Source organism: Arachis hypogaea, chromosome 4, assembly GCF_003086295.3.
Source record: "Arachis hypogaea cultivar Tifrunner chromosome 4, arahy.Tifrunner.gnm2.J5K5, whole genome shotgun sequence".
NCBI lineage: Eukaryota > Viridiplantae > Streptophyta > Magnoliopsida > Fabales > Fabaceae > Arachis > Arachis hypogaea.
In genome coordinates, this window is record NC_092039.1 from 121,832,588 (window position 1) to 121,976,766 (window position 144,179).

Here is a 144,179-nt window from a genome sequence, read left to right on the forward strand (position 1 = left end):
GGGCACTGTTCATACCCTGGCCCAACGCTAAAGCCCAGGTCCAAACGACAGGCCCAACCCACAGTGTTAAGTCTCATAGAACACCGACCTTCTCCTAAGAAGTCGGTGCTACCCACGACTTGCTCTAAGAAAGTTGGAAGCGAAGATTAGCTGGCAGATAATAACTGCCCCTAAAATCTCTCAACCCACTTCCCGGAGCCATATTGCAACCTCCCTAAGATAAAGGGACGGTTATCCACCTTAAAAGTTGGAACTACTCCAACGGTGGTTATTGGTTCACCACTATAAATACACTGACACCCCTCAGGTATCTCTAAGTCCCAATACTCTCTAGACCTGCTCATACCCTTGCTGACTTAGGTATCGGAGTGTCTTTGCAGGTACCACCTCCCATTCACTCATGCTCACAAGTCGGACGGAGGCCCTAAAGGCGTGAACCCACTCGAAGGCTTCCCTCATCAGACGATTAGGCCAACCTAACGAGTCCAATCCATCAATCTCTGGTTACCCAACGTAACAAGATTAGATATAAAACATAATGATATGATACATTTGTGTGTTTAATTTATAAAATGGTTGATTTTAAAATGAATATCGATAGATGAATATAAATAAAGGAAAGTGAATTGAGGGTGAATAGTGCTACTGGGATTTGAGTAGAGAAGAAGGAAAAAAAAGTGGATTAATTAGCAATATAAATGAGATTAATTAACAATTATTTTAGAATTTGATGGTAGTTGAGAAAAAATGTGAAAAGCAGATATATAAAATAATTAAAAAATTAATTATAATATTTTTAATTAATTTTTTACGTTTTTAAAAATTGAATTATGTAATATATAGATTGAGATATCGGCAGAATGAATATTGGTTGAATAACATTTTTTATTCTAAAATTAATTATTAAAAAGAACAGTTTATAAATTTGTGACACTTTAACAAATGAAATCTATATATATTATGAATATGTATATGTGCATATATATAATTCTATTAATGATTAAAATTATCCATTTGTATTTATGCAACTTAAAATTTTAGAAAAATTTATTTACAACATATTATTGGATAAAATTGATAAAAAAAAGTTAATAACTTCGGATGATTTAATGTGGGTATTTGAATTAGGTTTTTTCTATTTACATCGCATTTAAAAGAAAAACTAGTTGGGATATTTATATATATATAATCTAATCGAGATATAATGAAAATTGAATCATGAGAATTGAGATTTTGAATAATAAATAGGGTTGGAAGAAAAATTAATGGTGATTTCGAATTAATTTCTTTATATTTATCTATTTAAAAAAAATAATACAGGTGTTTATCTTATTTAATTTATAATACCTCTATTTTAGTCATAGGTGTTTATCTTATTTAATTTATAATATTTCTATTTTAGTGGTTTTTTTAATAAATATAAAATATTTTATTTATTAAAATATACCATGTGTAACATTTTTATAAAAATTTATTCGTTCTTATATCTCGTTTATAGTGTAAATAAAATAAGAATACATATATTTCGTTTATACTGTAAACGAGATAAAGTCGTTACATACTATATGTATAAAAGTGATACAGTCATTTTATTTTGTGTCTTATCTTATTTTACAATGTAAATAAAATATGTGTATAAATAAAATAAGATATAATATGTGTTTTCGTAAAAATTTTACAAATTATATATCGTGGTAAATAAAATATCTTTTATTTATTTTAAAAATCTCTATTTTAGCCATTGTAATTATACCATTGTATTGTAATATGTTAATTTTTACTTATCATATATGAATATGTAACATAAATTTGTAATTTTAGTAATTATTGAAAAATGTTTAGACAAAAATATAATATAGAATAATAAAATATGATAATAATTAGGAGGCCTAATTCGTCTTTCTAATATTTAAATAAGTAAAAATTTAAATATATATTAAAAATATAAAATTTTTAAAAAGATAAAAAATATAAAACTTTATTTATTATAAATTAAGAAAATAATTAAAAAAGATGAGTTAAAATTATTAATATTTTTATGTAAATTAAATAATTTAATAAATAATAAACTTAAAAATATTAATAAAAACATAAAATAAATAGACATTTTTTATATCTTACACAGATACATGTACTAGTTGTCAGTGACGAACCCAAAAAAATTTAATAATGGGACAAAAATATCTATACTAAAATAAATATTATTGAGGATTATTAATTATACTAAAAATATAATGAAGATATAAAAATTAAAGTGTTAATAAATATTTTCATTCTTAAAATACTATTCATTTCATTATATATAATTTATAAAAAAATATTTTTTTATTTTTAAAACCTGAACTTAAAACATCTTAATTAAATTATAAATAACTTGTCATTCTAACTAATTTTACTTTTATTTACTTTTATACACATTTAATAATAAAAAGAGTGAATTAATTGACACGTTAGCGTTTATTGATACAGTAATATTTTTAATTTGAAACTAGAATTATATATAAATACAAAAAAAAACTAAACTTGTATATAAAAAGTATGTTTATATAAAATAATAGAAATTTAATTTATAATTATTTTTATCTCTTTCTTTTTAAAGTAATTAAATTTTTTATATATTTTTTAATTTAATTTTAATACATTGTCAGATTAAAAATTTTATGCATCTATTTAATTATGTATTGTAATTAAAAAATAACTTTTTACATTCATCACATAAATAATTATCTAAAAAAAATATAATTAAATGACTATGTAAAAAAATATACATATTTTAACATATCAAAATTAACTCCTATGCTTTTAAACAATTGTTCTACTACTCATGATCATTTTCAAATATTAATTAGCATCCATTGAATTAGAAAGTTTATTTGTTATAATATTTATGACATAAAATATTTTTGAATCAAAAATAGTTATTACAAATAAAATTATTTAAGAGATAAAATTAAAAATTATTATATAATTTAAAATAAAAAATATTAATTAATAGATAGATACTATTTTTTCTTATTTCAACTAATTTTTAAAGACAAAAAAAGATATTAATAATTTTACTTATATTTAAAAAATTGAAATTTAGTTTGGTAATTAACTAATCAGTTAATTTTAAAAATTATATTAATACTGTTTATTAATTTTTTACTGAGTTAATTTATTTACTTATTTTAATTTTTATATTAAATTAAATTTAATTAAATAAATATTATTACATATTAAATTTAATAAAAAAATATTTTTAACATAGTTCTCAAGACAAAATTTTATAAATTTAGTGGGGGCAACTGCCCCTTTCTAATACACCTCGGTCCGTCCCTGCTAGTTGTATTATCAATACTATTTTAGTGCAAGTAGGCTAATGTGACGAATTCTAACATCTGTTTTCTAGGGGTGTTTATGCATGGGATCTGATTTCTATTATTTTTATTTGAATTTAATTTGAAAATTGTGTATATGGTCCGATCTGTAAAATTATTGGATTAGATCAAATTTAATCTGCATGCTAATAGAATCGGATTGCGAATTTTGTTTAGATATTCGTATATCCACGTATCCGCAAAAATAAAAAAATAAATAAATAAATATTTTTTATATTTTATTTTAACTAATAATTATCATATATATTTTATTATTTTAATTTATTATTTAAGAAAAGTATCTTTAATTTATTTTAAGAGTAAATATATTTAAAAGAATAGAAAAAATGAATTTTATTAATCTTTTTTAACAAAGATAAGCTTTTAAAAATATTTTTGTATTTTGCAGATATATCCGATTCGCAAATGTGCGAATCGAATCGAATCCAAACTTAAAAATTACGGATATTGGATCCGATCCAATCTGATTATTTTAGTGCGGATCGAATCAAAAATTTGACCATATCCAATCCGATTCAATTCGCGTTCACCCCTACTGTTTTCGTATGTCTGTCTTTAATGTGATTTAAAGAAACTAATAAAAATTAACTTTGAGATTTGACGATTTGTCAATAATTACAAGAATTTTCATTTTGGGTAAAATATATTATGAGATTTGTTAATAAGTTTTCATTAATGTCAATTAATTATGTTATATATTCAAATCTAATAATATCATTAATACCCTTTTAATATGTTATGTAATTAATGTTAATTATGTATTAAAAAATACTAAAAGGTGATCAGAATTTATTATTTTTATTATTAGTTAATTAGTTAATCATTAATGTTTAAAAAGTATATTGTTGAATTATTAAATTAAAGAAATTACATTAAAAAAATTGAGTTAATGTATATTGTTAAATTATTAAATTAAAAAAACTACACTAAAAAAATTGAATTGATGATTAACTGATTGTCAAAATTAAAAAATTTTGATATCCTTAATCTCTCTCTCTCTCTCTATATATATATATATATTTTTTTTTTCGGTGACTTTATATATATAGTTTATTAGTCAAAGATACACACATTAACAAATCAGTATTCCTACCATGGCCGATCAACCTAAGAAGCTTCACATTGCTGTGTTTCCATGGCTTGCTTTTGGTCACATCCTTCCATTCTATGAGCTTGCAAAACTCATAGCTCAAAAGGGTCACAAAATTTCATTCATTTCCACACCTAGAAACATCAAACGCCTCCCTAAACTACCTTCAAATTTACAACCTTTTGTGGAATTCATAGAACTTCCATTGCCCCAAGTAGAAAATCTCCCTCAAAATGCAGAATCAACTATGGACATTCCACAACACATAGAACCATATCTCAAGAAAGCTTTTGACGGTCTTGAAGAACCGTTGACTAAGTTTCTTGAGAGATCTACACCAGATTGGCTCATATATGACTTTGCACCTTTTTGGTTACCTCCAATTTCTTCTAAGCTTGGCATCTTATGCATCAGTTTCTGTATTTTCAGTGCATCAGGTGCATCTTTCTGTTTAAATATCATTCAAAATGAGACTAGTGACACCACTAATGAACCCTACAGGGTTACATTCCAACGTCTCCTAGCTAAAGAGAAAGATTTCAGCGTTTCAGATGCATTTCGAATCCAAGAAACCAACCGTGGCTCGGCCTTTACTGCTATAAGAAGTTGCATGGAGATTGAAGGTGAGTCTATAAATTCCATCAGAAATTTGTTAAAGAAACCAGTTTTTCCAGTTGGATTGTTGCCACCCTCAGTAGATGATAATGAAAATAGTACTGAGGATGAAAATTGGAACACAATTCGTAAGTGGTTAGATGAACATGAGAAAGGGTCAGTAATATATGTAGCATTTGGAAGTGAGGTAACAATAACTGATGAAGAATTCACTGAGATAACTATGGGACTAGAATTAACTGGTTTTTCCTTTTTCTGGATTTTGAAGAGGAAAAATGGTCCTAATACCGGTAGTTCAATCGAATCGAAATATAAACGGGGAATCATATGGAACACATGGGCACCACAGTTAAAAATTTTAGCACATAAGTCTGTTGGAGGATTCTTGAGTCATTCTGGTTGGAGCTCTGTGATTGAGTCTCTTCAATTTGGATGTCCACTTATTTTGTTGCCATTCCAAAATGAACAAGGTCTAGTTGCTAGAGTTATGGAAGAAAAAATGGTGGGAGTAAGAGTGCCTAGAAATGAACATGATCGGAAATTCACTAGAGATTCATTGGCTAAGGCATTGAGATCAGTGATGATGGAAGATGCAGGGAACATTTATAGAAGTCATGCTGAGAAAATGCGCAAGATAATTGGGGACAAAGAGTTGCATCAGAGGTACATAGATGAGTTTGTTCATTATATGGAAATTCATGGACCAGCTTGATCATATTTATGTCTTAAGCTTTTGGTTCCTACAATAATTACGTCAAGAGAAGGTTCCTCTGCTTGTTAAGCTTTAGTATCTGAAATTAGTGGAATAAAGTGAGGTAGAGATTCACATGCAAATCTCTTAATATGAAGTTAACAATTAAAAATCATTAGTTAATTCGATATGTTTGACTAAATTACTTTTTAACAGCTTTTCATATTAACTTTACATAAAAACAATTGCACGTGAGTTTCTACTCTAAAGTTTATATTGTGAAATTATAACATCATCCATTTATAATTTGGTTTTGATTTTGCTCTTTCATGTACTATTGAGAGATCTACATGTAAGTTCATTTAAATTTGTTGGTAATTGTAATATGCTCATTTTATATATATATATATATATATATATATATACAATTTGGGGGACAAGTTAATGCAGGATTTGGAAAAAAGAGCGCACCAAAAGATGTAAGATAATTAAATCAGTGGCTATTTTCACAGCTTGAATCTCTGACTTTGAGATCACATAACAACTTAAACGTTGCTTCAAAGTTCCCTTTTATTTTTATATGAAATAATATAGTACAATAATATATTATAAAATGAGAAAAAAATTGAAGTACCAGAGGTTGTTTAAATTCTATATACTTCAGGAAAATACAGTATATATTTTTATATTTGAATATAATAATAGGTCCTAGCTTCTACTATTTATAACAGTTTTCTACAAATCATCCAATCCGAGGTTTAATTATTGAACATGGTTTAGCAGAAGACAACAAAAATTAACTTTCAGCAAATAATGTTTCAGATAAATTAACTTTATAGTACCAATTGAAAGTTGCCACGTCAGCTTAACATGAGAAGAGCCACACAACACAGCATTGCTCTTCAAGCTAATAACATTGCATAAACCTTTAACACAAAATGCTTAATCATAAAGGTTACCACATGAAGACATGTTTAAAGGATAACATTATCCTTTGAAATATTGTGTTTTATATTATATATTATGATAGCATAATTATTAATTTTAGAAATCATAAGTAAATACAACATGTGCTACCCTTTAAATTCTGAATTCTTTATCATCTGAAATAATTTCCTTTATGTTTAAAATAATATTTATTTTGATTTCCCCGGAGAGATGGAATATTTGCTTTTCCCTTCCAATCAAATACAAAATATGCTATCTTCCAAGTGTTCATTTGGAATAAGTGGCAAAGAGGGTCTTCTACTCACATCCTTTGCCTCACTTTCCCTTTTCCTTTCTCCTTTATTGTAAGATCCTAATTAAACATAAACCTTGCTTAAGCCACATGGTTAGTCTTAGTCTCTTGCCCATTAAGTCTTGCATTTTTAAGCAATCAAATATTTTAAAATTCTAATATGTGTATGGTGAAGGGTATTATGTCAACTGGCACCTTTTTATTATTATTATTATTATTATTATTATTATTATTATTATTATTATTATTATTGAAAGCAATGCAAACTTAATTTAAATGGATTTTTTTTCTATAAATCATAAATAAAATACAAGAAATTAACAGCCTCACACAAATTTATAAAGGATCAAATCCCCTAAAATGTTTAACTATGTTAGGTGACAGCACAAGACAAGATTTCAACAATCACATAAAGATGTGTTTATACACAATTTTAAGGTTCCCAGAAGCAATATGCACTACTTAATTATGTTGCAGAAACACAATGCAAATGATGAATTTTAACTTGAGAAAGAAACCATGGCACCAAAACCAAAATAAGAAAGAAATATATTAGTTGTATGTGAATAAATTAAGTGGAATACCTGCTTCCACAAAATAACAGAATTGGAACTTCGTTGAATACACAAAATCAAGAAAAGAAAATCCAAAATGAAAAAAGCTCAATGAAACAATTGGAGTACAATAGTTTTACAAATCACCTGATATAGTTTCCCATGATCTTTTGTCCTTTTGATCTTTCAACTGACCCTGATTTCTGAAGTCTAATCTGCTCTTTGAACTTTGCTATAAATTCGCTTGCTTTCTTGTCCACTTCAGAATCCAGTCCCGAATCGTTGATGCATTCAGACATCCTTTCATCATCTGAGCTCATCTGAATATCCTCAAGATCAAGATCAATATCCAAATCTTCATTGGACACTTTCTTGGATGGTTCCGGTTTATCTCTCTTAAGATGACTAGAAAATACAAACTCTGGCTTAGGAGGATAAGACTCTAAACTTTTCTTACTGATTTCTTTCAATGAAAGATCAACTTCATCAACTTTCACTTTATCTTTTCTCATTGGTACTGACTCAACAATACTCGGCTTCTTTTCGACCTTTTCATCGGTTTGCTTGCTAGGTGTTTCTCCCACTCTCATTGCCCATGAAGTCAATCCACCTGCTCTTCTAGTTCTAACCGATTTTCCCCTCGATGAAGATTTTGCAAGGCTTGTAGGCTCTCCCGAGTCTAACTGCAAAGCATGCATCCCTAACTTTTTGTTCTCCGGCCGATCGCCTGGATTCCCCATTAGATTCCTCAAGTCATCATTCATATCACTCTTCATGTCATCTTCTAGCAAAGAACCAATACTATACCCACGAGCATGAGCATGAGATGGTCGCAGTGAAGTTTCACCGTCACTTCTAGCTTGAGGTGATGATGAATTTGAATAAGAACCATGAGGACTTCTCTTTTCTGCTAAATCTTCCCTCTGCAAGTTCATGTTTTCCGAAGAAACAGAATCTAAGGAAGCTCTAGATGAGAAAGATCCCATAGACTGGAAAGACCTCGAACTGAGTGATTCAAATTGTGTTTCAGATGTTGGCATTAAATGAGAAACAGCTGGACGTTTTCCTTTAGCTCCCATCCTCGCAGTTCTTGAAGATGATGCCTCGGTAACCTTTCCTGATTCTGCCTCTTGGAAATTTGTATTTTCCGAAGCAGACACACAAGAAGTCTTTTGCTGTTCCATATCTTCCTCTTGGAAATTCACATCTTCAGAGTCATGCACATATGGAATCTTCATTTGCGCCATTTCTTCCTCTTTGAAATTCATATTCTCTGATACATGAACAGGAGACATTTTCTGTTGTTCCATATCTTCCCGTTGGACGTTCATGTTATCTGATGAACTCAAACCCAAGGAAGAATGCATACTTGTGTGGGAAGTGAATGGTTCCATGGACTGGAAAGGCTGTGAACCATGTGATTCATTCGGAGTTTCATCAACTGGAATTGGCCTGAAATTCAAAGGATAAGAAACGGCAGCATATTTTCCTTTAGTTTTCACCCTTCTGTTTCTCGAAGAAGATGCCTGGGAGATCTTCTTTCCCGAATTTACCTCTTTGAAATTCGAATTTTCAGAAGCAGGCACATAGTATTTCTTCCTTTGCCCTGTATCCTCTTCATGGAAATTTGCAATTTGAGAGGCTGGCACAAACGAAGTCTTCCTTTGTCTCTTATCTTCCTCTGGGAAACTCATATTTTCTACAGCAGGCGGCACATAAGAAGTCTTTGGCATTGTATCTTCCTCTTGAAAATTCATTTTCTCTGAAGCAGGCACATATAAAGAAGTCTCTCTTTTGTTCATTTCTTCCTCCTGAAAGTTCATATTGTCCGGTGGAATTGAATCAAAGGAAGAATACATACCGGGAAGGGAAGAAAACGACATTGAAGACTGTAAGGACCTCGAACCAAACGCTTCAAACTTAGTTTCATCAACCGAAAGAGGCCTAAAATGCGAAGGATGGCTTACATTGCCATGCCTCTTTTCCCTTTCCACCTTTCTAGGCCTCAAATTCCAAGGGATTGGAGAAGCAGAGGCTCCACCACTACCAGCATTGAATCTATTATCCAAATTGGAAGCTCCCAGATCCCCAAACTCCCTATCTCTACCCTTATCCGAACCCTTTGATGAAACCCTACTACAATCACTTTCATTGGCATATCTAGTACCATTACCATCAACCTCTTTAGGAACCGATCTCAAACTTCGAACCGGTAGCCCAAGAGGCCTATAACCATCAACCTGACCACCAAATTCACCTATGCTTTTGTATGGTTGAGCAACCATGACCACCGACCCGCTATGATAGTACTCAGAATTCCAAGATTGAACCACATTGTTCCCATCATATCCAACAGAATAACCAAAACCACCATCAGCACTAGAATCTTGCAATTGGGGCTTATTGTACTGTTCATCTAAAACACCAACAGCACCACCATTTTCAAAATACTGATTAGCATCCCAAGAATTCATGACAACTCTCTTGTCATCATCATACCCAACAACACATGGATCAAGATTTTCAGTCTCATCACCACCAGAAATTTCTGAATCAGGGAACATCTTAGGCACATAATAAGAACTAGGTACACTATCAAAACTATTACTAACAGATTGAGTTGTATCAATTTGTGACGGCTCAAATTCTAAATCTACATTGTGTCTTCTACTGAACAAGCCATAAGCAACAGCAATTCCAACAAAGAGAAGGTGGAGAAGCTCCCAAAACTTTGTGAGTACCGTTTGGCTCACAAAGTCAGGGGCTTGTGAAGGGAAGAGGGGGAGAGCAACGAGAAACAGTGACAAGAAGATACATTTGAGGATGAAACCAGAGCAAGACTTACCTTTTCTGGTGATGGTGGTAGAAGGCTTTGGATGGTGGATCCTTGAGGTGAATGGGGAATGAGGTTTAGTGGTTGTGTAAGGGGTGGCGGTGGAATCCGCCATTGATGAAGGAATGGAAGCTCGGTGGTGTTTATGTGAAAGAAATTGGGAATGAGTGAGTGAAGCAAGGAAGACTTTGAAGAAAAGAAACAAAGGGTGAATCCAGAGAGAAACAAAGGGACAAGGTTGGCATTTTGAAAAGAAAAAGATTCAGATTATTTTTGTTTTTCTTAAATATTAAACAACATTAAACATATCTTTCAAAAAAAAAAAAACAATATTAACATAGTGCCGTAGATTTGGGTCTTGGGGTGCCATTATCAAGGTTGCTTTTTATTTATTTATTGGTATAAAGGTACTCAAAATACAGAGAAGTATTCTAGAAGGACACTATAAAATCCACATAAATTATTTAAAAATATTATTTTTATATCAAAATTAATCACTAAAATTAGTCATTATATATTTGTGTATAAATATATATATTGTTTAATTCATTTTCAATATAGGTTTTAGGGACGTACTACACATCCATGTAATCAGGTAACCAAGTTGGCCCAATCCCAAATAGAGTCACGCACATTAATGAAAGTGAAAACACGTGCCCATTCATTATGAAAAAACGTTACTTCTTCCTCGGTTCTTCTTCTTCTCTGCTCGTGTTATAGGCTTCCCTGTTCTCCTCTGCTCGCGTTTTCTTTCTTGTTCTTCTTCTTCTCTACTCGCGTTCTTCGTTATGGATCTGGATTGACTTCAACGTAATTAGCTTTGTGGTTCTTCTTCTTCGTTTTCTTCTTCGATCTGGACTTTTGAATTGAAATAATGAATGAATCAACTTCAAAATCAGTTGAATGAGTGCGATTTGGATTATTCTTCCGAAACGCATCACAATAATTTTAAGCATTGAACAAAGTAAAAGGAGGCCACCGAACCGAACAACATTCATTTGGTGAACTGAAATCACAAAGACCACCGAACCGAATAATGTACATGTGGTGAATAAATGTTGATCAATTTTCAATCAACAAGAATAGTATTTCTCCATGCAAAAGAAGTACTGAACAGAGTAACAACCAATTTCAAAGCCCTAGTTACACTATCCACTAAACTGAAGAAGAAGAAGAGAGGAGGAGGAGGAAGAGGAAGAGAAATACTATTCTTATTTATTGAAAGTTGATCACTATTTATTCACCATATGTACATTGTTCGGTTCGGTAGCCTTTGTGATTTCGGTTCACCAAATGAATGTTGTTCGGTTCGGTGGCCTCCTTTTATTTTGTTCAATGTTTAATATTATTGTGATAGCATGCAGCAATCATTCCCTAACTGTCTCGACGTAATAACCTCATTCAACTGATTTGAAGTTGAATCATTCATTGTTTCTATTCAGAAGTGTAGATCGAAGAAGAAAACGAAGGAAGAAGAAGAACGACGGAGCTTATTACGTTGAATTCAATGCAGATCAATAATGAAGAATGCGAGCAGAAAAGAAAAACGCGAACAGAAAAAAATGACAAATTTTATTAGGTTGAAGAAGAATAAGAAAAAGAAGAAGAAGAAGAAGAAAGAAGAAGAAGGAGGAGGAGAAATAATATTCTTATTGATTGAAAGTTGATTACTATTTATTCACCACATGTACATTACTCGGTTCGGTGGCCTTTGTGATTTCGGTTCATCAAATGAATGTTGTTCGGTTCGGTGACCTCCTTTTACTTTGTTCAATGTTTAAGATTATTGTGATAGTATGCAACAATCATTCCCTAACTGTCTCAACGTAATAACCTCATTCAACTGATTTAAAGTTGAATCATTCATTGTTTCCATTCAGAAGTATAGATCGAAGAAGAAAACGAAGAAGAAGAAGAATGACGGAGTTTATCACATTGAATTCAATGAAGATCAATAATGAAGAATACGAACAGAGAAGAAAAACGCGAATAGAGGAGAACGACAAATATTATTAGGTTAAAGAAGAAGAAGAACGAAAACGCGATATGTTATATGAGGCGCGTGTATAACAAACGACTGTGGGGTGGAGAAACGCGTGTGTAGAGAAAGTTACTTGAATAACATTCATGTATTTTTTACATAAGTATAAAATTTTTTTCTATATTTTATACTAATAACTGATTTTAGTAACTAATTTTAACGTACACCTAACATAATCATAAATTATTACATAACTTATTTAACTTACTTTCTAAAACCGTCCTAGCAACTTTAAAAGTTCTACTAAATTATAAGATTTCAATATTTAAATTACGTTAAAATTTCATGGTTTAAGTATTTGATTTATTATTCCAATTTCATGTAAATTTTCAAATTTTTCTATTCAACTGTTATCTTAGATTTAACTTTTATTGATTTAATTTCCTTCACTTTTTTTAAAAAAGTTTGTGTTATTTTTAGTTAATTTTTATTTTATGGAAAATGCTGAAATAGTATGATTTTTCTTAATGTAATATCATGGATTAGAAGCACACTTTATAAAGGTTTTTATCAAAGGCTCAAAGCCTCAAAGAATGTGAAGGAAAACAATTATTATGCTTTTACTTGTATTTTTTGGACCAACATTATCTCTGCTTTCCTTTTTTGGGGTTTGGGCTCTTTTATACTATAGGCTTTGGTACTTTGCATTATTCTTTGAAACTTTAAGAAGTTTATAGCATTTGGGCCATTGTAAGCCCAGACCATAAGAGGCATAACATTACGTCTGCACTTATCATAGAAGTAATGTTGTGAATTTTAGGATGGAGACATATCTAGGAACATAGAAGCACATCTCATATCATTAATCTCCCCAATGGTACAATAATTTTGGTATAGGAACTTTGCATATCGAATATCACCAAAGCAAAAGAGAACTAAGACAAACTGAATTGATGATCCAGAAGGGTATCCTATAGATCACAGTTGGCATGACATGTAGCTCTCAAATAATGCAATAATAAATATGTATGGGATTTTTATTTGTTAATTAATTAACCAAACAAAATATGTTATTAATAATTAATTAGATTAGTAATTTCCCGTAAACTATCATGTTCTATTGTCATAAATAACCATGATAATTATCTGTTCTTTATTAATAATATATGCAAAAAATACAAAAATACTATGTGTACTTTAAAAATCAGCTACTATATTATTGTATATAAATATACATATTGTTTAACTTATTTTTAATCTGTATTTTATACTCTAATATATATTTTATATAAATAACTAATTTAACAGCTAATTTTCTATAAATGTAACATATAACATGATTGAAAATAAAAATATACAGAGTATAAATTGGATAAATGAAGGAAATTACATAAATTTCACTCAAATTCCAAATAAACAAAAATTTCAAAATAATGAGTGTTATAGTATACATATGAATTTGAGTAAATAAACAAAAATACACATAAAAATATTTGTGGTGGATAAAAGTACTGGAAAGATTTATTTCGATGGACAAAAGTACACCTTAAATCTTATAAACCTGTTAAGGGCATGACATTTTTGTCTATCAAAAATAATCTTTTGAATATATTTTAATATTTTTGATATTTTATGTATACTTTTCTCCACTGCAAATTTTTTCATATATATTTTTGTCTATTTACTCTATGAATTTTGGTACCACAAAGTGGCTATACACTAAGAAGACAAAAACCACATGAAAGTTACCAACTCCACTGGAGACATAGTCACTACCGATAATGACTAAGTAAAAGGGTTTGATGCATCATCTAACAACAACAGATACAAACATGTGGAGAGGAAAATAATGATGTCTTACCAAACAAAAATAATGTACTGCCAACAATTGATCATGTCCAACTGGCCAAGTCCAAGTATTTACAGAAAAGCAACCACTGTCACAGTCTCATCAAAAGACTTGTCCCTCTCTTAGTGATCATAGAAATAGTTGAAATATGTGGATGCTTCAGCAATAATATGTATGGTTTTCGATTCATTATTGAGATCTAAGATAAGTATGGTAACAAATTGAAACCCTTTTTTTTTTAATGTCGAAATTGAAACATTTTTGTTACTTGCTATGGATACAATCTAAAATTTTGAGGTGACAACTTGGAAATCATTCATCAATATCCTTGTTATGGATACAATCTAAATTTATCTAAATTTTTCTGTGTATTAGTAATTATTATATATTAAAACCAACTCCAGTAATGAGCTCATCACTCATTTATTTAAACAAGTATTGGAAATTTGAAATCATTTTAAATATACAATAGTTCATTGAACAACAATAAATCTTTAAATAAAACCATAACAAATTAGTCATTGATCTATCAGGTCAGAAATCCTACTCTTTTTTACTTTTCTTTTTTCTTAGCTTATTATTACTAGTTCTCCATTAGATTCTGCACTCTTTTATCCTTAGTGTTAAGAAATCAATCAATTATAAAAAGTAACAATTGATCCAAAATCTGCAACCTTAGCACATGGTACCTTTCTACTCTGCTTTGTTTAGCTTCCAATGGAAACTTGGAATTTTCAGATTCACATGTCACGTAACCATTGTTATTAGTGGGTAACCACATACCCTCCATCATCAATTCTTGTTTAATCATAATACCAACCTTTTTTTTTGGGTCTTATAATTCCAACTTTAATAACAGAATCAATCACCAAAAGTAGCCAATAGAAATATCACAGTATGACTCACCCTGCCTCCATACAATAAGAAAGGGAAACATAACACAAAAAAAAAAATAAAATCTTAAACTACAATATAATTGAAGTGCTCTAATAAGCAAAACTAGAAAATAATTATTTCTAATTGAGATATTACAATTATTGATTATCATGTTAAAATATTTTACCAACCGTTCCACCCTCTCCAATATTCACATAATCCCCACCTTTTTTTTTCTTTAGCAAGTGCTAGGAACAACATAATACTATGATGAGAAAACACCGTATATTGTAATTGTTTTCTTCAATATTTTTTTTCAACAAAACAGGTTTAAACTAATAAAAGCTAAAAAACACTATTCATCAGCATATGAAACCACTAGTGTGATCCTGAAAAGTTAACTAAAACTTATGTCAATGCCAAAATAGAACCATTCTTGATCCTAATAATAACCACAATAATTAAGTGTGCTATCTTTCTCTTACTTCACATTTGATGCATTTCTGTCTAGCAACTAAAATTTTCCTCGACACAATGCTGAATCTTAAGAGAAGTGATGAAGATTGATCACTACGGCCGCGAAATTGGGCTGTCAAATGGCCAAGTGTTGACGCGGCTGTCAAATGGCCAAGTGTTGACGCGCACCGGCCGCTGGATGTTTGGACCCAACGAGTTGTTGCAATTACTTTGTAGTGCCGGCACGTGAGTGGTGGAGGCAGAGGACGAGGCGGAGGAGACGGCGACACGCTCGCAAGAAGGGCACATTGTAAGAGTTGTTGGAGGGTTCATATGCATGTAGAGCTGTGGAGATAGCTTCAATGTCCTAAGCTCTTGCACTTCTTTTTGCAACCTCCGATTCTCTTCACTTAGATTCTCACAATATCTCTTCAAGTATTCACAATCCACTTCTGTTTGCTTCAACTTGGTCCTGTATTTATTGGATCAAAATAATTTGAGTTTGTTTGTTACTTTTTTTTTCAATCTAGATACAAATTATACCCAAATAAATTGAATATAAAAAAAAAAAACACAAATCCACAATATTAACATGTCAATCATTGTACAATTCGCCTCATTAATCATATTTTCATTACATGTGTTCCATATTTGACAATGCTGTTTTTTTTTAAAAAAAATTTTGTCACATAATCAATAATAAATGCGTCATTGATCACTCTCACCAAAGATGCGAGTCAAAAGTCAAAACCCATTATTAATTTTTAAGTTATATATAGTCAAAGTTGCTTTGATTACAATCGACAGTTAAAAGAGTAATTACAAATTAAAGAGGAAGAACAAAACATTTCTCTGAGTCTATGTGTATCTCATTCAAAACTTCACACGTGAAATTAGTGGGAAACAAAAAAAAAAAAGATAACAGTTTTTTTAGTACAAATAATGAAATATATGTTAGGACTTAGGACTTAATTTAGATGCGTTATCAGTACTTTTTTCTTTTATTTTCAGATGATATATTGTCATGTTCTTAGTACTAATAATGAAATATATATGTTATTAGGAGTTAAATGTGTTATTAGTGTAATCTTTTTTATGTGATCGAATTCTATATCACTTATATTGGAATGTAAATCTAGAAGTATTTGGTTCACAAAATAATTACATTAAAAATCATCGTGTACACTATAGTATAGATTGCTTGACATTACTCATCATCTTTATCATTATACCATATATATATATACACATCAATTTGAGTTCAGCATATTAAAACACATTTGCCAATTCAAACGGTACCATTTATTAGTTAAAAATAAAAATATTTAATTATAGATAATATTATGTCAATAAAAATAATATAACACCACACCTTATTTGAACACTAATTATATTTTGTATTTTTTATTTCAACTTATTGTATGAAATGAAAACAATCCAACTAGGTATTTTTTAAATATTATTATTTATTAAGTTTTTAGAAAAAAGAAAGTAAGTAATTTTCTTGATTTTTTAAACAACTAATACGTAAAAATGAGTATTTAAATTAATTAAATAATAATAAATTTTAAAAAAATGGATCAAAAATTGAATTTTAAAAGACAAATAGCATTTTTCAAATAGAAATTATGATCATCAATTCATCATATGTGAATTACCAAGAATGCCCCAAAAAAGCATTAAGTGATAACCTTACCTTGCTCTCCTATTCTGGAACCACACCTCCACCTGTCTGGCTCTCAGATTCAATTCCTTTGCCAATGTCTGCTTTTGTTTCTGAAAATTGAAAAAAAAAAAAAAACTAATTAATTAATTTCAGGAAATCCCAAAACTACCCTCAAATATAAGCCACTAGACACTAACCGGGTTCAGTGTGTTATGCTGCTTGAACGTTTCTTCCAATAACATCGACTGCTCCTTCGTCAGCCTCAGCTTCTTCCTCGCCGCCTCTCCGCCGCCGCCATCCTCGTCATCACTTCCCCGCGAGCACGACGCCAATTCGATGCCGGCAACCGCAGCGCCATTGTCCTCTTCTCTCTCGCTTCGCTTGCAGCCACTGCCACTTGATAAACTGCTGTTGTTTGGCGATGAATCACGGTTGTCCTGGTTGCAATCCGGCGGAGACTCCGCCGTTGACGGCATCGAATTCATGTTGATTCCTCCACCAAATAACGGCCTCATATCTGTGCTCCTATCTACTGCGTTTTGCATGTTTAGTTTTTCAGTCAGTGGCATTGCTGTAATTAAAATGAATAGCAGATGGCATTTATATATTATATATTGTTTTGTGTGGAAATTGAATACATGAATAAATCTATAGAGAAAAATAATTAAATAAATAAATTTATTCAATTGAGTTTTTGAAATAGAAGATATAACTAAATAAAATAATATTATTTCTAATGCATGGATTATTTGTTAATTTGTGAAGCAAAAAATTAAGAAATAAAAGCACAGAGAAAATTAAATAGAATATCTTTAGTTCTGGACTGCATGATTTGCATACTCACCAAATAAAAGTGGTATCTTTACTCATGAAAAGAAGAAAAATATAATAGTGTTTTAAAATAATTGGACTTAAAGGAAGAAAAATCAAGTTAAATTTTTTCTAAAAAAAAGAGCTTTAAATTCTTTTTAAAAATAGAAAAGAGAGTTCCGGAGGAATCTAGAAACCAAAAAATAATAATAAAAAATTAGAAAAGATGAGAAACAACAAACAACACAAGAACCTCGTACCTTGTGGTAATAACTGAAACAACTCATTCCATGAACTCTTCTCGTTGATGTTATTCATAGGAACCGATCTTTGTGGCTTCAAAGGTGGCGGAGATGAAGAACATCCTCTTCCCAAACTCAAACTCAAACTCAAACTCAACCCCACATCTTCATTACCAATATCTTTCTCACCCATTTTTTATATGAGAAAGAAACAAAGAAACAAAGAAAATTAACCAATGTGTGGTTTTCTGCTTGAAAGAGTTTTGGTTGAAGAGTCTATCTTTGTTTGGGGAAAGAGCAAAATGGAACAAAATGGGTGGTGGTTGTGCTTTTTTTCTTTTTCTTTTTCTTTTTTCCAATTTTTTGAAGGATGATGGGTTGTACTATATGTATATATACATGAGAAAAGAGAAGAAGAAAATGAAAAAAGAATTAAGAGGGTATAAGAGTTATGTATGACTTTGGTCAGAGTGACAAATTGGTTCAATGATGACTTAAATGGTTATCCTAGGCTTTTGAGCTCTATATATGCTTTTGGATTCTTTCTTTTCACTACCACTCTGGTCCATTTTTAACCATGGTTAAGTTAAAGAAATAGTTATAGTTATATGATATGATGTGAAAATTGATAGATTGTAACGGAGCTTAATTGCCTTTTACTAACTAGTTCTGTTGGACTTGTTGCATATAAAGCAGCTTCATTTTCGGTAGTGGAATTTTGACCAGAAATTAAAGGGTGGAATTAAGGAAAAAGGAAAAAATATATGTTTATATAGTCACGTTTGTGTCACGAGATATGACACGACATGCTTGGAATCATCATCATCACCTTATCATGGTTATGACGAGGGACAACATTTTTTGGATGCTAGTTTACTCCCACAATAATAATAAAATCATCATTTAGAAAATGACTTTAATTTCTCAATCATGAAAAAAAATGACATGTCTATTGTTAAAATTTAGATAAATATATATATTTTCTCTTACACTTAATTATAAATTATCAATTCTTTTTGAAAGATAAATTATCAGTGTTTATGACTAATAGTTTTTTTTATATAATTGTTTTATTGTTTATAGCTAAATAAGGATTTATATAAAAGATGAATTGGCAATTTATTTAAATTTTAAGATTATTTTTTGGGGATAAAAATAAATTGAGTATTACTATCATATAAACACCTTTTCAATGCAAACATATTAGAATATAATAAAAAATTGGTCAGAAATAATCAAATAAAATTATCTTATTATATATTTGTTAATTATCAGTAAAATAATCAAATAAAATTATTAGATATAATAAATATGTAATTATATATTACATACATAAATTATATATATTAAATTAAATAAAAATATTTTGAGTTATTATCCCTCTATTGTTATTATTTTTAATAATAATACCATGTACGAGTAACATTAACTCATCATCAGAATAACAATTTAAAGGAAAAAGATAATAAAAAAAGGAAATACCATTAATTTTTTTTTTTTTGGTAAGTGATCCTAATTCATATTTATAAGTTTCTCATAACTTAGGTTTTATAAGTAACTGGGTTGCTAAAGACGAAGTGTAGGAATTTGGATGTCATGGATGACATAAGTGTAGGGTATTTCTTGTTTTATTTCAATAATTTGTTTATAAAATAGAAAATACACCCTCGAAAGAATATTCTTAACCTTCTAATTAAAAATAAGAAGAAAAGATAAATAGGTCTTTGACTTTTTAATTTACGGATTTGAAAATACATTTAAATTTCTGATATTTTTAAAATTTGGACACATCGATTCTTCTATTTACTTAGATTTGTCAGATCTAACAAAAAAATCAAACGTGACTTTCATTGTATTGACGTGGCTGATATACGGATACACACGTGAAAGAATTTTAAAATGGGACAAATTAAATCCAGGAATCGATATGTCCAGATTTTTAAAAAGTCAAAAATTTAAATGTTTGCGGCCAAAAGGTCAAAAAGCTATTTGTCATTTTCTCTAAAAATAAAAAATATATTTTTTATATTTTTAAGATTAAAAATACATATGATTTATATCTTACATTCAAAAATAGTATTACATGAATACCATAACTTCAACTACTAATATCAATTTCTATAAATTAATGTTTGATTATATAAAAGAAAATAATAAAATTTAAAAAATATATGAGAACGGATTTACAGGAGACAATATAATTGAGGGTTTTTTTTTTTTTTTAAGTTTTTGTTCATTGCTCAATCCACAAAGTAATAGGCGAAATTAGCATACTTTCATGGTTTAATTACTCAACATCATATATACCTAATCTTCAGTATTGCCATCAAAAATCAAAATACAACAATATGTCCCATTTTTATAATTGAATATATGTTATTGTTGATAATGGTTAATTTTGTAGTTTATATAAACGATGACTAGAATAATTGTATATATCCTTATTCCTTTAGCATAGTCTTGTAGCACTCCAAATATAAGAATTATATGCAATAGAATTGGAAGGAGACAATTGAGTTGAAACATAGACAATGGGGTGGCATATTATTATTATGGAAAAGTTGTAAGATACCTGATTTTGCGAAGCTGTGGGGCTCTCTTTTGTATGGATTCAACCAGACCCTTAAGAACTCCATATCAATGGTGGTAGGCAGCGCGTGTGCTTCACTCTCTAATGGACCATCAACTATTCTCATATTACTTTTATATAAACAATTTTACATTTTATTTTTAGGTAGTCTAATAAGTTACAAGTTAGCTTTATTTGTTTCATGCAATATATTTATATTATATTTATATTTACTTCGTCAAAAAAATTAATTATCATGTTCAACAATAAAAACTTAGATCATAACAATAAAATATACTCGTTATTATATTTTTAAATCACACACTAATTTTCGCTCAAAACTTTAAATATTTATTAGAAGATAAGATTTTTCGTGATAAAAATAGCTCAAATTATATAGATAAACACATATATTTAACTTTGCTTACCTTCTTTAGATTTAAGGCATTTTCTATAGAAAAATATTTATATTATAACAAAAATATTTTTTGTATACTAAAATCAGCCATTAAAATTAGTTATTAAGATATTTATGTATAAATAAATGTGTGATTTAATTTATTTTCAATGTGTATTTATATTCCAACATATATTTTATACTGATAGCTGACTTTGGTGATTAATTTTAGTATACACGTTGTATAACTCTATTTATAAATATGACTTGTTAAACTATGCTATTATTATGGTACAAATTTTTCTATGAAAAATTAGATGTTTGTACTTTATTATTTAAATATTTTTTGTGTAGTACTTTTAAATAACTCGAGTAATTCACTCAAACATAAAAGTTGATTACTCAAACAATTGGAAAAATATGATTATATTCATAATTAATTATGAAAATAGTTTTACTTTAATTTTGATAAATACACATCACATAAAGTTGAAATATTTCTCATAAAATATCAACCCTTTATATGAAGATCTATTTTTTTCTGGATTTAACTAATATTTGTTCTAAAAATACAAAATAAAATTATTAATTAAAAAATTATAAAAAGATAGAAAATTTGAATTTTTATATTTATTATGTATTTATTAAAATTAAAATTATTCTCCCTTGGTTGCATTGTCGTCTTTCAATTCTTCAAATAATTGATTCTAATAATTTTTATTTAAAATTCACCATTTTTATTGAGTAACTTAATTATTCAACCCTGTTTATTGGTCTTATACCTTATGCACAAAAAAATTAATAAATGTCTCGCATTTCGCATACATATTAATGATCGAGATAAAATGATTTGATTACCTTAACTCTTTTTCTACTGTTATTGAAAATGAAAACATGTTTATCTAGTTACAAGTAGCTAACGACGATTAATTGATATCAATTGTCCACAATTCAATGCTGGTTTTGTGCCACCATGACTTATTAATATTTTGAAATTTTCGAGATGTTAAAGTTTTCTGTTATCATTATCGCCAATGAATCTAAATTCTACGAAATTAAATGATGAGGGTCAAAATTTCAAAACCAACTCTCAATGAGGTTGATTGGTTAAGCGGTACATGTTTAACATTTTTTACACATTAATAATTCGATAATAAAAAATTTTAGCTAGTAAACCAAGAGATTCCTAAAAGATATCATCAACAAAATAATTTTTAAATTATTTAAAAATACGATAAAATAATCAATAAATATTATATTTTTTACAAATAATATAAAAAATTTATATTTAACAAATAATTTATTTATTTAATTTAAATTTTTATGACAATATTTAAATAAATATTTAAAAAATACACAAAAAATATTTAATAAAATTTAATTTTTAAATATTTTTTATTTTTAAAAATTTTAATCATTCACAAAAAAAATATTTAATATAAAATTATTAAATTTAAAAAAAAATATTATAAGTTTTTAATAATATTTGTTAAAAATTACATTAAAATCTGATTTTTAAATTTTTTTAGAATATATACTTTTTATGTGGTTTATTTTATCGTATTATTGTTTTTTTAATTTATTTATTATTAATATCTTTTGAAATTATTTTTATCAACAATATAAATTTTTAAATATTATTTTAATCATTTATTTCTACTTTTATTATGATTTAATTAACATGTGCAATTAAAATACATGATAAAATTATAAATTAAAATTTTTTATTAAAAATACAAAATTTTAATATATTTATTAAAAAATATTTAAAATTTCTACTAATAATAATTTTTTATGTGGTTTAGGGGGATGATAGCTAAACGTTACTGTTTTAACTTTGTGATTAAATTAAAGTCAATAGAAATCTAATTTCATAAATAGAGTCAGGGATAACGGTCTGATCTTATTACAATTTAAGAATGCATAACATGCAAAATAACAATTGTCTGAAAGTATTAAATGCATACTTGGAACATGCATGTTTGGTTACTAGAGATTTGAGATGGGAAGTATATTAGATAGCATCTTATCTTTTAGTAGTACAAATTAAAAAGGATTATTTTGACCTTTTAAAAAGATGCATGTGTTGATTTTAGTAACTTTTTCCTCCTTTATCTTAAGCAAAAGATTCATTCCTCTAACATGGTTTATTGTTACGGTATAATCTCTCAAAAATGCTTGTTAAATGTATTTTGTTTTTTTTTTCTTAAAAAAATATTTTTATATATTGATAATATAAAATAATTTATATATTCATTTAATTATTAAATGAGTATTATTTATACAATTAATATGAAAATATATATAATTAAATATATGTATAAAACTATATTATATTGATAATATATAAAAATCAAATTAAAAATAAAATATTTTGCTCTATTTTAATGATTATTTTTTTTAGACTATAATTATTCAAGTCGACAGAAACAATAATTTTTATGAATTGTAATTTTAATATGTAATAAATAGATATTGGTTAAAAAATTTAGATATAAAAATAGTAAGAGTGATATATCTTAATATGGTAATTTTTAGTGTTTTTTAAATTGTAAAAATAACACAAATTGAACTGTCTGATTGGTGTTTAAAAAATTAAAAAAATTTAGAGTACACAAATTGGACCGTTCGATTTTTATACCTCAAATTTTTTAATTTTTTTTAACACAAATCGGACGATCCGATTTCTATACTTATACAAATCAGACGGTTTGATTTCTGTATTTTTAATAAATTGGATGATTCGATTTCTACTTTTTTAATTAAACAATTTCATATTTGAGAATAACACTCTAATAGTCCACATTTCAAAAAAACATCACTACTATTTCAATATAGAAACAAAAAAGTAAATAGATATTAACTAAATTTTTTATTTTAAAATAAAATTTATTTTGACTAATTGGATACACGACATCATAACTGTACGCGTAGGAATATAAAAATATCTGTTTTTTTATTAATATATATCAGGGATAGCACTGTGCACTTTCAAGTTTCAACCCGTTTTAGAATTAAATTTAATAAAAAAAATAATGTTGGAAAACAAGAAAAAGATTGCCAGAAGTTGGAGATAAGGAAAGGGACAGGCAAAAGAAATCTGAGGATTTCGATAATTATAATAATATTATAAAAAAATAAAATAATAGCATGTAGATTGAAAAGATGGGCGTGGCCAGAAGCACGTGAATAAACACTTTCAAAAGATCTGTGAAAGATTTGGTGGGTAAGAGACATGAGAGTGAGAGGAGCTTATGGCAAAAGAGAAAAATAAAATAACTCTCTCTTGTATATAAAAAAAAGTTAATATGCAAAGTCCCAATCATTGCCTCTTCATCATGCATGATGTGAACTACTCCTAATTCAACTCCATAAAATAATTATTGGACCCGAATAATCCGTAGCAATTTTTTCCTATTTTGCATTAAGTCAATAAAATAAAGCTGAAAAATAATATAGGAGCGAAAGTGATGTATATATCTTGTGATTCCACACGTTATTTTCGATTCCATAATTTAAAGATTAATTTATTGCTGATTAAAATTTTATTTAATTATTTTATTAGTTTTTATAATTTTATAAAATTTTTAATTAAGTTTATATATTTTTTTAATTGAGTTTTTATACTAATTTTTTTAATTAGGTTCATTTTAATAGTAATTAACTTAATTGTATAAGAATTCAATTAAAAAAATTTGGTGCAGTAACTCAAATAAAAAAAAGTATAAAAACTCAATTAAAAATGGTACAAGAATTCAATTAAAAAAAAGTATAAAAAATTAATTAAAAATTTCGTGAAATTATAAGACCAACAGAATAATTAAACAGAAAATTTATCGTTAGTAAATAATTTATTATCTGCACAAAACACATTTTAAATTTATGATATTTATTTAAATAAGTTAATGATTTCTAAACTAATCTAAATTAGTTCAAAAGTGATGCACCTACATGTATAATTAAATTAAAGATTGTAAGATGGGAAAATATAAGAGTGAAAGTGATGCAAGTCTATAGAGATTGTACCCATGAATGAGGTCCATGGTTACTAAGTAGAAAGTATTCCACTTCAGGTTTATATCTGGATATTTTGATTTGGATAAGGATAAGAACAACCCTGTATATGTATATATATATACATATTTTCAGAAAAAAAAAACCATTATTAATGACATAGTTATGACTTATGAGTCTCATCTACTGCTTGTACACCCAAAAAGGAAAAAGAAAAAGGCATATGAGGTTGATGGCTGTGTTTAGCTTGGTTTCAATTCTTTTGAGCATAAAAACACAAACTACATATTAAAACTTAAAAAGGATTCAAAATCCAAATGCGGTAAAAAAAATCCCTTGAATTTGTTTGCGTTTGATAGCACATCTATATGGAAAATTGAAAAATAATTGATAAACTTTAGCATATATATTAAATTGTGTCCAATTTTATTGACATATGATTTTTTTAGTTGAATAATTTTATGATCTAATATTAGCATAAGATAGCATGTTAGGTATATAGTTTTAAATTAAAAATTTATTTGACATTTAAATTAAGATAATTAAAATTTATTATTTATTAATTTTATCACTAAAATAGTAATATTATTCGCTCATTAGATAAAAATTTAAAATGAAGGACTTTTTTCTTTTTTTATTTCTCTTTTTTCTTTATCCATTCTATTTCTTTTATATAATTTAATAATTAATTAGTGACAATTAAAATATATAACATAATATTTCTTTCACCCACTATTCTATTTCTTTTACTTCATTTTTTATAGATATTAATTTTTTAATCAGTAGAAATTTTTATCCTCTATAATTTTTTTAACTCTATAATTCTTTTATCATAATCTACAATTTCAGAATAACAAAATTGATACAATTTCAAAATAATTATATTCTTAACCACTGTTTTAAAGACTAAAGTGAAAATTCAATAACTACTTTTTAACACTGAACTCTAAACTCATGTTAAACATAAATCTTCTGTCATTGAGATAAGTATGTGGATGTTTGTTTAATAGGTGGTTCACTCTTTTTAGGATGAGAATTCATTTTTTCATTATAGATTGAAATTAATGAAATAAAAAGGCAATACTATTATTGTACGTATATAAATAGGCATGAACTGATGTCAAAGCTACATGTAAACAATAAAATCACTTCTCTCCTTTTTCATATACTATTATTCTCTTTCTCTCTTTTATAAATAAGTTGTTACATATATTAGTAGATATATATAAATTATTTTTATTATATTGAGATAATTATATTGGTGAATATTAATATTAAAGTTATCTATTTATGCTTCTTTATTTTATATCTATTTTCTCTTCCTTATTTATTTATTTTACAACACGTTATCAGTACGAGACTCTTATCAAATTTTAGGAAGATTCAGATAACAAATTTTTATTATGTCAAAACTCTCTCATCTTAAATTTAATGCCCTTGATATATATGGAAATAACTATTTATCATGGATACTAGATGATGAAATTTATCTTGATTCAATGGATTTTGGAGATGCCTTTAAGGTTGAAAATAATGCATCTCAAAAGGATAAAACCAAAGCCATGATCTTCTTTCGTCATCATTGATGATTGGCTTCTTGTTTGGTCTAGAATTTCACAATAAATTCTCGTTGCAAGTATAGTTTCTAAACCAACAATAATCCTTTCATACAAAAATTTGGTTGTCACAAGTAACAAATCCCTAAAAATATAAACCGAAGTATTCAAACATCAGGTCGTTCTCCCTAGAAATTGCAATAAAGTGTTCTTGTTATTGGTTATGAGTTGTATATTTTGGGGTTTTTGGAATAAGAGACAAGGATTGTAAATTGCAAAGGAAATAAACTAATACTAAGAAAGCTCTTGGCAAGGTATGAGAACTAGAAGTCCTATCCTAGCTATCCTTATCAATTGTGATGAGAATTGTTCATTGCTTCCACTTAGTCAACTTCTAACTATGAAGGAAAGTCAAGTGGATGAATCAATTTGATTCCTCAAGTCCTAACCAACTCCTAAGGAAAGACTAGAGTTTGTGGAATTTAAATTAATTAGCAACTTTCAATTATCAATCAACAAAGGAGTTTGATAACTCAAAAGTCTCCAATTACTCTACCAAAGCCAAGAGGAACAAAATTTAACTCACAACTAATAGAAGCATTTCATCAAACACATAAAATGCAATAAAGGTAAACACATGAATTGCAAGAATTAAAGAGAGTTCTAACTACAAAAGTAAGAGATTAACAATAGAGAAACAAAACAATCATGAAACGACAAAGAATTTACCAATGCAAGAATTTACCAATTGCATTGAGAAAAAATGTAGATCTACAAGTGAATTCATAAACTACAATTAACAATACAAAAAAATTATAAGAGAAGTAGAATGCTACAATTACAAGAGAAGAATTAAAGATGGAAAAGGAAAATTGAAGCAAGAGAAGAGAGAGATCTAGATCTAAAACTAAGAACCCTAATTCTTAGAGAGAAGAGATAGCTTCTCTCTCTAAAAACTAACTCTAAACTAAAACTAAACTAATTGGTAACTAACTTGTTCATTCCCCTTCAATCCTCGAGTTAAATAGCATCATAAATGAGTTGGATTGGGTCCAAAATGTTTCAGAAATCGCTGGCCATGAGTTTTCTTTAAGTGAGTCACGTACAGCATCGACGCGTATGCATATAGTATGCGTACGCATCCCTAAACGCATTGCAACTATGAAAAATCTTATATTGTTTTGAAACTCTAGATGTTATCTTTCCAACGCAACTAGAACCACCTCATTTGGATCTCTGTAGCTCAAGTTATGATCGATTAAGTGCGAAGAGGTCGGGCTTGACAGCTTTGCAATTCCTTCATTTCTTCATGAATTCTCCATTTCTATATGCTTTTTCTTCATTCCCTCAGTTCCAATCTTTGCCTCATAAACCTGAAATCACTTAACAAACATATCAAGGCATCTAATGGAATCAAGGTGAATTAAATTTATCTATTTTAAGACCCACAAAGCATGTTTTCACATTCAAGCACAATTAAAGGAGAATTTACAAAACCATGCTATTCTAGTGAATAAATGGGAGACAAGTTGACAAAACTCTCTAAATTCAACACAAGATAAACTTTAAAAACGGGGTTTATCATTCATATTGACGAAGGATTAAAAAATGAATATCTAAAATCAAAAGATCTTGCAAATCTATGGAAAGACCTTGAAGAAAGGTATAATCATCAAAAGACAGTGATACTTCCTCAAGCCCGATATGAATGAACGCACTTGCGTCTACATGATTTTTAATTCATAAATGAATATAATTCAGCAATGTTTCGAATCACCTCACGAATGAAATTATGTGGAAAAAAGATAACTGATAATGATATGTTAGAGAAAACTTTCTCGACCTTCTATGCCTCGAATGTGCTCCTGCAGCAGCAATATCGAGAAAAAAGATTTAAAAAATATTCTGAGTTAATTGCTTGTCTTTTTTGTTGCTAAACGCAACAATGAGTTACTTTTAAAAAATTATAAAGCACGCCCAGCTGACGCCGTCCCATTTTCTGAAGTAAATGCGGTAAATCATTACCCTAGAAGAGGTAAATGGCAATGTTTTAGTAACAAAAAAAATTATGAAAGGAAAAAGAATTATGTTTACAAGAAAGGATCTCACCATAAGTGAGATAAAGAAAGAAACAATGGACAAAATAAATCAACAGAGGATAAATGTTTCTATTGTGGTGGAAAGAGTCATTGGTCGCGTACTTGAAAGACACTTAGTCGATCTTTATCAAGTATCTTTGAAAAATGACGACAAAGGAAAGGAGGCGAATTTCGTTTCAAATGATGTTGAAAATTATACTACTCATTATGAAGTATCTGATTTCTTTGAGGATCTTGAAGAAAGTATTAGCATTTGATTAATGATGAAATAGTTTAATATGTGGGATTGTTAAGTATTCACGTAAATAAATAATGTAAGAAACTTCTTGTTAAGTTTTATTTTCTATGCATTTGAATTTCAAATGTGATGTATATAAATAACGTTTGATAAAATATTTATGTCTATGATTTTCAAGATTACTAAATGTCTCAAGTTCTAAAATAATAATAAAATTTGTAGTATATGATACTATGTACAGTATTTTTTAGAAAAACAATCAAGAAAATAATTTTAGTGCACATATATTTCTACTCATTTTATTATTATTATTTGTCTTTGAAAAAAATGACAAGGACATATAGTGAAGATGTTTACCTTGCAAATAGTGCAAGTTCGCATACTATTTTCAAAAGTAATATATATTTTACTCATCTTGTGCCAAAAGAATAATATGTTAATACTATTATTGGCTTAGGCAATATAATAGAAGGCTCCGGAAGAGCTATAATTTTATTTTTTGGAGGAACAAAATTCTTAATAAACAATGCACTATTGTCTACTAAGTCTCTAAGGAACTTATTGAGTTTTAAATATATTCGCCGAAATGGATATCATATTGAAACAATGAACGAGGAAAATCATGAGTACTTATATATCACAACTCATGATTCAAATAAAAAAGTTATATTAGAAAATTTACCCTCATTTTCATTTAGGTTATATTATACCAAAATTAGTGCAATTGAATCACATGCCGTTGTAAACAAGAAGTTTACTAACCCAAATGAATTTATAACTTGGCATGATCAATTAGGTCATCCGGGAACATTCATAATGCAGAGAATTATTAAAAACTCCCATGGATATTCACTAAAGAACCAGAAGATTCTTAAATCTAGTGAATTTTATTATGTTGCATGTTTTCAAGAAAGGCTAATTTTATGGCCATCACCAGCAAAGATTGGATTTGAGTCCCTTAAATTCCTAGAAAGGATTCAAGGCGATATATGTAAACCTATTCATCCACCAAGTGGATCATTTAGATATTTTATGGTCCTAATTGATGCATCTTTAAGATGGTCACATGTGTATTTATTGTCTTCTCGCAACCTGACATTTGCGAGATTGCTTGCTCAAATTATTGAATTAAAAGCACAGTTTTCAGAAAATCCAATCAAAGCAAATCTTCTTGATAATGCTGGTGAATTTACTTCCCAATCTTTTGATACTTATTGTATGGCTAACGGAAGAAGCGTTGAACATCCAGTAGCTCAAGTTCATACACAAAATGGGTTAGCAGAATCACTTATTAAACGTCTCAATTAATTGCTAGACCCTTACTTATGAGAACTAATCTCCCAACCTCAACTTGGGAACATGCTATTTTACATGTCGCAGCACTTATTCGTTAGAGGTCAACAAGTTACCATCTGTTCTCTCCTATGTAATTAGCTTTTGGCCAACAGTCAAATGTTTTTCATTTAAGAATATTCAAGTGTGCGATATATGTTCCAATTACACCACCTTCTCACACCAAAATGGGACCCTAAAAAAATTGTGGATATATGTTGGATATGATTCTCCCTCTATAGTAAGGTATCTTGAGATACAAACTCGAGATGTATTTAAATTCTGATTTGCAGATTGTCATTTTGATGAATCAAAATTTCCAAAATTAGGGTGAGAGAATAAGCTTCTTGAAAAGGAACTTAATTGGAATGCATCATTCTTGATGCATTTAGATCATCGATCAAGGCAATGTGAACTAGAAGTTCAAAAGATTATACATTTGTAAAGAATAGTAAATGAATTGCCTTATGCATTTTCTGATACAAAGAGGATAACCAAATCTTATATACCAGCGAAAAATGCCCCAATTCGAATTGATGTCCCAATAGGACAAATGGTCACTGAAACAAATTCACGCCAGAAGCATGGTAAACCAGTTGGTTCCAAAGACAAAAGACCTCGAAAAAAAAGAGATAAATACTATTCCTGTTGAAAAAGACATAGTAAAGATACTTGTAATTGTCCAAAATTCTGATATAGTTTTGATACCAGAAGACGTTCAAGTACCTGAAAATTGTGAAAATGACGAGATCTCAATAAATTATGTCTTTACAGGAGAAAAATGGGACTGAAATAAGACAATTATCAATGAAATATTTGAATATAATGTGACATTAAATATTATGCATGAAAGTAAGGATCTTGAGCTAAGAATAGTCAAAGAATGTTGACAAAGGAATGATTGGTCAAAATGGGAAGAAACGTGAAGTCTTTGGATACAGTTGGATATTTTTGAGAAAACAAAATGAGAAAAATGAAGTTGTACGCTACAAAGCTCAACTTGTAGCACAAGATTTTTCATAAAAACTCGGTATAGATTATGAAGAAACATATTCTCCTGTAGTGGATGTAATAACATTGCGTTATTTGGTCAGTTTATCTACAAACCATAAACTAAATATACATTTAATGGATGTGGTAACAACCTATTTATACGGATCATTAAATCATGATATCTATATGAATGTCCCTGAAGGACTAAAGATGCCTAAACCATCTAATGAATATTCGTAGGAGTTATACTTAGTTAAATTGTAAAGATATTTATATGGTCTAAAGCAATCTGGACGAATGTGGTATAATCGTCTCACTGAGTATCTGGCCAAAAACGAGTTCAAGAATGATGATATCTGTCCATGTGTTTTCATAAAGAAATTTACATTTGGATTCATTATAATTACTATGTATGTTGATGATTTAAATATCACTGGAACCTCTGAAGAGATTCCAACAATTATAAAAGCTCTAAAAGAAGAGTTTGAGATGAAAGATCTTGAAAAGACTAAATTTTGTCTCAACCTGCAGATCGAGCATACAAAAAATGAGATCTTTATTCATCAAATAACATACACAGAAAAGATTTTGAAGAGATTTTATATGGATAAGTCACATCCATTAAGTTCCCCAATGATCGTAAGGTCTTTGGATGTGAAAAAGGATCAATTTCGTCTTAAAGAAGAAAATGAAGATACCTTTGGTCCTAAAGTACTATATCTTAGTGTCATTTGTGCGCTAATGTATCTTGCTAATAACACACGATCCAATATATCATTGCTATGAACTTACTAGCAAGGTATAGTTCCTCTCCAACCAGAAGGCATTGGAATGGAATCAAACAAATCTTTCGGTATCTTCATGAAATAGTTGACATGTGATTGTTTTATCCATATAGATCCAAGTCACAACTAGTAGACTATGCAGATGCAGGATACTTGTTTGATCCACACAAAGGGAGATTTCAAACAGGATACATGTTCACACATGATGGTACAGCTATATCATGGTGGTATAGCTATATCATGGAGGTCCACGAAACAGACGATTATAGCAATATCCTCTAATCATGCTGAAATACTAGCGATACATGAAGTTAGTTGCAAGTGTTTTTTACTCAGGAGTTTGATCCAATATATTCTGTCATCATGTGGACTGATTGATCATAAGATAGCTCCAACTATCTTGTTTGAAGATAATACAGTATGCATTGCTCAACTTAAGGGTGGATACATCAAAGGTGATAGAACAAAGCGTATTTGTCCCAAATTCTTTTTCATTCATGACCTTCAAAATCAAGGAACAATTGATATCCAACAGATCCGCTCAAGCGATAATCTGACAGATTTATTTACAAAGTCACTCCCAAAAACCTCTTTCAAAAAATTGGTACATCAGATTGGGATACACCGATTTCAAGATATTAAATAATGTCGACAAGAGGGGGAGACCGTACTCTTTTTTCCTTGGTCAGATTTTTTTTCCATTAGATTTTTCTTGACAAAGTTTTTAATGAGACAGTCTCTATCACAAAGGATTTTGTACTCTTTTTCCTTCACTAAAGTTTTTTCCATTGAATTTTTCTTTAGTAAGTTTTTAACGAGGTATAATCCCAATTAATGCATAATATTGTGTTATTTGTATTGATTTAAATATTTGGTGTTATTAGACAATGTTAATATTGATTATGGTTATGATTTAATTTTATAGAAGAGTTGGTTCTTGTTTTATTTTTCTAAGTGAATTTTACTATGTCAAATAATGGTTGGAGTATTGAAAAATTGGATATTTTCATATACTAGCTTATAAGAAGGTATCAAGGTAATGTAATGTTAACGGCCCGATTTTCACTCAATTTTTATCCGGTATAATTGTGACCCAAAAATGTATAGGTTTCATCGGATTTAGGATCATATTCGAGTCTAATAAATAGATCCGATATATATTTCAAGTCAAATATAAATCACATCAAATCCGATTTTACCCGACTCATATACACCCCTACTTACACTAGGTAATTCTAACTCATTTTATTTCCACCTAAATTAGATTAAAAGAAAGAGTAGAATATTGGAATAAGTTCTATACCCAATCACGTCATTCCAAAATATCTCAATAATAACTTTTTAAGTATTTTTTATCTTATTATTCCACGTGCATAATATTCTACAACTTTCTATCCACTTAGACATAATAGTTGCCGTTCCTTCAAGGTGGTGAATGATTTAGTTCTTACAAAATATTCCATTGCTTTTCATCCACTCAAATGTAGCTTTTGTTCCTCTAATAATTAAGGATGTGCATGCGATGGTTTAGTTGGTATTAGTACAAGGTTGCAAGGTTTTTTTATATATATATATATAATGGAAAAATTATATTAAATTTTCGCCAAACATACATTATATATAGGGAAAAAATGAACTTGAACAGGATATAAAAGAAAATTAAACAAAGCTTATGTTAATTAATTAAATCAATTTGATTCGCTTTGAATATGCCGAAGAAAATATATTACCGATCCACGCGACGCAATCCATATTATTTATACACTAAAATTAATCATTAAAATCAGTTACTAATATATTTATGTATAAATATATATATAATTTAATTTATTTTTAATGTGTATTTATATTTTAGTATATATTTTATACTAATGTTTAATTTTGATAACTGATTTTAGTAGTGTACACGTAATACAACTCAAAAATATATTAGATAAGCAAATTATTTTTATAATTATTATATGAATAAATTATTATATGAATAAATGTACTCGTATAAGAATAAAATGATAATTGTAATCATAGAAGATGACCTCCGTGTGCCAAGAGTATCCAGACGTTGGTTACACAATTAGTCCGTTAGGGTACTCTTGGTACACAGAAACCATCTTCCGTGATTACAATTATCGTTTTATTCTTATATAGATACATTTATCAGCGTCTATATCTTTTATGGATACAAATAGTAATTTATTCTATAACTATATTTTTTCTTTTTTTATATTAATTTAATTAAATTTAATTATCAAAATAATTTAATCATACATACTCCCCAATAAATTAACGTAACAAATTAATTTATTCCTGAACCGTTTTACACTTCTAACTAGGGTTTGCTTCATTAATAAATTATGGGAATTTTTTAATGGCCAAGATAATAGTATCTAAAGGTGGTCAAAAATGGACCCATAAATTAAAAATTAATATGTGAAATAATTGAATATAGTGAAAAATATTTTAAGAATATGCTTTTGTGAATTACATTAAAAATAAAAAAATTAAGTTATAATATATATATAAAAGGAAAAAAAGGATAAAAAAAAGATGTGAGGTAATAAAAATGAGATTTTTTATTTAAATAAATTAAATAAATATTTTATTTATTAAAATAAATAATTATAAAAATTATTACAAAAATACATCTTTCAATCTTATCTCGTTTATTTACACGATAAACGATATAATTATGAATATATTTTGTTTACACGGTAAATTAGATATATGAAATTTGAAAAAATACACCTATCTCGTTTACATATAAACAAGATACATTTATAATGATCTCGTTTACATGTATATTTGTAAATATAAAAATATAAATTTTAAAAATAATAAAAAATATTAATAATTTAAATTAGACCAAACTCTTAAAATGAAACGTTTCAAATAATAGAAAAAATAGGCGGTTTCAAATAATAGAGAAGATGAACATTTTTAAAATAACAAAGAAAATAATTGCCCATTTAAAATCAACACATTATTTTCTTAGAAATCAACCCATTTAATTATCTTCTTTGTTATTTTGAAACTGTTCATCTTTTCTATTATTTGAAACCACCTATTTTCTCTATTATTTGAAACGTTTCATTTTAAGAGTTTGGTCTAATTTAAATTATTAATATTTTTATTATTTTCAAAAATTATATTTTTATATTTACAAATACACATATTTTGTTTACACGGTAAACGAATCATTTTAAATGTATCTTGTTTACACTCATATATATCGTTTACAGTATAAACGAAATATATTCATAATTATATCGTTTACAATGTAAATAAACGAGATAAGATTGAGAGACATATTTTTATAATAATTTTTATAATTATTTATTTTAATAAATAAAATATTTATTTAAATAAATCCCAATTTTATTAACTTCACAGTTTTTTTATCCTTTTTTTTCTTCTATGTATTTATATTTTTTTTATAACTTAGTTTTTTTCATTTTTAATATAATTTACAAAAGTATATTCTTAAAATGTTTCTCACTATATTTAACCATTTCACATGTCAATTTTTAATTTATAGATCAATCTTTAGCTACCTTTAAACATCATTATCTTAATCACCAAAAAAACTCTCCATAAATCATTCCATTTATCTTTGAAAAAGAAAAGCCATAGGGTTTGCAACTGACCGTCTCAACGTAACAATCAAAAGTTTTTCCAATAATTTTTGGAAAAGTACAAGTAAAGCATTTATAATATAAAATAATAATAGTACACTAATTATACTCTATTAGTTAGAAGACAATTATTTCAGTACTACTACTAAAAGTTACGAAGAAGAATATAATAACTCAAAATTATTAGAGGGAGAAATAGAACATATACAAAATAAGGGAAAAAATTAAACAAAGGGATTTAATAGATTTTGTAAGGAATATATACATGAAAAAAATAAGAGAGAGAGAGAGAATGTTATAAGTGGCTGGTGTGTGAGAAGGGAAAGCGTTGAAAGGATTTGAGGTTGTTCCTTGTTGGGGACAAAGAGGGGGAGGGAGTCACGTGGGGAACACGTTGGAGTTCACGTGCATGTGTTGTGGCACGTGGTCCCACTTTGCACTCGTGCGTCTCCACTTTGTCCCTTTGTAACCAGACACCTCCTCTCCACAATCATTGGATACTCTCTACCCTCACTATATTATTTCACGCGCGCCCCATTCGCGCGTCACATCCACTTCCCACCTCATAGCCAACTAGCAGTATGGTTCAAGTGTGTGTTTTCAAGAATGAGAATTTTTCACCAACTTGGAATTTGGTTAGAATGAAGCTCATTTTAAAATATTCAAGACATTGACTTTTATTATTTTAGAAGTTAGAATAATTGGATTAAAAAAAATGACTAATTGTTTATTAAATTGAAAAAATTGACTAATTAATGATAAAGATAAAAAAATTATTTTATCCAATACACTAATAAATACATTTGTTTATAGTTAAGAAGTCATGACATATTGTGTCATTGTTATCCTAAGTTATTATGTACATAATCTAAGTATTTTTGAAATTTTTATTAGAAATTATTAAAATATTAAAATTTATTTAAAAATTAAATTAAATTAAATTAAATATTAAAAAATTTGATATATTATATGATACAGAGTAAAAGCTATAATTTATATTTTATTATATATGTACTATATTTTTTTTTCCAAAAATTTATATACTAGTCATTCTATAAATATGGATAAAAATTTTAAATTTATAATGCAATTTATTTTACTTAATTTGGCAATTTTTTAAGAATAATGTATTATTTTTATTCTCAACATTTTTGTACTATTTAAATTTTTAACATTTTAAAATTATTTTAATTTTGTCTCATCGTCAATTATGTTAACAGATCATTAACGGCAAGATAATATTGAGACAGTTTTAAAACGTTAAAAATTTAAATAAAACAATTTAAATATTAATGACAACTTTAATACTTAAATATTAGAGACAAAACGATACTTTACTCTTAAATGAATATATCCGACGGGCTTTCACTCATGACTAATAGTAAAAGTAAGAGGTCATGTGTTCTCCTTCCATGTTGAACGTATTTTAGAGTATGCGATTGAATGTTTATTTTTCATCGGAACATAATAAATTGTGATATATTAAAATTTTTAGCTGTGTTTGTTTTTTGGGAATGGAATTGAGATTGAGGATTGTACTTGATAATTAGATATTATAATTAAAATTTTAATTTTGTAACACAAAATTTTAATTTTTTAATACTTTAAAAAGGCAAAAACATAATAGACTAAAATTTTTAAGAATAAAAATTAAAATTTTAAATTTATTTCTCAATTTCTATATTTATTTTAAATCAAATAAAATATTAAAATATAACTCAATTTAATATATTTTACACAAAATATAATACAAAAATTTAATTTAATCTTTCTTCTAATTTCTATTTTTCGTCTCTATTTCTCAATCTCAAACTCCCTTTTAAACACAGCCTAAGAATACTTAGTATTATTTACCCCAAACTTTCAATATTGGTATTAAAAAGTATTTGTTATATCCTAATGGCTAAATTAGTCTATCAAGTAATCTAGATTATATTAATTAATAGTATTTTGTACATATACGTGCATGAGATGAACTATACAAAAATGATTTAATATTAAATATACTTTAACGTAATAACTAATGTTTGGAATATAAGATTTACTAAAATAAAAGTTACAAATAATAAATTAAAATATAGAAAAAATTTTAAGTGTATCTAGAACATTAGTATTTCAATTATTTTAACCGTTAATTTTAATTAATATATATTATATATATTTTTTATAATTTAGATCAACGGTTAAAACAACTGGAACACCGATGTTTCAGGTACGCTAGTAACTCTTCCTAAAGTATAAATTAGCAAAGTAATATTTTTGGACAGAATTATCAAAATATAATATTGACTGCCCTAGCCCAGCCTAGCCCAGCCCAGCCCAATCTACTTTTGTATTTGGGCTGACCACGGCCCAATTAACTGCATCAAGGTTCATATTGGGCCTTAGTTATGATACCCGAGTCCGTAACCTATATCATTCTAAAACCACGAAGCACACAGCTCGGAACACTTCGATATAAAACAACAGAGCTGAGAACCCGAAGTCCCGCCACCGCCACCGCCACCGCCACCTCCGCCGCCACTTCCACCAGCTCACCACAACCGTCCTCTATCATCGTTTCATCTGCTCCTTCCTGTAATTCCTTTTCTCTTATTTTCTTATTTGTTTTTATTAATAAATTTCACTCTGTATTTTGAAACTTCCTTTTTATTCTTTCTAATAACATGTTTCTTTTTACTTTTTTTCGATTCGTATGTTAATGAATTTGAAATCTGAAACAATTTAGAGCGCAGAGAACGGTATCTTTTATGAGCACCATTTGGAACATTGAACTATTCGTAGTTACTAAGTGAATAGAGATAGAGCTTCTGTCATTACTTGCTTTTTGGTGTTACTTTTAGTGCTAAGGTTCACATGGATTAAGGGATACTTACCTGTTTGCATACTCATTTACTCTCCCTGTAATTGTAGTTTCCTTTTATTGTATTTTGAGTTTGATGGAAAACTTTATTTTTCTCTCTTTTTTGAAAGTTAGGCTTGATAATGGGATTATCCGCAAAGAAATCTAAGAAGATGCGAAAAAGTGACAGCGATTCGGATGACTACAATGATATGGAGTTTGAAGAGGTAAGTCAAGTGTTGGTGATGCAAGGTTTCTAGAATGTTGTGCAAGTATAGAGAGAGGTTCATTATTTTTTATTCTGTGATTGAGGGGTTGTTTTTGTGATGCAGATGGAGCAGGAAAAAGATGATTTTGACGACGATGATTATGGTGAGGAGGATGAGGAGGAACAAGGAGAAGAGGAAGAAGATGGAGAGGAGGGAACAGACGAGGAAGACCAAAGTGGATGGAACAATGATGAGATGGAACAACTTGAGAAAGAGTATAGGGATCTTCATCACCAGGAGCTGTAAGAATTCTTAACCTTATAGTGTTATTCTGTAGCACTTAAGTTATGATGAACCTATTATGTTCCCTTTCCAATCCATATGATTGTGTGGATTATGAATTATGGAAAAATAACGTTCTATCTCCATTCTCTAGATTTAATTTGAAGAATTTGAAGCATCATAAGGATGAAGATCTCCTTAAAGGACAAGCTGTAAAAAGCCAAAAGGTGATAATTTTGTTTAGATATAGTTAATGAACATTTTTTCTTTCTGTTTTGGTTTTATATTAACATCACTGACTTATGTCTTCAAGGCCCTCTGGTACAAAATTCTTGAGCTTAGATTCTTGCTTCAGAAGCCATTTTCAAGTTCAAATAGGTTACCTCAGGTCGTTTCCTATCCCAATTTTAAGATTTAATGCAATTTGCTATTCACCATATTTGAGTTTCATGACTGATGATAACACAGAATATTGTCTGCAGGATCCAGTCAAGTCTTCATTTTGTGAAGCAGATGAAAATGTTAGAGTAGCATACTCAGATTTGATTACTTCTTCCAAGGAGACTTTAGATTCTATATTGGAACTCCAAGAGGTGTGTTTCTTGACTTGGAACTTATATATGAAAAGATAAAAAAATACAAGTTTTTTATGCTTGTTTCATGTATGTGTTTTAGTAACTTTATTGTTTCATATCTAATACATAATATGTTGTCTCATTTGAAGATTATGAAGATATTAGATTATCATATGTACAACATTATGTTTAAGCTTCCCTAGTTTCAATAATACTGACACTACTTTCCTCATTGCAGGCTCTATTTGAAAAGAACCCATCTATTACCCAAGCCACAAGCGGTAATTGATTTCTTTAATAGTACTTTTTTTTCCTTTCTAGTTTCTTATATAATTTTATCCTCATTCGCTTGCTATCATTTCATGCTATGTTAAGGTCTTGTTTATTTGATGCTTGTAAGAAATGGAGATAATACAAGCATTATAACTGCTTTAGGTGTATGGATTTTGTTGCAAGGGTTTCTGTCCACAGAGTATGACTGACCTATCATAATCATTCATCTACTTGATCATTGAAGTGAGGTTCTAGTCACATTAGTCAATCAAGGAATAAAACATTTATGCAAAATAGTTGCATGAATGGAGAGAACAAGAGTTGGGAAAATGACACTGTTTGAAGTTGAATGTTACAAGGGTTTCTGTCCAGAGTATGACTGACCTATCATTATCATTCATCTACTTGATCATTGAAGTGAGGTTCTAATCACATTAGTCAATCAAGGAATAAAACATTTATGCAAAATAGTTGCATGAATGGAGAGAACAAAAGTTGGGAAAATGACACTGTTTGAAGTTGAAAATCATAAGTTTTGAGAGGGAAGAAAAAGTGTATGCATGGAAGAATTACCTAACTATCTGGTGAATCTATTTTGTGCTTAATATACAGTCATAGGAATGGGTGGCACGGGTCATGTACAAATATTTTTGGGTGATTCCTCTCTTTTAGCCAAAATAATTTGTTCTGCTATGACTGAATCAAACAAAAAAATATAGCTTAACATGAAGAGTTCTTGCTGGCTGGTTACTCCTTTCCAGTTTAAAGATAATTCAATTTTTTTTTGGTCCTTAATATTTCAATTTTTAGGCGCTTTTTCATTTTTTTTCTTGTCCTTTTTAAAGAGAGTTTTTCCTTTCTCTTGAAGGTCTAGAGAGGTCATCAAAAGATTTGGAAGTTTCTAAGAATTTGGATGACAATTTTGATCAAGAATGGTCACAGATTTCTCAGACACATAAGAGGTATTATTGTAATTTTTAAGTGCGTACTAATTGTGTGCAGCATGAATTTTTTCAATTCGGTGCATCATTAAGATTCTTAGCTCTTCTTTTCATGTATAATTGAAAAATTTTAGTATTTTGAATTTTTCTTACAACATTGTGATACAATCTTCATGCATGTTTATCTGGCTGATTCTGTTCATTATTGTATTGTATCTTTTAGAATAGCATCTTTCAGAGACAAGTCAATCAACAAATGGCAGAGGATGACACAAGTGACAACTGGTGCTGCTGCCATTAAAGGCAAATTGCATGCGTTTAATCAGGTCAGGTTCTGAAAGTGGGCTGAGGATTTTGCAATGTGAGAGGCATGTTATTTTACTCATAATATGTTGTTTCATAACAGGATATAACTAATCAAGTTGCTGCTTATATGAGGGACCCCAGTAGAATGATCAAACAGATGCGGTTGAGAAAATCTGCTGTTAGTGTATTTGGATCTGTAAGTTGGTCGCTTAATCTTAGTTGTTATAGAAGCGTTCTGTGGATTTCAGAGTATGCTAGGCTTTACTTTTAACCATCATATCTACTCACTGGCATATATCTCCACTGTCCAGGTTCACGAGGCTAAGGATAACATGAAAGACGAGGTAAGAATTATACATTACTGGTTAATTTTAGTATTGATTTGTCAGCAATTGTGTGCCTAGTAAGTGATGATTAGCAAGTAATGTTCTCTCTTGTCATTGTAGTTTTAAACATGACATTGTTTTATAATTCACTCTGCTCAGGAAGCGCAAACTGATGGTGATCCTGAACTTCTGGATGATTCTGAATTTTATCAGCAATTACTGAAAGAATTTTTTGAGACAGTTGATCCTAATTCATCTGGTAAAACACTTTGTGGCTGAAAATCTTCACATATAGCTCTTTTTTCGCCAGTGTTTTTAATTTCCTGGCTGAATATTATGCCCTTAAACTCTGTTCTTTAATAGTGTACGTCAAATACCTCATTTTCTGTTATTTCTCTTTTATAGAGACAGCATTTTATGCGTTGAAGAGAATGCAAAAAAAGAAACGAAAAATTGTTGATCGCCGTGCCTCAAAAAGCCGCAAGATAAGGTATCAAGAGACTGCCAATATTTTTGAGTTTCTTTCCCTGGGTGTGTTGTGTTTCTTTCATCATATTAACTGAACAAGCTTTTGAATAATTTGATGTTGAAGGTATAATGTTCATGAAAAGATAGTAAACTTTATGGCCCCTCAACCCATGAATCTTCCACCTATGGCTCCAAAGTTATTTGAGAATCTGTTCGGATTGAAGACTCAAAGATCATCTGCTGCAGCCTCATAATCATGGTTGGTAGACAGAAACATATGTTGTATCAATTTTCTAACACTACCAAAAGAAATTTAATTTCTTGCCCGTGCAAGCCAAAATTTTGCTGTATGTACTCCATATCTATTCAGGATAGATGTGCGTAAGAGATTTTGATTAATTTAAGCTAGCTTATGTTGTTTTCGGTGCCCACACTTTTAAGAAGGAACAACATTACACAGCCATAGAAATATAACTAGAATATGTTGCCACATCTTTATATTATCTCTTCAGCCAAAGAAAGATTAAAGTATGCAAGGATTTTCACTTCTAGTAGAGGCCAAATCACTTTTGGGCTTTTGGCATTATCTCCTCAACCATAGAAAGGTTAAAAGTATGCAACGATTTTCACTAGTGGAGAGAATGCTATCTACAATGAAATATATTATTCAATGTAAATGTGAACAAATAATGGTTGACAAATTTTTTTTTGTGACACAAGCTAATTGACATTTTTCTTTTAAAAATGGTACAACTAGTTGGAAGAACAGACAAAAAGTGATAATCGGTGGAGTAGTCAAGTTAATAAATATAAATCATATTAGATTTCACATTATTCTGTTTCATATATTATATATATAAATAGAAATGAAACAGAATAATATAAATTTGAAAAATAATAATACATTACTCGAAATTTCTATTTTTGAATCTTTATTATCACAAATGAAAGATGTGAAATAAATCAATTTCAAGTTAAAGAAATAATTGAATATTCATATTAACTGATCAATTTATTCTCTCCATCTTAGTCTGATAGATCCTCTTCGAAAAATTATTTATTTTTTAAATTGATTTTTGAAAGTTCTTTTTTTAAATTAAATTTGTCTTTTAAAAATTTTAAATTAGTCATATTATTTTTTTTTGTTCTTGTTACTAACAAATTCAAAATTTGTTGATGTGGTACATTAGGTGATATTGACCACAACATCATAATTAGTTACTAACACGAATTGAAAACTAATTTAGAGAATTAGTAATTGTTTAGAGACAAATTTAACAATTTATTCATTTAGTATGAAAGAATGAATGACACACACACATACCCATTCATAAGCATGCATGATTTGCACTCTTTGGAACCAGCAACTGCTCAAAATAAAACCCGCTACTGCCCATTAAATGTGAATAACCATGAGTGGTTCTATCCGTTGTTTGTGCAATCATCACTTATACTAGTGATGTATCTGTTTAATCTCATTTTTTATTGGCCCATTATAACCAAGTAATGTGCTATTTATATTCATCAAGTACAAGTATTATATATTTGGAAGTGAGGCACTATGAATATTAGGCCATTTAATCTGATGGCCAAGTACCAAGTTAAGACCTAAGAAATTGATCGCCCACAGAAAACTAGAGATTCTTACTTGCTAAATCCTTTATTATATATGCTGCATGACAAACAAATCTTAGTGTAATTAACACTTAAGAAGGGAAAAAAATGGGGTTTGAGGAAATGTGGTCAAAAATAGGATCAATAATGGCTACCATAATGTTCATGTATGCCATGTTTGAGAAATTCTTCCCTCCTCACCTCCGTATGAATGTCCAAAAGTACACACACAAACTAGCATCCTTCTTGTCTCCATACATCCAAATAACTTTCCCTGAGTTCGCCGGCGAGCGCCTCAAGCGAAGCGAGGCCTTCACGGCCATCCAAACATACCTGAGCGCCACCTCTTCCCTCAGCGCGAAAAGGCTGAAGGCGGAAGTGGTCAAGGACAGCCAAACCCCGGTAGTACTGAGCATGGATGACAGTGAAGAAGTGAGTGATGAGTTCAAAGGTGTTAAGGTTTGGTGGCTCTTAAACAAAACCACACTCAAAACGCAATCGTTTTCGTTCTATCCAGCTTCTGATGAGAAGAGATACTACACTTTAAGCTTTCACAACCGTTATAGGGACCTCATTGCTCACTCTTACATCCCTCATGTCTTGGAAGAAGGGAAAGCAATCAAGATCAAGAACAGGCAATTGAAGCTCTACACCAACAATTGCAGCACTGGTTGGTATTATCCACCTTCCATGCATGAATACTTCAAAATTTTCATAGAACTTCTGCACATACTCTAAGGCTTTACTATATACTATTTCTAAAGTTCTGTACGCCAGAAAGAGTTTAATTCTGAGCTGTTGATAGTGTAAACTATTTTATATAGTCATTCATTTTAGATGATCATTCAAGTGTTGATTGTTTAAAGTAATTATTTTTGTCGATATATTGATACGAAATTAGATACATTTGTAATATTCTTTTATACTACAAGTGCATTAAAATTAAATTATATGTTAAAATTAAAAAAAAAACTTTATATTTGAAATAAGAGTATTTTTAATCATTATATTCTCATTTTTACATACTTATTAGTCTCTAAATTATATTTTATTGTAAAGAATTTAATTAGAAAATCAATTTTTTTAGATTAATTTCAGCTAACTCTTTTAAAAATTAAAATGATCTTTTATCTTAAATTTTAAATTCCAAAGTATAAATTCTAAATCCTCAGAAAATAAGAGCTAAAAGAAAATTTTACTATAACAAACAAAAATTGAGTATTTACAAATTGATTTCCTATATTTATTCTATAGGAAATAATAAGAATTTCCCGTCCCCTTTTTCCAAACAATCAAGGAAAACAAAGCATTTGTAAATTTTGCTTTGCATCCAGTCCAATATATCAATTATTCACATTGTTTAATATTTTCATTATCTGTCTATACTTTTCTTAAGGATAACTTTTCCTAAGGGATAACATATTAAGATTTCAATAGACACCCTTAAACTCTTCAATGCATTATCCAATCAAATCACTAGCTATGGAATTGTTATATTTATGTATTGAATCTTGCTGAATACTTTTACCTATGTCTGTGCAACAAAGGTTGGTATGGATGGAACAGAGCAAAGTGGAGCAATGTGACATTTGAGCACCCTGCAAGGTTTGAGACATTAGCCATGGAGCCAAATAAGAAGGAAGAGATAATAAATGATCTTATTAAATTCAAGAAGGGAAAAGAGTACTATACCAAAATTGGCAAGGCATGGAAAAGAGGGTATTTGCTATATGGTCCTCCAGGTACTGGAAAATCTACCATGATAGCCGCAATGGCGAATTTCCTATACTATGATGTCTATGATCTTGAGTTAACATCAGTGAAGGACAACACACAATTGAGGACCCTATTGATTGAGACATCAAGCAAGTCTATCTTGGTGATTGAGGACATTGATTGTTCCCTTGATCTCACTGGAAAAAGGAGAAACAAGAGAAATGGGAAAGGGAATCAAGATAATGATGAATCTAATAAAGATCCTGTTAAAAATGCTGAAGAAGAAGAGAATAAGGATAGTAAGGTAACATTATCAGGTAGGAACTTATGCCCCCACTATATATTTTTTCTTTGGTTCAATTATATAGAAGGGATATATTTTGCTTTTATAATTGAATTTTATATTTAAAAAAATTTTAATTGGATTATTATATCAATTTTAAATTTATAATTATATATTTACTATTTAAAAAGTATTTAACTTAATAAAATATGCTGATACATATTCGCTAGTAGTGTAAGATGAATGAAAAAAATTTAATTACAAATTAAAAACTTGTATAAGAATCTAACTAAAAATTTATAAAATATAAAAATTTAATTATAAATTTAAAAAAATTATAAAAATTAACAGAATAATTTAATCTATAATTTAATTTTGAGGTGGTGAAATTTTCTTGATCTGTGTCACTATTATTATATATAGGGCTATTGAATTGCATTGATGGTATTTGGTCAGCTTGTGCTGGAGAGAGGATCATAGTTTTCACCACGAATTTTGTGGACAAGCTTGATCCAGCACTAATTAGGAGTGGAAGAATGGACAAACACATTGAGTTGTCTTATTGTTGCTTTGAGGCTTTTAAGGTTCTTGCAACAAACTACTTGGACATTGATGATCATCATCACCATCACTTGTTTTCCATTGTTGAGAGGTTGTTGGGTGAAGTGAATGTTACACCTGCTGATGTTGCTGAGAAGATCATGCCGAAATCGAACTCTGATGATTCGGAGATATGTTTGAAGAACTTGATTGAGTTTCTTGAGAGTGCCAAGAAGAAGAAGGAGGAGGAGGATGAAGAAGAATCAAGGTTGAAGGAGGAGAAAGAGAGGGAAAATGGAGAGTTGAAGAATAATAATGGAGTGAAAGAGAATGGTTTCATCCACTGATTTTGGAATAAGGTAAATAAAGCCACAAACAAATAGAGATCCAAATGTGGTTTTGTTTTGTACATGATATCATGATTCCAATGATACATGAAATGGTGTATGCATGCTTTGAGTTACTGGAATAGTAGTATAAATTATGAGTAAAGGGTCAAATTCGTGTTTAAAAGATTATTCGTTTTTTAAATTAATTTTTAAAATATTTTTTTAATCAAATTTATCTTTCAAAGATTTTAAATTAATTACATTAGTTCTTCTGTCATTTTCTTTGTTAATGGCGCCAACATTTGTTAATATGATACGTTAAGTGATATTACAACATACATAAGAGTCTTAATTGACTATTAGCATGATAAACTTATGAAATTAAATCAAATCAAAACATAATTAAGAGAAGAACTTGAGGTATTGGAATCCCTCAATTTGAAGTTGATTTGATCTAGTTTCATAAATTTATCATATTGGTCGTCAATTAAAACTATTAGATGTGTTGTAGTATTGACGTGTCACATCAACAAATTTTGATATTGTTAATAATGAGAGTGACAAAAAAACTAAAATAACTAATTTAAAATTTTTAAAAGATAATTTAATTAAAAAATATTTTTAAAAATTAATTTTAAAAAAAAATTTTAGAGATTAATTTAACTATTTATTTTATAAATTATAATATAATATATATATATATATATGGTTTGTAAAGATTGCATAGGCGTTCAATGGGCATGTATATGGATGTATTGTATTGTATCTTATATATTAATAACGATTTTATTTGCTACTTGTTAGTTGTTATTATAGCTGCCTTTTTGTTTTTCAACAAGCATAAATAAATTGCCAATTCAACCATGAAAAGACTTTGGTACGGAGATAGTATAATGGGTTAAGTACATACTTTTTTTTAGTCTCTAAGATTTGGGCTAAAATTTAAATTTGTTTTTAACTTTTTTTTTATTAAAATCATCTTTAACATTATAAAATGTTATAAAATTATTCTTTTATTCATAAATAATAATTTTTGGAATAATTTTATCTTTAAATAAAAATAAAAAATATTTAAAAAAATAAACCACCCCCACTCCACCCCTCCCACTAAAAAAAAAAATAAAAGACGCAGAACATAAAAAAGAGAAAAACAGAGAGAAAAAAAAAGAAAGAAGAAGGAAACAAAACAGAACAATAGCCGGTGTTGAATCACTGACGCCAATCACCGTTGTGCGGAGTTCTTGTGGGACCTCAACTTGAAGCGGAGACATGACCCAGAGAAGTTATAACGGTTCGGATCTGTCTGCAAGAACTGAATCGGAGTGGAACTGAAAATGAAAGGTAGGGGAGGAAGCTTTCTGTCGTCACGAGTGCAGGTTCTGGCGAGGACAAGTCAGGTAGTCACGAGTCGTTGTAGCTATCTGTCGTCTTCGTCGTTGCTTCGGTCGCGAGTCATGAGTCACGGTAAAGGTTCCGCGAGGACTAGCGAATGCTTTCTTTCATGATCGTCGTTCAGCGAGAGAGATCGAGAGTTGTGTTCATGTTTTCTGCTTGAAGAGGGTTTTTCGGGATAAAAAGGGTTTGGGGTTCATGTGGCGTATGGATCTAGAACCTCTGGGAAGAAGGAGATGAAAAAGAGAAGACTTGTTTTTTCAGATCTGGAACCTCTGGGGTTCATATTCTCTCTTTTTTTCTCTCTTCTCTATTCTCTCTTTTTTGTGTTCTCTCTCGAATTTGAAGGATTGAATTTTTGAATTTTTTGTCTTGAATTTGAATGTAGTGTTGTTGTCGATAGATTTTTGAATCTGAATATATTGTTGTTGTTGATTCTGTGTTAGCTTTGTTTGATTTTTTTGGAATTAAAAAAATAAATGGTGTTATTATTGTGGTGGATTTTTGAATCTGAATATATTGTTATTCTTGATTTTGTGTTGGCTTTGTTTGATTTTTTTGTAATTAAAAAAAAAAGTTGGTATTGCTATTGTTGAAGATTTGCATGGAGATCGAAGAGAGTGGAGTAGGGAGGTGACTGAGGTAAACATACAGCAGAGTGAGGAGGGTAAAGGGGAAAGATAATGATTAAGGGTATTTTAGTCTAAAATTTTAAAAAATGATGATTTTATAACGTTTAATAAAGTTGAGGATGATTTTAATAATAAAAAAAAGTTGGAGACGAATTTGATTTTTACCCCAGACTTTAGGGACGAAAAAAATATAAATCCTAAAAAAAGTATAATCTATCTTAAAAAATTAGTAAAAATAGAATGATATATTTTTTAGATATATGTGGAAACTCAGGTGCAGTCGACTTCACGTAAAGTTGATAACTGAGAGTCGTTAGATGATTTGACTAAATTTTCATCTAACGGCTCTTATCTATCAACTTCACATAAAGTCGACTGCACCTGAGTTTTCACTATCTAATTATTTATAAAAAAAAAATCATTTTCTTTATATTTTTCCTTTCTACTATAGTATGCACCTAAATAAATAATTAACTCAATAATCAATATACATTGATACTTATTAGAGGAGCGTTATATTATGGCACACACAACAAATTGCACTCTTGATCGATTTGTATGTATCAATTTCATGCATTATTTTTTCTTTTATTTCTTTAAAAGTATCGATATTTAAGTTTTACTAGTGCAATTTTAACATACCTTAATTTGAATCTACATGAGATGGTTAAAAGTCTTCGATTAAAGAATTTTTTCTATAAAGTCCCACGTAATCTTAAAAAAAAAACAATTATTATATTTTAAATTAACTTTTAGAATAAATTAAACCTGCTTAATTTTTAATATTTTCTAAAAGAGAGTGAACAATTTTAACTTTCATTTATTCCTTTGTAAATTTATTAATTAGTGATTTTTCAAAGAGTAATGTTAAGAAGCCAATTTTTTTCAGCTAGCATTATCTATTTTTTAAATATTTTATTTAGTTTAAATATTAAATTCTAAATCATAAATTCTTAACTCTAAACCTTAAATTATAAATTATAATTTTTTTAAAATAAAAAATTTTTAGAATTAAAAATAATAAATTAATTAATATTAACTAACTAAAAATTAATTTTCTATACTTTCTCTTTTTCAAAACATAGTTCACTACTCAGAGTTTATACTTTATGCCATTAATAGAAGAATTTTAATCGCCTCAGAAGTGGGAAAGAGGGAGGTATAATGGACATTTCACAATTGATTGTGAAAACAAATTGCACCGCAGTCTTAGCTCCTGTATTTAAATTTCTTTTAGTAGCATCAAAATTCAAAACAAGGCCCAAACATAAAAATCTCATCATTTTTAGCTTTGTAATCTTTAATTCATCCAAATTATTGGTCGGTACGAAATCAAAGTAGTATGCATATATTAATACATACACACACATTGTTGTCACATACTCCTAATAACTACGTATCCATGTTAATACTTAATACCAATCAATTATCTCATTTAAGCTAGTTAAATTGCCACAATTTTTAGAAGTAGAACTTTAGAAACGTTAAATAAAATTGAAGTGCACCAAAAAGTGGGGTCCAATGCTAACAACAAAAAACGTATGTGCCTAAATATATATATGGGGTAGAAATTAGTATATATATATATATATTGATATATGAATACTTGAATCATCCGAGATAATAAAGCTACATATCCGTTCATTGCAATGGCAACAAAAACGTTATTATTGGTTGATTTTGGTATGGTATTTTTGGTACTTATGAATGTTATTATTAATGTACCTAGTAGTGTTGAAGCTAGGCCAAGGGCATTCTTTGTGTTTGGAGATTCACTTGTTGATAATGGAAACAACAACTATTTGTTTACAACTGCTCGTGCTGATTCACCTCCTTATGGTATTGATTTTCCAACTCGCACACCAACTGGTCGTTTCTCTAATGGCTACAACATTCCTGATTTCATCAGTTAAGTAATAACATACATGTTAATTAGAGTTTAATTTTTGATAATGTAAAGAATTTTACATGTTTATTTAATTAAATTTATTTATTTAGATTATTTAGACCTGATTATCTTTACATAAAGAAGTGATTTGACATATTTGATTAATTAAATTATTATCTAATGAAGTAAATTTGAGTTAGTCAAGTGGTCAACTCACTCATCTACTTAAACAAGTGTCGGAAGTTCGAATCGCGTCTTGTACACGATGTCTGTTGAGAATACCGCAGACAACTAAAAAAAATTGTTATCTAACGATTTTTAATTATATTATATATATAATTGGTTATTCGTATAAAATTATTTTATACTAAGAATGCATTAATTATTATCATTATTGTTATTTTCATCATCTTAGTACTCATGATGTATCTATAACAAGCTTGGTTCAGGTATGAGACTTGGTGCCGAATCTACATTGCCATACTTGAGTCCGGAATTTAAAGGAGAGAAGCTCCTAGTTGGTGCCAATTTTGCTTCAGCTGGAGTTGGAATCCTTAATGATACTGGAGTTCAGTTTGTAAGTTAATTAATAATTAATTAATTAATTAATTAATTAATGATTACTCATTGCTTACGACTAAAATTAAAGTGCAGATATTCTATTGAATGTGACATTGACACACAACCAACTATATATGTTGAATTGTTGACTTGGCATTGAAGTAATCTAATTGAGTAATAATGCTATACCATAAAAAAATAAACTAAGAATTTTATTTCTTTAATATATAAATTTATTTTTAGTAGATTTGGTTGAAAAACTAATTCAACTTCAATTATTACAAAATTATTTTTCTTGAGCTACGAAAAAAATATACAGTTTACCTTATTATTTTATATTTAACAAGAATTAAAATCTAATTCTTTTTATCATAAAAATTATGGTAATAAAAACAAATAGTTTTTCAATAAGCTTAATTTAACATTTGCAGTTGAACATAACAAGAATGTACAGACAGCTAGAGTATTTCGAAGAGTATCAAAGGCGATTAAGTGCACTAATCGGAATTTCAAAGACAAAAAGATTGGTGAAACGTGCATTGATACTCATAACTGTGGGTGGCAATGATTTTGTCAACAACTACTATCTAGTTTCTCCTTCAGCAAGGTCTCGTCAATATCGATTACCCCAGTATGTCAAGCTTCTCATCTTTGAGTACCGAAAGATTTTGAAGGTAATTAAACAAAGTGAAACATGTGAATTGTAATATCTCATGAGAAAATTGGTGATGCTATATATATATATATATATATATATATATATATATATATATATATATATATATATATTGTCTCTGAGGTTTATAGTTTTCAGTATTCGATTTTCACATCAACGTGTTGTTGCTAATGTTATGGTTTCCATTTACTACTTTACATATATTACATATATATATATATATATATATATATATATATATATATATATATATATATATATATATATATATATTGAAAATACAAAACTACTGAAATATTATTGAATGTATATATGAATTGCTTGATTGGTTCACATTACTTTTGTTTATGTGAAGTTGTAAGTTACTTATTCTATATCAAAATTAAGTTTGATATCTCTCAAAAGCCAAACAAATTAAAGAATTAAACGCTATCATTCTTTATGGAAAAAGTTTGTAATAAACCATTTTTTTGGGGATAAAATTCAGTAAACCATTATATAATTATTTATTCAGTCACATTTAATTTCTTTTTTAATATATTTTAATTTCATATTACGGCAAAAAATATATATTATTATTTATTAAAATAAAAAATTTAAATATTTTATATAATTAAAATAAGATATTAAAAATAATAAAAAATTAATTTATATTTTAATATAAAAAATATCAAAATATCATTACAATTTATCTAAAAAAATATTTTATATTTTATATATATGTATCTCGTGTCTTATAAGATTTTAAAATTTATATGTCTGTGTGTTTCGTATCGTATCGTATTCCGTATCCGTGTCAATGTTCATGTATCACAGTGTATGACTAATATAGTATTATATTTAGCGCAACAAAAATCAAGTTGAGTTGGTTTAGTACTTAATTCAATAATCTGCATAAGTAAAGATCGGTGGTTTAAATTCTGTCTTTTATATGTAGCAACTTATTAGTCAACAACAAGTTCTTAAATAAAGCTCTAAAAAAATGTGAAAAACCAAATTTTAGCACAACAAATTTAATTCTACAGAATTTTTAAAATTCTTTTGCCTATTATTATTATTATTAGTTTCCCTCATCACCTGTCTAGAGAAATGAAAACCTAGATCCTACTACATCTTTGTTGATGAAAAAATCAAATAAATGTGATGTAGAAACTATATGATATGGGAGGAAGGAGAGTAATTGTGACAGGGACGGGTCCACTGGGTTGTGCTCCGGCTGAAATGGCAATGAGAAGCAGAGATGGTCAATGCTCACGTGAGCTCCAAAGAGCTGCTTCACTCTACAACCCTCTACTTCAACGCATGCTTACAAACCTCAATAACAGACTTCGCAGACACGTTTTTATCGCTGCTAACACTGCGCTAATGCACAATGACTTCATCAGTAATCCAACTGCATTTGGTAATTATCTAAACTACTCTCGAAATTAACTTGACTTGTTCTTATTATATATTTTCTTGTATGGTTAATTATTACATTATTTTTAATACAATTACTAAATAATATGAAAGTTTTAAATATTTCATAATGTTAATAACTTTTTCTTACTTTTTACAAGGACTTATTTTAATTTCTTTCATTAGTGTAAAAAAAATGGGAATTTCAAACATAAAACGCATTATTAAGTTGATTTAGATTTAAAAAAAAATGTATAATTCATAGAATTTATTATTAATTTAGAATTTTGAATCAAAATATATCATTTAACTCAATAATTTTTTACAATCCAATTCTTTTACTCTTTTGATTTCTTCTCTCATATCACAATTTTATTCACGACTACTGCCTCACCCCCGTCTTCTGCTGTTGCCGACCACCTCCAGCCACCCTAAAACTTAGATCTTAAATTTTAAATTCCGAATTCTAACTAATATAAATTTTAAATTATTCTAAATTCTTATTTAAATTATAATTCCTAAATAGTAAATTGATTTTAATTTGTTTGACTTTTAAATATTTTTTCTACTAAAGTTTTGAATGTTTCATTGTTTTAAATTTTGGATATTTATTTTTATGGTCCATTTCTTTTTAATTGTTAGCTGTTTTTTAAAATTAATATCCCGAATTAATATTCGCTCCTCAGACTTTTCAACCTTTGATTGTATCTTTTCTTATCATTTATTCATTGAAATTAAAGTTTGATGAGAAGCTATATATTCCAATGAATTGATCAGGATTCACAACATCAAAAGTAGCTTGTTGTGGGCAAGGACCTTACAATGGACTTGGTGTGTGTTCACCAAGCTCCAACTTGTGCCCTGACCGAAGTACGTTTGTTTTTTGGGATCCATTTCATCCAACTGAAAGGGCTAATAGAATTATTGTCGAAAGAATCATGTCAGGTTCTACAATATACATGAACCCTATGAACCTCAGCACCATTTTGGAATTAGATGCTACCACATGATCAGCAACCAATTCAAGATATTATTTATTATTTATTTACATTCAGTTATTTTTATTTATTTGTTTGTAATATTACAAGTTGTTATTATACAATGAAAGGTGGCAAATGGCAATAATGTTACATCCATGACGCCTCCCTTGTCTTATTATCATTATTGTGGCGGTTTTATTTGACTCATTCTCTTGTTATGTCACTTGTTAATTTGATGTGTATGTGGTTGGGGTTGGAAGAGAAATGTCTACTACTTCTAATGATCTTGAATGATTCAATGTCCACAACGAGTCAACGATGGAAAGAACCGATACTATTGACCCAACACATTCCTTTCCCTCTCTATTTTGACCACTTTCATTATCTCCGGTTTTATATAAATATTGTTAAAATTAAAGTTACATTTTTTTTATATTTTGATAATATTTTTTTAAGTATTATTTTTTAAAAGGTATTATTTAATAATAAAAAATATTATTTTAATTTTAACAACACTTTTTAAAATGCTATAATTACTTAACATAATTATACTAGAATGATCATATATAGAGAGGAAACGAGGATATAGGTTTTATTTAAAATTAAAAAAAAATATTCTATAAACACTAAAAATAAACTACTATAATTTGTGTATATTTATATTTTATATATTATTTTATATTTTTTTAACAACGTAATCAACGATCAAAATAATCAAATCAATAATAATATAATATCAAATCTATTATAATAAAATATTTAATTTTCTTATAAACACAAAATATGTATTTCTATACACGTACATTATGTATAATAGCAAATTAATAATTGATTTTTTAATTTGTGGACATGTATAGTATGATCGTTAAAATAATTGTATCTATTGTTGCATGAGAACGTGAAATCATAATAATAATAATAATAATAATAATAATAATAATAATAATAATAATAATAATAATAATAATAATAATAATAATTGAAAATAATGAGTGACTAAGCGACTTTTAGTTTGTAGGTCTTACATTATTGACTGAAATTACATGGACGACGACCTAGTATTTTTGTCATATTTTAGAGGGATATTTTGTGTCTTTCAGTTTCACCTTTCATTGACTTACTAGTAACAACGGTCATTGCATTGTACTAATGATCTCCCTAAATTTTAATATTTTTTATATATAATTTTAGTTTAATTTTTTTAAAATTTTTATTTTAATTTTATTTTATTATAAAAATATTTTTAACTTTGATATAATATTTTATCAAGTTGCACCCCTATTTACAATGCTGAGAACTTGATTTAGTCATTAAACTTGTACGTCTACTTATTTCTTAGGACAACACAGCCCCACAAAATAAATGTCAACTTTGGTAGATAATTAATTAATAATGTAGCTAGCATTGAGAAGGGTTATTGGAACCATGCGTATTGTGGTATTGCCTATATATATTTCAATGATATAAGTGCATGAAAGGCAGAAAAAATATGAGCGAAAGAACTCAAAGTGGTTAAAGAATCCTTGTCGCAGGAGAGATGACATTGGATAGTATATATGACATATATAACTAGGTAGAAACTCAATGCAATTAATTTTATATAAAGTTGATAGTTAAGAGTCGTTAGATGATAATTTAGTCAAATTTATTAAATTATTTAATGATGCTCAACTATATTAATTTCACATAAAATTAACTGTATTTAAATTTTCGTCTTATATATAACTAATGTCATTCTTCTGCGACCAGGTATCTTACAACCACTTCATAACAATATATGTATTTTAATTTTCGGAGGAGACATTATTTGGAGCTGCCACAAGTATCAAAATTGTGTCTTACAGATCATTCATCAAAAGCGTACATGGTTAGAAGCTGAGAGCTAAGTATATTTGTCAACTATTTAAATATATTTATTTTTCACCTTATTAAAGGTTTTGCATGAGATAGCATGCATTCTGTATAAAATTTGGGGATTGCGTTAAGGTTAAACGTTATATTACGTATTCTTTGAAATAAAGTGCATGCAATAATTAAAGTATTAAACTCATTTTCCTCTCTCTATTTCTAAAATTTTACAGACTCTGTTTTATTACACTCATTCACTCAATATTCTTATGCAAACAGATTACAAACCTCTCCTAAGGAAAAGTCAATTTCACATGAATATATAAATAGCTAGAGAGAGTCACAATGATTTTTAATAACCAAATCTCATAAGAAAAAAGGTTCATGTAACTACTAAAAAGTATATTAATCGATTAATAAGCAGCATTATCCAATCAATATGATAACAAGTTCTTTTTTTGCATCAGCATCATGCCAAAAAAAAAAAAGGTTGCAAGATAAAATGAAAAATTCCTAGCGTGTATCCTAATTCTCCTAGATGAAGTGACCAAGTATAATAATAAGCGACTTTTCCTACTTATAGGTCTTTGTTATATATTGACTGAAAACAAATGTACATAACTAACTTATTATGAATTCGTAATTATTATATCAATCATCAATTCATATAAATCGTCAGATAACAGTTTTTAATTATTAGTTTCATATAAAGACAATTGGATGCATTTAAATTCCCACCTATTTTGAATAAGAATCCATGAATAACCGAGGAATTCTTAAACCAATGTGTCACTTGAGAATCATTTTGGTACATTCTTATTAACTTAAACCAAGAATCCATCTGTTACAGAAGAATTCCTAAACCAGTGAACCTCTTGAGAGGCCGACATTAGTCTCAAGTAGAATGAGTTTTTAACACATCAATACTCTTTTCGTTTCAAAATAACTGTCGCCTTCACTTTTTGGGTTCATTGAGAATAAACGTCTATTCGTTTTAGTTTCAGCTAGTTCGTGTGTGTTATAGAGACAAAAGCAAGTGGCAGGCAACAAATAAAAAAATCTCAATTAGAATTGTAGTACTGGTTGATTCTTGTTATACACATTGTTTTGGCTTAAAATTTTCTGGTGATAACAATGAATTAATTAAAGTTTGAAGCCTTTCTGAACCGGGGCCAGGTCTAAGAGTAGTAGTATTACCAACTACAGAACAGGGATCAGTCCCATTCTCCCTGCTTCCTATGCACCACCCTCCAGGAACAGCCCTTTCAGCACCAACTTTGGACAATAGTTCCTTATCGATTTTGTCCAACAAAACCGAATCGTTTCTGGGGAACTTCCTGGCAAAAGGGGCATTGCTGCCAACTATCTTTTCGTAATCAGCTGGATTGAGGTAGAGAGGGTGTTGCTTAGGAGGATTGTCCCAAGAAATGAAATGTAGGTCACTGTTAACAGTTGAGTTCCTGAACTCTTTGGCATTGCATATGAGAGTGTGGAAGTATCCTTCAGGGGAAGATACGAAATTCGTGTAGTACATGAGGAGGGTCCGAGGTAGGGTGTCCCATCCCCATATCATGTAATCAACAAACGATCTTGACAGCACCATCCACGCGGAACCTGAAAGAAAGAGACAGGGAGGTAATCAAAATATGAATATGCTGTCATGGTCAGGCACAAAGCCTAAAACATTGTTTCAAATTTGAGGGTTGTGTAGTTAGTGTAGTTGGAAAACAAAAAGTTTATCAAGGCTAAATGCTATGTGTTTTTGAAACAAAGTGCAATTATTTCTGAGTAGAAGACCTAATAAATATATTACAATATCAAAGGTATATATAATCAAGCAGCATGCAATCCACATGCTAAGTTCTTTCCTGCATTATGCTGGCAAGTAAAACATGTTGCAAAATAAACTAAGTGACGGCAAAATCTAAAGCAGCTTTGTGCCTTGTGTATATCCAAAAATAGAAGACCAGAGTAGTTGATCCAGTCCAAATGAGGAAGCCTGGAAAATTTTCTTTAGGTCATCATTCATCAAGATGCCTAGAAAATAAACACTTAAATGATCACAGAATTTAAGATGACTAATTTCTATCATATCACTCCAAACTAGATAGATAAATTCAAATTTGAGACTATTTAATCATGGAGCTTGACCCTAGCAGCTTACGAATTGGTCCATCTTTCTAAATCCCCTTGAATCATTGTATAATCACTTTTATTTATAATAATAGGAAATGTTCGATGTTCTCAAAACCTAGCAGTTTTTAGTTTTCATGGTGAAATAACCAGTAGCTTTCAGGAAGGTGCAATGTTTAATTGCAATAAGGTAAGATGTCAAGGCATGATTTGATGTTCTAATCACTCTTACTTAGATCAGATAATTCAACTAACTGATTAATTTGTTTAAACTTTCAGTGCAAATCAAAGTAGCTAACAGGTCACGATAACCTTCATTCAAAAGGTATTAAGGTTCCACATGCAGTAGTATTACCAGATACTGTATTTGAAGCAGTTTTTCAAATTCCTTAAGATAGGAAGTAAAGTGAAAAAAGCTCATGCTAAAAATCAGAATATACAATGCCCTGTGACTACAAAGCTTTCCAAACTAGTAATTAGAAGTGTAAAGTCTTCATAAAATAATAGCTTTAGGTTACTTTCTTAATTTTTCATTTCCATTGAAAAGCAAATTTGTTTCAGAAACAATTCAGCTGAGGAGGTATAGCATCTATAAAAGACATAGCAGTTTTACAAATTACAACTTCACAAACAAAAGTCCCACTCTACTCATAAGAAATTCAAAAGCTGATATGATTAGCGGGTATTCAGAATGCAGGTAACCTTATAGAACCCAAACTGAATGACAATGCTATCAAAATAAATATTTGAATAGATTCTTAATTAAGCATAATAACTGAATTCCATCATGATGTTAAAAAAGATTGCATTGTTGGCACAAAGAGAGTCCAGATTCCAGACCAAGCTAAAACCTATTCCTCATCAAAATAACTTTCAAAGAGCTGTCATTTTTATTGAGTTAACAAAATCCTCAAAGTGACACAGGATTAGCTAACCATAAACATCCTAAGATAAGCTAGAATGAAGAACTCAAAAGAAAGAAACCCAAAAGCAGTACAAAAAGAAGGAATTGATTCGCACCTGTGAAAAGCTTGAATTGTGTTGGCCTACTCCTCTTCTGAGTAATCCAAAAAAGATCTTTTTTCTGTGCCAGGTACAACCCTGGATCGACCATTAGTGGCCTTGCACGATACTGACTACACACACACACCACAAAATCCAGTTGATAAGGAAAACAAACAAAAGAACAACAGCAAACAACATGGTAGAAGTTCACTTACTCTTTCCACCCAAGGTCACCAGTATGATCGACGAAACTAACATTGCGAGACAAGGTTGAGAACACGTGAAGGATATCTAGCCAACCAAAACCCACAAACAAATCATCCGTCACCAACTAAAACAAGTATGAAACAAATACCAACATCAATATCAAGAAATGATTCCTTGTACTCTTTTTTTCTTCTTTGCCACCTATCGAATTCATGAGCCAGACTAGTGAAACAGCTCAATGTCAAAGAAAATGTGAATACAAACAACCCAACTCGATCAATTCCATGTTATAATTTCCAATTATTATCACTTTCACCACAAATTATACAAATTACTGAATGCTAAATCCCAAATTGGCCCCCAAACTTATTCTAAATGACCATTTTAGTCCATCGTATCTGTTTATTAGATGTTAGTCCCTAAACTTTCAAATGGCAAATCAATCCTTAAACTTGCAAAGATGACATTTTAGTCTGCACTCTGAAACCATCAAAACTTATAAGGACCAACATGTTGAACTCATTAAAGGAATCACTAAAACATTCCTAAGTGCTTTGATATATACTCCTACACTATTGCATTTGCGTCCAGTACATTATTGAACGAATAAATGAATCAGAAAAGTGGCGGGAAAGAGTAACGAACCATCTTGAGTAACGAGTGGATAATCCGACGCGCTGAGGTTGATGAACCAATCCCAATCGCTCCACTCTCTAAGCGCAATCGCCGCCGCGTGGAGCGTGTTCGCCACCATCGTTGGCCCACGGTACGTGATGAGGTTGGCCTTTGAAATCAACCTCACATTCCCAAACCTCATGAACAGCGCGTGTCCAAACACGTACCTCTTTAACTCCCCACGCTCCGTTTCAGAGGCCTCGCGGTCAAGGTGGAGAATGTAGCGGTTGCGCGGGTGGTAGAGCGCGAGGAGAGTGCGCGTGAGCGCGTGTGCGTCGCCTTTGGAGCCAGAAATGAGGTATGCGAGACGCGGAGGAACGGAATCGGAGAGCGGGGGAATGGGGAGAGCGTGGAGTTTGGATTCGACGAAGAGGGAGCGCGTGATGGAGACGGTTATTGATGTCGGAAGAAGGTAGGAAGAGAGAATGGGAGAGGTTAGTGTGGTTGCGGCGAAGAGGATGAGGGTGAGAAGGAAGAGAAGCGTGGCAATGCCGAGTCTGAAAACGACGATGCGTCTTCGTTGTTGCCGTGGTGACGGTGGCTGTGCCAGGTGGTGCTTTGGTTTCTTCATTTTCTCTGTTCTTCTGTTTTGCGTTTTCAGAATCTGACACTGTAATAATAATAATAATAATAATAATAATAATAATAATAATAATAATAATAATAATAATAATAATAATTGGTAATAATAGTTTGATGCTTGTTTTAAGAGCAATGGACGTGATGGGAATGTTTTGACTTTTGAGTTTGGAAGATTGCGTTATTTGTGTAAGGGTTTATTAGTTATTTAATTAATACAAGAAAGATCTTCTTATACTTGAATTAAAAAGTTTTGGATTCAAATCTTAAAAATAAGAAAGAATATTTATATTTATAGAAAGGCATACTTTTAAAAGTTATAAATATCAAATTCAGTTTGATAAACATATCTAGAATAATTGACTAGTTTTAAAGCTTTTTTAGCTTTTATTTCTGTAATTATTAAGTGATTAATTTTGATATTGTGATGTGAAACTGAGAGAATAATATTAAGTTGTTAATATTATCACATAATTATATATATAAGATTTCACAATATTATAACAATGTATGGTTGTATAACTATTAAAATTTCTCCCTTTGGATAAAATTAAATCCAATAATATTTTCTGTAAATTATTTTACATAGAATGTACTAAATGTTAATTATGAAGACAAATACCTTTAGACAGTCATTCAATTACCTATATATCTATATATATAAGTACATTAGCTGTGACAGATAATTTATTATTTAATGTTAAGGAAATAATTAAATAATATCTATCTAACCTCTTTTGTCAAATATTCTATTAAAAAATTATATATATATATATATATATAATAAAATGATTATTTAAATATTTTTTAAGCTAAGAACATTTCAGAATTTTATTTATAAATCAACCAAGCATGCTTTATTTCCTTCTTATTATTTTTTTTTTCACTTTCTTAATTTATGAGTAAAGTGTACTCAAATGTTTTTTGTAAGATTTAACATTGTTCTTAACCATTTTTTTTAAATTATATTCAAATATTTTAAAAGTGAATCAATTTAATTCCGTCAAAAACTTATTAACAATGGCGGTACATATATAGTGAATTTAAAATGTACGTAGAAAACTATGAAATATAAGAAAAAATTCCAAAAGTAAGAAAATATATTTTAGATATATATAGAAAAACAATAAAAGCTCTGAGGTTATTATGATCTTTTTCCCACTTTCTATATATTTCAATCATGTTCTTGTATCTATGTAAAATGGCATTCCCTTTTTTACTAAATTATAGAAAAATTTAGGATTTAAAAAGATATTTAATCTTTTAATAATATTTTTTAGATGATCAAAGGTAAGATAGATAACACATTAAATCACTTTTAAAATATGTAAAACACAAGTAATTAGAAAATAAAATATGAATTCAGCACATCATTATATCTATTTCTCTCTTTTTTTAAATATTTTTAAATTTAATATACTAAAATAATTTGTTACAAATTTAAATTCTATTTAAAAATATATTATTACTTGATAGGAGTGTCTTAAAGCATGTTATTGCATTACTGCTGAGTCAGCTAAAAAAATAAGAAACTAGTTTTTCTTTTTAAGAGAAATTAGTTAGAAGTTAGCAATTCAATTAACAGTTAGTTATTCGGTTCAGTAATTAGTTACAAGTTAACACTTCTATACTCTTCTAAAAGAATTTCTTTTTAAGTATAAAATAACTCACTCACTCACTGTACACTCACTTTACCAATTATATATTTGAAATGAATTCAGGTCACGTTCTTCTTCCTCTCTTTCTGTTCTTAAAATTTTGCTCCACTACTCACTCTTTCTCTCATATCTAATTCTTTCTATCACACACCAGAAGTTTCTGATACCTTTCAAGGTGTTAGAGTTTTTGGTACCACAACTTCCGTAAAATTCAAGAAGATCAAGTCTATTTAGCAGCAAAATTCAATCACCATGGTGCAAGGATTCACAGCAACTCCGATCTCGGTAAAATTAGATGAGGACAACTACCTACAGTGAAAAAATCAGGTAGAGTCAATGATTGAAGGTAATGACATGCTGAATCACATCATACCTCAGCAGTTTCTGGTGTCTGAGAATGGTAGAACTAGCGCAACAAATCTTGAGTTTCAGAAGTGAAAAAGGTAAGATGCACTCTTCAAGTCATGGTTATTAGTTTCAATGAGTAAACCATTTACAATAAAGATGGTTAAATGTGTGTACACATGGTAGATTTAAAAGAGGTTCGAAGATCACTTCTCTTCTCAAATCAAAATCAAGATAATGCAATTAAAGAATAAGCTGAATATTATTTAAATTAGTGTCTCTGTCACTGAATATATCTTGACAATAAAAAAAAATAAATGCACTAATTTCTGTAGATGAATCTATAAAAAAAAATTAATCAATAAATTACTATATATAATAAATAAAATTTAAATTTTTAATATTTATTTAATAAACTAATAAATTAATTATTAGTTCAACTCAAATTGATTAATATCTATTTCTCCTAAATTTCGATCTATACACCTAATAAAATTTTGTTTCCCTTTGTTTATTACTTGCAACGCACCTAATACCCTTTTAAATTTAATTATGGTTTGGCGGAGGTTGCTTGAATCTAAAATATGGCATCATTAATAATGCAAATGTATACCATTCAGATCTCGGAACTGAAGATATCATATATAGTATAATTAATAGCTTGTATGTAATTTCCTGACATACCAAACAAGCAGACACGTTATTTTTAAATTGGTTTTAAGAGTTAAGCATCTGATTACTAAAAATAAAAATAAAAATAAAAAATTTATTTAAGAATTAATTTTTTAAGATACTATAGATTGTTAGTTAAAATTTAGCAAAATAAAAATAAATTACAATAAAATTTGAATAATTTCAAGTAATATAATACAATTTTAAGTTATAAAATTGATTATTTATTTTACTATTTGTTTCTGAAAATTTACACTAATTAAATGCAGCAAAAAAATCGTAAATTAATCTATAAAAATTGAATTTACTTCACAAAATTAAGCTATTTATCTAAAAAAAATTTTATGGTCGATATTTGGTATTTACTCAAATTTATTCCCATTATTTATATATATCGCTAATGTGTCTCTACTGTCATAAAACAACAGAAATAATCACTCATTGTTTGATCAATTGTTCTAAAATAATCACTCTTCTTCCTTAGAGTCCTAACGATTTTTGGATATGGTGGATTGCATCAACAAAGATGTTTAATCCATTAGTTGAAGAATGCTAACTGGCGTAATCCTTAATTGCTTGCTATCATTTGTTGGAATTGATAAAAACTCGTAATTAGCTAATTTTTGAAAGTGCTACTTTAACGTCATCTATCATTCTAGCAAGTTTTGTCAAGTTGTTCCATAAAAATAAAAAAAAAACTTTTAATTTAGATTCTCATCTCTACGAGACAAATTCTTAGTGTTTTATTCAATTTGACTTATTATTTTTTTCTTTAAAACTCTTCTTCATTTTTTGATCATGTATCATTAAATGAATATTTTTAGTGTATTATTTTAAAAAATTTTCACTTTTTATTATGCTATCCTATTTTTAAATATTTTTATATTTTATTTTTCAATAATTAATAAAATATAATCTTCTATCTTTACGAAAAAAATCAAGCTGTCCATGTAGATAATATTTCTTTTTAAAAGTATCAATCATGCTCCGAAGGGAGAGATTTCATGTGGTAATGTTTAATATAGAGTAAATTTAAATTAGTATAAAGAATTTTAAAATAAATATTTTAGTTTTAACAAATTTACTTTTAAAAAAATATTTTTGTAATTTCTTTCGTCAAATAAATCGATTTTTCTGTTGTTTTTAATTAAATTTGTATTAAACGTATGAGACAAATAAATTATTAAAAAAAATTATTATAAGACAATTAAATTTTATAAAGTATTATTATAAAATAAATTAGTTTTTTTTTTAAATGACAAAATGACCAACTTGTCTGATCAGAATAATTTTTTAAGGCTTTTAGAAAACAAAAATTTATAAAGACTAAAGTGTTGAATCTGAATTTTTTTAAAAATCAAATTTAAGTGTTTATTCATTTTGATATGTATTGGATCTTTAGTTAGTGTTATAAAATTTTTTATTGTTTCAATATATGAATGGATTTCTTTTTTCATATTTAAGTTATGAAAAATATTAGAGAAATAGCAGAATTTATTATTTTTTTATTAGCTAGTAATTAACTATCAATGTTGAAAATATAGGTTAAAAATATATTATTAAATTATTAGACTAAAAAAATTAATAATTAATTAAAAATAATAACAAAAAATAATAATTTTATTAGTCCTAAACATTTCTCTTAAGTTATTTGTTTATCCTTTAATTTCTAATGGTTCTCTTTAATTTCCTATTTATTTAAATATTTATGTGGTTATAGTAGACGACAATAATGTATGTTTCACAATAATAGACTTTCCTATATATTTCCAATGCAATATCGCATTCATAATATTGTTCAAATTCATCGTCGTTTTTAACTTCCAGAACAATTTTATGGCGATAAAAGAAATCACATACTTGTTTCCAAATACAAGATTTATAAATGAAAAAACAAACTAACTTATTTGGAAAAAACAACATGCATGCATGCATCATCAACTAGCCGATACCTTTGTTAAGCTATAACAACTCATTATTGTAATTAACAAGTCAAATAATAAAAATTTCCATCCTAATTATTCTTAATCTTGTTTCTTTTCATACTAAATATACCAATAATAACAACTCATTATTATTGTAATTAATTAACAACTCCCCCATTATATTCAATTGCAATAAATATATAATCCATGAATCCACAATTTCTTGATGATGATATACCCAAATTAAACAATCATCAATCAATCACCAATCTCAAAACCTTTTTTTTTATATAGTTTTGAGTGTTGTGTGTGTAATCAATGGAATTCTTCCAAAATGCCAAAGTTGTGCGCCTAAAGAGCTACCATGACAAGTACTTAATGGCAAACGGTGATGGAGAAACCATTTATCAAGACCTCCAAGGATGTTATGACAATGCCAAATGGACGGTGGAGATTTTGAATCATGATAACAACTTGATCCGATTGAAGAGTTTTTTTGGGAATTACTTAACAGCCACCAACATCCCATTCCTATTAGGATCCGCGGGCAAGAAAGTCATGCAACAACCACTTCCTTCAAATTTGTTGAATTCTTCATCATTTGAATGGGAACCCATAAGAGATGGGATGCTGGTATATATGATATGATATTTTGGACAACATTTTATTATATCTTATATGATTATTAATTAATGTCAAACAATAAGTATGGAGAAATTAAATAATAATGTATGTTGCATTCTTTTGTAGGTGAAACTCAAGACACGTGATGGCGGCGGATTCTTGCGAGCCAACGATTTCCGGCTACGGCCGTGGAAGAACTCCGTCACACACGACAACCCTCATAGAACTGCAACAGCAAATTGGATTCTTTGGGACGTGGAAATTGTGGAGTCAAGAGAACAAGAATCCGATGATAAACCAATTGAGGTTCGCTTCCTACTTACATAATATAATATATAATATATAATATATAAATATCAATCGTAACAGGTGATTACTCACGTGAAGTTATTTTTGTGTGTAAAGATGATTATTAAAAATTATTAAATAATAATTTAGTTAAATATATTAAATTATTTAATAATAGTTGCTTATTCTTTTTACATGAAGATAACTTTGTACAGATAATTACCTATAATTATTATTACAATCTTTTTAAAGAGTGTTTTAGAATATAGGTTTATCAAAGATATAAAGTTGGAAGCTCTTTCTTGAAAAAAGAAACACAAAAGTTTCAAGATTTTAATAACATCGTCAAATGCAAAAAAAAATTACAAATGCTTTTTCTTTTATATCTTTATTGAGTATTAACATTCATTAATAAACTTCCAAATTCCTTACTAATATGATGAAAACCCTAATATGCATAAATCGCTAGGGTTTATAATTTCAAGAGGCCAGAAAATAATCAAAATATAATTCAATAAGAGTTATGAGGCAAGAATTTATTAAGTGTACAATAAAATTGAGTTGTTAGTGTGTATATATTTTAACAAATTATATTATTCTTTTTTTTATGCAGCACAGAGAATTAGATAAAAATAGATCACCAGAAAAAAGATGGAAGAATTATATTTTGTGACTAAAAAAACAAGCTAGCAGCAATCATATACAGTCTATGGGAAATTCATCGAGAAAAGAAATGTTCAGGAAAAAGTGTTAGGATTTGAGGAGATGCTAAAGCAAAATAAAAAAGGGGAGCAGGAACATAGTTTGGATTTCTTTTTAGGTTTTAAATTACTCTCTTAATTTTTATAGTATTATTAATTTGTAATTAAATTTATATATATATATTTTTATTGAATTTCTAAATCATTTAAAAAATTTTATAATTAGATTTCTATGGTGATAATTATCGCTTAACTTGAAAGAACTTAATATATAAACACAAGGGAGAAGTTTACTGTGATCCTCTAAATGTGAAAGTAGTAATGGTATTTGCATTTGAAAAGAAAATATTTTCCTAATTCAAATATTTTTATTATGGTAAGAATCTAATTATAAAATTTAAAATGATTTAAGAACTCAATTAAAAAATATATAAAAATTTAATTATAAATTTAATAAAGTTATAAAAATTAATAAAATAATTATTTTTTTAATTGGATTCGGATGTTTTGACCACACAAGAAGACCCAACCATGAGGCATGTATTTTGGGCTTAGTTTTCCATCTTGGTATATACATGGGCTTCTTTTGTATATGCTCTTTTGTTGAGTAATGTAAAACATAAGTTAACGACCAAAAATTAATGTAAATTGTAATGTACATGATTCAGAAAAAAAATAATGTAATTAATAAGAAAATTAGTGTATATTGTCTTGATTGGTCATTTTATTTCATTATTTTTGAGGTGATCTTGCTTGTTGAGTTGTTAATATTACTATCTTTTGATGAAGAACTTCAATATTTTAATGTAAGGAAATTTATGAATGGCAAACGTGGACTTCACTTATGTAAAACTTACACACCACAACGTTAATTAGAAAATTCATAAGAAATTTCTCTGAAGGACAATATAATCCAACCAATTGCGTCAACCCAACATTTTGAGAGGGTAGCATTCATTAATATCATTATCAAGATGTATCATTAATTAAGTCTTAAAAAAAGGTTAATCCTTATCAAGTAGCAATCATAATAAAATCCTTGTCAGATAACACTACCACTTTAATTTTCTATAAAGCGAAGATGAACATATATTAATTTAAATTGTTAACAAAGAATCTATGTTCGTCTACCTTAATTATAGTAGTTAGACTACTAATGGTTTACATATATACCTACTAATGTTATGATCTGACAAAATTTAACTGAGCCACATACACATGCTTAATTTAATGTTATGTCTGAACCACACCACCTAATTTTGGAAGAGAATAGCCTAATTTTGGAAGAGAATAGAAGTCTTCTTCTATTTGTATGGTCTAATTGGTTATTATTACTGCTTGGTCGTTATTTGTATCGTCTGTTAACTGTTGTTTTGATCTTTTTATACGTTTATGAATTGAAATAATTATTCTTTAGAATATGTGTTAATAATTTTTTAAAATGGTATAATTAAACATACAAAAAATTTAAATTATTAGTAAATTCAATGCTTTATTCTCTTCAACACTCTTTTACATTAAACTACACCCAAACGTCATTCCTACTAGACTATGATGCAAGACACTGACACGAATACAGGACACGATATGACATAGAATACGCCGACACGCGAATTTTAAAATTTTATAAGACACGGGGACACGCATACATATAAAATATAAAGTATTTTTTAGATAAAGTATAATGATATTTTGATATTTTATTGATATTAAAATATAAATTAAATTTTTAATTATTTTTAATATCTTATTTTAATTGTATCACGTATTTAAAATATTTTTTATTTTAATAAATAATAATATAAAATATATCTAAATTTATTTCAAGAATATATGTTAAGAATAAGATTGGACACGCTGACACGTGATGGTATTTAGGTGTGTCCAAACGTGTTTGGTGAAAATTTTTTTATTTTATATTAAGACACGTTTTGGACATAATAAACACGTGTGTCGAACGAATATCAGAAAGTGTCATGTCCAAAATATATCCGACACGCGTACACAATAATTTAGCGAAATATCCGTATTTCATAGCTACTAGACAACTAACAAATTTTCTTAATCAACGTATTAACAAAAGTTAAAAAGAAGGAAGGAAAGTGTTTCTTATTTTCGGTGTAAAGGAATTTAGATTATCAATATTCAATAGTATAATGTGGCATGAAAAATTGAAAATAAACCAAGACCTTCCTCTTGAGTAGTAATTTTGTCGGCCACCTCTTTTTTTATTATATTACATGTACACTAAAATTAGTTAATAAAGTCAGTCATCAATATAAAATATATGTTAGAATATAGATACACATTGAAAATAAATTAAATCATACATATATTTATACATAAATACATTACTAACTAATTTTAGTGGCTAATTTTAATCTCCTAATAATATTTTTGACCTCCTCCTTTATCACCGTTTTGAATTTTGAGTTGCTTTGCTTTTGAAAAAAATCACTATTGCAGTAGCTAAAATTACTAACCACTTTAATTTTTAATCATTGTGGGAAATTATTGTCCCCACTTTTCATTTGGCCAGAACTTAATTTTAAAACTAATCCACTTGTATTATTTTTAGCTAATTTATTTCATTATATAGTGTACATAGACATTTTCAAATATATTAGGTGTGGAAGATGTACACATACTTGGAACCAAAGTCTTGTGTTCTCGATGTTCTTAATTCCATGTTTGCTCATCAGCCAATCGTGTATTGTTTGAATTGTACAATCTTATTTGAATCCAACTATAAATAGCCTAGTGGACAATTCATAATCCTGAAGTAGTCATTGAATTGAATTAAATTACGAATATTCGTTGAATAATTTACAAGTTATTTTTTTAATTAAAAAATTCCAGGTCAATAGAAGGAATAAGTCCTTTTTTTTTTCCTTCGAGGTATTGTATGCAACACGAGGGAAAACAAACTTAACCAAAGATAATGGATATATATATATATATATATATATATATATATATATATATATATATATATATATATATATATATGGACCAATTTTTTATAAAAAAATTTTATTGTTGTAAAATAAATAAAAGATATACTAACTATAAAATAAAGATGTATAAATAGAAGATTCTAATATTAATATAATTAGCTCAATAATAATTTATATATGTATTTATTAATATTATATGTTGTAATGTATATATATAAAAGAGAAAGAAGTATTGAAAAGTAAAGAGAGAGAATTGATTTTTGTTTTATTGCTTGTGTATTGTAAGTAAGACTATAAAGCCTTATTTATAGCTGTACAAATTCAACTTTTATTAAAGTTGATCTACATAATAATCTCAACTCTCTCTCTTGAAAACTTCAGTTGCCCATATCATAATGGGCATCCATCTGTCATTTTTATCACAACACTCCCCCTTAGATGACCATTTAGGATTATACCTCGATCAAACTTTACTAAAGAAAAACCCAATGGAAAAAACTTTAGTGAAGGAAAAAGAGTACAATATCCTTTATGATGAGGACTGCCTCATTAAAAACCTTGTCAAGAAAAATCCAATGGAAAAAAATTTGACCAAAGAAAAAAGAGTACAGTCTCCCCTAGGGGTGTTCAAAACCGATCCGGACCGAACTAAACTGATCAACCGAGCCGAAAAAATCGAAAATTGAACAAACCGAAAACCGAAAAAACCGAAAAAAATGTATTTTTCTGTTTTTGTTGCGGTTTGGTTCGGTTTTTGGTTCTGACATTGAAAACCCCAACCGAACCGAACCAAACCGGAAAGATAAAAAAATCCTAAAAAAACCAAGCCCACCCCACCCCCAAATGCACGTAACCTAGCCTACCCCCAGCAATCCCCAAGCCCCACCCCCAAACGAAGAACTAAACCTAGCCACTCTCTCCCTAGGTCTCAGCACAACCTCGCTCTCTGCACCTCTCACTGCTGGCGAGGGACCGTTCTTCCCACCACCTCGCCGTACCGCCGACCTTCCTCACATCGCCGCCCTTCCACTGCTCCCAGGACCTCCTCGCGGACAGAGCAGCCCAGCACACAGCCAGCCACAGCCAGATCCCAGCGCCCAGATGCCCAGGACCTCCCTCGCAAGTCGCAAGTCACACCCAGTAGTCCAGTACTCCAGTAGCACAGAGAACTCGACACCCAGCAACATCCTCGCAAGTCGGACCCAGTACCATCCACTTACCCAGCAGACACAGAGCACTGTTTCAAGTCAGATATGGAGCCCGAGCCATCGAGTCAGCTATGTAACTTGACTGGAATTGATGTTCTGTTTCTTGTTCATTACTTCATCTCCAATTGCTTCAACTGCTTCTGGTGTTTGTTTTGTGCTGTTGAATTACTGAAACTGTCTCTGTTGTATTTTACTTTGCTGTTCTGTTGAGTGTTGAATTACCGAATTACTTTTGAAGTGATTTAGTATGTTTTGGAGCTTCTGGATCTTTATAGGGTTAGATTGAAATCAGTATGGTCAGCTAAATTTGAATAATAAGAACATGATTTTGATTTTGTACGGTATGAATTACTTTTGTTGGTATTGTTGCTGGTTGTTTAATGAATTTCTAAATTTGTTTACCGTGGATAGATTGTGTGGAGAATAGCATTCTACTCCAAGTTATATGTGTTGTTAGAGTTTATTGTAATAATTGTTAAGAGTTTTTCTAATAATATATCTATTTTTTCAACCTGGTGATGAGCAAGCTTTCCATGAATCAGGTCATGTTGTTGCAGGCTGATTCTTAAAACATTTTACATAAGTGTGTGTGTTTTATACAGGGCTAAAGAGTCAATGCAGATATTAAGATTTACATGTGTATATGAGAGATTTGATTCTTTATTTGTGCATGTCCTTAATTATTTGGTTGTTTATTTATATATCATGCTAATTATGAGTGTAGATGTTAAGATTAGCAGTATGTCACTATGCTTTCAACTATAATGCAGAAAAATTAAGCTTAAAACATTAAAATACAAAAATTGAAATAGAAGTATTTAAGAAATGCATATTATAAAGCAAGATTTGTTACCTAAAGTTAACTCAAACTCATGCAGCCTATATCAGAAATATCCCTTTAGACCCAGACTCTAAATCATCCAACTTGATATAAGGATAGAAAGTTTTATATGAGCTTGCTTGAATTTGATATTTTTTGTGTTGAGCACTTGAATCCTTTCCTGATTGAATGTGCTAACTAAATTTGAAGGTGCATTTGAAAGGAGATATTATTAGTTTAAATTTATTCTGTATTCTATTTCATCTGCATTATCACTATTAAAAATAATTGTCTTGTTAACAAAGGTACCATTGTAAAAGATAACATCTCCTCAATCTGTGTTAATCACTGGTGCTATATTATTATTATTATTATTATTATTATTATTATTATTATTATTATTATTATTATTTGCCTTTTGATTTCAGGTTGATTTGTTTAAAGATGTTTTGCAGTTTTACAAGAGAGAACACCAAAACATGATTGTCTTTTGCTGAAAATTTATTTTTATCTTTTATTGTATAGACTATTAAACTTTTAATAATTTTAATTGTGGTATTATAATTTCTTTTATCGTTGAATTTCATTGTATTAAGACTTTTTTTACTCTTGTGGATGTAGTTTTACTTTTATATGTTATGGCTTTGTGAAATAGAATGACATTTTTTTAATCGTTTGAAAAAACCGAACAAATCGAACCAAACCAAACCGAATTTAATTGGTTTGGTTTGGTTCGGATGATCTCGATAAAAAAATCAAACCAAACCGAACCGCAGTTAAATTAAATGATTGGATCGGATGACTTTTTTTTAAAAAATCGAACCAAACCGCACCGTGAACACCCCTAGTCTCCCCCTCTTGTCGACATCATTTAATATCTCGAAATCGACGAATCCCAATCTGATGTACCAATTTTTCAAAGGAAGATTTTGGGAGTGACTTTGTAAATAAATCTGCCAGATTGTCACTTGAACGGATCTATTGGATATCAATTGTCCCTTGATTTTGAAGATCGTGAGTGAAGAAGAATTTGGGAGAAATATGCTTTGTTTTATTACCTTTGATGTATCCGCCTTTGAGTTGGGCAATGCATGCTGTATTATCTTCAAACAAGATAGTTGGAGCTATCTTATGATCAATCAGTCCACATGATGACAAAATATATTGGATCAAACTCCTGAGCCAAAAACACTCGCGACTTGCTTCATGAATCGCTAGTATTTCGGCATGATTAGAGGATGTTGCAGCAATCGTCTGTTTCGTGGACCTCCGTGATATAGCTGTACCACCATATGTGAACAGGTATCCTGTTTGAGATCTCCCTTTGTGTGGATCAGACAAGTATCCAACATCTGCATAGCCAACGAGTTGTGACTTGGATCCATATGGATAAAACAATCCCATATCAACCGTTCCATGAAGATATCGAAAAATTTGTTTGACTCCACTCCAATGTCTTCTGGTTGGAGAGGAACTATATCTTGCTAGTAAATTCATAGCAAATGATATATCGGGTCGTGTATTATTAGCAAGATACATTAACGCTCTAATGGCACTAAGATATGGTACTTCCGGACCAAGGATATATTCATTTTCTTCCTTAAGACGAATTGATCCTTTTCCACATCCAAAGATCTTACGATCATTGGGGTACTTAATGGATGTGACTTATCCATATAAAATCTTTTCAAGATCTTTTCTGTGTATGTTGTTTGATGAATAAAGATCCCATTTTTTGTATGCTCGATCTGTAGGCCAAGACAAAATTTAGTCTTTCCAAGATCTTTCATCTCAAACTATTCTTTTAGAGTTTTTATAATTGTTGGAATCTCTTCAAGAGTCCCAATGATATTTAAATCATCAATGTACACAGCACCTATAATGAATCTAGATGTAAATTTCTTTATGAAAACACATGGACATATATCATCATTCTTGAATCCATTTTTGATCAGATACTCAGTAAGACGATTATACCACATTTGTCCAAATTGCTTTAGACCATATAAAGATCTTTGCAATTTGACTGAGTATAACCTTTGCGAATATTTATTGGATGGTTTAGATATCTTTAGTGCTTTAGGGACTTTCATATAGATATCCCGATCTAATGAGCCGTATAAATAGGCTATTACCACATCCATTAAATGTATATATAGTTTATGATATGCAGATAAACTGATCAAATAACGCAATGTTATCGCATCCACTACAGGGAAATACGTTTCTTCATAATCTATATCGGGCCTTTGTGAAAAACCTTGTGCCACAAGTCGGGTTTTGTAGCGCACAACTTCATTTTTTTCATTTTGTTTTCTCACAAATATCCATCGGTATCCAACAGGTTTTACATCTTCAGGTGTACGGATTACAGGTCCAAAGACTTCACGTTTCGCAAGTGAGTCTAATTCACCTTCATGACTTCTTTCCATTTTGGCCAATCATTTCTTTGTCGACATTCTTTGACTGATCTTGGCTCAAGATCCTTACTTTCATGCATGATATTTAATGCCACATTATATGCAAATATTTCATTGACAATTGTTTTATTTTGGTCCCATTTCTTTCCTGTAAAGACATAATTTATCGAGATCTCGTCATTTTCACAATTTTCAGGTACCTGAACGTCTTCTGGCGTTAAAACCATATTAGAATTTTAGACAACTGCAGGTGTCTCTACTATATCTTTTTCAACAGGAATCGTATTTTCTTTTTTTCTTTTTCGAGGATTTTTGTCTTTGGAACCGACAGGCCTGCCACACTTCTGGCGTGAATTTGCTTCAGTGGCTACTTGTCCTATTGGAACATCAATTCAAATTGGGGTATTTTTCGCTGGTATATAAGATTTAGTTATCCTCTTTGTATCGAAAAATGCATTAGGCAATTCATTTGTTATTCTTTGCAAATGTATAATCTTTTGAACTTCTAATTCACATTGCCCTAATCAATAATCTAAATGCATCAACGATGATACATTCCAATTAAGTTCCTTTTCAGGAAGCTTATTATCTCCCCTAATGTTGAAAATTTTGATTCATCAAAATGACAATTTGCAAACTGGGCTTTAGATACATCTTCAGTTTGTATCTCAAGATATCTCACTATAGAGGGAGAATCATATTCAACATATATCCCCAATTTTCTTTGGGGTCCTATTTTGGTGCGATTAGGTGGTGCAATGGGAACATATATCGCACACCCAAATATTCTTAAATGAAAAATATTTGGCTGCTAGCCAAATGCTAATTACATAGGAGAGAACTGATGGTAACTTGTTGGACTCAAACGAATAAGTGTTGCGGCATGTAAAATAGCGTGCCCCAAACCGAGGTTGGGAGATTTGTTCTCATAAGAAAGGGTATAGTAATTAATTGGAGGTGTTTAATAAGTGATTCTGCTAACCCATTTTGTGTGTGAACATAAGCTACTGGATGTTCAACACTTATTCCATTAGCCATACAATAAGCATCAAAAGCTTGGGAAGTAAATTCACCAGCATTATCAAGACGAATTACTTTGATTAGATTTTCTAGAAATTGTGCTTTTAATCGAATAATTTGAGCCAGTAATCTCGCAAACGCCAGGTTGCAAGAAAGACAATAAGCACACATGTGACCATCTCGAAGATGCGTCTATCAGGATCGTAAAATATCTAAAAGATCCACATGGTGGATGAATAGGTCCACATATATTACCTTGAATTCTTTCCAGGAATTCAGGGGACTCAAATCCAATCTTTACTGGTGATGGCCTTAAAATTAACTTTCCCTGAGAACATGCAGCACAACAAAATTCACCAGTTTTAAGAATCTTCTGTTTCTTTAGTGAATGTCCATGAGAGTTTTCAATAATTCTCCTCATCATGGTTGTTCCCAGATGACCCATTCTACCATCCAAGTTATGAATTCATTTGGGCTAGTAAACTTCTGGTTTACAATGGCATATGATTCAATAGCACTAATCTTAGTATAATATAACCCAGATGAAAGTGAGGGTAACTTTTCTAATATAACCTTTTTATTTAAATCATGAGTTGTGATACATAAATACTCATGATTTTTCTCATTCATTGTCTCAACATGATATTTATTTCGGCGAATATCTTTGAAACTCAATAAGTTCCTCAGAGACTTAGTAAACAATAGTGCATTATTTATTATGAATTTTGTTCCTCCGGGAAACAAAATTTATAGCTCTTCCGGAGCCTTCTATCATATTGCCCGAGCCAATAATAGTATTAACATATTCTTCTTTTGGCACAAGATGGGTAAAATATATATCACTTTTGAGAATAGTGTGTGAACTTGCACTATCCGTAAGGCATACATCTTCATTATATATCATTGCCATTCTCTTCAAAGACAAATAATAATAAAATGAGTAGTATGCACAGTTAAATTGAATACTTGATCGGAATTATTTTTCTAAGAAACACTGTACATACAAATAATGTCATATACTGAAATTTTATTTTAAAACTTGACACATTTAATTATTTCAAAGCATAAACATTAATATTTCATTATTTATATACATCATATTTAAAACTTAAATACATAGAAAATAAAATTTAACAATAAGTTTCATACATGATTTATTTACATGAATACTACTTAACAATCTCACATATTAAACTATTCCATCATTGATCAAATGACCAATATTTCCTTCAGGATCCTCAAAGAAATCAGATACATCATAATGAGTGATGAAATTTTCAGCATCATTTGAAACAAAATTTGTTTCCTTTCCTTTGTCATCCTTTTTCAAAGATGCTTCATAAAGATCGACTAGGTGCCTTGAGGTACGATAGGTACGTGACCAATGGTCCTTTCCACCACAACGGAAACACTTATCCTCTGTTGATTTATTTTGCCCAATATTTCTTTCTTTATCCCACTTCTGGTGAGATCATCTCTTTTGAACATAATTCCTTTTTCTTCAGTAATTTTTCTTGTTGCCAAAACCTTGTCATTTACCTCTTCTAGGGTAATTTGCCGCATTTACTTCAGGAAATGGGGCAGCGCCAGCTGGGCGCGCTTCATGATTTTTCAAGAGCAACTCATTATTGCGTTCAACAACAAGAAGGCAAGAAATTAACTCAGAATATTTTTTAAAACCTTTTTCTCGATATTACTACTGCAGGAGCACATTCGAGGCATGGAAGGTCGAGAAAGTTTTCTCTAACATATCATTATCAGATATCTTTTCCCCACATAATTTCATTCATGAGGTGATTCTAAACATTGCCGAATTATATTCATTTATGGATTTAAAATCCTGTAAATGCAAGTGCGTCCATTCATATCGGGTTTCAGGAAGTATCACTATTTTTTATGATTGTACCTTTCTTCAAGGTCTTTCCAAAGATCTGCAAGATCTTTTAATGTGAGATATTCATTTTTCAATCCTTCGTCAAGATGACGACAAAGAAAAATCATGGCTTTGGCTTTATCCTTTTGGGATGCATTATTTTCAGCCTTAATAGTATCTCCAAGATCCATTGAAGCAAGATAGATTTCAATGTCTAGTATCCATGATAAATAATTGTTTTCAGATATATTAAGAGCATTGAATTCAAGATGAGAGAATTTTGACATAATGAAAATTTGTTACCTGAATCTTCCTAAAAATTTGATCAGAATCTCGTGCTGATAACGTGTTGTAAAATAAATAAAAGATATACTAAATATAAAATAAATATGTATAAATAGAAGACTCTAGTATTAATATAATTAGTTCAATAATAATTCATATATGTATTTACTAATATTATATGTTGTAATGTATATATATAAAAGAGAAAGAAGTATTGGAAAGTAAAGAGAGATAATTGATTTTTATTTTATTGCTTGTGTATTGTGCGTAAGGCTATGAAACCTTATTTATAGCTGTAAAAATTCAACTTTTATTAAAGTTGATCTACATAATAATCTCAACTCTCTCTCTTAAAAACTTCAGCCGCTCATGTCATTAACGAGCATCCATCTATCATTCTTATCACAATATTTATAAAATTAATTCATAGAAATTTTACACTATTTTTTATACTAAAATTAAATTAAATACAGTATTATACTGGAATCTGTAAATCAAATTCAGGGGAATGTCCAATTTAATTTTGGGTGTTCCCATTGCCGAATATCCAAGAATATATTATATCTCATAGTCATCATGTTAAATTAACAACTACAAAATGAAACATGATCAAGAATAAATTTATCACTACTTGACAATTTTTTTTAATGTTATATATACTGTCTTTTTGTCACCATTCTTGTGCACAATCTCTTTATAATATTAAAAGTAACTATAGTGCAACCAAGTCCGCATTTTTTTTGGCACAATTTTTTTATAATATTAAAATAATTATAGTGCAATTAAATCGATTTTTCTTTTTTTTTTAGTTATTATCATTGTTGTCATTATTTTCTCTTTTATTATTTTCTTTTTTTATATATATTTAAAAAATTATAATACAAAAATGTTGATTTATAGTTCAACAATTTTGATACATAACAGAAATTTTAGTGCACGACACATAAATTTTTAAAAGATTACATGTCTAAAATATTAACATCCAATCAATAAAACACATATAATAGAAAAATTTTATAGCACAACATAAACAATTTTTTATACACAACACAATTTTTTTATGCACAGAACATAAATATTTTATATAACATAAATTTTTAAATGATTATATATCCAAAACATTGATTTATTCAATGAACAAAATACATTCGCAGCAAAATTTTTATGTTATGTATAAAAATTTCAATGTTATATCAATAATTTTTTATACTATCTAACAAAAATTTCTATGCTAAAAAGATATAAAGAAAAAACATATATATATATATGTGTGTATTTTTTATTAGACTTATATCAATTTAGTTAAACTTAATTACAAAAATATTTGTACGTATGGTATCACCATAATATTATAACATCTATTGCACTGTAACACCGAAAACATAAACAAGATGGATCAAGTATAAAGTGCGACTTTCAAAAATTAAATTTTTAAGATTCTGTTAACAGTAACGGTAATAAAAAGGGCCGAATCTGCCAGATCAAACTGTCAAAAAAAGATGAGTTAGGACGAAATTTTAAACCCGCTAATTTTTGAAAATCTGCCGAACCTATACCGCCAAACTGGCAGGCTTTCGTGGGGCGGGGCAAACTGGCCCCGCAGCTGATAATCCTTTTTTAAGGGTATTTTGGATTTTTATTCACTCGTATATATAAATATCACATTATAGGATTATGGTTTTTCTTTATACCATTTTCATACGGACAACACATGTAGAGCTAGAGCCTCCCTCCTTTTGCCCTCTTCAGTCTTCAAGCCGGCGAGTCGGCAACCTTCCTTCTCTCTCTTGCAGTCACAAGTAGCAACGCAGCGCTGCTGAGCCATAGCAGCATAGAGCACCGGCGGCACACTTAGCGACCTTCCCTCTCTCCGCCTCACGTCTCTCTCTCTCTCTCCCTCTCGGATCGAAGTCGCCTGGAGCCCATAATGCACTGAAATCACTGTGGCAATGACGACTCGGTTCTCTGTCTCGTAGCCCACCAACGTCCTTGCGTCTCTCTCTCTCTCTCTCTCTCTCTCTCTCTCTCTCTCTCTCTCTCTCTCTCTCTCTCTCTCTCTCTCTCTCAACCGCGAAGCCAAAGGCTCCCTCTCTCAGTCTAACAAGCATCAACGGCGGCAATTCCCCTCCGTCCAATTATCTCTTTCATTGGTCATCAACATGCACCAGCAACCTCTGTGCCTCAGCTCAGCCATCAATCACGGCCCAGCCGTGGCAGCACTACCTTAGTTGGCCAACCCTTCACTCAAGCAATTTTTTCAGATTCATCCAGTTGAAGCTTTTTTTTATCATTTATTGTTAAAATGTTACTAAACTAGTTCTGTTGTGAAACATTTGATTTTATTATAGGTGCTAATTTATCTCTAATTTTTTGCTTATCCCTAATTCTTTTAATTCTATTTTGATTCATTGTTTTTTTTTATTTTGTTTGTCCTTTAAATTACTATTTTTGATTTTAAATACTGGACTGTGTTATATTTAATATAAATAATTTAAAAAATAAAAAAAGAGAGAAAATACAGGCCGGCCTGCCAACCCGCCATTTCGTCTTTTAGTAAGGCGAAGTAACAAGTTTGGTCTATATCATTTTAACGAGCTTTGATGGAGCGAGACGGAACAGATTGGTTCGCTTTGCCACCTCTAATTAACAGAAATTAAGAACTACTGATTTAGGATTTTGGGTTATTTATTATTAACTTCATGTTCCAAATCGTATTCTTAAAACTTAAATGGAATAAGTTTTATGGCAAGTTTTTATTTGTAAGAAAGAGAAATGTAAAAGATTATCGAAATTTAATTCTTTTAGTTTAATAATTTAATAATATATTTTATTTTATAATTTTAAATATTTATAATTAAAAATAATAAATTTTGATAATTTTTTAGTTTATTTTTAAAATAAAATTTAATTTTAATGTCTAATCAGTATAAAATAATTTTATATATATATATATAATTATGTAATATTTTATTATAAAAAACAAATATAATTACATAACTATATAAAGTATTTTTCAAATGCATCAAAATTAAATTCAACAAAATAAACAGCGAAAGATTATAAAATAAACAGCGAAAGATTATAAATTAAGTGCTAATTTTCTAAAAGTTAAAACTCATACAAAGATCCACTAATCAGGAAAAGAAAAAGAAAGAGAAAAGAATATCAGTAATAACATATTAAACTTCTATCACAATTTACAATAGAATAATACAATCCTCACGATTCCAATGTGCTAATAAACATGGAAATGTAGATCTAAGATTGAGAGAAAAAATAACAGGAAAAAACACATAGACTTTAGTCAAATGATCTTACAGGTGGGGTCCTCATGTTATCAACAATTTTGTAGCCAACATACCACATTCCACTTGTCCAGTTACAGCAATATAACTAATCTTATAAGGCTCAAAGGGGTGATGATGCAAAGGACCATAACCTCATAATATATTATCAACAGTGTCACGTTAGCATGATAGTGACTCGGAAAGTAACAACACAAATACCCTAAAGTTGGTACCACTTGGATTCTTCCTCAGAGAGAATTTCTTAGGAAAAACACCAAATCCAAGTTCAACTTGGAACCTTTTTTCCCAACTCTCTTCTCCCAAGATAAAAGTTTGAACCCCACCTTTTTATTTCCGGTGTATATTCCAGAATCCCTCCAAAATGTCCATTTTTCACATCAAGCCGCATACACACTCAATGTTATTTTAATTTCATTTTTATTACCAAACGTCATGTATATGTTTGAGGAAAAAGATAATGTTTGGTTCACATTAGTCTTATCCTTTTTTAAAAAAAATTGATATTATCAAAATAAGAATAATATTATTATTTAGTGTATTATAATTAAGATACTACTATAAAATTTTAAATAAACATTATATTGATTATTATTTAAGGATTATTGTACATGTTACTTTTTTGAAAACGTTAATATTAATAATCAGGAATGTTGCGGTTAGGGGTAAATATCCAAGAAGACAGAAAATATCATCACTTTAACTGTAAAAATATAACAAAAATAGTCAAATATATTTATCATTTATAAAAGATACAATATATGGTAAACGAATCAAATTAAAGTAATTATACAATGCAATTAATATATCACTAATTACAATAATATAATCAATTTAATTTTAATGGATTAGAGTATGAATAATTTTACACATATATTTATTTACAAATAAATATAATTAAATTATTATATAACTTATAATAAAAAAATATTATTTATATATCAAAATCAATTATTATGTAATTGTATATAAATATATATATTATTTAATTTATTTTAATATATATTTAATATTTTAATATATATTTTTTAGTAATAACTAATTTTTGTTGACTATTTTGGTATACATAATTGTTGCAATAATTATCACATTAATTATGAATATGATTTTCATTTCCTGTGAGCTGTGACTGCTAGCTTCGGTTACCTACTTACCCGCTTATCTTCTTCTCTCCATAATTCACTCACCTATAAATAACACAATCCAAGTCGGCTAAATACTTTTCGCAATTTTTTCTTCTTCTTTTGCTTCTCTCTCACATCGTTCTCGTGAGCTTCTCTCCGTTTCTCACGTTCTCTAATATCTGTTACGCATTTCTCTCCTCTCTCTCTCTCTCTCTCTCTCTCTCTCTCTCTCTCTCTCGAAGCAGCTTCAACGGTAACGACGTCGATCTCGTTAGTTCTAACGGTTTCGCCGTAGAGTCAAGGTTGTAACCGTCACTGAACCGCTGCGAGTAGTAGCTGCTGCTGCTTCTACTTATTCTTCGGAGTTTTGCAGTGGTGACGATGGCGTTGGCAGATGAGAAGGACGATGAAGTAGTTGTTCCGCAGAAGAAGATCACGATTGGAGTCTGCGTGATGGAAAAGAAGGTGAAATGTGACTCAGAGGTTCACTCTCTCTTTTTCACGCTGGATCCACTCTTCTTCAGTACCTACGAGACTCCAGTCTATGTAATGATTCCGGCTTTGTTCTTCTATTGCAGGTTTTCTCTGCGCCTATGGAGCAGATTCTTCAGAGGTTACGAGCCTTTGGTGAATTTGAGGTAGTTGAATCACTGAAATGTTTCGTTTCTTCACGTCGCGTTATCCTCATTGATTTCGATTTGAAATGTTCATGAATCTGCTGGTAGTAGCTGAGTTCATGTTAATGTGCTCCGTGTTTTCCTTTTCCTTCATTTTTCGCCGTCATTTTTGTGTTTTCTCCCTTTTTTTTGTATTTTCTCTTATATTTGTTTTGCTGTCTCTGTTTTATTATAATTATTATTATTTTCACTTTGTTATTTTTATTATTCGTAGGTCATATATTTTGGAGACAAGGTCATCCTCGAAGATCCAATAGAGAGGTATAACTGACACCGCAAATTAGATTTGTTTTTAGAATCTACAGTATGAAGAACTAAATAGTGATTGGACGATTTGCCGTCCTTTGCACAGAGTATAAGTCACTTTTTTTTTATCTTTTCGGTACATTGAATAATCAATGAATATATGGAATCAATTTCTTTTTGTGATGCTCGTGATCTGTCAGTAGACACTTGGTTATTTTAACTTATTTCAGGACACATATACATAGGCATTGGCATGAAATATCTTTCAAGTACAGGAAATGTCTAACTGTCATGCCGAGGAGGAAAAAAATTAATTGAAGGGATTTTGTCCTTGATGTTTCCTAATGCTGCATTTATGGCTGATTTTAACAAGATTTAATAGTTGTATGCATGGATGGAGCACAAGAAAATGCTAACCATGTTGAATGATGATAATCCTAAGGATGGAAATAGGGGGACAAAAAAGAAGAAAAGAAAGAATATTAGAAGACATATGTATATCAGGGAATACAGTAGAAAGTAAAGGGAAGGCTATCAAGAAAAGTATATGGAGTTATCATTTAAACTATTATTTTTATGAGATTCCTTTCCATTGGCGGAGGCCAATTTGGAAGTGAATGCACTTTCATTAAATACCTTTACATTTCATTTTTGCTGTGTATATACTATTGGAGGGAATAAAGATCAAGAAAAGAATGCATTGTCATCGACACCCTACTCCCTAAAAAAATGTTTTTCAATGTGTGAATCATATTTGTACTTGGGACATGTGAGTTATTGCTGAAATATTTGTTGTTTTTTGAGTTGCACTGATTGCATACTAAGTTTAAATATTGCGTTGTTTGACTTATTTCAGTTGGCCAATATGTGATTGTTTGATTGCTTTCCATTCCTCTGGATATCCCCTCGAAAAGGCAGAGGCGTATGCTGCTTTAAGAAAGTAAGCTTGTTTATTTACCAAATATATTTTTTAGTCTTGAGTAATTAGTCCATGTTGCTTCGCATATTATTTTTTTTTCACTTTTTTTTTTCATGGGCATAAGCACAGTAGATTATGAAATTCTTTATCAATTTCTTGTCTTATTCTCTGTTGCATGTTTGGTTATAGTTATAAGATTGCTGTATCGTTTTCTTCTCAGACATTGGTTACTAACTTGAAGATGTACACACACAGTATAATAATCTTTTTCATATCAATCTATTTTTTTTTCTCTTGTTATTCTCCTTTTTCTTTATTCTTTTCAAATGTTGGTGGAGAATGTTTACAGATTTAAAACTACTTGTGCATTGTGATCCAGACCTTTTCTAGTAAATGAACTGGAGCCCCAACACCTTCTTCATGATCGAAGAAAAGTATACGAGGTAGGAGGGATTAGTTACTTAATTTCTTCTAGTTATGTACTTTTCGCTTTATTTTCAAGTTCCATGAGATTTCCAAGTATGTATATTGAGCCTTCTTGGATTTACATTAAAAAAAATAAATATAAGAAGCTTCATTTCCTGTAAGCTTTGAACATCTTGGTATGTGCTATCTGGATGACTGGATTTGAGCTGATAGCTCTTGCTGGTTCAATCAAAATCCAGAGATATACATCACTTAGCTATATGTTTGATTTATTCCCCCCCCCCCCCCTTCGAATCATGCACTGGGCAGGGATTGTTGTTTTTATAATGTTTCTATTAAACTTGCAATATTTGAATCTTGGCACAAGTGAAATTGGCCTATGAATTGCTTTTTTAGGAAAATTGGTTCTGAAATATACAAGCTGTACTCTTTGACTTGTTCACCAAGAGCCTGAGTGGACATTGGCCTTTTTTTTTTTTTCCTTTTTGCTTAGGGAGGAATTTTATGAAGATGATAGTCATAAGAAAATGAGAAGATAAGAGATCCTTTTTGTGAGCATGAAAACAAACAATAGAAAACACTATCGCAGGGAATTGTAGTCTCTGAACTTATGAGAGGGAAATTCCCTTTGGGAAAAAAAGATGTTAGTACGTACTTTATTTTATACCGCAGAAGTTGTTTGTTCCAAAATCTATCATTGAAGATGTATATAAAGAAAAGGGAAACAAAAAAGAAGGAAAAAAAAAAAGGAATTTGAGTCTGGTTACTGTGTTATTTACAGTGCAACAGTAAAGAACTTTATTATTTATGTTTCTTTTTTTTATGATGATATTAATATGTTCAACTTTTGGTTCAAGCGTCTTGAAATGTTTGGAATCCCTGTTCCAAGATATGCCCTTGTTAATAGGGAAGTGCCATACCAAGAGTTGGATTACTTTGTTGAGGAAGAGGATTTTGTTGAAGTTCATGGCATGCGATTTTGGAAGCCATTTGTGGAGAAGCCTATTGATGGTGAGCCATTAATTGAAACTGTTCATTCTTCACTATTCATGTTTTTCCAAAATCGCAGACTTTACATAAATGTGTTCTATGGTTTAACCTTTTTGTTTAAAAATAAAATAAAATAAAACCATCATTAGTTGTACCATATTTTCAATTGGTTGCGGCTGGATAAAAATCTGTTACCTGATCACAGAAGTTGAAATTTAATGATGTATTGCCTGTTTATCTAATCCACTCTTCTTTTTGTGCCGTATATTTGGAAATCGTGGAAGTTATATTCTCAATAATGCTTTTACAATGCTATTGTTATTATTGTGACTGTTCTTTCTAATGGTATTGTATTAATCTTTTTCTTTTATCAAAAAAGCAAAATTAATTAGTATTAATCTTCCTGATAAGTAATGAAGCTTCCCAGTTCTCATAATGTCCTCTCTTACTGTTTGTTTTCCTTGATATACAAGTTGCAAACAATTTTTCTTGAATTTTATAACGCTCTTGTTTTTGTTAAGGTGATAATCATAGTATAATGATATACTATCCCAGTTCAGCTGGTGGAGGCATGAAGAAATTATTTCGGAAGGTAAGCTTTACGCTGAGATGCTACTCTTCCCAGTTAAGAAACATTAAATAATTGTATAAGACATTCTTTTTCCAAGGGACATGTTGAAACTGCCACCTCTGCCATTTGTATAATAAATCATATCTGTGTTTTATATTTATATCTCTGATAATAATTTTCTGAAGTTTACTTGGGTCTTCTTATACCTATGTCTATCTTTATCCGACCCACTTTTATGTCCTTTTGATTGAATATATTACTCATCTTAGTTTCTGTTTTTCTGGTATACTATGATCTAAGGTTGGCAACCGTTCTAGTGAGTTCCAGCCGGAGGTGAGAAGAGTGAGGCGTGAAGGCTCCTATATTTATGAGGAATTCATGCCAACTGGAGGGACAGATGTTAAGGTTTGAAGTGCTTTAGTTTTCCTTTTTCTTAAGAAAATTAACATATTTTGATGTTTATGACATGTGTTTGTCTATATTCTTATGGCTTTCAAGAATTTTGATGATTGATTGTAGGTGTATACAGTAGGCCCTGAGTATGCTCATGCTGAAGCCAGGAAGTCTCCAGTTGTTGATGGTGTCGTTATGAGAAATCCTGATGGGAAGGAAGTAAGTAGCATGCTAAACATCTTACTCTCCTCTTCCAGCTATTTGTTGTGTTTTTATGATTTTGCTATAACTTGGAGTCTTCGCTGGTTTGTTGCTTGTCAATCCAGATAGTTTAATCTTTCCTTTCGAAGCAGTGTGGATCTGTCCATGTTGGGTACCTTGTGGTAATGTTATGGAATAACACAATTGGTCCCAACGTGTAAACCCAGTGCCAAGAAGATGATACATATGATATTGAATCCTATACTTTCTTGATGTTATAACCCTATGACACATATAGTTGAGACAGGAGTAAACCCTAATTAAGATAAATAGGTTAGAAGGTTAGTAATTCCTACATATTTCATGTTTTTGGTTAATTGAAAATGCAAAGCCATTCTCATTTGTTATTTCTTGGATGTTACTTTCATATTAGGTTTGTAACTCCTCTCTGCAGCATTGCAGCCCTTATATCATGTTCTAGAGTAGATACATTGAATGCATTTTATTGTTTTTTCTTGTTTATTCTTTCATTGCTCTGTTCTTTTAACTTGTCTTCCTGCATGTTATGTATTCTACTACATCCTTTCATCACATCTCTTTCAAAGTGTGACAACCTCTTGTTTAGTCTTAATGCGTATTTTAAGGTTACCTAAATTGCTTGTTTTTTGTAGGTTATGTATAATATTTTTTATTTTCTGAACATTAAGATTTCCTAGTTATAGGATTTGGGTTGATAAATAAAAGAAACAAACATATACACTGCAATGAGAGGCTGTTAAATTATGTCTATTATTACACTTGGCAGGTCAGGTATCCAGTGTTATTAACCCCTACTGAGAAACAAATGGCAAGAGAGGTTTGCATTGCATTCAGGCAAGCGGTATGTTCTTTTAATGTGGCAACATACCATTAAAAATGAGGAAGTGGTTCTTGTCATGTATGGTTCTTTTCTGAAATTTTCACTGGAATTGGATTTCTGGTTTCTAGATGGTAAAGTTCGTAGAATTGTTGGTCCTAGCAAGTATTGATTGTATTCAAGCTTTGATTTTTTGTATCCTAGAGCTGCTAGTAAATGTTGCATATGGTTGTATGGTTATATGTGTTTTATAATTCTTCAATTTTGCAGTTAATTTGTTTTCTGGTTGAAAGTTTGATCAATAGCTTGAAAAATATCCTCTAAATTCTTTTGGCGACTATTGATGAGCTAAAAAAGTTCTAGATCCAAATGTTTTAAGAAATGACTGTCTTTGTGCTTAAAAGAAAATATTTTTTTGTCTGTTTCTCCTTGTTTGCTGCTGTAAATTATTCTTGTTGCTTGTAGGTTTGCGGGTTTGACCTCTTGAGATGTGAGGGACGCTCTTATGTTTGTGATGTCAATGGATGGAGCTTCGTTAAAAACTCATACAAGTATGGGTCCGTAATTAGATTTTTCGCAATTATTCTTGTAATATGGGAGCAAGGTTCAATTTTCCCAATAGCTTTTCACTTGCTTCTAGTAATCAGAAAATCGTAGCCCAGCTCTTTTCCTCTAAGAACTATATATCCGAGCTGGGAATTTTATTGAAGATATAGACTGGTTGTGATGCTATTTGAAAAATGAAGTTTCCCTATGGATGGCATGCTATTACATAGATGAAATAAATACTCTTTCTAACTAGATATAGCATTACTTGCCTTGTTCATGCTTTAGTTGCTACATGGTAGAATTGCTTCAATGAAGCAAAATTCTCGTCAATTTGGGTTTGATGGAAATCATTGGTTAAATGAGATGCTTATAAATAAGGAAAACATTACCAATTATGAAAGCTATGTCAATTTCGTGCCGAACTATTTTTTCTTTCAATATTCAAAATAGCATGCACTGCTTGTTTCAATCATACGGTTTCCATTTGTTGCTTATTAAGGTATTATGATGATGCTGCCTGTGTTCTGCGAAAGATGTTCTTAGATGCAAAAGCACCTCATCTTTCTTCAGCAATTCCACCAACCTTGCCATGGAAAGTAAATGAACCGGTCCAACCGACGGAGGGACTTACTCGTCAGGGAAGTGGTATTATTGGGACTTTTGGACAATCTGAAGAATTACGTTGTGTAATTGCTGTTATTCGCCAGTATGTTCTAACACCCTCCGCCCTCCTTTATTAAATTAGTTAAGCACCACATGTATTGTTATGTACTCTTTTGGCCCCTTGGCAGTGGTGATAGAACCCCTAAACAGAAGGTGAAGCTAAAAGTTACCGAGGAAAGGCTGCTGAACTTGATGTTGAAATACAATGGAGGCCGACCTAGAGCTGAAGTAATACTATTTTCTGATACTTTTGTAATGTTTTTCTAATTGAGGGAAAGTGATCAATTTTGTTTCAATCTAATGGTATTTGTTTGCAGACCAAACTTAAAAGTGCCGTTCAGCTGCAAGATCTATTAGATGCCACACGCATTCTTGTGCCTCGCGTTAGGTACTCACATGCATAGGCCTAAGCATTGATTGACATGCACCTCCATATCACATTCACACCAAAAATTAATCAAATATCAGTATAAACCATTCTCGCACACATGCATGACAGCTAGGGGAAGTAGTTATTTGCCTTATGTTGTATAGGAAGTGCCATTGGCCTCAATATGAAAAAAGGACTGGAATAGCTTGTTTTAAATAAAACTCACTTGCTTTTATTGATTTTCTTGTTTCCTTCACAAGGGATGATAGCTTCATTTCCTTTTTCATTTTGCATCCCAAGGAAAAAATTCCCAGATTCCTAAAGTTTACCTTGCTAAAGTAGTAAAGTTGTCAGGCCAATTCTTTTTTGTTGAATGTGTGCTTTGTCATTTCTATTTGGAATTTATTAGTTGTAGACTCTAGGTTTATAAACAGTATATGCTTATTATTTTAGATAACCAAGGGTTTTAACTTTTAAATAACTATGGCTGTTACTATCATTCAGGCCTGATCGGGAAAGTGATAGTGAGGCTGAAGTTGAGCATGCTGAAAAGCTCCGTCAAGTTAAAGCAGTTCTTGAGGAGGTTGTTAACTAACTTGAGTTTTGCTAGTGACTAATATTTGAAATTTATATTCTTGAAAATTAAATTTCAAATTTTGTTGAGCCTAAATTTAGCTTTTCATTCTACGCTGCATTGACTTGTACCTCCTATTGATTGAGTTTGGGAGATTTTTATTGAAGTTAGTTCGGCATGAATTTTTATACATTGCTCTACTTCCTTGTAATCCTTTCTAATCCCTAGCCATCCCTGTGCGCTGTTGATTTAAGTTGCACATATAAGTATGGGGAACCATTGGTAAATTTCCTAGCTGTGCTAATGATTGATGTACACAAGGAATATGGTATGGAGATCTATAAACACTTGCCTGCATGAGCTAATGATCTGCAAAATTATATCGCTGTGTGTTGACCCAGAGAAAATGGAATGATTTTAGTTTGTTGCTTATGATATGGGATCTCTTCTGTTGGCTATGATGTGTCAAACATACTGCTAACACTGGAAAAAGATAATGCTCTTGAATCTACTCTGAGAGCATGAATAACTGCAGTTGTGATCTTGGTTTCTTCTTGTTGTTAACCAAAATGTCTTATTTCATATACTAAATTTGCCCACCTCTTGTTTTGCTCCTCAATATCAGGGAGGACATTTCTCTGGGATATATAGGAAAGTTCAGTTAAAGCCACTAAAGTGGGTCAAAGTCACAAAAGGAAATGGTGAAGGTGAAGAAGAACGACCAGTTGAAGCTCTAATGGTTCTTAAATATGGCGGTGTTCTTACACATGCTGGAAGAAAGCAGGTTCAGATTAATAAAACAAAAGAATCTCATTCAAGTTTGAATGGAGCACTATTATTTACAAAAAATGTGACATGTTTAATCTTCCATGAAGTTTTCTTGATTATCTATTCTTACTTTTGCCCTCTTTGCAGGCTGAAGAACTAGGAAGATATTTTCGAAATAATATGTATCCAGGTAAATTATATTGCCACTCGGTAATTATACTGGAATTTATACTCTAATAATTGTAGCTATTGATTGTAAATGTGCATATCACACACAAATAAAATTGTTATATTGGAACAAATGGTCTATCGGTGCTTCTAAGGTTTACTTAGGTTAATATGTTTCAAACATGGTCTTTCATTCTTCTTGTGACATTATGAGTCTATCACAATAGACTGGACCATGTATAATAGGCAAATCAAGTTTTTCATTTATTTATTTTATTTTTTAATTCAAATTGGCAGGAGAAGGTACAGGGCTGCTACGCCTCCATAGTACGTATCGCCATGATCTTAAGATTTATAGCTCTGATGAAGGTCGTGTACAGGTATGGGTAATGATGCAGTCATCTTTCCCCAGTCCAAAGTATGCTTAAGTCGTTTAAGAGCAGCTTCTTCACTTGTTATTCATGTTTGATGTCTCTATGTGGTTGCTAACTTGCATAATTCGTCTTACAATACTACAATTTGAGTTAATTATGTACTGGATCTGTGTTAACAGATGTCTGCAGCCGCTTTTGCAAAAGGTCTTCTTGATCTAGAAGGACAGCTAACACCAATCCTGGTTTGTTTTTTATTTCATTTTTTCTTTTAAAAAGCCTTAAAGAGAACAGTGGAACAGTTTTCTGTGTCGGATATATTTAACTGAAATGGTTATCTTAAAGGTTTCCCTTGTTAGCAAGGACTCTTCCATGCTGGATGGGCTTGACAATGCTAGTATTGAAATGAAAGAAGCCAAGGTTTGTAATACAGTGATTTATTTTGTTCTTCTATCTTTTATGACGCTTACAGGCATTGCGATGTTTGTTTTTTTTTGTTTTTTTGTTTATATATATATATATATCTTACTGGCATAACCCTCAATCAAGAACAATCGAGCTTCCAAAAAACAAAATCTATAGACAACTTGTAAAGGAATAGTACTGAAATGATAATAATTAGGCCAAATGAGTACGGATAAATCCAGGAAGTTATTGGGGGGGAAGGTCATTATAAGTTATTTCCTGTATGATGTGCGAGGAAGAGAAAAGTAGTAGCACTGGGCTCTAACCATTAGCAACCAATACTGAGACTGGCCTAGTCCTTTTTCTTCAATAGCCAGTAGAATTTGTTGAAGGAGATGATACGTTTTTAGATGTAGTGGAATGACATTTGGAGCAGACTGCAGTGTTTTGTTTCCTATATTGTGTGGTATGCATATGATGTGAATGACAGATGGATCATTGATTTATCCTTTTAAATTTTTTATAGGTTGAGGATTAGGGTAACTGTACAGTTCATAATTCATACATTTGCTCATATACTCCATAACTAACAAATTCGAGTTAAGATTTGGGTATGACAGAATATCAGGAACTCTATTATACTAATACATTTTATTTCACATATTATCATGATTGGATATTTGGTAGGCCCGTCTGAATGAAATCATTACTTCTAGTTCGAAGGCCATTCATAGCAACGGATCACCTGAATTTCCCTGGATGGCTGATGGAGCTGGATTGCCACCCAATGCTTCAGAATTACTTCCCAAGTTGGTAATATTTGTTATATTTCATTGTCCTTAACGTCTTTCTTTTTTTTTCCTTCCTTTTTTGTTTGCTGTTTATAGAACGTGAAACTTTTCTTACGAAATGCAGCCATTTTTAGTTTCTTGATTTCCCCGGCATCTGTCTTCAATAGGTAGAATTGACTAAGAAGGTTACTGAGCAAGTACGACTACTTGCTAAGGATGAAGATGAGAAACTTACAGAAGCAGGCTCGTACGATGTAATTCCTCCTTATGACCAAGCAAAAGCACTTGGGAAGACAAATATTGATGTTGATCGTATAGCAGCTGGATTACCATGCGGTAGTGAAGGGTTTCTATTAATGTATGCTCGGTGGAAAAAACTTGAAAGAGACTTGTACAATGAACGGAAGGAGTAAGTGCTTAGAATTTTTTTGGTTTAATGTTTTCTGTACTTTTTTTTTTCTATATATTTAGAAATGCAAAATTTTTTTGCAAGTACCGATAATGGTACATTTGACTGGTTTAATTACATGCATTCAATGATAATGACTAAAGGCAACCAGATGCTTCAAACGATAAAGTTATTTGTGGAGTGAAAATCATTTCCTACCTCTGTAATGTGATATGGATGCTGTTTTTATCTTTCCTTAATCTATAGGTGGAATTGTTCCCGTTAACCCATCTCATCCAATCCAATTTTTGTCTCTTAATGATAGTAATATGGTTTGCTTTATATGTTAAACAAGCAAAAACATGCTTCAGGTTTTAAGAATATATAAATTCCTTTATTCTAATTAAAATGCTTTTAAATGCTATTATTTGTTTCGATTTAGCATTTTCCAGTGATGATTTCACTCTCAAAACTATCATGAATTTTGTATGCATTACGTGTACGGTGTATTGGTCTCTTCTGTGTACTTATAGTTTATTGGCTAAAAAATGTTGTTTCCCTAGTTGAACTGTTTTGCCTTATGTTGAATGTTGTACACTAATGGCCTGTTAATTGCACAGGCGCTTTGACATCACCCAAATTCCTGATGTCTATGATTCATGCAAGTAAGTTATCTCATCTTATGTTTGTATTATAACTCGATTGATCTTTTCAATCGCTACATATCTTTATGCAGAAAACAATTATGGAGTTTTTGTTTTGTTTTGTTTCTTTTCGTTTTATGGTAACAATTATGGAGATCTTGTTAAAGATCATGAAATGCAGAGTCTTTCCTCTCCTGATGGCTGTAAAAATGTTATATCTGTAGTTTAATTTTCTGTTTCATTCACCCCTTCATCTGAACTATTTTCTATAATGTAAAGGGTTCTCATTGGCCATAATATTATTTTCAATGTGATGGTTATCATAAACCATAGGCTTCCTTATTTTTTTTCCTGTTCTTTTTTGTTCCTCTCTGTCACTTTCCTTCTTCCAATCCCAACTGTTCTGTTTTTCATGTCTGATCTGTTCTAGTGATCGTCCATCCAGTTTTATGTTTGTGTTTCAAGTTTTTGTGTGTATATTTTGATCTCTGAGTTGTGATTAGACTGCAACCTTTAGAAGACCCTCCTACAGCTTGTTGAGGCTGATTTAATTGTTGACTGTTAATTTATCATTGGACAAGCAATTCCAACCCTATTTTATAAGTGTGCACATCAAATATGCATAGGAGTCAAATATGAATTTAAAATGAAAAATTGGCAATATCATAAATTATATAGATTCATTTATTCTCTAAGAAGTTAATGCTGGCTTCCACATTGCAGATATGATCTATTGCACAATGCGCATCTTAATCTAGAGGGACTGGACGAGCTATTTAGAGTTGCTCAGGTATGCAGTATAATGTTTGGGTAACCTCTGCTCATGTTTACATATCACTGGTTTTTGTATAAATTGCATGCTGGTAGCGTCGCTGATAGTCTTGCATGTAAAAGGCAGCATAGTGCGTGACTTTCACTCAGCAAAAATTTTTCATAGAACAGAGTACAGTGTTTGCCTTTTTAACGTTGGGAGAAACTCTATATGTTAAAAAACTTAAGAGTCAAGTATTCCTCTGCAGAAATAAAGCCCTTACATTTTATATTGCTCCGTTGTTCATATATTAATCAACTTTGAACTCAGTCTGTTAACTTTCCTGATCGCTCTGACATCTTATTTGCAGGCACTTGCTGATGGTGTAATTCCAAATGAATATGGAATTAATCCAAAGCAGAAGCTGAAGATCGGTTCAGAGGTAAATTCCTGCTTTAAGGAATCTTGCAAATTTCTTCTCATGTTAAATATATGTGAACATTTTCCCTGCGGTGCCTATACCAAAGTTTTGATTCAGTTATTTAACATTCTATTCTTAAACAGTGATAGATGATTTGACCGACTATAATAAACATGAGATTTACAGATGTCATGAATAATTCATCGTCTGTTGATAGTTCATGACAGACATATATAAACATGCAACAACCAAAACAAGCCTTGTGGATACAGCAACTCAGTTTTCAATGTGACATTAGATGCTCAGTTATATAACACTCTACATTTGATAAGAACAGTCATAAAACATGCTCACTTTTAGGAAAAATAAAGTATCATTTTGGCCTTTTGGGCAATAGCTATATTACATATAAGGCAATAACCAAACATAATAAACTGTACGACAGATTAAAACTATTTATACATCTTTATATTGGAGTTTCATATTGAACATGCAGTACTGTAATCCAATGCATTACCCCTATGTTCTTGTAACTGTAGCCTCCTGATTACCTTGTTTCAATTGTTTACGCTGTCTTAACTCAGATTGCTCGTCGATTATTGGGTAAAATTTTAATTGATATGAGGAATACTCGGGAGGAAGCTATCAGTGTTGCTGAATTAAAGAGTAACCAAGACAATGATACATCGGCGATGAAAACTGAGAAGGAAGATACAGAGGCCAAGTCAAAACATCATAAGAATGGTGAAATGGCCAGAAAATCAAGCACTTTCAGTGATATATCAATGGATCAAGACGACGATGATGATAAGGAGACCAAATATCGTTTAGATCCAAAGTAAGTATCTGGTCTTCATTTGATTTGGTAAATTTTTAAGTTGTATTCTAATAATCTTTTATTTTCCATTAGGTATGCAAATGTGAAGACTCCTGAACGCCATGTGCGAACACGCCTATACTTCACATCTGTGAGTATCACATCTCATTTTCCAATCTGTTAATATAACCAGAAAGTCCTTTGGAGTGGTTAATTGTATTGTATCTACACAGACCTCATACGTGAAAACAAATTTTAAATTTAACTAGTCAACTTGTATTGAACACTAAAGTATAATAAGATGCATTAAACAGAAAGTTTTAAAAAAAATTGTTGACATTTGTTTCTCTTAAATGATTTCCACCTCCCCCTTTTTTGACAGGAATCACATATCCATTCTCTCATGAATGTTCTTCGATATTGTAATTTGGATGAATCTCTTCAAGAAGAAGAGAGCCTTGTTTGTCATAATGCTCTCGACCGCCTATATAAAACAAAGGAGCTGGACTACATGAGTTACATTGTGCTGAGAATGTTTGAGAACACAGAGGTCAGTTATTTTTGCCATTTCTCAATCAACATCTTTAGCATGTTATAGGGTTCCCAAGTGTTCTACATCATACGGGTTTCTTTATTCTTTTTTCCATTTGTTCAAAAAGGTGGTCTTGGAGAAAACCCTGTCTGTCTAATTAAGAAAGTAGTTGATCCACTTTTGACTTTTAAATGCAGGTCGATCTAGAAGATCCAAAAAGGTTCCGCATAGAGCTGACCTTCAGCCGGGGTGCTGATTTATCGCCGTTGGAGGTAATGATATCCAATTTATGTAGTTTTCCGCAAGAAATCCTAACTGGGGTTCTAGTTCTACTCACTTTGCATTTCTTGGTATGAAATTGAAATTCAGCTCAATATCCATTAGGCTTCAGAATATTGTAGTGTTACATTAGCTTGAACCTTCGACGAAGTCAGCTGTTTAATTATTTTCCTTAATCAAGTAAAATACCAAATATAATTGCTTTTTGACTTGCTGCCAGTAACATGTAGGAATTTGCAATTAATTCACTTGTTGGAAGTAGTTAGATTTGTTCATATTATAAGGTCTATTAACAACTTTTCATGAGAAATACCATTGAATATGCTGCTGATTTTGAACGTTGAATTTCTTTTCCTCTTGCTAATTTGTGTCATGCTACATGCATGGTCAGCAGAAGAACGATAGTGAGGCTGCTTCGTTGCACCAGGAGCACACACTGCCTATTATGGGTCCTGAAAGGCTTCAAGAAATAGGATCATACCTCACATTTGAAAAGATGGAAATGATGATTCATCCATTTGCTATGCCTGCAGAAGACTTTCCTCCGCCAACAACACCTGCCGGATTCTCTGGCTATTTCTCGAAAAGTGTGCTCGAGCGTCTGGTAAATCTTTGGCCTTTCCATAAGCATGCCAATACTAATGGGAAATAGTTAATTCAGACTTCCATTTCTACAAGTTAGGGTCTTCCTGTCTTGTGTTTCTTGTAAATATAAAACTTCTGGAAAAAACGAAGCAAGCTTTGCCTTGCCTGGAAAAAATTAGGCGAACTTGTCAATTTTTATATAGTTCAGACTTGCCTGGAAAAAATTTATAGAGTTTGCCTAATCCCGGGTTTTTAATCTATTATCATTATCTCTAAACAGTATATATAGATCTACAAATAGTACATAGGAATACAAAAAAATACACTGACAATAAGTATAGTTTTTTTAAGGATTTTTTTAATTATAAATTAAAAAAATAAGTCATATTTAACAATAACAACCATTGTTATCGTCTCGAAAAATATATAGGTATACCGGAATAAGCCATATTTAATAAGAATTTTTTTAATTATAAATTAAAAAAAATTCTTTCCCAAAAATAACAAAGATTGTTATGCTGTGTATTTTTTCTGTGTACTCTGAAAATGATAATAATGGTTACTATTGTTAACTTTCTAATCTGATATGTTAACTTTTCAATATGATATATTTGAAGTGGATTATTTTTGAAAAATAATTATTTTTTTAATTTATAATTAAATTTTTTTTGTTAAATATGACTTATTTCGGTATACCTATATATTTTTAGAGACGATAACAATATTTGTCATTGTTAAATATGATTTTTTTATTTATTTATAATTAAAAAAATTCTTGAGTGCGGTGAACTTGTTTAAATGCCAAAATTATATTTTAAAAATTAAACTCCAAAAATCATGTATATGAATTTTTTTATTTTATTATTAAAAAAATTCCTTTGGAAAGTTGAGACCAAAATTTTTTATGTTTAATATTTTATGAATTTTCCAAATCTATCTTTCTTCCTCCAACCGTTCCCTTCTCCTTCACTGCTGTCTTTTGCTTCTCTCCCATGACAACTCTCTCTTCCTCCGTCCTTCTCCCCCCTCCAGTATTTAAGCTATTTACAATATTTTTCATGTCATCTTCTTACAAATCTAGTCTTTCTCTAAAAAAGAAGACATCACCACCATCATTTCTTTGTAGAAGTTGCTTCCATAATTTTTCTCTTTTCTTTTATTTTTATTTTTAATTTTTTTAATAATAATCTATATCTAGGTTTTGTTGCTTGAACTGCGCTAATCTTAAAAAAAATAACAAATTGAATAGTGATAATGATGGGAAGAGAAGAATAATATTAACATTTTAATATAATTGTGATTTGTGTATTGCATTGTATATTATTTATTAAATAAATAAAAAAAATTGTTTATAGTTATATCTACGTCTATTTGTGTATTTATATTTATGTCTTATTTACTTTCATTCATTAACCAAACAGTCTAAAAAATACTAATTTAATCCTGTAATTCAAATCACATACTAATTCAAAGCTATAATTTATTTTAATGAATATTATTTAATGTTTAAAAAAATAAAGCTAAGACCATTTTGATCATTTGCAAAAAATAAAGTAAAATAGTTGGAGATAGTCACACTTTTTATCAACTATTGACGGAAAGGTAAAGACTAATATGATAAACTGAAGAATGCAAAACTAAAGAAAAATGGAAAAAATAATGGGTTGAAATTAAGTCAAAATTCTTAAATAAAAAAATGACATTAATAAATTAAGTAATAAAAAATATATTTAGACAAGCCATCCATCGGAATATTTAAAAAAAAAAATTAAAAGCATAACTGGAAAGCTAATATTTTCAAGTTTTTATTTAAACGAAAACTAAAATATTATAGATATCATAATCCAAAATGAAAAAACAAAAAATAAACAGAAAATAATGCATTTTAATTATTAAGAAAAAAAATTTCGTCAAAAAGATTTTATATATATATATATAATAAATATATCTATACTTGGTTAAGATATTTAGAATAAATTAAGAAATGACATAAAAAAGAATAAAGTTTAAGGGACAAATGCTTTAATAGAAAATCAAAATAAAGATTGATTTTGACCACCAGAACAATTATATTCAATGATAACAAAATATAAAACAGATGATAAGAGTTAAAATGTTCAAATACTATTAAATATTCTAAGAGTTAGATTAGTTAAAAATATATAAAATAATAGGAAAATATATTTTTAATCGTTTAACATAAAACTAAATAAATAAGGAAAAAAATTCATGCTTGACAACTAATTAATAATAATAATTTAAAAGTACAATGCTAATTAAAAAATAAAAACAATTATCACAAAATAACTAAAAATTAAAGACGTAATTTGTGAGAAATAATAAAGTTGAAAAAACATACGTATACAAAGCAATAAAAGAATTATACAAACCCTTATTCTTAATTGATGAATACAAAAATTTTATCGTTAAGCTACGTAATGCTATTGCTAGTAAGACATGCTTCTTATTATATTTAATTTTTAATTACATACCCTATTGATAAAAAAAATTAACATTTTATATTTATATTTTAAGTTAATATACCGTAAATACTAATGTATATAATGTTTGAAAAAAAATACAAATAATATTTATACTATGAAAATTGAATTTAGTGATTTAGTTAAAAAAATTAATTGAATCATATTAACAACACAAATGATTTATCTACAAAATTATTAATATAATAAAAATATTATAAATTAATAAAATTATCTATAACTTTTTAAACTGAACAATTAAAATTTAAATTGTACAACTATGTAATACTAAATATTTTTAAGTGATGCTTCTTAGTATATAAAATTATATATACTAATAAATAAAAAGACTAATTATTTATAGTTATATCCTAAATTATATAGAAAGTAATAAAAAATGATACAAATTATTGATTTCAAATGGTGAATCCTTGAGTTTTTATTGCTAAGCTAACCACCGTAAACGTTAACCGAAGATTTAAGAATAACTAAAAACTAAAGTCGTAATAACTACTTGTGAAAAATATATTACAATTAGAGATCGTATGAGCTCAAAAAAACTAAAAATATATGAAATAATAAATAATTATACAAATCCTTGCTTTGAACGAGTGAATTTTAAAATTTATATGGCTAAGCTAACCACTATAAACAATAATAAGACTTATTTCTTAGTATATTTAATTATTATTTATATATTCTAATAGTAAAAAATTAACATTATATACTTATATATTAAATTAATATACCATAAACACTAATTTATATAATGTTTGTAAAAAAAATATAAATATTAAGTGTACCATAAAAACTGAATTCGGTGACCTACTTAAAAAATAGTTAAATAATATTGATAAAATAAATAATTTTTCTAAAGAATATTGAATGAATAATATTTACACTATGAAAATTAGATTTAGTGATTTAGTTAAAAAATTAACTAAATCATATTGACAACACAAATGATTTATCTACAAAATTATTAAAATAATAAAAATATTATAAATTAATAAAAATTATGTATAACTTTTCAAACGTAAAAATTAAAATTGGAATTATACAATTATATAAATATAATAATAAATATTTTTGAACAATGCTTATTAGCATATTAAGTCATATATCTTAATAAATAAAAAGACTAATTATTTAAAGTTATATCCTAAATTATATAAAAAGTAATAAAAAAAGATGCAAATTCTTATTTTCAAATGATAAATCTTTGAATTTCAATCGCTAAGCTAATCAAAGTAAACGCTAACCAAGGATTTAGGAATAACTAAAATGTTCACTTTTAAAATTTCTAAAATTGATCTGAGTAATTATTATATCGAAAATTAAACGGAAGTCTTATTTATCTGTCAAAAGTAAAATATTGAGATGTTCTTGTATATGAATTTTTTTTAAAAACTAAAATATTCGCTTTTAAAATTTTTAAAAGCTAATTTGGATAATCAGTTTAAAAAAATATTCTTAACAAAAACATAACTGAAAAGCTAAGCTTTTAAATAATTCACAAACACGTCTTTCATAAGAAATTAAAAAAGTTCAATGTAAATCAATTCAATAACAAAATCAAAATAGAATATACATATAAAAAATTGTTTTAAACTATATAAAAAACTGTGTTTTATATTATTTTACTCAAATTTTTGTTAATGTTTAAAAGAAAATGTGGATATCTTAATGTCGCAATTGTAACGTCAAATAAAATTAAAAGGAATAAAAGTAATAAATAAACAAATAAATGCAAGGTGTCGGTGGCAAAGTAAATTGTAGAAATTGAAACAATCAGAAAATTAAAAAGAAGATGAAAGAAGAAACATGAACGTAAAAGAGAAGAAGACGTAAAAGTAGAGAAATTTTATTAATAAAAAACTGAAAGAAAGCAAAGTACAAGTGTTTAAATTCAGAGGAATTACTTAAGTAGAGAAATTTTATTAATAAAAAACTGAAAGAAAGCAAAGTACAAGTGTTTAAATTAAGAGGAATTACTTAAGATTCCCAATTTTACTATGTGATGCCAAGAGGCTCAGAGCGTTTTGGGTTTTTAAGTGTTTTCCAAGAAGAACTGAACTCCCTACAATATTTTCCTAAAACTTTATTTATAGACTAACCTAATGTCAGCTAACAGTTACCATTTGTACACCACTTGCGAAAAATTTGAATTCCTTATAACTGTTTCCGCACTTCTTGTGAATTTCAAAAATTAAATAGATAGCCAACTGCCAAATGATCTAATTTAATTTAAATAGATATAAATATTATATATAAAAACATTACCAATAACTAATTATTTCTTTTCATAATTTTCTTATAAAAATTATATTTTGTCTAACATAATGCCCCCCAAAATTTTCACTTGAAGTCATATAGTGATTGAAAGTGAAAAATTTTGTTGTTTATAATAATAAAAGAAGTATATACAAATGTATGTTTATTTATTTATTTTTTATTTTTTATTATTTTTTTATTATTTTTAAATATATATAAATGATAACAATAAGTGTTGATAAGAATGAAATTTTGAGACATTACTTAAAAAGCACATAAGAGTATTGTACTCTTTTTTCTTTTCTTTGTTATTTTATTTATTTATTTTTAAATTGGCTAAACAAAAAGTGAAAGCACTCAGTACTCTTATCTTCTTGTGATGAGTTTTTTATTCAACTCTGTACCTCTCACTCTCCCCAATTTCATCTACTATAGTGGGCTTCTTCTGTTCACAAGGATTTGATTATACTTAATTCTTCTAATATTTCAGGCAAAAATTTCTTCCACTCCTCCATCTTCATTCCAGAAAATCAATTTTTGATGTAAAGTGGATGGAATAGCACTTATTCCATGAATCCAGTCACGTCCTAAAAGCAAGTTAAAACCAGCCTTTGAAGGAACCACAACAAATAGAGTCGGCCTATTGACAGAACCAACTTCAATTGACAGCAGAACCACACCTCTAACAGAAGAAGTCCTTTCATTAAAATCTGTTACCCCAATGCTACTTTTAATCAGATCTTTTTCAGTCTTTCTAAGCCTTCCCATCATTCTTTCAGGCATGAGATTAACAGCAGCTTCCCCGTCAACCAAAATCTTATTAACTATCCTTCCATCAACACGAGCCTTAATATGCAGTGGACGCAAGTGTTCCTTATCATTTTCAGTAGGCTTTTCAAATAATCCTCCACCACACATATTGTCATCTAGCAATAAGCATTCGCTTCCAAGGAAGACATCATAACAATCATCTTCTAATGACTCTACTTCCTGGACTTGACTATACTCCTCAGGCAGTATTGACACCACAGTTATAGGTTGCTTAACACCAAATATTGCTTCTAAACTGTCATCAAAGCCGGTGTCAAAATTATCAGTAATTAAATCTTCATCATTTTCTCTCTTGTTTTCAACCATTATCCTCTTCCCAACAAGATTCTTCTTTACATTTTTATTGCATTTAGGGTGATTAGAAGAATTTTCTGTTTCTGCAGACTTGGCCATGGTTGGCAAAGGAGGAAAATCTACTCCGTGTTCCTTGTATGGATCCAAAGGAACATACTCAAGTATATTCTCTTTCTGCTCAAAAGTTGTAAAAGGAGAATGTTTTAGAATATTTTGACAATTTGGCCAAGGAGAATAATTAGGAACCTGCTGCATCTTAGGATTATAACAAGAATAAATTGGCTTTGAGGGAATAGGCACATTTTTTGGAATATATATACTACTGTTTTATTCAAATTTTTGTTCCATTGTTAACAACAAATAAATCAACAATTTTCGAGTTTTGTTTCACAATCTCAATTTAAGGAGCGGAAACGACTCTTTTTGTGGGTGTCTCAATGTCTCAATTGTAGTTTCGAAAGTAAAATTAAAAATGAAAAGAAAACATGCAAGGTGCCAGAGGCAAAGTAAAACACAAAAATTAAAACAAACCAAAAATTAAAAAGAAGATGAAGAAAAAACATGAACGTAAAAGAGAAAAAGACGTAAAAATAGAGGAATTTTATTAATAAAAACTGAAAGAAAGCAAAGTACAAGTGTTTTGAGTTCTGAGAAATTACTTAAGATTCCCAATTCTACTATGTGATGCCAAGGGGCTGAGAGCATTTTGGGTTTCTAAGTGTTTTCCAAAAAGAACTGAACTGATTACAATATTTTCTTAAAGCTCTATTTATAGACTAGCCTAATATCAGTTAACAGTTACCATTTGTACACCACTTGCAAAAATTTTGAATTTCTTGTAACTGTTCTCGCACTTCTTGCTTGATGTTAATTTCAAAATTTAAATAAATAACCAACTATCAAATGATCTAATTTAATTTAAAATAGATATAAATATTATATATAGGAACATTACTAAATAACTAATTATTTCTTTTTATAATTTTCTTATAAAAATAATTTTTTGCCTAACAAGATACTCCTAAGATTTCTCACTTGAAGATATACAATGATTGAAAGTGGGAAAACTTAGTTGTTTATTGACATTTTAGACACATCCGCTTGACAGATTAAATGCCTACTAGTAATAGACTTAACAGAATTTCTAAGTCTATAAAATTTTTACATTAATAATTGAACTGTCAATGGGGTCTATTTTTTTGTATGAAAATTTTAAGCGTATCAAATGATATCTGCTCTAATTTCGGCACATTAAATGTGTATCAATTGACCTTTGTTTTGACCTTTAATATTTCAATTAAGAATTTTTGACACACACTTTTATTGTTTTAATTGACACAATTTTCCTAACTTCAGAAGTAACAGAATCTTAACTTCGTGAAGTCGTTTCTTTCATATGTTAAACTCTAGGTGTCAATTAAATTTGATGAAATTTCTAATCCTATAAAATCTCCACACTAACATTCTAATAGTTTTGACTCCAAGCGCTAATAGACTCAACAGAATTTCTAAGTCAATTAGGCTTTTATATTTATGAAGTACATACCCAAATGTCAATGAGAGATTATTTTTGTCCATTTCAATTTCTTTTTTCTGCACCAAGAAACCAAGAAAATTCCCTGCACTCACACTAAAAGCACATTTTAAGGGATTCATTTTCAATTTATGCTTTATATCATTCTTTCAAATGCTTTTTTTTTTAATTTTCTAAATGCTCTTTTTTAGCATTTAATTTGACAACCACATCGTCAACATAAATTTCCATAAAATTTCTAACAAAGTCATGAAAAATTTTATTCATCGCTCTTTGATAAGTTGCACCAGCGTTTTTGAGCCCAAATGGCATTACAACCCATTCAAAAAATCCTAAAGCACCTGGACACTTAAGTGCAGTTTTTGACACATCTTCCTCAGCTATGTATATTTGATTATAACCTGAATATCCATCCATAAAACTTAACATTTCATGACCAGCAGTAGAATCTATCAACATATCAGCTATAGGCATTGGATATTCATCTTTTGGTGTTGCAGACTTTAAATCTCTAAAATCAATGCAAACCCTTAATTTTTCATTCTTTTTCATGACAAGAACATTATTAGAAATCCAATTGACATACCTTGCTGTTCTTATAAACTTAGCTTTAAGAAGTCTTTCAATCTCTTATTTAATCTTCTGCACGACTTCAGGAGCAAATCTCTTTAGTGGCTGCTTGACAGGTTTAACATTGGCATTCAATGGCAATTGATGTTCTACTAATTCACGACTCAATCCTGGCATCTCTACATAATCCCATGCAAAACAGTCGCAATATTCCTTCAAAATCTCCACCATTTTTTTTTTGAAATCATCCGGCAGCATCTTGTTCACATATGTTGGTCTAGGATAATCTCCGTTACCAATATCTACTTCCTGCAGAGGATCCTGCACCTCAACCTTTTTTACAGTGTCAGTGTTATTCTTTTCAAAATCTAAAGGACTATAATCATATCTACAATCATAAGGTACACTGTCAATGCACCCTTCTCTGTCTGCCATATAGGCTGACAGCCGAGCCAATTGGCTCGTCAAGCTTATCTAAATTTCTCTTGAGGCCGTATCTGCCCCGGCCTTAGGAACCAAAATAAAACCATTCATATCTATTTTGCACATATCAATACTTTCAAGATTAAATGCCTTGGTGTCAACTGTCAGTGACTTGACTCCAAGATTATACATCCTGAACTCCACATGCATCTCATCATAGTAACATGTACTATTATCAGCAGGAACTTCTTCCACTCCTCCATCTTCGTTCCAGAAAATTAACTTTTGATGTAGAGTGGATGGAATAGCACCCATTCCATGAATTCAATCACGTCCCAAAAGCAAGTTAAAACCAGCCTTAGAAGAAACAACCACAAATAGAGTTGGCCTATTGACAGAACCAACCTCAATTGACAGCAGAACCACACCTCTAACAGAAGAAGTCTTTCCATTAAAATCTGTTACCCCAATGCTACTTTTAATCAGATCATTTTTAGTCTTTCCAAGCCTTCCCATCATTCTTTCAGGCATGAGATTGGCAGCAGCTCCCCCGTCAACTAAAATTTTATTAACTATCCTTCCATCAACACGAGCCTTGATATGCAATGGACGCAAATGCTCCTTGTCATTTTCAGTAGGCTTCTCAAATAATCCTCCACCACACATATTGTCATCTCGCAATAAGCATTCGCCTCCAGAGAAGACATCATAACAATCATCTTCTGATGACTCTACTTTCTGGACTTGACTATACTCCTCAGGCAGTATTGACACCACAGCTATAGGTTGCTTAACACCAAATATTGCTTCTAAGCTGTCATCAAAACCAGTGTCAAAATTATCAGTAATTAAATCTTCATCCTTTTCTCCCTTGTTAGAAGAATTGCCTATTTCTGCAGACTTGGCCATGGTTGGCAAAGGAGAAAAATCTACTCCGTGTCCCTCGTATGGATCCAAAGGAACATACTCAAGTATATTCTCCTTCTGTTCAAAAGTTGTAAAAGGAGAATATTTTAGAATATTTTGACCATTTGGCCAAGGAGAATAATTAGGAACCTACTGCATGTTAGGATTATAACAAGAATAAATTGGCTTTGAGAGAATAGGCACATTTTTTAGAATATATATACTACCTCCGTCTTGTGCAAGATTCATATTCTATAACTGAGACTCATAGTACCTGGGCTTGAAAGGTCTAGACTTCACCCATTTATTTTTTCCTCTTGCAAAAGCAGTAGGTTGATTCTGCACATTTCTCACATTTTGGACCCATTTATTGTTTGAAATTTTGGTGGGAGGAACTCTTGTCTTTTGAGAAAATCCATCAGGTTTTCCATCAATCATGACCACAGTCTTCATCTTCTGGTTGACGGGTTGTACCCCAGTATTGTTGACGCACTTGTTCAAAGGAGTTTGACCACCCAATTTTTGTTTTTCCTCGGTTATTTTTTGCTTTAGCTCGTTAGTTTCATTTTCTTTTTCAGCAATCTTCTTTCTCAACTCAGCCTTTTCTTTCTCTTCAACTTTGTACTTTTCAAACTCTTTTGCAGCTTCCTTGTCAAAAACAGCATTGCACTTTGGGCACATGGCGATGGTGCTGTCAGATTCTTTAATTCTCAACAAAAAATCTAACAAATCCTCACCAGGACGAGGATAGACTGGCTTCTTATCTTGTTCAAAGACTCTCAGGTCTTTATTTTCATCTTTAGCACTAACCATTGTGGCATCAACTTCTACCATGTTGATTGACAAATTAAATGGCTCAACATAATTTGAGTCAGCAGCAAATGGTTCAGTGTCCACCTTCATAGTAGTTTTATCCTCAAACTTCAATCTTTCCTCCTCAATTGCTTTTTGTATCAAGTCCCTGAAATGGACGCAATTGTTAGTGGTATGCGAAAATACCTGATGAAACTTACAAAATTTCTTATTCTTTATTTCATCAGTTGTAGGCATCTTTTTTCGTTCAGGTAAAATAAGCTGCTTATCTTTTAATAAAACCTCAAATATTTTATTTGCCTTAGAAATATCAAAAGAATAAGTCTTATTTTCAACTTTAGAATAAGAAGAAACTTTTTCTTTTCCTTTAACAGGCTTCAAAGATTTGCATACATAAGGAGGACTCCCACGTAATTCGGCAATATAAATCTCTTTCTCATCTGAATCACTACTATCGGAAAAACAATCAACATATACAATCTTTTTTTAACCTTTTTTGAAATTTTATTTTTCTTTCTTAATTTGTTCTATCTGTCTTACTCTCTCAGCTAATTGGAAAAGATTTAAAGCATGTTGATTAACAAGCTTCTTCCTAACTCCAAATTCTAGCCTATTAGTAGCCATTTTGACAACTTCAGATTCTGGAATCGGAGTAAAACATTTATTCCTCATATTTCTAAACCGCGCCAAATAAGTATCAATGGATTCTCCTTCTGCACGTTTGACAGAGAATAAATCCATAAGACTAACTTTCAATTCACTTCGAAAAAACTGATCATGAAAATTTCTTTCTAACTGCGCCAAAGAATGAATAGAATTTGGTCTCAAGTTGGAGAACCATGTAAATGTACTTTTTGTTAAAGAAGAAGGAAAGTATCTCATCTTGAGATATTCATTAGAAGCTGCTTCCCCAATTTCAACAGTATATCGAGCAATATGCTCTACTGTAGACTCATTTTCTTCTCCATAAAATTTTGTAAGGGATTTTGGAATTTTCCAACCCCTTGGGAGCTCTGCTTGTTGGACACATTTAGAAAAAGCAGACACAAAATATGGCCTATTTAAGCAACCAACATTAAATTCCAAACGGTTTAACACTTGTTCAACATTTCTTGCTAGATTATAATGCCCCCTAAGTTGTTTTGCCTAAGTCTTTCTAACATATCATCAGTATTTTGACCATGTCTAGGCATATGGACATCATAATTAGGAATTGCTCCACCATTTTGATTGACATTATCAAATCTTAAACTCTGGTTATTATTTTCTTCTAAATTTACCACAGTAGCAATCCTATTAACTTGGCTATTTAATTGTTCAATTCTAGTGTTTGTGTTTTCTAAAAAAGGATTTAAAACTGTCACCATTTGATGAGTTAACATGTTTACTAGATCATGGTGGCTTTCATCCATCTGTTGCCTAATATTTGCTAAAGATTTCACAGTTTGACTAGGTTGATTAACATGCATTGCTCTTGACATGTCAGAAAATACAGGTCTAGAATTTTCTACCCTAGTGACCGTGGATGTAGTAGAATTAGATGCACTGTTATTTCTTGTATTAATAGAATGTGAAAAATTTTGTTGTGATACGTGTGAATCTGACGCCCCAAAAATAGGTACATTTAACATGCCATATGGATTTTGGTAAATAGGATTTTTAAAAGTTGAGTAGAGAGGCACAGGCAATTCTTGTGTCACCATGGAGGGGACATACCCCGGTGGCAAGCCATATGGCGGCCACCCCACGGTATTTATGTGAGTTGCATTTAACCCTGAATGGGCATGGCCAACACCATCATGCCTCACTGACATCAAGGTAGGCTCTGCGTTTGAAATCACAGGAGAATTTTCGGATTCATTTCCTCTAATCTCATCACTAGAAGTAGAAGAAGATGCTGCAGAAGTATTTGACATGTCAACTGATGCTGATTTCCTTGGCTCTGGGCGCACGAACTTACCACTGCGCAACGACATGCAAATTCGAAACTCTTGATTTTTCTTTTGACAAACTACAATCTATTGACAATGTCCTACCAGGCGTGCCAATTTGTTTTACTCGAATTTTTGTTAATGTTTAAAAGAAAATGTGGGTATCTCAATGTCGCAATTGTAACGTCAAATAAAATTAAAAGGAATAAAAGTAACAAATAAACAAATAAATGCAAGGTGCTGGTGGCAAAGTAAATTGCAGAAATTGAAACAAACAGGAAATTAAAAAGAAGATGAATGAAGAAATATGAATGTAAAAGAGAAGAAGACGTAAAAGTAGAGGAATTTTATTAATAAAAAACTGAAAGAAAGCAAAATACAAGTATTTAAGTTCAGAGGAATTACTTAAGATTCCCAATTTTACTCTGTGATGCCAAGGGGTTGAGAGCGTTTTGGGTTTCTAAGTGTTTTTCAAGAAGAACTGAACTCCCTACAATATTTTTCTAAAGCTCTATTTATAGACTAACCTAATGTCAACTAATAGTTACCATTTATACACCACTTGCGAAAAATTTGAATTCCTTATAACTGTTCCCGCACCTCTTGTGAATTTCAAAAATTAAATAAATAGCCAACTGCCAAATAATCTAATTTAATTTAAAATAGATATAAATATTATATATAAAAACATTACCAAGTAACTAATTATTATTTTTTATAATTTTCTTATAAAAATTATATTTTGTCTAACATACATACATATATATATATATATATAAATTATAAATAACAGCATAATAATATAACACTAAAAATACAAACAATAAACCGTAAACCTTAACTCAAAAATATTGGAAGAATTAAACATTTGTCCACCAAATTTAAATAAGCCAAAAAAAATTATAAAATACAAATATTAATAACAAATTATAAAATAATACTGAGTCGCTAAAAATTATATTTTGGATGAATAATAATATTTTTCATATAATCATAATTTTAATGTAAAAAATAAATTATTTTATACAATAAAAAATAACTACATATTTCAAAAAAAGCTAAATATTATTACCTAATTTGAAAATATTAATTAAAGAATAATTAAAGGATAACATATGTCACTTTTAACAATATAAACCAGTTGAGTTTTATTAATAAGAATAAAATTAGAGAAAACAAAGTTATAGTAATAAAAGATAAACACATAAAATACACAATAAATCCAAAACCATATACCCTAAAAAATTAACTCAACTATAACAATGAAACTATCAAACACAAACCAAAATTCTTACACCCTAAATTATAAATCATAAACAATAAAAAACTCACTTAACGCTAAATCTTAAACTTAAACACAAAAATATAATTGCTAAATTAGACACTTATAGAAAGATAATTATATATTTTATTATATAAATCCGTAGATCGTAAATCCTAAATTATAAACAATAAACAATAAGTTCTAAATCCTAAATCCTAACTTCGAGAAAACAAAACTTCAAACCCTAGTAGATAAAAATTAATCCTACATTTCAAACTATAAAATCTAAACATTAAGCCCTAAACATAAAATATAAACCCTAACCTGTAAATCCTATTATCCTAAGACCTAAAAAAAAAAAAATCTAAACACTAACTTCTAAATCTTAAACTCTAAATCATATATAGTGAATTAAACACTCAAATCTGCTCTTTTTTTTTTTGAGGTTATGTTTTTCATTCTATTTGTAGTTGAGTTCCTTTAAAAAAATGAATGAATGAAACAAAAATTTTAAAGAACTAGAAAATCTTGAAGTGAACAATAGATCATTTTAACAAAATAAAAATTTATTTCAACAATAAAAGATGAATAGCAGATCATCTAGAAACTCAGCATATTCCCGTATCACAATGAACAAAAATTTATATCATTAGAAATTTCACACTAAATTAAAATAAAAAGAGGATCCAAAAATAATAGAAAATTGCTTCAATAGAAAATTTTGACAATTCAATTTGTATAGAATAAAAAAAATGACAATGATTGAGTTTACGTGTAACACCCTACCACACAGAGCTTTACACTTAAGCCGTAAAACAGAGGTGATGTGGTATTATGGTCTTTAAAACAATATATACATACAGAAAGAATATAATAAGTAGCTAGGAGCCTTGAAAAACAGGTGAAACAAAAATCGCAAAAATAAAAGCGCAACGCTCATGAAATGGGATTACTTGCGTGCGAAGAAACCTAAGGATCATAGGTATAAATAAATAAAAGTGAGAATAGAGAGTCAAGGATACAGAATAACTAGCTCCTAACTCAGGCTGCGAAGCCAAGGCTGGCTAGAGAATATTTACATACATATATACATATCCCAAAAACCCAAAATACATAGATAAAACCCTAACTCTCCATAAACCTCTAAGAAGATCAAAATAAACAAGTCATTCAAAGAGAAAGCTAAGTATATATACATATGAACTATACAACAAAAAGGAACCCAGAAACCACTCCGTTTCAAAAGTCCAGACGCCTAACGAGGTGCCTCTCGACCTGCATCTGAAAAACAAGAACACAGTATGGGGTGAGAACCAGAGGTTCTCAACATGGTAAAGGTGTCATGCACATAATATATAAGGTCTTGGGAATGCCAAAGACAATCCTAGAACGCCGACACTCAAATTAAAAATCTTAAAAGTATAAAATAGAAACCATAAAAGATGGTCTTCTAAGGAAATCTAAATCTAACTTAAACTTAACCTTAACTCTAAATCTTTCTGCTTTTCCTCCATTCCTCCATCTCCAATAACATATCACAGACACTCAAGCAGATAAAGACAAACACAAGTAGAGTGCAAGTACTGCAGATAACAATTATACAATTAATTAACATAGCAAGTACATTTAGGCACACCCAGTTAATGCACAAATAAGTAATTCAAGTAATATGTACATGATGCATGCCTGTCCAACGGCTGATGAGTCTCATCTGTCGGTTATCAAGTCAACCCGACAAGTCCAGCTGCTAAACCTTTGGACTGTCCCCCGACGCGCATCCTCAAGAGTCTATACATAGCTTTTTCTCATATTATAAATTGCTCAATGGGGGTTAATCTTCCCGGGAATTTAGAGTGTCCGGTTATATCTTACGTCGCAGGATCAACAGAGTATTGAGTCTCAACCTGAAACACGTGGTGGCAAGCCACGACATTTTATCCAGGAAAACTCGTATCTCAGATAAATTAAATGTGTAAGCCTCATACATTTTAGAGTAATTGTAGAAATTAATCATTCAAGCCTTGGCATCATAAATCATTTAAGCATACACCTCATTCTTATATGATTCACCATTTTTAACCTTTACTTCTTCCGATCCCCAAGTTACCTTAATTTCCTAACTCCATCTCGTTGTTAAGCTTTTTAACCAAGTTTAGAATTAACAATATGAAAATAGAGGTTTAGGAGGTCAAATTGGTTTCGAAAACACAAAATAATGATCTGCTGAAACAGGAGTATGTGTACGCATACACATATATGCGTACACATTGACCTCTTTTTAGCCAAGACCAGGGACGGTTCTACATACATTGTTGTGGGGGCAAGCGCCCCCACTACAATTTGGAATTTTTTTGAGTAGTATATGATAATAATATTTATTTGCCCCCATTAGATTATTAAATTTGACCCCACAATAAATTTTTACTCAACTTTTTGTACTTAATCGTCAATTTAAAAATTTTATATTAGAAATTCGTTAAAACTTAGAATGATCAATTCTCAAATTTAAACGAAATTAGTGTTCTTTTTTAAAAATCAACTTAAAAGAATATTATTTATCTTATTTTCAAATTAGCTTTAATTTTTTCATAACAACTGTATTAATTGAAAGAACTTTTTTAACTATAAATATAAATAAGAGTCGACTTCTAATTGTGTTAGGAAGTGAATTTTTAAATAATTATTTAGTAATATATATAAAAAGAGAGAAATTTTGATGGTAGTTAACAGAAAAATTATTTAATTTTTTAAAATATAAAACCTAAAATAATAGAAATTTAAATTATATATTATTATTTAAATTACTATTTTAGTATTGTAATTTATATATTAGATATTTTGAAGGCTAATCATATTTTACAATAATAAAATATAATCATAACAATAATTATGTTATATGTACATAAAAAATAATTATTTGTATAAAATATATATTAAAATATAAAATACACATTAAAAATAAGTTAAACAATACATATTTATACACAGATATATAATAATTAATAAATAATTTAATATTTAATTTTTTATATACATATATTATTTTTATTATAAAAATAATTATAATGTTATATAAATTTTGTCCCCACTACCAAAATTTTCTGGATCCGTCACTGGCCAAGACACGTACGCATGCACTTGTCCGCGTACGTATGTACGCTGGACAGAATTGAACGCATGCGTATAGCTCCTGTATGCATACGCGAAACACCCTTTTCTTTTTGTGCTATGCACATAGGTACCAAACAGAATGTAATTAATGGGTATAAGGGTGTATGCAGATGCATGCAAGGCTTTTTAGCAAAAAATTTGGCTAAGTCTGAAATCTGCAGAATTTCAATTTAAAACCTCAAACTTTCGACACACATAACTTTTTTATTTTAAAATATTTTTCATCCGTTCTTTGAACGACATAAACTTCACGGACCCAATTTTCATATAAAACAAGTTTAAAATCATTTGGGGGTCCGAAAACCAAGTTATGACTCACCGAAGTTCGGCCAAAAACCAATTTTTTCATAAAAACCTCAAAACCAATTTTCATTAAAACTCAAACTCAATTCAACTTACCATATCTATATCCATCAACACAACAACATACCATAACATACCAAAATAACACTAAAATCTCCACACATCAATCATACTTTAATGTTACGCACATTCACACTTAAATGTCTCATCTTAACCAACAATGTTATTAACATTCGTATATACAAGGTCAATATAACCAACTTGTCAACCACTTATCAGTACACCGTATAGCATTATATTTCTACTATAACTATAGTCACCAACATATATTCAACTCATATCAACAATCATTATCACAAGCACTATACATTCAACATGCTTAATCATCCAACCTAATCTAAGGTCTTCTAGTCAAAGTTTTCATATAATATTATATATTAAATACGAGAAACTTAAATCATATCTTGACTAATTTTCACGTATTGTCCAAGGCAAATTACCAAAGCCAACACAGCTCCATAAGTCTAAAAATTACCAAAGCATTGATACTAATCATCCACCAAGCCTCAAATGTCCAAAATCAAGTTCTAATATATGCATAAATACCTAAGTTCACATTTTTCACATATCCATACACAAATTCAATACCCAATACCCAAATTCAAAAAATTAACTAGGGTTGAGGATCTTTACCGTACCCACAGATCAAACGGACCAAACCCAATGAGTTCCACGAGCTAGATTGAATCTAAAATACCAAAGCCAACGAAATCTCAACACCACCTTAATGAATTTCGAAAATAGGAAGGGATAGAGCAATTAGGGTGAGAGAGTGGCTTACCTATGAAATTGTTCCGATAAAATCGTAGAGCTCGTTGCGATGGTCGCGTGGCCACAAACAGTGCAGCGATCGAAACTCAAAGTGAAAAGTTGTGGTGGTTTGAATTTGGTATAAGGGTTTGAGATCCTTCCCTTCCTCCTCTTCAATGTTGCAGCGTGAATTGAAGAAAAGGGGAAAGGGAAGCAGGGTTCTTCAAATAAGGATTGGATTGGATCTTTGGGCTCATTTTGGATCGGTTCGATTAGTTTGGTCTGTTCGGTTTAATCTTAGGCCAAATTTTTTAAATTTAGTGTCAAAATTTTCGTTTTAATGAGTTCTATCCTAATTTAATGTAAAATTTACATTTCTAATTTTTTTTATTAAAATTTAATTTATTAACTAATTATTTAATAATTTAACGGAGTTTACAGCACGACTTATTACTTGTACATATTTAATTTGCCATATTTATGGCTACATTTTAAGTTTCTATACGAATCAATGAAAGAATAAAATAAATTTTTGCTCTCAATTGATGAATTCTTAAATTTTCATTGCTAAGATAACTATCGTAAACACTAACCAAGAATTAAGAAATAACTAAAAATTAAAGTCATAAGGTATGAGAAACATATCACAGCGAGAAGTCATTCAATGAAGTCGAAAGACTTACAAATATACAACCTATTTTCAATGGGTAAACCCTAAAATTTTAATTGCTATGCTAACCACCGTAAATACTAATGAAACTTGCTTCTTTTAGTATATTTAATTATTGATTGTATATCCTACTTGTAAAAAATACTTTATACTTATATCTTAAGTTAATATACCGTAAACAATATTTTATATAATATTTGTAAAAAAAAAATACAATTATTAGTTGCACTATAAAAGTTGGATTTAGTGACATAGTTAAAAAATTAGCTAAATCATATTAACAAAATAAATAATTTATCTAAAAAATTATTGAATAATTTTTTAAAAATGGTATAACTTAAGAAATTTACAAAATAATAATATTAAAAATTATTACAAATTAACAAAGAATCTATAATTTTTTAACTAAAGAATTAAAACTAGAAGTATACGATTTGTAGTAAAATATATATTAAATTATATACATTAATAAATAGAGAGAATAGTTATTTATGGTTATATCCTAAGTTACTATATGAAATGGAACAATTTTTTTTATCTCAACTGATAATCCTTTAAGTTTTTATTATACTAAGCTAACCACTGTAAATGATAACTGAGAATTCAGAAATACCTAAATGTTAAACTGTAACTTATGAGAAATATATCACATATACATACAAAAAAAATCGTAAAATGAAGTTGAAAATACTAAAAATGTACAAAGTAGTAAAAGAATTATACAAACCATTGTTATCAACTGATGAACCCTTAAATTTTTATCACTAAACTAATCACTATAAATGCTAACCAAAAACATAGAAATAATTAAAAGTTAAAGTCATAACTTATGACAAACATATCATCATAAAAAGTCGTATAATAAAACTAAAAAAATTACAAATATACAAGACAATAAAAGAATTATACAAAATTTTTGTTTTTAACTGGCGAACCCTAAAGTGTTCTTTGCTAAAGATTATTGCGTACTTTAAAAATTATATAACACAAAAACTACACATATTTAACTTGCCATATTTATTAGATAAATTAACATAAAAAATTCGATCTATTTTAATCTATTTCAATATAGCTATTGAATTTTATTTGTTTAAGTTTTAAATATTTGATATTTGATTATGGTTTTAATTTTGTCTTTAAACATAGATGATATAAAAATTTAAAACTAATTAACATAAAAATCAAGGTAATGAAAAATTGATTTATATGGATAATAAAAATATTTTTATATTAAAAACACTGACATTAAAAATATAGAATATAATTTAAAATTAAATACAGATAATGAATTTAAAAATAACTATATCTAGTATGAGATAATAATAACAAAAAGGTTTATATTTGTTATAAAATAACTAAATAAATAAAGAAGATGTAATAAATATAAAATAAAGAAATATAAAGAGAAAGAAGTATTGCAACGAAAAGAGAGAGAATTGTTTATTGCTTCTCTATTTATAGGTAGAGAAAAGCTTAGTATACAAGCGATTAGGGCTTGTAACTATTACAAGTTCATTAACGCCTAATCCACTAAAACGCGCTGCAACTCCTACGTCACTTACACGCGCTATACAAAGATCCCGCGTTTGTATAACTACCAAATTTAAAAGATTTGTTTCCTTCTTTGTTTTCTTTCTTTTCAAATTTCATCGTTCTTCTTCTCGCGCGTCTTCCCCTGGTTTTTCGATCGTTCTTTTCCTCTCCTTTCTCATTGGTTTGTTCTTCGTCATTGACGTTAGCTTTTCTCTCTGTAACTCCAGCTTCGTTTTGACATGGTGTATTTATAGTTTTTGACATGGTGTATTCTGCAACATCTCTGTTGTTGATGACCAGTTTGTTCCGAAGGTTGGAATGACCTTTACCACCCTTGAAGATGCTGGAAAATTTTACAGGAACTATACCAAGGTTGTAGGTTTTTCTACAAGAGTTCGGAGCACAAATAGAAAGGAAAACGAGATTAAGAATCAATTGATTACATGTAGCAGAGAGGGAAAATGAAACTCTCATAGCAAAGACTCATTTGATAGGAATTGGAATGATTTTCTGCTAAACTTTGGTCTTGTGGACAACAAGTGGCTTTCATGTAGTGTTGGGTTAAAATCTGCAGTAGAGGTGTAAATTTAATTTTTTATCGGGTGTATTTATAGTTTGTGTTTGGGTGTATTATGCAGATCTCTATGCAGACCGTCATATATGGGTTCCAATCTATCTGGATCACCACTTCATATTATAGTACCTGTAAATCAGAAATTTTGAATACACCAGAGAGAGTTTAATTAATTTTGGTCTTGTGGACAACAAGTGGCTTTCAGGTAGTGTTGGGTTAAAATCTGCAGCAGGGGTGTAAATTTAATTTTTTATCGGGTGTATTTATAGTCTGTGTTTGGGTGTATTATGCAGATCTCTATGCAGACCGTCATATATGGGTTCCAATCTATCTGGATCACCACTTCATATTATAGTACCTGTAAATCAGAAATTTTGAATACACCAGAGAGAGTTTAATTAATTTTGGTCTTGTGGACAACAAGTGGCTTTCAGGTAGTGTTGGGTTAAAATCTGCAGCAGGGGTGTAAATTTAATTTTTTATCGGGTGTATTTATAGTCTGTGTTTGGGTGTATTATGCAGATCTCTATGCAGACCGTCATATATGGGTTCCAATCTATCTGGATCACCACTTCATATTATAGTACCTGTAAATCAGAAATTTTGAATACACCAGAGAGAGTTTAATTAATTTTGGTCTTGTGGACAACAAGTGGCTTTCAGGTAGTGTTGGGTTAAAATCTGCAGCAGGGGTGTAAATTTAATTTTTTATCGGGTGTATTTATAGTCTGTGTTTGGGTGTATTATGCAGATCTCTATGCAGACCGTCATATATGGGTTCCAATCTATCTGGATCACCACTTCATATTATAGTACCTGTAAATCAGAAATTTTGAATACACCAGAGAGAGTTTAATTAATTTTGGTCTTGTGGACAACAAGTGGCTTTCAGGTAGTGTTGGGTTAAAATCTGCAGCAGGGGTGTAAATTTAATTTTTTATCGGGTGTATTTATAGTCTGTGTTTGGGTGTATTATGCAGATCTCTATGCAGACCGTCATATATGGGTTCCAATCTATCTGAATCACCACTTCATATTATAGTACCTGTAAATCAGAAATTTTGAATACACCAGAGAGAGTTTAATTAATTTTGGTCTTGTGGACAACAAGTGGCTTTCAGGTAGTGTTGGGTTAAAATCTGCAGCAGGGGTGTAAATTTAATTTTTTATCGGGTGTATTTATAGTCTGTGTTTGGGTGTATTATGCAGATCTCTATGCAGACCGTCATATATGGGTTCCAATCTATCTGGATCACCACTTCATATTATAGTACCTGTAAATCAGACATTTTGAATACACCAGAGAGAGTTTAATTAATTTTGGTCTTGTGGACAACAAGTGGCTTTCAGGTAGTGTTGGGTTAAAATCTGCAGCAGGGGTGTAAATTTAATTTTTTATCGGCTGTATTTATAGTCTGTGTTTGGGTGTATTATGCAGTTCTCTATGCAGACCGTCATATATGGGTTCCAATCTATCTGGATCACCACTTCATATTATAGTACCTGTAAATCAGACATTTTGAATACACCAGAGAGAGTTTAATTAATTTTGGTCTTGTGGACAACAAGTGGCTTTCAGGTAGTGTTGGGTTAAAATCTGCAGCAGAGGTGTAAATTTAATTTTTTATCGGGTGTATTTATAGTCTGTGTTTGGGTGTATTATGCAGATCTCTATGCAGACCGTCATATATGGGTTCCAATCTATCTGGATCACCACTTCATATTATAGTACCTGTAAATCAGACATTTTGAATACACCAGAGAGAGTTTAATTATGGAAAAAAAATTTACTTATAGTTGGATCAAATATATTTACACCATGTGTTCAATTTCTTAGAACAAAAAGATCAATAAAACCTAGAAGAACATAGAAGAACAGTAAAACATAGTTCTTCGATTTCGAAATCAGAAACAGAAATGTGAAAAATGTACAAGATGAGTAAAACAATAACGTACCTTGAATAATATTTTGTTGATGGTTTCTGCTATTATTCGCGACGAGTTCAAATGTCTCTTCAGTTTGGAATGTTGCTCGAAACTTGAGGATTTGTGTTATCTTTGAAGGAGAAGAGGAAGAGTGAGCCATAACGAGCGGTTTTTTCGAAGCGTAATCATTCGAGTGACGCGCGTGAAATTGACGCTCCATTTAAAGGGAGGGAGTGCGCGTGGATTAAACCTGAGTTGGGCCAACTTGTAAGGATTGTATGCGTTATTTGTTTGTATGTGTAGCGGAGCCCTTATAGGTAAAGAAGCTTTATATTTTTCAACTTCATTAATTTGATTTGCCTTGAGAAGTTAAGTCATTCAGTATTAAAATCAAATGCCCATATTAATGATGGTCATCCACCTTATCTTTCATCCTTATCACAACAATATTATCAATGTTAAATTTTAACTGATTTATTTAAAAAATTATTAAAAAATAATTATATATTTTATTATATAAATCTTAGACCATTATTCATAAATAAACTATATAAATATTAAATCCTAAATCTTAAATTCTAAATCATAACCTAAAAAAATTAAACCCCATATTTTTACTACTAAAAACTAACCTAAACTTCAAACTCTAAACACTAAGTACTAAAAAGTAAACTCCAAATATCCTTATTTAATATCTTAACTTCCGGTTCTATGACCCCTCTTTTCTGCTACATGTCTTCCTCCCCATTCAAGTTTTCATTTCTTGAAAAGTTCTACCATTACATATGTTATTTAATTCAACTGAAAATCTGCAACATTAATGATATATGACTATTTTCAACTACATTATTCAATGGTAAAATATCAAACTTCTCCCATCTTTCAGAGAGTGTATCATATACTTCTCAAAGTCTTCTTTCACCTTTGCACAATACCTCTCTTTTCTGACTTTGGCGTTCTTCTCTTTGTTTTTGCCTTCACCTCTTTTTGCTGCTCCTCTGCTCCACCAATGTGACCTTTTATTTTTTGCTTCTTCTCCGCATTGTTTCCTCTCTTCTGTCATCTCTGAGGTTCATGCCATGTCTCTTTCTATCTATTCTGATTTCTTCGTAACAAAGAACAATACCTCCTTCTTCAAAAATTCATTTTTTTTGGATACAACAAAAACAACATAAGGATTTTTTCAGCTTTTCTCATTCCTCCACTAGTACAGAATTTACAAAATAATATTCCGTAGAATTCCGATAAGTGCACCAAGTCGTATCAAGTAATAAAATTTATAGTGAATGAGTGTCGATTTCACGAGAATTAATGGATTAAACAAACAATGGTTGATTAATTATTCTAATTAGACGGTTCAATTTTGAATGATGAGCAATTAAAGAACAAGAAGTAAATGAAGCAACAAAATGACAAGAAAGTAAACTGATGGAAATGTAAATAACTTGGAATTTAAATTACAAGAAAATAAAGTGAAAGAAAGTAAAGTGTAAGAAAATAAAGTGCAAAAAAGTAAATAACTAAAATTAAGAATGAAAAGAACATTAGGATCAAGAGATGTTGCATTTTTAGGATCAATAATTTTCATCTCCTCTTCAATCATGCAGTCATTAATCTCTTGGCAAATCATAAGTAATTGAATTCCAATATTTGGCAATTCAATTTCTCTTAGCTTGATCACTTGACAATGTCTTGAATAAAGTTATGAGTTGATTATCTGTCACATGTCAATTTCAAACCCGAATTCATAAAAATTAGGAGAAAGATCTTCAATCTCCAATTCCATGATCCTCTTTCAATTTCTCATGGGATTCATGTGAGATTTAATTCCCTTTCAAGACATTTGAATTTTTGGAATAAAGAACGAAGATCTTTTTAGAAAAATAATAAAAGAAAAATTAAAGATGAAAAATAAAATAAATTAATCTATTAAACTGTAATAGATCTTTTTTTTTTAATGTTAAAAATTAGAGACTTATAACTAAATATTTATAAAAGTGTGTAAGAAAGGAAATAAAAGAGAGAAAGAGAGGATGAGACTGGAAGGAGAGTTCAAAGACTCCCTCTTGGGTGGTGTATATGAAGTACTCTATGACCCTATTTTTAAATTATGCTAAATTAAAATTTAAATTACAATTAAATAAAAAAAATTTAACTATTTTTAAATAATTTTTGTGGCCTTAATTGATTGACAATTATGGACTTATTTGTATTGAATTAGAGTGAACCTTGAGTAAATTAATTAAGCCAAAGTGAAGGCTATAGGGATGACATAAGGTTGGCGTTTAAGGCGTTTGAGAAGTTGCTTGCATATCAAATAGAAAAGTTAAATACTAAACCAATTCAAAGACTAATAGCATAAAAAAATTAATTTATCAAAGCAAACTCACCAAAAATATCATCATAGTTAAAAGTATAATCAACTCTATCAGAAATTAATTCATCTCCTAAAATATCAAATTCAGAATCTTGAAAAAATAATCTCATCCCATTAATCACATGTGATCTAGAAGATAAATGACAATTTAAATGTGTCATAAATTTTTTTATTTTTGAATAAATTTGACCAGCAAAGACTCCACATTAAAATGCATTTAGATTAAAAGATATTTGTGAAAACTACCCAATGTACCTAACACCAAACCCCAACTCTCAAACCCGTGTGACCTAATTCTTCTTTATTACAGAACAACTTAAACATATGTAATTAATTAGTATTTAAAGAATAAAAACGGAATAATGGACCCGTCATAGTAAGGTGATAAACATCGGTGATTTTCATTATCGGTACCATAGAATTTTCTATATCTATCATATGTAGTCTAATTAGAATGATTTTTACATGCAATATATCTTCTTATTTGTTAAATTAAAGTTTATATTATTTTTTCTTAACAAACATACACATATAAAATAATTAAATTTTACATAACTATGATATATATTAAAATGGTATGAAAGTTTTATTCTTGTGCTGGACAAATTTCCTGGTCTGGTTAAAAATTATGCAACACGATCAAAACGTGCGGCTAAACTTTGTTACTTGTTTTCTATAACTTGTTGATCAAGTACAATAGCGATCCACATAAAGAGGTGTGAGGACAAGTATAATGATATTGTGAATGAAAACGTACTTAACCCAATTTGAAGTTGGGATTAAGATGACTTCTCTTAAACGGTCATTTTCTAATTTTTAGAATCAAAATTGTCAATTAGAATTATTAATTAAAAAAACAGCTTAAAAGTGACTAGAGTTATCACAGAAAACTACTAATAAAAATATCAATTGAACTACATGAACAAGTAGGTCTGGAAATATTCAGAGCATTGGATCAATTAATAAGAGACTTAATTAAAAATCATTTGTTTACATAACACTATCCTATAGTTAGATAATAACTCTAGAAAATATATTGTTATTCAAGCACACATATTAGGTTATATAAAAAGATTAGCTAGCTAGCTAGCTCAAGTAGAAAAATGGGTTCACCAAAATAAAATAGTGCTGGATAGGGGCGTATGCCAAAGATAGAAGAATGGGATATGTGTTATAGGTATCTCTCTTTAATTTAGAAAAAAATAATGGAAACAATAGAGATACTATTATAAATAACGATATCAATTTGCTAAAAATGTGTGAACTGTGAAAAAATTGTAACTGTTATTTAGATTATTTTTTATCAATCGTAAATGTAGGTTTATTTATTGTAATTTTTTTATAACAAAAATATATAATATATAAGGTGTAATAATTCGACAAATATTTTTCTACCAAAATTCTAACACTAAATCCCTTTTCTACTAATGTTTTCAAGTTAAAATGGTTAAATTTGTACAATTCTAACTTACTTGAAGATGTTACCTAAATTAATTTTTTATCAATGATAAATTTAGGTTTACTTATAATTTTTTATAGTAAAAATATATAAGAAGTACATAGTATATAAAATGTAATAACTTAACAAATAAGACATGAGATTTTCTTAAGTAACTATAAGCACTAAGAACTAAATCTCCTCTAAGATTTTTACACTTATCATTGGAACTGTAAGAACTACATGAACAAGTAGGCCAAAAAATGTGCAAGGGCTTTGGACCAATTAGCAAGAGTTTTAGTTGAAAATCACTTATTTACATATACTACCCTATGGTTAGATAATAATTCTAGAAAATAGATTGTTATTAAAGAACACATTAGGTTATATAAAAAGATTAGTTAGTATGCTAAATTCATCAAAATGGAATAATATGTTAGGATTTAGTTGAATTAGTTTCACATTGTTTAGGATAGCAAATGGAGTGGGTGGCCTAGGCTATAAATATGAAGCTAAATTCTCCATATTTTTTGCACCAGTCGGAAACACTTAAAACTTGTATCTGACTTTTCTTTTTCTCTATACTCTTTGATTAGAGAGTGTTGTGAGGTGTAGTTAAATATTTTCTTTGAGAGAGTGTGGGTGTATTTCACATAGTGATATTCTCTTGTTGTCATTTGACAACGGCCGTGGTTTTTTCTCCAATAATTGGAGTTTTCATGTTAAATTCTTGTGTTGTGATTGTGCCTATTTTATTTCTCTGTAAAATATATTTTCTCAAGGGGGAATGGTGTATTATTCCTAACATGTGGTATCAGAGCTTCGGTTCGGTGAGATTTATTCGGTTCGGTGGGATTTATTCTTAGTATGCTCTGTGGTTGCAGCCTAGTCTGACCTTCCACATCAGAAAAGAATTTTGTCCTGTAGCTTGAGGTTGATCTTTGGTTGCTGTTGTTGTTGCTGGAAGGCAGTGTGACACTGTGAGAGTACAGTTTGAAAATGTTATGGCTAAGGAAAGACCCTGGTATTTAAGTGTGTCCATTGTGACCCACCTCTCTTTCCTGGAACCCTTCCTAGTGCACGGTCTACAGTTGAGTTATACTATTTCAGTATACGATTGCATTTCAGTATACGGTTATAACAATGTCAGGATATTCAAGTGCTGTGAAGGTTGAAATAGAGAAATTTGATGGAAGAATCAATTTTGGCTTGTGGCAAATACAAGTCAAGGATGTGTTGATACAATCAGGTTTGCACAAGGCGTAGAAGACAAGAAGTATCCTCATGGTATTGCCGCACTGCCATGGATAAGGATAAGTTGTGGCAATCGGATCCACAATTGCACACGGGCATTGGTTGGCGTTGAAATGCAAGATGTGTGGCGGAGTTATGTCGATGGCCGAAGAACTTTCAAGAAAAGCCAATTTGGAAGTTGCACCATGAATTTTTAGCAAGGTTTCGATCTGTACCAAGGCGAAATACTTGGAGTGGTCTAATTCCAAGTGAGTATACTTTCATGGTGGAGTATGATAGTTCTCTGAACTATGATTATCGGTATAGACAATGGCAGCAAAGAATTGTCAGTGTTGACTATGGAAGCTGAAGATGTGTGACTATTTCAATCAAGGTGGAGATTGTTAGGATTTGGTTGAATTAGTCCCACATTGCTTAGGATAGCAAATGGAGTGGGTGGCTTAGGCTATAAATACGAGACTAAGTTCTCCATATTTTTTGCACCAGTCGGAAACACTTAAAACTTGTATCTGCCTTTTCTTTTCCTCTATACTCTTTGATTAAAGAGTGTTGTGAGGTGTAGTTAAATATTTGCTTTGAGAGAGTGTGGGTGTACTGGGGTGCCGGTGTTAGAGAGAAAGAAGTCTATATGTTGTAACAATTTTCACATAGTGATATTTTCTGGTTGTCATTTGACAACGGCCGTAGTTTTTTCTCCAATAATTGAAGTTTCCATGTTAAATTCTTGTGTTGTGATTGTGTCTATTTTATTTCTCTGTGAAAGGTATTTTTTCAAGGGAAAATAGTGTATTATTCCCAAGATAATATTGGATATAGTGATGCTATTATAAATAACAATATGGGTTTGTTAAAGATGTGTGAATTGTGAAGAAACAATAAGTGTAAACACTAATAAACACTAAATCTCCTTTAAGATTTTTACACTTATCAAATAGGCCAGAAGATGTGCAGGGACTTTGGATCAATTAGCAAGAGACTTAATTGAATCACTTATTTACATAACACTACCCTATGGTTAGATAATAACTCTAGAAAATAGATTGTTATTCAAGCTCACATATTAGGTTATATAAAAATATTAGTTAGCTAGGTAGCTCGTTGTTAGAAGTAAAAAAATAAATTCACCAAAATAGAATATAGTTGGATATGGGTGTATGGCAAAGAGAAAAGAATGGGATAACTGTTATAGGTATCTTTCTTTCATGGAAGAGTACGAGAAGTCAATAGAATATTTGTACAATATGTACAATTGAGGTTTAGGGAGTATTAGAAATATAACCGTATTACCTTTTTTTATCAGCTGAAATTTTTGGGATGAGTGGTATCATGACATTGTATTAGAATTCTAGATACGAAAGGTCAATAATTCGATCCTTGGTGAACCTAAAATTAGTTTAAATTTTTGAGAAGATATTTATTATCAATAGTAAATGTAGGCTTACTTGTTGTAACATTTTTAATAATGAGACTATATAGTATATAAGGTATAATAATTAACAAATATTTTTTAAAAGAAATTGAATGACAGAAAAATAAGTTTTTCTCATATCAAAAGTCCTTTAAAAAATATTTGTTGAGTTATTACACCTTATATATTATGTACTCCTTATATACTCCTATTATAAAAAAAATTATAAGTAACATATTTATTGAATTATTTAACCTTATATATTATGTACTCCTTATGTACTCCCACTATAAAAAAATTATAAGTAACATCTACTATTGAAAAAAAAACCATAAACATAATCCAAAGATAAACTAATTATAAGTATCATCTACTCTTGAAAAAAACATCTAACTTACTTCAAGGTGTTACCTAAATTAATTTTTTATCAATGATAAATTTAGGTTTACTTGTAATTTTTTTATAGTAAAAGTACATAAAGAGTACATAATATATAAAGTGTAATAACTCAATAAATAAGACATGAGATTTTCTTAAGTAACTGTAAGCGCTAAGAACTAAATCTCCTCCAAGATTTCTACACTTATCATGAAAACTGTAAGCACTACATGAACAAGTAGGCTAGAAAATGTGCAAGGGCTTTGGATCAATTAGTAAGAGATTTAGTTAAAAATCACTTATTTACATACACTACCCTATGGTTAGATAATAATTCTAAAAAATAGATTATTATTAAAGAACACATATTAGGTTATATAAAAAGATTAGTTAGTGGGCGTATGGCAAAGATAAAAGAATGTGATAACTATGGGTAGTGCTAGGGAGCCAATGACCTAAGTGTACAATGTGTACAATGGGTTAAACCTTTGGTCCATGAATAAAATGAACATCACTCACACTATCCAGAATAACCATCCGAATACCAGTAATAATAAACATCTCATGTCATAAAATCACTCATCCTATCGGATCTAGAACTCTAATACCATATCATGAATCCACTCATCTCAAAAGCGTAACCTGACAGGACAATGTAACACTAATGATCATATCTCTAATACTTCCTAAACCTCCATTGTACACATTGTACGCTTAGACCATTGGCTCCCTATACTTTTCCGATAACTGTTATAGATATCTCTTTTATTTACAAAAAAAAAAATGCTATTATAAATAACGATATCAATTTGCTGAAGATGTGTGAATTGTGAAGAAACAATAAATATAAGCACTAATAAACACTAAATCTCCTTTAAGATTTCTACACTTATCATGAAAACGGTAAGTATTACATGAATGCAGGAACTTTAGATCAATTAGTAAGTGAAATAATTAAAAATCACTTATTTACATAACACTATCCTATGGTTAGATAATAATTCTAGAAAATAGAATATGGTTGGATATAGGTGTATGACAAAGAGAGAAGAATTTGGAATATCTGTTATAGGTATCTTTCTTTCATTTAGAACAAATAAAACAAAACAAAAGATAGGGATGCAATTATAAATAACAGTATTGATTTGCTGAAGATGTGTGAACTGTGAACGAATAGTAACTGGTTTTTAGATTATTTTTTTATTAATAATAAATGTAGATTTATTTGTTGTAACATTTTTAATAATGAGAGTATATAATATAGAAGGTATAATAATTAATAAATATTTTTTAAAAGAAATTGAATGACAGAAAAATAAGTTTTTCTCATATAAAAAATTTTTAAAAAAATATTTATTGAATTATTACATCTTATATACTGTACTATGTACTCTTTATGTACTCCCATTATAAAAAAATTATAAGTAACATCTACTATTGACAATAAAAAAACGTACACATGATCCAAAGATAAATTAATTATCCTCTTTCCTCTGACCTTCCTTGAGTCTTGATTTTTTTCTACGGTAAACTAATTATCTTCTATTGATTCTTTTCTTCCAGCAAACTTATGATCTAGAAAAAGCCACATAAACAGTGTAAGTTGGATTTTATAATTACTTGATACAATTTTTTTTTATTTTTTGCAGTAATATGGGTTGTGTTTATGAGCATTAGTTTGTATATTTGTGAAATCTTCTTGTATCATAAAGGAAATTGAGCAATGATGTTTGGTTTCTTACTATTATATATAAATAATATAACGACACCGATTTGCTGAAGACATGTGAATTATGAAGGAACAACAACTATTTTTTAAATTATTTTTTTTATCAATAGTAAATGTAGATTTATTTGTTGAGTTATTACTCTTTATATATAGTATGTACTCTTTATGTACTCTCGTTATAAAAGAAATTACAAAATAAAACGTACACATGATCCAAAGATAAACTAATTATCCTCTTTCCTCTAAGCGTCTTGATTTTTTTACGCTAAACTAATTATCTTCTGTTTATTCTTTTCTTACAATAAGTTTATCCAAAGACAAGGTCTTCATATCTAACTCCGATGAGCTGACTTCCTTACTTTCCTCTCATCCTTAACTGGCTTTGTACCGACTCTCATACTTTCATTTTACTTTGCTCCTTGGTGTTTGAGAACAAAAGAGTGTCCGTCACAACCACTTTTTTACAGAGAAAAATGGCAGGAGGAATGGTAGAAGGAAGAACTACAAAAAGGATTTATCTTTTATGAGTACAGGGGTAGCCTAGTGTGTAAGCACAGCAATGAACGAAACCCTCAAACAACCTATCTAAGATTAGGGGAGAGATCCTCAATAGTGGTGATCCTTTCACTCTTCTTCTTTCCACAGACTGATACATGTACTGAATGCTCATACAGGAAAGTTGACTTTTGGGTCTGGAACGAAGTCTCCGAAAATTCCTTTCTTTCTCGTCCACTCAGGGGTGCGGACACACCAACGCGGATTACAGGTGACGGTTACAAGAATGGCGGGGAAGTGAATAGTACCCGACGACATTCAGGGATGCATGTACTCATTATTTCGCGTTCACTTGTGTTGTTGGAGCCTTGTTGAAGACATGTGAATTATGAAGGAACAACAACTATTTCTTAGATTATTTTTTTATTAATAGTAAACGTAGGTTTATTTGTTGAGTTATTACACTTTATATACTATGTACTCTTTATGTACTTCTGCTATAAAAGAAATTACAAAAAAACGTACATATGATTCAAAGATAAACTAGTTATCCTCTTCCCTCTCAGCGTATTGAATTTTTTTACAGTTTTATTCTTTTCTTGCAGTAAGTTTTTGGTCCAAACACAAGGTCTCCATATCTAACTTCGATTAGCTACCTTCTTTATTTTCCTCCCATCCTTAACTGGCTTTGTACTAACTCTCATACTCTCATTCTACTCTATTCATTGGTATTTGAGAACAAAAGAGTGTTCGTCACAACTACTTTTTCACAGAGAAAAATGGCAGAAAGAATGGTAGAAGGAGGGCCTACGAAAATGACTCATATTTATGAGCACATATTCACTCATTATTTCGCCTTCACTTTACATTTTTTTTTATCAATAATAAACATAGATTTATTTATTGAGTTATTACAATTTATATACTATATACTCTTTATGTACTCCTGCTATAAAAGAAATTACAAAAAAAACGTACACATGATCCAAAGATAAACTAATTATCCTCTTCCCTCTAAGCATCTTGATTTTTTTACGGTAAACTAATTATTTTTTGTTCATTCTTTTCTTGCAGTAAGTTTATGATCCAAAGAAAAGGTCTTCATATATAACTCCGATGAGCTGACTTCCTTACTTTCCTCCCATCCTTAACTGGATTTGTATTGACTCTCATACTCTCATTCTACTCTGCTCGTTGGTATTTGAGAACAAAAGAGTGTCCGTTACAACCACTTTTTTACAGAGAAAAATGACAGGAGGAATGGTAGAAAGAGGGCCTACGAAAAGGGCTCATCTTTATGAGCACAGATTCACTCGTTATTTCGCCTTCACTTGTGTTGTTGGATCCCTTGGTGGCTCGCTTTTTGGCTATGACCTTGGTGTTTTAGGTCCTTTTTTTCTTTTTTTCACTGTTAATATTTCTGTTTTCATTGAATCATCATAGCTAACTTGCATCTTATAACAAGTGTAATTACTCGTGTCATGCACGTAATAAGATTGAAATTATAATTTTAAATTATTTTTAAAATTAAATTAAATTATAATAATTTGATTAATAAAAAATAACATGTTATGCATTGTTTGTTTTTTTTAATCTAGTGTTTATCAAGCATGAGCTTGTATTTTTGTGAAATCTTAGTGCATCATAAAGGGAATTGAGCCAATTATGTGTAGTTTCTTACTATCATATACAACGATATCAATATGTCGAAGACATGTGAACTGTGAAGAAACAATAATTATTTTTTAGATTAATTTTTTATCAATAGTAGATATAGGTTTATTTATTGTAATTTTTTTAACAGTGAGCGTACATAAAAAATATATAGTATATAACATGGTTCTGAAAATCGAATCGGATCGGTCGGTTCAACCGGAAAATCGAGAATCGGTTACCTGGCCGATCCGGGTAACCTCAAAAACCAAATGGCAAAGAACCAGTAGAAAAATCGGTCGAACCAGTAGTTAACCGGAAAATCGGAAGAACTGTCCGGTTTTTTGGCGATTTAGTGGTTTGAAAATTCAGATGCCAAACGACGTCGTTTTGGCTTTAAAAAAAAAAAAGAATGGCGTACACGTTAAGCCGTTAACCAAACCTAACCCTAATCCACTTTCTTCCCTCATTACCCCAATCAGCTAATCTCCCCTTTCTTCCCCCCTCACCCACCAAGGCCACCATTGCCACCGCCCACCAAGCTCTAGATTCCAGAAACCACCGAGCCACCCATAGCCATCCACAGCAGCAGCGCTCCTCAGTCACCACCCACAGCCATCCACAGCAGCAGCGCTCCTCATTCGCCACCCAAACCAATCCACAGCAGCCGCGACCACCATCGCATTGAGCCCGTCTCCTCGTCGCCGAGCTTGCCGAGCCCGCCTCCTCATTCGCCGGTAAGACTATGTTCTTGTCTTCTTCCTGATTTTGAACTCGCTTCCTTCTGAAATCTGAGCTCGCCTGTTTTGTTTGAAAAAAAAAATAACAGGGCATCTGAGTTAAAAAAAATAACATATGAATCCAGTTAAATATGCTTCAGGTTCAATCTGTTTTTCAAGTCTTGTTGAGTCTCGAACACTTTTATTACCCTTTCAATCAGTTTGCTGCTTCTGAATATGTTCTGATCTTGATTTTTGTTTTTGATTTTCTATGCTGCCTGTTATGTTTGCTGCTTCTGTTTGCTGCTTCATGAATATTTTTGTTGCTTCTGAATGGAAATAGTTTGAAATTTTTATTTTACCTGAATCAGTTGAAATAGTTGCATGAACAAATTACATATATTATTGACAGTGTCAATTATCTAGGCAGCAAAATTTATCTTTCATATACATGACCAAATGAAGCTCATATATACCTGTATGTTGATATAATTTTCTATACTGCTTCTGTTTGCTGCTTCATGAATATATACATGTATGTTGATATAATCTTCTGCGTCATCAATATATTCATGCATATACAAACAGTATCATGATCATGATGAATATTTTTTGCTGTTTCATTATTTTCATGGTTTTCTGAAGTTAATTTCTTGTCTTTGATTTTCTGATTGTTATAGATGGAACAATCACAAAGTAACCTACAGCCACAAGATAATGCTGTTCAAGATTCTCAAACTGGTTCATCCAGAGATAAATCTGATCCAGTTTGGTAGTATTTTATAGTGAAGTATGACAAAAATAACAAGGCTCAATATACATGTATTTTCTGCTTGAATACTTACAATGGTGGGGGATAAATAGAATGAAATATCATCTTGCAAAAACCCCTGGACAAATTAAAGTTTGTAACAAAGTAACTGAAGATGTTGATTAGTTGAAAACTTACTAGTAATTGTATCTTTTGAATGTAGAACATTATGGGTTTGTCATTATGTACGTTTTATATTTTATTTAGTTATAAACTTTGATGTTTGAAGTTGTTTGTGAACCTCTAATCTTAAGTAATGGATAATTTATTATGTGAAATATTAAATTTTATTAAGTTAGAAATTATTGAATTTATATGCTTAAGATTACTTTAAGTTTTTTAATAATTTTATTTAATATTTAATTAAACCGGTTGAACCTCGATCGAACCAGTGAACTAGTGACCTCACCGATTTATTGACCGGTCCGATTCTCGCAACCTTGGTATATAGAATGTAAAAGCTCAACAAATACATTTTAAGGAATTTTTCATTCTTTTTCAATTTGATTTACCACACTATGAAGAAAAACCCATGTTCTAAACTATTCAACTGTGAAGTTAACGATTTGATAAATCACAAGAGAATGAAAGAGAAAAAAATAATTCTTTTCATTTTAAAAAGAATGAAAAGTCGCTTAAAAAATACTTAGTTGAATAATTACACCTTATATATTATGTAATTCTTATGTACTCCCAGTATAAAAAAATTACAAGAAGTAACATCTAGTATTAAAAAAACGTACACATTATCTAAAGATAAACTAATTAATCTCTTCTTTCTATCTTTCCTTCGCCTTGATTTTTTTTACCGTAAACTAATTATTTTTGTTTAGTTTTTTTGCAGCAAATTTATTATTCAGAGATAAGCTCTCCATATCTAACTCACAGTATCAAAAAAATTACAACAAATAATATCTACTATTGACAAAAAAAGCGTACACATTATCTAAAGATAAACTAATTATCCTCTTCTCTCTAATATTTCCTTCACTTTGATATTTTTTTACTGTAAATTAATTATCTTCAGTTGATTTTTTTGCAGCAAGCTTATAATTCAAAGATAAATCCTCCATATCTAACTCTGATGAGCCACAAAAGACGTGTAAGTTGCGTTTTATGTCATATAATTTTTTTACAGAGAAAAGGCTTTAACTTGTATTTTGTGAAATCTTAGCGCATAATAAAGGAAATTGAGCCAACGATGCTTTTATCCATAAATGTCAGAGCTCAGGAAGAGTCAGAGAACAGAGCTCTGATACCATAATAAAATGAAAAGAGTACATAAAGAATACGCAAAGATAATAAAATTGTGAAAAAATAATGAAAGAAAAGAAAAAATGAAAAAAATTTATGGATTGTTGATTGATTGAAATCGTAAACTACAAAGATAAAACTAAATATATATACCGAACATTAGCCTATGAAAAATAAAAATAAATAAAGATAAGATAAGAATAAATAAAGATAAAATAATAATAAAAACTAAAATTATAACTGAATTTATGTATTGTATTGGACTAAATTTATAAACAGTAAATCTTTTTTGTTGTTGTCATGAATTAAGATGGAGGAGTAATTTAATAGAATTGTCTATGTCAGAGATTGTGTGCAAAGGAATTATAATCTCTGCATCTTTGCCGAAATTGAAGATCTATGAGTGTTCTAAGTTAAAAAATCGCTCTCCATTTCAAGTCTCTTAATTATCATAATTACTTTTCATTTAAATAATTATGTTTTCTTCTATAAATGTAATTTCACTTCACCTTTTAATTTCTATCATCGCAGGTTTCATGTCATGACTATATATAATTATATATGCTCTTTCTTCTTATTCTTGTTTATATCTCAGTGTTTATAAATTATGTTTTAATTTATGTGTAATTTATTATTTATCTCAAAATTTTTAAAATGATATCATACAATATTCTAAAAAAATAGTGAAAAAATTATTCTTATAAATTATTTTTAATTTAGATATTTGTCAATAAAATGTAAAACATGAAATAACAAGTTGATATAATATATTTAAAATTAATATATAATTTTAAAAATATTTGTCTAACTTATTAAAACTAGTTAAAAATTAATATTTAATTTTAAAATTATAAAAATAAATAATTATTAAATATTTAAAATTTGTTATAAAAAATAAATTAGATAAAAATTAAGCACCAAATTATAGACACTATAAAATTCACTATAATATATTTTAAGAGTAAAATAAATTATTATTTTTATTAATAAAAAGATATTAGAGATCTTGAAAATTACAGACTTGTAGTATCTATATAATTTATATATATTTTATTTTTCTTTTTAATGATAAAAAATGTATAATATTTATCGGAAAAAATAGATTGCAAAAGAGAAGAAAGTTACGTTTTTTCATCCTAAAAATATACGCATAAAAATCTATGAATATATGATCTACACTTTCAACAAAAACTAATTTTTTTACTATAAAAATGGATAACACTAAAACAATCTCAAACATATTAGTCATCATAGAGAGAATGTCTAGCATACATTAAAAAATTATTTCTACTACATGACCTTAAAAGTTCAAATCCATCGTTATGTAAAAGAGAGGGAAGAATATTTAAATAAAAAAATAGGTAACAAAAGAGTAGATATTAGGTATTTTAAATTTTACTTGATTATTAAACAAGTCCACCAACAAAGTAGCAATCATCTAGTTTATAGCTCTAAGATTATTTGCATATGCATCAATTACATTAATATAAAAGAAAGAGAATAGATCAACTAATCAAAAATAAAGAACAGCCACAAAAAAACATAATTGAGCCCAAAAGATTCTAAAACTAATATCATTTTTTGTCTTACCAGACATATGCATATAACTAGTAAGCTTTAAAAATTTTGAGACATAAAAATATGGAATTCAAAATTCTAAAATACAATAAATAATAACTATAATTCAATTTAATATAAAAGATGGATGCCTATATCCTATAAATCTTCCTAAATATCAAGGCCTTGAGTTTTGATTTCACTTCATTGGGATCAGCATCTTCTTAGAAATCCTCATCAATATCTTCTCTTTTAAGATCTCATCCAAAGTACATATCCAACATATGCATATCAGGTGAATTTTTAAATATATCCTTCAAGTTTTCTATCCCTTCATCAGATATGAAGTTAGCATTAATATTTAGTAACTTAAATCTAAGTTTGTGCACAATAAATTCAGCCAAAGCTCGAGTTTGGACTTGGTAATTGAATTTGTGCTGAAATCAACTTCAAGTGCCATGACTCTCTTCCAGTGTTTTACTGATCAAAATTGCACCTTCATTTTCTGAATGATTATCATGTGTTCATAACACGCAGCGAAAGAAAAGAAAGTAATCCTAAAAATTTATTTTGTGCTTAAACTTTATTTCAATAATAAATATATAGTATATCAGATCTAAATACCTGAATACACTAGTAAAAATCTTTTTCTCCTTCGATGGTACGAAAGCGCTATGCGTATCCACACCGAGACCAATCTTTGCTGTCAACTCTTTGACCAATGAATATCTTATCTAAATTGAGAACATCTTTGTAACTTTTTGCACACCATAAAATTCTTCTATAAGAATTAAGCTCACATACATTTATGTGTGTAGATGTAAATGAATAAAAACCTTTGTTATTCTCTCTCACCTTTCCTCTACTCTTGGCATACATATATATAGTATGAGATTTGTTACTGCTTTTAAATTTGATTCTCAATTCAAATTTAAATCATATTTTGAAATTTTAAATCTGAATCCTTCAAATTTTATGAATCATATCATAACAATTTAAAACATAATCGAGTTGGATCTTATCCAAAATTATAATTCAAATTCAAAAATAGAATAACTAATTATTCTCAAATCTCATTTAATATTTTCATTTATCATATTATTATTATATTTTTGGTTCTAGCAAAGAATACAATAATATTCCATTTAAACTAATATAATTATTTATTTGATCAAATTAAAATAATAATTAAATAATTCTATAGCAAAGATTAGAACACTCGTTAGTGTGTGACCTCATAGGTTCAATACTAAGCGGATAGTAAATTAGTCATACTAAATTTACTAATCAAGGTTGGCGTCTAGCAACACTTCTCAACGATCAAATAGTATGAAGTAATATATTTTTAGTAAGAACCTCAGAAGAACAAAGTATAATTTCTTCAATCTTTCCAGCTCTTGGTTAACCCTTAGAGTATGGTTTAATTGTCAAACTCTAACTTGTTACCATTATTATAATGAACTGTGAATGACTTAAGAAACTCATTTCTTTATTCAATCCCCTTGGCCAAGGTTTTATTCATCTCAGTTATTATAATCATAGAGCTCAAACTCTTTATCGAAAGTTGACGGATTCCTTATTAATTAATCATTAATTTTACAAGTATTTAAATCATATCTAATATCCATTCAACTAGAACCCTAAGGTATTAGGTGTCCGGAATCAAAGTATAATAAATACATTATTAATTACTATAATAGTCGCAGGTCAAAGGAAACTCTATTACTATATTCATCTTGAGAATATCATATTGACAAATATATGGCAATTATAATCATTAGGAATTCTCAAAGTGAGTCAGTTCAATGGTCATATCTCTATATGTACCATCTATATATATAATTTAATAAACGAGATCTATTAATCTTCATCCAATGAAGACCATTATATATATTGATTTTTTCGAATTATAATGTCCTTTTTTAATAATCTTATGACCAAAAACAATTTAGATTAAATTATAAAAGGTTTATCTCTCAATATTATGATAACTATCACAATGATAAATCTCTAAATTTAATCAACGATCTTATTATATTAATATTTTAATATAATAACAATAACAAATTATTTAACACATGATTGATTAGATTTTAGTCCTACTACTTATTCCCAACACTTTCTGTTCATTCTCAAATCCTTAAATTTCACAATTTTTTTGGAGTTTACTTTAAAAGTATTGAAACTTATTTTGGTGCAATAATACTGGTCTTGCATATAAATAAATATAGATCAAAAGTATGAAGAACATGCTTTACTCCAATAAGTTTAAAAGAGATTATATGAGAGGAGCAAAACAATACATTTATTGTTTGTATCAAAAAATAAAAATATATAAAAGAGCAATATTTTATCAATCATATTATAATACAAAAAAAAAATAGTCAATTACTTGTATAGGAATCAAATGAGAGAATATACCACATCAATTTAAAAGATTTAAGATACTAAATAGATAAATTTCTCATCTCATAAACTTTCACACATTATTTCATTCAATATAAAACTAACTATCTATTGTAATAAGGATGAATAATATGGATGATTATTTTTCATGAGACTTAGTTTATCAAGGATGATTACATTTAATTATGTTTGAAAAGTAAAGCTTCTTTGTGCTTATAAATAGCAATGTAATATGAAGCATATGAAACACACAAAAGCAATAAAACACATTTCTCTCTCTTTTTCTCTAATTATATTTCTTTATTTGTTACATCTTCTTTATTTATTTATTTAGTTATTTTATAACAAGTTATCAGCACGAAGCTCTAACGATATTTTAAGAAGACTTCAGGTAACAAATTTTTATTATGTCGAAGCTCTTTCATCTTGAATATAATGCTTTTGATATATCTGGAAACAATTATTTACCATAGATACTATATACTAAAATCCATCTTGATTCAATGGATATTGAAGATACCATTAAAGTTGAAAATAATACATCCCAAAAGTATAAAGCCAAATCTATGATTTTCCTTCATCGTCATCTTGACGTATGATTGAAAAATGAATATCCCACATTAAAAGATCATGAAGATCTGTGGAAAGACCTTGAATAAAGGTACAATCATCAAAAGACAGTGATACCTCCTCAAACCCGATATGTTAGAGAAAACTTTCTCGACCTTCCAGGCCTCAAATGTGCTCCTGCAGTAGCAATCGAGAAAAAAGATTTAAAAATATTATGAGCTAATTTTTTGCTTTCTTGTTGCTGAACGCAACAATGAGTTGCTCTTAAGAAATCATGAAGCGCGCCCAGCTGGCGTCACCCCATTTCCTGAAGCAAATGTGGAAACTTATAACCCCAGAATAGGTAAATGGCAATATTTTGATAACAAGAAAAATTATGGAAGGAAAAGAAATTATGTTCACAAAAAAGATCTCACCAGAAGTGGGATAAAGAAAGAAACAATGAGCAAAGTAAATTAATCGAGGATAAATGCTTTCGTTGTGGTGGAAAAGGTCATTAGTCACGTACCTGTCGTACCCCAAGGCACCTAGTTGATCTTTATCAAGCATCCTTGAAAAGGGATGACAAAAGAAAGGAAACAAATTTTGTTTCAAATAATGAAAATTCCACCACTCATTATGATGTATCTAATTCCTTTAAGGATTTTGAAGGAAATATTGGCTATTTGATCAATGATGGAATAGTTTGATATGTGTATGTGTTTGTTAAGTATTCATGTGAATAATTTTACTGTGCATGTACTTTTACTCATTTTATTATTATTATTATCATTTGTCTTTGAAGAAAAATGGAAAAGATATATTCTTAAGATATTTGCCTTGCGGATAGTGCAAGTTCGCACACTATTCTTAAAAGTGATATATATTTTATCCATCTTATACCAAAAGAAAAATATGTTAATACTATTATTGACTCAGGCAATGTGATAGAAGGCTTCGGAAGAGCTATAATTTTGTTTTCTGGAAGAACAAAATTTATAATAAATAATGCACTATTATCTACCAAGTCTCTGAGAAACTTGTTGAGTTTCAAAAATATTCGCCGAAATGGATATCATATTGAAACAATGAATGAGGAAAATCATGAGTATTTATGTATCACAACCCATGATTTAAATAAAAAGGTTATATTAGAAAAGTTATCCTCACTTTCATCTGGGTTGTATTATACCAAGATTAGTGCAATTGAATCACATGCCACTGTAAACCAGAAGTTTACTAGCCCAAATGAATTCATAACTTGGCATGACCGATTGGGTCATCTGGGAACAACCATGATGCGAAGAATTATTGAAAACTCCAATGGACATTCACTAAAGAACCAGAAGATTCTTAAAACTAGTGAATTTTGTTGTACTGCATGTTCTCAAGGAAAGTTAAGTTTAAGGCCATCACTAGTAAAGATTGGATTTGAGTTCCCTGAATTCCTAGAAAGGATTCAAGGTGATATATATGGATCTATTCATCCACCGTATGGATCTTTTAGATATTTTATGGTCCTAATAGACGCATCTTCGAGATGGTCACGTGTGTGCTTATTATCTTCTCGCAACCTGGCATTTGCCAGATTACTGGCTCAAATTATTTGATTAGAAGCACAATTTTCAAAAAATCCAATCAAAGAAATTTGTCTTGATAATGCTAGTAAATTTACTTCCCAAGCTTTTGATGCTTATTGTATGGCTAATGGAATAAGTGTTGAACATCCAATAACTTATGCTCACACACAAAATGGGTTAGCAGAATCACTTATTAAACGCCTCCAATTATTTGCTAGACCCTTACTTACGAGAACAAATCTCTCAACCTCGGTTTTGGGCCATGCTATTTTACATGACGCAGCACTTATCAATTCTCTCCTATGCAATTAGCTTTTGGCCAGCAGCCAAATGTTTCCCATTTAAGAATATTTGGGTGGGCGATATATGTTCCCATTGCACCACCTAATCGCACCAAAATGGGACCCCAAAGAAAATTGGGGATATATGTTGGATATGACTCTCTCTCTCTCTCTCTCTATAGTGAGGTATCTTGAGATACAAACTGGAGATGTGTTTAAAGCCCGATTTGCAGATTGTCATTTTGATGAATCAAAATTTCCAACATTAGAGGGAGAGAATAAGCTTCCTGAAAAGGAACTTAATTGGAATGCATCATTCTTGATGCATTTAGATCCTCGATCAGAGTAATGTGAACTAGAAGTTCAAAAGATTATACATTTGCAGAGAATAGCAAATAAATTGCCTGATACATTTTCCGATACAAAGAGGATAACCAAATATTATATACCAGCGAAAAATGTCCCAATTCGAATTGATGTCCCAGTAGGACAAGTAGTCACACAAGCAAATTCACGCCAGAGGTGTGGCAGGCCTGTCGGTTCCAAAGACAAAAATTCTCAAAAGTGAAAAGAGGTAAATTATATTCCTGTTGAAAAAGACATAGTAAAGACACAAACGGTTGTCCAAAATTCTGATATAGTTTTAATTCCAGAAGACGTTCAGGTACCTAAAAATTGTGAAAATGACGAGATCTCGATAAATTATGTCTTTACAGGAGAGAAATGGGACTGAAATAAGACAATTGTCAATGAAATATTTGCATATAATGTGGCATTAAAAATCATGCATGAAAGTAAGGATCTTGAGCTAAGATCAGTCGAAGAATGCCGATAAAGAAATGATTGGCCAAAATGGGAAGAAGCCATGAAGGCTGAATTAGACTCACTTGCAAAATGTGAAGCCTTTGGACTTGTAGTCCGTACACCAGAAGATGTAAAACCTGTTGGATACCGATGGGTATTTGTGAGAAAACGAAATAAGAAAAATAAAGTTGTGCGCTACAAAGCCCGACTTGTGGCACAAGGTTTTTCACAAAGACCCGATATAGATTATGAAGAAACGTATTCCCCTGTAATGGATGTGATAACATTGTGTTATTTGGTCAGTTTATCTGCATATCATAAACTTCATATGTATTTAATGGATGTAGTAACAACCTATTTATACGGCTCATTAGATCAGGATATCTATATAAAAGTCCCTGAAGGACTAAATATATCTAAACCATCCAATGAATATTCGCCGAGGTTATACTCAGTCAAATTGCTAAGATCTTTATATGGTTTAAAACAATCTGAAGGAATGTGGTATAATCGTCTTATTGAGTATCTGGCCAAAAACAGATTCAAGAATGATGATATCTGTCCATGTGTTTTCATAAAGAAATCTGCATCTGGATTCATTATAATTGCTGTGTACGTTGATGATTTAAATATCATTGGGACTCCTGAAGAGATTTCAACAATTGTAAAAATTCTAAAAGAAGAGTTTGAGATGAAAGATCTTGGAAGGACTAAATTTTTTCTCGGCCTGTTGATCGAGCATATAAAAAATGGGATCTTTATTCATCAAACAACATACACAGAGAAGATCTTGAAAATATTTTATATGGATAAGTCACATCCCTTGAGTACCCCAATGATCGTAAGATCTTTGGATGTGGAGAAGGATCAATTCCGTCCTAAGGAAGAAAATGAAGATATCCTTGGTCCTGCAGTACCTTATCTTAATGCCATTGGAGCGCTAATGTATCTTGCCAATAATACACGACCTGATATATCATTTGCTGTGAATTTACTAGCAAGATATAGTTTCTCTTCAAACAGAAGACATTGGAGTGGGATCAAACAAATCTTTCGATATCTTCATGAAACGGTTGATATAGGATTATTTTATCCCTATGAATCCAAGTCACAACTAGTTGGCTATGCAGATGCTGGCTACTTGTCTGATCCACATAAAGGGAGATCTCAAATAGGATACCTGTTTACATATGGTGGAACAGCTATATCATGGAGGTCCACGAAACAGGCGATTGCTGCAACATCCTTTAATCATGCCGAAATACTAGCGACTCATGAAGCAAGTCGCGAGTGTTTTTGGCTCCAGAGTTTGATCCAATATATTCTGTCATCATGTGGACTGATTAATCATAAGATAGCTCCAACTGTCCTGTTTGAAGATAATACAGCATGCATTACTCAACTTAAAGGCGGATATATCAAAGGTGATAGAACAAAGCATATTTCTCCTAAATTCTTCTTTACTCATGATCTATCAAGGGACAATTGATATCCAACAGATCCGCTCAAGTGACAATCTTGCAGATTTATTCACAAAGTCACTCCCAAAATCCTCCTTTGAAAGATTGGTATATGAGATTGAAATGCGCCGATTTCGAGACATTAAATGATGTCGATAAGATGGGGAGACTGTACTCTTTTTCCCTTGGTCAGGTTTTTTCCCATTGAGTTTTTCTTGACAAGGTTTTTAATGAGTCAATCTCCGTCACAAGGATATTGTACTCTTTTTCCTTCATTAAAATTTTTTTCCATCGGGTTTTTCTTTAGTAAGGTAATGAGGCATATTCCTAAATGGTCATCCAAGGAGGAGTGTTGTGATAAGAATGGGATGTGGATGTCCATTTCCAATGTGGGGTTCATATTCTCAAGAATGAAGAATATTAAAGGAGTATTAAAGAAAGTTGAAAATATAAATGTGATATACGTATATAAATAGGAGGCTAAAGCCTCAAAGGAGAGATACACAACAATAAAATATTCTCTCCTTCTTTTATATTACTAATTTTCTCTCTTACTTTATTTTACAAGTATTTTAAATACTCTTCTCTCTCACTCTTTATATAATATTAATAAATATATTAATTATCTTTATTATATTTGTATTAAAGTCTTTTACTTATATTTTTATTTTATATTTATTTTACAATATAATTAACTCAAGAGAGAAAGTGAACAAAGAAACTTCTTCATACCAAGCATCACCAGTCACTAAATCTAGCAGGAGCATAGGTTACAATTTAACCAAACCAGTTAATACCCTTTTTTTTAAGAGTAAATACTCTTTCCGGCCCTTGTCCATTTTGAAAATTGACTACCCGCCCCCTATCCTTTATAAATTATCAAATCGGCCCTTATCCATTTACTCCGTGATACCAATTAGCCCTTGAGTTGGTTTCTCCGTTCAAAGTCGACGAAAAACGCTGAGGTGTAACGTGCTATCCGTGACGTGGCTTTGGATCATCAAACGTGGATTGCTCTGTAAGCATGTGGACAAATAAGCCCTTGCAGACTCAGCAAAACGACGTCGTTTTACTTGGCATCATTTTGCTCATTTGGGGTGAAATCTCATTCTCCCCCTTGTGCACACCCCAATCACCATACATCACCCTCGTTCCATCCTGAAAATTACGAAGAAACCCTAAGAGACCGAAACGTCTCCCTCCAAGCAAGCTGACAGAGACTTCCAACAGGGAGGGATTGACGGTGCTGCAAACGGAGGAACTAACGGCGCTACTAAGGTTAGTGTCGCTATCTGAGTCTTGAAGCTTCGTTAGCTTGTGTTGCTCCATTTTTTTTTCTGAACTTGGTTACTGTTAATGATGATTTAGATTAGTGATCACCCCATGCATGTTCTAAAATGTTAAAATAAGGCGTGATGGAAGTTGTTAATTAATTTTTAATTATTGCACATTGTTGTTCTAATAGATGTCATATGAAATAGTCCCTATTTTTCATCATGGGGGTTCGTTTGAAAGGGATGAAGATGGTGCATTGTTCTACCGCGACGTCAGTGTTGAGACATTTCCTCCGTTAGACATAGATTATGTTAATTTCAAGGATTTGGAGGAAATGTTCAAGGGTTTGGGGTATACAAGTTACAAACAGATGTATTGGTATGATGGCAGTTCCCTTGATTTAGAGTCTGGGTTGCATGTTCTGAAAGGGGATAAGAAAATCAATGAAATGTGTGATAAAAAGATGGAGAATGTGGAGTCGAATTTGTTGGTTATTTACTTTGAGCATGATGTTAGTCAACCAGTATATGGCCCTGATGTTGTTGAGGTAGATTCACCTTCTTCCAATGACGGATATGAAACAACCGAAGACGAACCCTACAAACCCCCTCCAACTGGATTAGAATCTGATAGTAGTAGTAATGATGAGGAAGTAAATGTACAGAGGAAGAGTGTGAGGAAGAAGCAGCCTAGTGTGAGGATGAAAGAGGCAATGGATGCTGGACAAAAGGGTGCTAGGAAGAAGAGTTGTGTTAGACAACAGACACCTAAAAAGAAGAAGAATGTGCCACCTGGTATTTTTGGTGATAAGGACATGTCTCCTAGGACTAAGAAGAAGAAGGCTAAGAGGTATGTTGGAAGAAAAAGAAAACATGTTCTATCCCAACAAGAAACAGACAATGAGCCAAACAGTGGGCCTAGTGGAGATCAAGGTAATGGGCCAGGTGATGTTGACCCAAATGATGAGGCAAGGGATAAGCCCAATTCAGATCCAGTGGCTGAGGAGTTGGACTCAGACCTGGAAAAGCCATATGAATATGAGTCTGAGGCATTTAACTCCCCAATTTCTGACTCAGATGAGGAGCATAAGGCAAGATATCCTGATTTTAATGAGGATGCAGAGTATGGTGAAGTTCAGTTTCAAGTTGGACAACACTTTGAGACCATGGCAATGTTCAAGCAAGCACTTAAGGATTACTTTGTATATGAGGGAAAAGAGCTTATGTATTTGAAGAATGAGCCAAAGAGGATTAGAGCAAAATGTGCTGAGGAGGGTTGTCCATGGCTGGTGTTTTGCTCTCATAATAGTCAGAGTCTCAGTTTTCAAATCAAGACATTCATTGGAGAGCATAACTGTGGTAGGAATTTGAGCAGCAACATGGCTGATAGATCTTGGATGACAAGTAAGCTGGTAAAAAGGTTGGTAACTCAACCTCTGATGACTCCGAAAGAGGCACCAGAGCACATGAAGCAGGACTATAATGTCCATATAAATTATAGGATGATATACAGAGCCTTGAAAGCTGCTAGAGAGCAAGTAATTGGAAAGGAGCGAGAACAATATGGAAAGCTGCATGACTACTTAAATGAAATTCACAAAAGCAATCCTGGATCCACTGGTATGGTTGATGTCATTCCTCAACCGGAGGGTCGTCCACTCTTTAATAGGTTGTACATTTCACTGGATGCTTGCAAGAAAGGCTTCAAGGCGGGCTGTCGCCCTCTGATTGGATTGGATGGATGCTTCTTAAAAGGGTACTTCGGAGGTCATCTGTTGTCAGCTGTGGGGCAGGATGCCAATAATAGTTTCTTTGTTATAGCTTTTGCTGTAGTTGAAGCTGAGAACACTGATTCTTGGAAATGGTTTCTTTCAATCCTGCATGATGATCTTGGTTCTGTGGCTGCCAATGGGTGGAACTTTATGCCTGACCAGCAGAAGGTTATATTCCTTCTTTCTTTGTATTTCCTTTTTGTTATATGGTTTGTGTTCTGTGTTTATAAATTAATTCAACTATTCTTATGAACTGTTATTGCAGGGTTTGGCTAAGGCATTGTATGAGGTAATGCCACAAGCCCATCATAGGAATTGTGTCTTACATATATGGAAAAATTTCATCAAGCACTTTAAGGACAAGCACACAAAAGGGCTGGTTTGGAAGGCTGCTAAGAGCACAACAATGAGGGAATTCAAAGACTCAATGGAACTTGTGAAGAAGGTGAACACAGCTGCTTGGGAGTATCTACAGAAGTTTGATCCTGGTTCATGGACAAAGGCTTACTTTAGCCATGGC

At 30.1% G+C, this 144,179-nt stretch overlaps 8 protein-coding genes, 2 long non-coding RNA genes and 1 pseudogene across 17 annotated transcripts; 8 read left to right on the plus strand and 3 right to left on the minus strand.

Annotated features, from left to right (window-relative positions):
- The first annotated feature begins 4,445 nt into the window (after window positions 1-4,445).
- LOC112797718 (putative UDP-rhamnose:rhamnosyltransferase 1) lies at window positions 4,446-5,959 on the plus strand. Its single transcript, XM_025840786.3, has one exon. The coding sequence runs from the start codon at window positions 4,475-4,477 to the stop codon at window positions 5,795-5,797; it is 1,323 nt and encodes a 440-aa protein (XP_025696571.1). The 5' UTR covers window positions 4,446-4,474; the 3' UTR covers window positions 5,798-5,959.
- Window positions 5,960-7,553: 1,594 nt separating this feature from the next.
- Window positions 7,554-10,727, minus strand: LOC112797719 (uncharacterized). Its single transcript, XM_025840787.3, has one exon. The coding sequence runs from the start codon at window positions 10,516-10,518 to the stop codon at window positions 7,714-7,716; it is 2,805 nt and encodes a 934-aa protein (XP_025696572.1). The 5' UTR covers window positions 10,519-10,727; the 3' UTR covers window positions 7,554-7,713.
- Window positions 10,728-15,223: 4,496 nt separating this feature from the next.
- On the minus strand, window positions 15,224-18,940 carry LOC112797720 (homeobox-leucine zipper protein HAT4-like; annotated as a pseudogene).
- Window positions 18,941-38,302: 19,362 nt separating this feature from the next.
- Window positions 38,303-42,615, plus strand: LOC112797721 (uncharacterized). 2 transcript variants are annotated; one of them, XM_025840790.3, is made up of 14 exons: window positions 38,303-38,472; window positions 38,869-38,964; window positions 39,070-39,248; window positions 39,383-39,455; window positions 39,542-39,616; window positions 39,711-39,821; window positions 40,042-40,084; window positions 40,945-41,038; window positions 41,241-41,343; window positions 41,424-41,519; window positions 41,635-41,667; window positions 41,809-41,908; window positions 42,055-42,139; window positions 42,242-42,615. In XM_025840790.3, exons 2-14 carry the CDS (start codon window positions 38,881-38,883, stop codon window positions 42,369-42,371), a joined length of 1,206 nt encoding a protein of 401 aa, XP_025696575.1. In that variant the 5' UTR covers window positions 38,303-38,472; window positions 38,869-38,880; the 3' UTR covers window positions 42,372-42,615. The 2 variants fall into 2 exon arrangements, with proteins under 2 accessions (XP_025696575.1, XP_025696574.2); XM_025840789.3 differs by having other exon boundaries at window positions 38,328-38,472; window positions 38,873-38,964.
- Window positions 42,616-43,703: 1,088 nt separating this feature from the next.
- LOC112794462 (AAA-ATPase ASD, mitochondrial-like) lies at window positions 43,704-46,768 on the plus strand. The gene is made up of 3 exons (XM_025836472.3): window positions 43,704-44,401; window positions 45,279-45,764; window positions 46,154-46,768. Exons 1-3 carry the CDS (start codon window positions 43,840-43,842, stop codon window positions 46,615-46,617), a joined length of 1,512 nt encoding a protein of 503 aa, XP_025692257.1. The 5' UTR covers window positions 43,704-43,839; the 3' UTR covers window positions 46,618-46,768.
- Window positions 46,769-50,255: 3,487 nt separating this feature from the next.
- Window positions 50,256-54,407, plus strand: LOC112794463 (GDSL esterase/lipase At5g33370). The gene is made up of 5 exons (XM_025836473.2): window positions 50,256-50,531; window positions 50,961-51,088; window positions 51,504-51,746; window positions 52,898-53,150; window positions 53,924-54,407. Exons 1-5 carry the CDS (start codon window positions 50,273-50,275, stop codon window positions 54,154-54,156), a joined length of 1,116 nt encoding a protein of 371 aa, XP_025692258.1. The 5' UTR covers window positions 50,256-50,272; the 3' UTR covers window positions 54,157-54,407.
- A 1,195-nt stretch (window positions 54,408-55,602) lies between these two features.
- LOC140184500 (uncharacterized) lies at window positions 55,603-59,264 on the plus strand. Its single transcript, XR_011881496.1, has 2 exons — window positions 55,603-55,699; window positions 55,876-59,264. It is a non-coding gene; the product is annotated as an uncharacterized lncRNA (long non-coding RNA).
- On the minus strand, window positions 57,012-60,603 carry LOC112797723 (beta-glucuronosyltransferase GlcAT14A). Its single transcript, XM_025840791.2, has 4 exons — window positions 59,965-60,603; window positions 59,328-59,403; window positions 59,128-59,243; window positions 57,012-57,588 (listed from the first exon to the last, which is right to left on the minus strand). Exons 1-4 carry the CDS (start codon window positions 60,563-60,565, stop codon window positions 57,068-57,070), a joined length of 1,314 nt encoding a protein of 437 aa, XP_025696576.1. The 5' UTR covers window positions 60,566-60,603; the 3' UTR covers window positions 57,012-57,067.
- A 1,654-nt stretch (window positions 60,604-62,257) lies between these two features.
- LOC112797724 (uncharacterized) lies at window positions 62,258-66,913 on the plus strand. The gene is made up of 4 exons (XM_025840792.3): window positions 62,258-62,674; window positions 65,468-65,806; window positions 65,924-66,103; window positions 66,699-66,913. The coding sequence occupies exons 2-4, from the start codon at window positions 65,492-65,494 to the stop codon at window positions 66,756-66,758; spliced, it is 555 nt and encodes a 184-aa protein (XP_025696577.1). The 5' UTR covers window positions 62,258-62,674; window positions 65,468-65,491; the 3' UTR covers window positions 66,759-66,913.
- A 14,853-nt stretch (window positions 66,914-81,766) lies between these two features.
- Window positions 81,767-96,430, plus strand: LOC112797725 (inositol hexakisphosphate and diphosphoinositol-pentakisphosphate kinase VIP2). Of its 7 annotated transcripts, none has more exons than XM_025840804.3 (30): window positions 81,767-82,263; window positions 82,377-82,436; window positions 82,690-82,736; window positions 83,578-83,661; window positions 84,020-84,083; window positions 84,924-85,077; window positions 85,578-85,648; window positions 85,928-86,032; window positions 86,147-86,239; window positions 87,027-87,101; window positions 87,543-87,628; window positions 88,126-88,332; window positions 88,418-88,517; window positions 88,607-88,677; window positions 89,164-89,242; window positions 89,859-90,017; window positions 90,149-90,191; window positions 90,467-90,549; window positions 90,723-90,785; window positions 90,886-90,960; window positions 91,633-91,758; window positions 91,904-92,145; window positions 92,745-92,789; window positions 93,492-93,558; window positions 93,890-93,961; window positions 94,525-94,778; window positions 94,851-94,908; window positions 95,140-95,307; window positions 95,487-95,561; window positions 95,963-96,430. In XM_025840804.3, exons 1-30 carry the CDS (start codon window positions 82,180-82,182, stop codon window positions 96,218-96,220), a joined length of 3,168 nt encoding a protein of 1,055 aa, XP_025696589.1. In that variant the 5' UTR covers window positions 81,767-82,179; the 3' UTR covers window positions 96,221-96,430. The 7 variants fall into 7 exon arrangements, with proteins under 7 accessions (XP_025696589.1, XP_025696588.1, XP_025696586.1 ...); XM_025840803.3 differs by having other exon boundaries at window positions 81,856-82,263; window positions 95,960-96,430; XM_025840801.3 differs by having other exon boundaries at window positions 81,875-82,281.
- Window positions 96,431-129,626: 33,196 nt separating this feature from the next.
- On the plus strand, window positions 129,627-131,000 carry LOC140184359 (uncharacterized). The gene is made up of 2 exons (XR_011880817.1): window positions 129,627-129,929; window positions 130,592-131,000. It is a non-coding gene; the product is annotated as an uncharacterized lncRNA (long non-coding RNA).
- Window positions 131,001-144,179: the final 13,179 nt, after the last annotated feature.

Bases quoted from the DNA above. Each gene is read 5' to 3' on its own strand.
- LOC112797718 (XM_025840786.3), top strand. From the start codon at position 4,475: ATGGCCGATCAACCTAAGAAGCTTCACATTGCTGTGTTTCCATGGCTT.
- LOC112797719 (XM_025840787.3), bottom strand. From the start codon at position 10,518: ATGGCGGATTCCACCGCCACCCCTTACACAACCACTAAACCTCATTCC.
- LOC112797721 (XM_025840790.3), top strand. From the start codon at position 38,881: ATGGGATTATCCGCAAAGAAATCTAAGAAGATGCGAAAAAGTGACAGC. The intron at 39,456-39,541 runs GTGATAATTTTG...TATGTCTTCAAG, and splicing joins AAGCTGTAAAAAGCCAAAAG to GCCCTCTGGTACAAAATTCT. The intron at 41,668-41,808 runs GTAAGAATTATA...CACTCTGCTCAG, and splicing joins AGGATAACATGAAAGACGAG to GAAGCGCAAACTGATGGTGA.
- LOC112794462 (XM_025836472.3), top strand. From the start codon at position 43,840: ATGGGGTTTGAGGAAATGTGGTCAAAAATAGGATCAATAATGGCTACC. The intron at 44,402-45,278 runs GTTGGTATTATC...TGTGCAACAAAG, and splicing joins CACCAACAATTGCAGCACTG to GTTGGTATGGATGGAACAGA. The intron at 45,765-46,153 runs GTAGGAACTTAT...TATTATATATAG, and splicing joins TAGTAAGGTAACATTATCAG to GGCTATTGAATTGCATTGAT.
- LOC112794463 (XM_025836473.2), top strand. From the start codon at position 50,273: ATGGCAACAAAAACGTTATTATTGGTTGATTTTGGTATGGTATTTTTG. The intron at 50,532-50,960 runs GTTAAGTAATAA...AGCTTGGTTCAG, and splicing joins CAACATTCCTGATTTCATCA to GTATGAGACTTGGTGCCGAA. The intron at 53,151-53,923 runs GTAATTATCTAA...TGAATTGATCAG, and splicing joins CAGTAATCCAACTGCATTTG to GATTCACAACATCAAAAGTA.
- LOC112797723 (XM_025840791.2), bottom strand. From the start codon at position 60,565: ATGAAGAAACCAAAGCACCACCTGGCACAGCCACCGTCACCACGGCAA. The intron at 59,404-59,964 runs GTTCGTTACTCT...TTGGTTGGCTAG, and splicing joins TCCACTCGTTACTCAAGATG to ATATCCTTCACGTGTTCTCA. The intron at 57,589-59,127 runs GTGCGAATCAAT...TCTTTCTTTCAG, and splicing joins ACAATTCAAGCTTTTCACAG to GTTCCGCGTGGATGGTGCTG.
- LOC112797724 (XM_025840792.3), top strand. From the start codon at position 65,492: ATGGAATTCTTCCAAAATGCCAAAGTTGTGCGCCTAAAGAGCTACCAT. The intron at 65,807-65,923 runs GTATATATGATA...ATTCTTTTGTAG, and splicing joins CCATAAGAGATGGGATGCTG to GTGAAACTCAAGACACGTGA. The intron at 66,104-66,698 runs GTTCGCTTCCTA...TTTTTTATGCAG, and splicing joins CCGATGATAAACCAATTGAG to CACAGAGAATTAGATAAAAA.
- LOC112797725 (XM_025840800.3), top strand. From the start codon at position 82,180: ATGGCGTTGGCAGATGAGAAGGACGATGAAGTAGTTGTTCCGCAGAAG. The intron at 90,192-90,466 runs GTAAATTATATT...TCAAATTGGCAG, and splicing joins TCGAAATAATATGTATCCAG to GAGAAGGTACAGGGCTGCTA. The intron at 95,308-95,486 runs GTCAGTTATTTT...TTTTAAATGCAG, and splicing joins GAATGTTTGAGAACACAGAG to GTCGATCTAGAAGATCCAAA.